This window comes from Schistocerca americana, chromosome X (genome assembly GCF_021461395.2).
Source record: "Schistocerca americana isolate TAMUIC-IGC-003095 chromosome X, iqSchAmer2.1, whole genome shotgun sequence".
In the NCBI taxonomy this organism is placed as follows: Eukaryota; Metazoa; Arthropoda; class Insecta; order Orthoptera; family Acrididae; genus Schistocerca; species Schistocerca americana.
The window spans coordinates 387,596,429-387,740,607 of record NC_060130.1 but is presented as its reverse complement, the minus strand read 5'-3'; the positions used below and the strand labels follow the sequence as shown (position 1 = coordinate 387,740,607).

The following is a 144,179-nucleotide window of genomic DNA, read 5'->3' as shown; positions in this document are numbered from 1 at the left end:
AGTGCTCAGTGTACCTGGTGCTGAAATTTTTGTCTGTTTGTCTTAAGCAGAACGAAGAGAATTCCTGACATGTTACTCTGCGTATTCCACAGTCTGAGTATGGGTCATGATTACACTTCATATTATGTGTTGGTCTTTGTTGTAGGTTATTTGACGTAGAAAACCCAACTTTTACTCTGTGATTTTTGAAAATATTTGCCATCTTCTGCGGTTTATTGTCAATATGTGCTAGATATACATTTGTTTTTCTCTTTTTCTTCTGTGTTGCACTTTGTGTAATGGTCTTTGTTCAATTTGCTTATGACTTGGCAAAACCATGGAAGCAGTATAATCGTAAGCAACTGCAATCTGTTTCACTATATTTATTTCTTGTTGCATGCTTTCTTGGTTTGTAGGTATTTTATTTGCCCTATGCAGCGTTGATCTGTATGCTGCCTGCTTATTGGTGTCCAGATTACATGGGATTGTTGTGTCGGTCATTGTATTTTTCCTGTAAATTTTTAGTGTGCATGTGTTTTTGTTTCATGTAATATTTGGGTCCAGCTACTTGAAGCTTTTGTTTTTTCCATGTTCCACTATAAATGTAATTTTTTCACTTAAATTACTGAAGCAATTCAAAATGTCTGTTATATGTTTGGCATCCCCTTCCACTAACAGTAGTGTGTCATCTACATATCTCCTACAAAATTCAATTTTCTTTAGACAGGGTTCTTGGCTGCCAAATAACTTCTGTTCCTATTCCCATGTATATGTCAGCTATGGTACCGGATATACGTGATATCATTGTTAGGCCATCTGGTTGTTTATAAACATTGCCATTAAAGGTAATGTAGTTGTAACTTAGAGTTAGCAGAAGGAGTTCAACAAATTCAATGATCCCTGTGTAAGTAATTTTCTTATGTTTCATAAGGTTCTCTTGTATTACTGTTACAGCTTCTTGTATGAGTATGTTTGAGTAAAGGTTGGCAATGTCAAGTGATAAAAACTAGCATCTTGGGGGAGCTATTCACCTTTTCTTCAGCTAGCATCACGCTATTTTTTATGGAATATGTTGTTTCATACGTTTAATTTTTCTCAGTAAGTTATTCAGTTTCTGTGACAATATGCTGTGATATTTATAGGGTTTACCACAGGATGTGTACTTTCTGTGCAAAAGCGTATCTGCGGAGGACTTGTAACATTATCTCTGTCAGGTACACCTAAAACATCCTGCGGGGAATGAGGAACAGGTTTTAGACTTTTTTGGCCGCTTTGATTTTGGACAGTGGTTTGATCACACATTAACTTAAGCATGTCAGTATCTTTTAGTGGCAGTCATGGGTTAGGTTAAACAGGTAATAGTTAATTGAAGAAGTATTTTAATTGAGCAAATGGACTTACCTGTAGCTAGTGATAAAATAAGCGGCATAATAAGTAGTAGGGAGATGGAGGCACAAGCACAAGTTTGATGTCAGATTGATATTTAGATTAATTAAACTGACCAATAATTACCCCCAAGCACGCCCACTCCCACCCCCAAATGAAAACATATGTTTTCCACACCCTCCCCCATCCCCACATCTCCCCCTCCCTCTCCAACATCTACCCATTGTTGGGAATTTCGAATTTTATGAGAATTTCGAATTTTTCGGGAATTTCGAATTTTTGCGGGAATTTCTTTATCCCACGGCTGAGCTGACGTCCCTCGCCACTGCCCACCCCACCCAGGAACTGGCGGAAAATGAAAAATTACGTGCCCTTTTCGAGACTCAAACGCTTGTCCTCCTGGAAGAAAAGCCCAACTCCATCGCTCTAACACAATTATACCACCACAGGCACCTGAAATTGGCAACAGCCAGTGGGAACTCTGCATCCGATCACATCGGGGATATAACGCGGGCCCAGCAGCTCTGTAGACTCAGTTGCAGTCAGTCAGTCAGCATGAAACACCAGCTGAGATCATCCAGCGCCGTTAAGCTGCAACAGCAACAGAACAGGAAGAATCCGCGGAAGAGTAAGTATCCCCTGCTTAATGTCTGCGTTTACTGTCGTGTGAGGAAGATGAAGTCTTTGTGCTTCTATCATCGCTTGTAACGGTTTTTCTTCTTTGCTCATCAGTTGATGTGACATCACCCAGCTTGTCGCGGTCTGCAACAGCTACGTGTCCCAGCCCGTCGGCACCTGCATCAGCGATAGCACCCTGGGATCCTGTTCCGCACCTGGTCAGCATGGAGCAGGACAATCAGCTGTTATTGACCGTTGTAGACACCCAGTCAGCCCCTATCTCGCTGAAGCACACCGTCGTCATAATCAGCATCATGCAGGTCGGTGCTGGACCCCATCATACGCTCCATCACAGAATATTCCAGTGATACCAATTAAGCCTTGGTCGCCACTACACTTACTTCAGTGTATAATTTAACTGCTAGTGGTTCAAAGGTTTTACGTATTGGTATAGAGGCAACTGCAGATAGAGACTGGTGTTTTATGATAGAGATCTAAAATGCAGCTAAAAGTATTAAAGCGTAGTTTATGGTGGTAGAATAGCTGAACTGTGTCGTGCAAAAGGCTACATCAAGGAGCAGTTTACTGCCAAGTGTCTACTGAGTCGTCCTCCTCCGGACATTTACTCTGCTGTTCTAACTCTATCCATTACAAGAGTGTACAATGACTCTGCACTCCATGTGAAATCAGGTGACACATCCATTTACCTACAGCACTATACCGTTAAAAGCTTGTTCGGTCTAGAGATGGTGTTATCCACTTCGTTGGAAAGACTGAACAGATGGTTGCTTTATGTTAAAGCTGTGTACAGAGACATTACAGAGTATCTAAGTATGAACAGTGTGCATGCAAACTACTTCAAGCAGTGGGTCAATATGATGCCAACGAAAACGAATGTACTGCCAGTAAGTTGAGAGAAATACATGCTGAAATCAGTCCTTAGAAGAACGCATCACTTTCTATATTCTCCACTGCTGTTAAAATAAAGAAGGGATGTATTGATGTAGTGCATCCTGTGCATGATTACTGAACAAAGATGTATATGACCATGTATGTGTTTCTTATATCTTTCCTCCCATTATATTGAGAGTACTAAAGCTGTTGCCACCAGTATTTTCAATGCAAACATGCATCAGCAGAAAATTATGTCATTTAACTAAATTCTCCGTAAAAGGCAATTGCACGCCCGTACCTGACATAGTCGGTATCATGGAAGCTGGGAATAGTAGTGATTATTTTCTATAAAATCCTACTGCACGCCAGTATCTGAAGTGGTAGCTATCATGACAGGATGAGTGAAGAATCAGGACTTAATTTGAAGCGACTGGAGTTGTGACGGTGTGCAAGAAGACAGGAAGAAGAATTACGTACTCCTTCCCGACAACATAGTGCAATAATTGTAGCTCCATCCAACCGGAGATAGACAAATGTCCTCATGTCGAATGCTGTCACTCTAACATTCTGCGTGGTGTCTGTTTGTTCTATATCATGTCTCCCTACCACTTTCGCGCAACGACGCTCTGAGCGTGTTTTTTAGGGAATTGACTAGTTTGAACCTGGGACCTGTTGCTGCTAAGGAGACGCCAGACCACACATGACATGTAGAGTGCAGAAGAGTTCAGTGAGACTAGCGATGATATAACCAAATACTTCATGATTTCAACGTCAGCTCCACTGCACTCCCTGTAAAAGAATCTTAAAACTAACTAAATTTAGTGGAAGGTGTTCAAGGCTTTCCTATTTTTAGTTAGCTGGTAAAATAACGTCGAAAAAGCAGTTAAGTTTACCAGTGGAAATTTTGTTCTACTCACAAAACATTGTTTATAAATTGCACTATTGATAAAAGGAAATGTTTTAATACAGGATGGTAAAAACCAACTGCGTTCAACAAGAAAGTTGACGAATATTCCCTGAATGGGTTTCCAAGTTCTACAATGGATCAAAGGATGACCTATGCCATATCACATCTATAATCTAGGTTTAAATTAAGTTTCAAAAAATGGTCAAAATGGTCTACAGTGACCCTCAATTATCTTTAATTACTTATATAACTTGTCGTAAATTACAGTGACTGATGTGGCTTCTCAATAATTATATAACAGAAAAATCATCACGTTTCAGATTTTTACTTCAAGCGGCAAATGTGAACACCATGAGCTTTAATTAACGATCAACACTAGTATTAAGCAAAAAGGGGGTGTAACAGATGAGGCTTCTGCAGTTCTGAGTGAAGCTTTATGCGCTGTTATGCAGCATCGCGTGCGTTCATTACCTTGTCGGTGCTCGTCAGGGGGCGGCGGACAGCACAGCTCCGCTCACCTCGCCGTCTCAGAAGCAACTCTCTCCTAACGTCTCCTTACTACAATTTACCGAAGTTGGTTTAAAAAAACTATCTGGCTGTGTTTTCATCTGACCAATCAGGGTCTCAATGTTAACCTTAAGCTCTGTCTACAAACATTCTGTCTATCCAATGAGAAACGTTATACTTTTCGTGGTGGGGCAATGTTTTTAAAGTTTGCAACATAACAGAGATGCGGAAAAGTCTCACGCTAAAAGTTTGCAGCTGGTGTGGTCCTTTTAGTGTTATCGTAAGATCTATACTGTTCTTCTGGTGGGCTCTATCTTTTAACATGGGCTGGGGGGTGGTCCTACCGGTTAGCTGGTGACGTGGGTGTCCATCCCTTATCGTAGGACCTTCCAGCTTAACATGGTTCTGCTCTCGGCTTCTGTTCTCGTTTCTCCGCTCGGAACTGCGTCTGTCTCACGGTAGGAAGGTATGACATGCATTTAGGCGTTCTTGTGTTAGTCTGTGGTATTCCATTTGGTCACTCGTTACTCATATTACTTTGGTTAATTTAATGTCACGATTTATTCGGAGCTATATGACATACTACTGGATTTGCTTATCATGTCAGGGTTTTCAGGGAAGGTGTTGGATTTGCCTGACACCTCACATATCACCACCCTTCGAATTTAATTTTTGTACTGAAGTTAGGCAATGATTGAATCGTTGTCGAGGCCAGGCAAAAATTATTCCATTATCTAAATTTTGTTGCCTACTGTTCAGCCACGTTATTCTGTTCTGTGCTAGTTTGTATTACTAATTTATATTTTTATATTCTTCCACATTATTTTCAAAAATATGTTTATATTGACAAGGGAACAATATTTTTATTCTATTAAAATTATTATTTTTTAATTATTTGCTTTCTTTATTTAATTGTGAAGTTTGTTATTTAAGGAGTTCGTTATCGAAAGTGAGGAGTCTCTCACATCGATTTTCTTAGAAATATTGTTTTCATAAATGTAGTAATTAAGTAAAATCTATTCCTAACACATTTTCTAAATATCATGTACAAGTAAAATGTTTTTGTTTCTAGATACTCATTTCAACATTGTTACACTAACAAATAAGAATTATTTCCAAGAATTGCTTTGACAAAGAAATATACATACACAAGTATTGAGATATTATCATAACAAATGGTACAAATGTTAAAAAAAAAGGAAAACATGCAACAAGATAATTTTTTATTCTTTGTTTTTATAAGGAGAAAATAAGTAAAATATAGTTATTCTTTTATTTTTATGAGGAGAAAATAAGTGGTATATAGTTTAGTGTTTATTATGCCTTAATTTTGTTCTTTATATACTGTCGATTTAAGAACTAATGACTTATTTTTCTCGATAGTCTATTTTTTACTTAAGTCCATAGTCAATGACTGTTATTTTGTAGTTTATTAGCTGTCTGGTGTGCTTAACTTATTTAGTTTTTCACACATTTCTTTTGCACAATTCCTACATCACATAATTTGATTTCACACATTCACACAGTCCTATGAATGTTTAAGCATGAGGTTGGCGAATGTTTTTTGCACGAAGGTGATGGACTTGAGCGAGATGGATGTGGGCAAGTATTTGATGTACAGCTTCGTTCATTGTTCCTTGTTGGCTTTGCAAGTGTGTTGCTGTTGTGGAGGTCCCATAATGGAATGGAGCTGTGAGTGCAGAATCTCGTGGTTTACTGGCTTTGTATGTGTGAAAGTCATTGTTATGTGTTGCTGAAAGCGGTCGTTTTTCGTTGTAATACTTCGCAGACGACTAGTTTACAATAGGATAGGGATTTGGGAAGGTATGTTGTCTATTCTTCACCCATCTTCTTTTTTGGTCTCAATCTTGCGAATCTTCAACTCCTGTTCTTCCTGCTTTTTCTCTGCTTACTTGCTTCTTGGTTCTTCTCTGGGCAGGATATGGAAATATTTATTGATAACTAGTCGCTTTGAAGTTCTCCTCTTAGTAACAGTTTGATAAATTGTTTGGGCATGTCATTTTTACTTTGTGGAAGTTTTCTTCAGTTTTGTGCAACAGTGTGCTGTTTAATAGCAGTAGTGTGACTTTTACACATATTTTTTGCCAGTGGTGCCTTGCCCAAGCCGTCTTCTCGTCGGGGCGTTTTTTGCTCGGTCCGCTGAGCCGGGGGTGGTTCCATGTTCTGTCCCAGCAGGGTTCCGCCACCCTGTGGTTCAGCAGATTTACTGCCCACTTCAGTTACAAGGGCCTTCTGTTGGTCTCGCTGTCCTTTCCCTTCTCTCGACGCTTCTGCCTTATAGGAATCGTGTCTTGCTAATTATATCATTTTCTTTCTTGATACATCTCTCGTTGCAACTTGTGGGTCGTTGCATCTCGTCCTTGCTGGAGTTTTTACAATGGTTCTTACAAAAAGTTTTACTTATAATCATCTAACATATGTCTAGTACCTACATTGTTTTACGGCTTTTTAAAAAGATTTACAAATTTCGGCGTCCTTTCCATGTTACACTTCTAAGATGTTTTGAGTCTTACCTTCAAGAATCTTCAAATGCGTTTCTATTTTTGTGTAATGTCGTGGTGTATAGCATTTTAGTATTTCATGCTGTTAGACTATCTACGCTTTATCCCTTCACCTTAATCTGTGGTACTATTGGTGTTATTTTTGTTTTTGTTTTTATTGAAACTACTTTCTTTTTCCCACCTTCCTCTCTCTTCATTCTTCTTTCTCCTGCCGATCTTATCTGCAACATAATCTCGAAATATTGTGCTGATTATTTACCAGTAATAAAATTAATCTTCAAACTTGTACTGAAAGTGTTTAACACTGTCAGTCTTAGGTAAAAATACCTCTGCTTTATCTCGTAAAATACCCTCTAATTATCTTTTACTGTTCCGAAATACCTTGAACTTCTTGCAATTTTTCGTTGATTTCTTTATGGACTTCTAACATGAGTTGAAGCGATTCCCCCTTTTGTGCACACCATTCTAATTCTTCATCCTCTTTATCTCGCATCATTCTTAATTGTTTGTTTATAACTGGTATTTCTTCTAATTTTAGCTTTTGCTCAAAGAGAAGTGTGACATTCCTGAATGTTACGCTACCTTTCCCCATATCTATTATCGCTCATCTCTCATTTAAAAAATTTGCACCTATAATCAAATCTACAGTTAGTTTAGGTATAATCATGAAGTTGGCTTCGATCTTTTGACCTTGACACGAAAGAGTTCACCTTGTTTGTCTCGTAACTTCCACAGCATTGTTTCTAATAGGACCTCTTACTTTAATCTTACGTGTTTTCAGAACTGGCAATTCCTCATTGGCATTACACTGGATGAATAAATTTTCTGAGATCGCAGTCAGTTCACTTCCGCTATCAATTACAATATTGACTGGGATATGCTTTACCATGGCCTTCACAATTGGTTGAATTTGAAAGGGTTGGTTCTGTTCTTCTTCTTCTTCTTGCATCAACGAATCATCCACTGAATCGTACATGAGTCTTTTTAGGAATTTCCCTCGTGAACTCGAACTTTCTGTAGGATAAGCTTCGACTGCTACTTCTCTCTCTTTTATTTCCTCTTCTCTATTTCTTCCTCCATTTACGCTTTCTTCAACATCCTCTACTTTTTCCTCATCCTCGTCTATCTTCTCCTTCTTCGTTGCTACTTCCACATAATCGCATCTAAATGCTCTAATTATCGCTTCATAACTTCCTTCATTATATACATTGGGTTGTGTGCCCACTCGTAACTTATTTTCAACTTATGTCGACTGCGCATTATCCTCATTGAATTAGCTTTCCCTGGTTTCCATCTCAAATAGCTCTGCAATACTCATTACTTCGTCCTTTCCTCCTACATTCCTTGTGCATGCCTCTGGTAATTCATCTTCCTTGTCAGTATTCTCCCAATTAATTTCGTCCCAACATGATATTGTTATTTTCTTGTCTTCGTTTTCATCTGGTCCCTGTGGATTTGTTTCTTCCTTCTTCTCTTCTCGTGATAAAATTTTTACTTCTCTGTTCAAGGTGCTGCAATTGTCCTGGGTCGGTGTGTCATTCTCTTTGGCATGGGCGCTTAGCTGTCAATTCGAACGTTTATTGTGGTTTGGTGGTCTTACCTCCACCTCTTCTACCTGTATTCTCTTTTCTTGTTCAGCTTGTCGATAGTGGTTCCTTTGTTGATAATTTGTCGGTCTATTGGTTCTCCAGTACCTGTTCCGGTTGTCGTTATTCCCTCTGTAATAGCTGTTGCCGTTCCTGGGTGAATTATAGTTATTGCCATATTCTCTTCTAAATCCATAACCGGTTCTTTGTTGAAATCTATTGTCGTTTCTTGGTGCGAAGTTATCACATGGTTCGTAATTATTGTTTCTTCGTACTGTGTCTTGTGGATTCCATTGCTTTTTGCTTTCGTTTTCACGTGCGCTTCGTCTTTTTCTTGCGTCATCTTCCGAAAATATGAACTCTAGTTCCCTTAGAATACCTTTAAATGCTTCGACGTCATTGCCTCCGCGACCTACTAATGATTGCTGGTATTTCAATGGTAGCTTCATCGCGCATAATTTAATCAACTCTCTGTCACTGTATGGTACATCTAAGCATTGATTTTTCTTTGCCATTAATTCGAAAAATTTCACGGGACTCTTCTCTCCTGAATTTTCAAAATATGGGTTCTGTAATAATTCGTACTTCACTTTGTTCTGTGCTTCGCTGGACCAATATCTTGAGAGAAACTTCTCTCTGAAATCTTCGTACGATCGGCATGTCGCTGCAACATTCTGCATGGTTTCTGCGACTGTTCCTGACATGTGTGCACATATAAAGTCTAATTTGTGTGCTAGCGTCCAGTGTTCTGGTAATCCTACTCGGAATTGATCAGTAAAAGTTCGTGGATGTAATGAGTTTCCTTCTCGAAAGTGTTGAAATTTTCTGACTGTTAGGAAATGATCGTTGTCGTACTTCGTCATAGTTCCATATGAAATTCGCGATTCTTCGCCACTTTTGTTTCTGATCATTTCTCCCGTCGTTCTTTCCGATTGTGGTAGATCTGTTGGATATTGTCCACTGTAACTCTCGCCTACCCTTGCGTAGTATCGTTGGAGTGGTACGCAATAATTTTCTTCCATCGGTTGTGAACGTGTAGCTGAATGCATTGCACTGTACTCTTCGCGACCTGGCTTTCCATTGTCTGGTATTGGTTCGGTATCTTGTCTGGCTAACCTTGCTGCTTGATTGCACGATCCAAATAGTCTTGAAACATACATTTGTGGTTCCGCATGTGTTTGTGATGACGTTTGTTCATCAAGAATTTCGAAACGTGTTTGTTGCTATGCAGGCTGTCTGATTTCACGTATATTACTTTCCGCCTGTGATTGGAATCACAAATGCGTAATGTCTTCGTTAATTGCTTGTTTTTCCGGTGCTGTTACAGATACGGATGTAGTTGCAGACTCTGTGCTTCTTCGATCCTGTTCACTACGCTCTTCAATGGTTTGCAACAACTCTGTTCGCAATTTCTGAAATTGTCGCTTCGTTTGCGCTTCTATTTTGACTATGCGGTTATCATATCTTTTCAGCGCTGCTTTTGTGATACGTTTGTGTAACACACTGTTTTCAACAACTTCATGCGCTGTACCTGCTGCTTGTCTAGTAATTTCGTTTATCTGTTTCTCTAGTTTCTTGACTTCTCCCTGGGTGTTGTTACGTAATCTCTTGATCTCGTCCTGAATGTCACTACGCAATGTTTGTACGACCGCTTGTACCTTGTCAATGTCTGTTCTCAATTGATTGTGACCTGTTATTAAGTTTCCTGTCGCTTCTCGAGATTCTTTTGCCTCGTCTTCAATATGACTTAGGTGTAACTGAATTGTTTTGTTTTGTTCTTTAATCTCACGCATTTGTCTCGTGATTTCTGCATTCTGAATTTGAATTTGGTTCGCTATGTCTTAATTTTGCCTTGTCATGGTTTCCGTAATTTGTTGTAACAATTCTGCCAGATTGGTGGGTCCTATTGCGTTTTCTTCCGACGTCCTACGCTCTGTGTTTTCCCCCAAGTGTTGGTTCGCAACCGATTGCATTGAACTGTGCTGTGACACGTTTCTGCTGGCATTCCTTCTACTCTGTGGTGAGGGAGCTCTGATTACTTGTACTATGGGTTCTACGTATTCAAGACGCAAGTTAGAATCCTCATCGACTGTCTCTCTACTTTCCTGCTCTCTGTCGTATGCTGACTTATGTTTTCTATGCCTTGACGTACATTATCCTCGTTATGGTGCGTTATATGTCCTATTTCTCGCGATACTGCATCGTCTGTTGTACTGTCCTCTATTCTCTGTCCATTTTCATGCTGGGTCTCTACCTCAATTCGGTCAAGGTCTCGATTTACCATTGCTAATCTTTCCGATTCCCTCATTTTCTGTTTTAAAAGCAATTCACGCGCCCTACTTCGAGTCAACATGCGCTCATACGATCTCATGCGTTTCATAAACTTTTTGCACACACGACTTGACAATCAATTCACTTACTTGTTGGGTCAGAACCAACTTGTCAACGATGTATCCGCCACCTGTGCGCTTGCATTGAGGAGAAAACTTAATTCTAACAATTTTTAAAATTCATAACTTAATTATGCTATTGTCCCTGCTAGAATGTTTCACTTTTTATTGAATACTTTCTTACTAACTATCGCTGCAGCTACTGTTTTCAACTATTTATGCCTTTCAAAAAACATTTTTTTTTTATTCCGAAAATTTTTAACAGGATATTTTGCTGTCCTAGTTAAGCATGTGGTCGACCTTCAATCATGGTATTTTACCATCCTGGCAGGGTCGCCATTTTCTAACATTCTGCGTGGTGTCTGTTTGTTCTATATCATGTCTCCCTACCACTTTCGCGCAACGACACTCTGAGCGTGTTTTTTAGGGAATTGACTAGTTTGAACCTGGGACCTGTTGCTGGTAAGGCGACGCCAGACCACACATGACATGTAGAGTTCAGAAGAGTTCAATGAGACTAGTGATGATATAATCAAATACTTAATGATTTCAGTGTCAGCTACACTGCACTCCCTGTAAAAGAATCTTAATACTAACTAAATTTAGTGGAAGGTGTTCAAGGCTTTCCTATTTTTAGTTAGCTGGTAAAATAACGTCGAAAAAGCAGTTAAGTTTACCAGTGGAAATTTTGTTCTACTCACAAAACATTGTTTATAAATTGCACTATTGATAAAAGGAAATGTTTTAATACAGGATGGTAAAAACCAACAGCGTTCAACAAGAATGTTGACGAATATTCCCTGAATGGGCTTCCAAGTTCTACAATGGATCAAAGGATGACCTATGCCATATCACATCTATAATCTAGGTTTAAATTAAGTTTCAAAAAAGAGAAAACTATCAAAATGGTCTACAGTGACCCTCAATTATCTTTAATTACTTATATAACTTGTCGTAAATTACAGTGGCTGATGTGGCTTCTCAATAATTATATAACAGAAAAATCATCACGTTTCAGATTTTTACTTCAAGTGGCAAATGTGAACACCATGAGCTTTAATTGACGATCGACACTAATATTACGCATAAAGGGGGTGTAACAGATGAGACTTCTGCAGTTCTGAGTGAAGCTTTATGCGGTGTTATGCAGCATCGCGTGCGTTCACTACCTTGTCGGTGTTCGTCAGGGGGCGGCGGACAGCACAGCTCCGCTCACCTCACCGTCTCGGAAGCAACTCTCTCCTAACTTCTCCTTACTACAATTTACCAAAGGTGGTTTAAAAAAACTATCTGGCTGTGTTTTCATCTGACCAATCAGGGTCTCAATGTTAACCTTAAGCTCCGCCTACAAACATTCTGTCTATCCAATGAGAAACGTTATACTTTTCATGGTGGGGCAATGTTTTTAAAGTTTGCAACGTAACAGAGACGCGAAAAAGTCTCACGCTAAAAGTTTGCAGCTGGTGTGGTCCTTTTAGTGTTATCGTAAGATCTATACTGTTCTTCTGGAGGGCTCTATCTTTTAACATGGGCTGGGGGGTGGTCCTACCGGTTAGCTGGCGACGTGGGTGTCCGTCCCTTATCGTAGGGCCTTCCAGCTTAACACGGTTCTGCTCTCGGCTTCTGTTCTCGTTTCTCCCCTCGGAACTGCGTCTGTCTCACGGTGGGAAGGTATGACATGCATTTAGGCATTCTTGTGTTAGTCTGTGGTATTCCATTTGCTCACTCGTTACTCATATTACTTTGGTTAATTTAATGTCACTATTTATTCGGAGCTATGTCACATACTACTGGATTCGCTTATCATGTCAGGGTTTTCATGGAAGGTGTTGGATTTGCCTGACACCTTATAACACATCCGGATGGAGTCGACTTTGGGCATGTGTGTGTATTTTGAAAAACACTCTTTCAGTGCAAATACCCAAATATTACAGGAGATATTGCAGGGTATAGATGGTGTGACATAAATGGTTCAAGTGGCTCTAAGCACTATGGGACTTAACATTTGAGGTCATCAGTCCCCTAGACTTAGAACTACTTAAACCTAACTAAGCTAAGGACATCACACACATCCATGCCCGAGGCAGGGTTCGAACCTGCGACCATAGCAGCAGAGCAGTTCCGGACTGAAGCGCCTAGAACCGCTCGGCTTCAGAGGCCGGCGCCGATGTTGTGACAAACACGACATTCAGAGTGAGCAGTGCTATCTCTTCAATGGAAAAAGTAAAGCCCAACAAGGTGTTCATATTTGACGAGGTTGGTATGGAAAACCATGATCAAATTCGGCGATATTTCTGTTTCGGTCGCCATATGGTTTTTTATGTGTTTTATCTGAGTCAGGCATATTCCAGAATCTCAAAACAGCTGATGAGGAATAATGCAAACCTAATTATAGCTTTCAAATAGAAAAATCTGTAATTAAAACACATTTACCAGGCTCATGTAGGAAGCAATATGTCGTTCAATGATTTTGAAAAGGTATGTACAGATTGCTGGAATCACTCACAGTATGGGTTTCTCGTTACTGATAAAACAAAAAATCTTAATGATGGCATGTGTAGACGGAACTTGCAGGAGTTCCTATATACTTAGTTATGAAAAGAGGTGAGCACATCAGTATATGCATCACCATGCATAAATTCGCATGCTTGCTGGGAGCTCAGTTTGATAGGATGGGTGTGTACAGTCAGAACATTCGCGTGTACATGGACGCGAAAATTCAAATTCTCGAACGTAAAGTTGGAGACATACGCAAGGAACTAGAGACATAGTGTCATACCCTTCAGAGACTGAACAATACACTGAATGATAGGATTGATGAAATCGAGAAGAGTGTAAACGACTTTACTGAAGGGGAAATGCCTGTTTTTGAGAAGGAGACATTGTATGAACGTGTTAACGCAATTGAAAAGAAACTAGGTGACTTAACTGAAGATAAAATAGCTGTTGCTGAGAAGGGGGAGCAGCGTAAGAAGAAGAAGAGCAGATATATAAAAGGTCACGCTGCGCGGAAACCCGATTAGTATACAACGATATGTCGACTAACTATAAAGTCATCGAGGCAAGGAAAGCAGTTCGCGAAAGGTTATGGTTGCTGAGATTACGGCATTTGAAGAGGGAGCAGACACTGTGAGAATCCTTTAAAACAGTTTCTGAATCTCTCGATGAACTCTCAGCGAAATTCCACAACGACGAGGATGACGCTGTTGCAGATTTCATTAACCGTCACAGCGACGCTAGAATAGACAAAACATTTGGTGTTAGTGGTGATAAACCATACATGTTATGGACGCAGCCTACATCTTCAAAACGGAACACGATACAGATCGGCGATAAACAGTTTCAAAGAACACCCAGTCTACTGAACATTGTCTTTCTAAGACCCACAAAAAATGAAAACTATTCGCCCAAAGATCTGGAAAGGTATCGCGTAACATTGCTTTTGACTTATCTGAATAAGAACGCAAAAATTCGAAGCAATGTGAAATAGAAAGCCGTTACAAAACCTATATTAGATGGGAAAAATAATAGCAGTGGTGATGATATTGACACTCAGCATAAAAGAGAGAGCAATCCACTTCCGCAATATATATACACACATTAAAAAAAATTTTTTCATCACTTCGGTTGCGAGAGCTAAGGAACCTGTACAGAAAATTGGGTTAGAGATCAACATAAACAACATTTCCGCCCTTTTTATTGCTCTTGAAAACCACACATTGCATGTTGTACCACCATACAGCGAGACCTTCAGAGGTGATTGGCCAGGATGCTGTACACGCCGGTACCTCTAATACCCAGTAGCACGTCCTCTTCCATTGATGCAAGCATGTATTCGTCGTGGCATACTAACCACAAGTTCATTAATGCACTGTTGGCCCACATTGTCCCACTCCTCAACGGCGATTCGGCATAGATACCTCAGAGTGATTGGTGGATCACGTAGTCCATGAATAGCCCTTTTCAATCCATTCCAGTGATGTACGACAGGGTTCATGTCTGGAGAACATGCTGGCCACTCAAGTCGAGCGATGTCGTTATCATGAAGGAAGTCATTCACAAGATGTGCGCGATGGGAGCGCGAATTGTCATCCTTGAAGGCGAATGCTTCGCCAACATGCTGCCGATGTGGTTGTGTAACAAAATGTTCAAATGTGTGTGAAATCTTAAGGGACTTAACTGCTAAGGTCATCAGTCCCTAAGCTTGCACACTACTTAACCTAAATTATCCTAAGGACAAACACACACACATGCCCGAGGGAGGACTCGAACCTCCACAGGGACCAGCCGGACAGTCCATGACTGCAGCTCCCTAGACCGCTCGGCTAATCCCGCGCGGCTGGTTGTGTAACACTCATATCGATTAGGAGTAGGCTTATTTTATGTAATTGTGTGTCTGCAATTTATAAAGTGTGTATTCTGTGATGTTGAAACTCCTTCATCTATGGCAGGAAATTTAGAGTTTTGTAATGTATATATCAAAAAAGCAAAAGAATATGTTGAAATGGTAAATTATAATACAATGAAATGGGTACCCTTAGATGCATACAGGTGTTGATATAAGTCAACGGTGATAGTTGAAAATGTTTGTTCCCTGACCGGGACTCGAACCCGGGATCTCCTGCTTACATGGCAGACGCTCTATCCATCTTTTTTTCCCTTCATTTTTGTTCGGTATTGTTCGTTGCGCTTGGTCTGGGCGGACGTCACAAGACATTCGTTCAAGGTTCGGACATGTCCGAAAGAACAGATACCATCGGTCGCCATGCAGCTCGTTAGAATGAAATTACAATCAAATGAATACAAGTCTGAAGGAACAGATACCATCTTCATACACGTAAATTATATAATATGAATATTTTTATAAAATGAAAAGGTTTGTTAAAACCTGGTTCATGTTTAGGGCACTTGTATTTGTAACATGTAAACGCTGTAGGGACGTTCCTCAGCAACGGCAGTGGCATGGCGCAAGGTAAAAGTGGGTTTGGCGGTCGAACTGAGCCGTTCCTTCGTGTGAACTGCACACAGTGTGTGACTAGCCTTAGCACGGTACACTTCGACGGTGCTAAGAGAGACAATTGGAAGCTGAATTATAAGGGATTTGTCTCGGATGTGGATCTGGCTATTATCTGGTATTCACAGCATAACGGAATGGCTCTAATATGTTGAAAATCCGGCGCCGACAAGAGATTTTATAGAGCATTCGTACATCAAGAGCCGTGAGTACAGTTAGCGCCATGTAGCCTGCCGCAAATCTTCGCCACTGCTTCACAAACTTTCTACATTCATTTAAGTAACGTATATGGGCCTGGCCCAATTAATTTGTGTGTTGCATCAATAATAACAATAATATAAGACCTAAATTCGTGTCCGGAACCATATTTTCAATCCTGATCACGAGCCTATGCACGGTCCTCACCTATGTGCCACTAAAACCGAGTATCCTGATTTAAAAGAACAATTCTTGCATTCATGTGTTCAAAAGTGGTTTTTTGCCTAAAGTAAAAGGAGTAGTAAAAGTGAAAGCTAAAAGCACAGAAGTGAGGTTTGATAGACTTTTGCTAAACTATCCTTAGTTTATTATAAACTATAGTTTTGTAGGATTACGGTGCAAGATTGTGTAAATATTATTGCAAAGAATACCTGCTTCCCCGGTAATTAAAGCTCAAGTACATATAAATCTTTAATGAACAGATTTACGCTGTTGTTGTTAGAAGGAAAATTATGCTCTACTTTAAAGGAGTTGTATTGTTGGTACCCATCACGAAATGTTCATTTTTTGAAGTTAAATAAACCTGGTGTTCTATTTTCTTGTCTTGCAAAGTAATTTATGAACTACTCCAAGTAAAGTGAATGATTAGCTTTTACAGTTAGCCTTTACTATTGTAATAATCAAAGACCGTTGACTAGTGAAACTATACTAGCTTATGGGTCCCCATCTTATTTTCCACTTATTAGGAAAAAATTGAACTATTGCTATTGCTAAGGAAAAGTGATATATGTAGAGGAGCTTAAACAGTGTATTTACGATATTATTCATCTTTATTTGTGATTTTCATGTCAGACAAGATAGAAGCCCCTCAGGTCCAAATTTAGTCCTGCACTTCAAGCAGTGACATTTCAGTATTTGATTAAGTAATGCTCTTGAGTGTGGCTGTCATTGGTATGAGCTTGGTGCAAATTTGTTCCCCATAACTTATTGGTGTGTGTGTGTTATTGGTAACTGCTGCTACACACAGTACAGAGTGCACTGTATCAGTTTGAATCCTGTTTGCCATTCAAAATGAAATCCCAAAAAAAGTATCTTCAATAATCAATTCTTAATTTTCTCAAATATATATTTCCAAATTCATGTGCCTAATTGGGCTGACGACCGTTCAGTTTTTTTCATTCATTCATGGTTTTACCACTTCCGTTAACCCCCTAGGTTAAAACCCATTTGGTTTTTCAGTTAATTTCATCAACTTCGAAATTATAGTCCGATGCCCTTGTCTATTAGACACACGCGGGGTCAAACTTCGAAATTGGCTCTGAGCACTATGGGACTCAACTGCTGAGGTCATTAGTCCCCTAGAACTTAGAACTAGTTAAACCTAACTAACCTAAGGACATCACAAACATCCATGCCCGAGGCAGGATTCGAACCTGCGACCGTAGCGGTCTCGCGGTTCCAGACTGCAGCGCCTTTAACCGCACGGCCACTTCGGCCGGCAAACTTCGAAATTCTCTCGGAGGGTAACAACTGCGTCTTTCACGGCACGTTAGTGTTATAGTTGCACTATAGGTCGGAGGATGGCATTAACGTATCGTACAGCCGTCTTCCATGACCATCAGCGGCGTACATCTGTCCCACATAATGCCACCCCAAAACATCAGGGAACCTCTACCTTGCTGCACTAGCTGGACAGTGTGTCTAAGGCGTTCAGCCCGACCGGGTTGCCTCTAAACACGTCTCTGACGATTGTCTGGCAGAAAGCATAGGCGACACTCATCGGTGAAGAGAACGTGTTGCCAATCCTGAGCGGTCCATTCGGCATGTTGTTGGGCTCATCGGTACAGCGCTCATGGTGTCATAGTTGCAAGTATGGTCCTCACCGTGGACGTCGGGAGCTAAGTTGCGCATCATGCAGCCTATTGCACACAGTTTGCGTCGTAACACGACGTCATGTGACTGCATGAAAAGCATTATCCAATATGATGGCGTTACTCTCAGCGTTCTTCCGAGCCATAGTCCGTAGGTACGGTCATTCACTGCAGTAGTAGCCCTTGGGCAGCCTGAGCGAGGCATGTCATCGACAGTTCCTGTCTCTCTGTATCTCCATGTCCGAACAACATCGCATTAGTACACTCAGAGATGCCTGGACTCTTCCCTTTTTGAGATCCCTTCCTGGCACAAAGTAACAATGCGGACGCGATCGAACGCAGTATTGACTGTCTAGGCATGGCTGAACTACAGACAACACGAGCCGCGTACATCCTTCCTAGTGGAATGACTGATCGGCTGTCGGAACCCCTCTGTCTAATAGGTGCTGCCTATGCATGGTTGTTTACATCTTTGGGCGGGTCTAGTGACATCTCTTAACAGTCAAAGGGACTTTGTCTGTGGTACTGTATCCACAGTCAACGTCTATCTACAGGAGTTCTGGGAACCGGGGTGATGGAAAACTTTTTTTGATGTGTGTGTATTACGACAGCCCCAATGAGCTAATAGACCGGATACGACTGCTCATGGCATCACCTGCCGCCGGTAATATAGCTCATTAGAGTTTGAATAATTTCTGGGCTTAGACAGAGATGTATCGTCGAGTAACTATAGAGACTGTAGTTCGGGAACTGCACAAGCCAGCACACAAAATATACCCTAGAAGATATGTTATGATTAAAGGTTTGGACGACCTGTGACAGGCGGATCTAGTTAACATGAGGGAATATTGATGTGTGAATAACGGATTCAAGTACATTTTAATAGTTATTGATACTTATTCCAAATATGGCTGAGCATTACCCGTGAAAGGGAAAACGGGGAAGGATCCCACGCATGTGTCTGACGGACTGCTACGGACAGGAATGAATCGAAACCCAGACAACCTTACAACAGATCACGGAGGCGAGTTTTACAATAGATATGTCAAGACTGTGATGGAGTGGTATGGAATACATGAATACATCACTACTCGACGTTTACCTGTCTGAAAGCGAGTATCGTGGAATGTCCGAACAGAACAGTGAAAACCCAAATATGGATGAGATTCAATCTTCGTGGCTCACTCAAATGGACCCATATCCTCCCACAAATAATTGCACAGTATAATCGAACCGAACATTGCACGATAAAAATGACACCAATCGATGTTCGTGAAAATTGACTACTAGATACAGTATACAATCGTATTAAAATGTTAGATCCATGCAAACAGTAATTTGATGTAGGTGATTTAGTACGTATTTCAAAACACAAAACAGCATTTGAGAAGTCATACATGCCAAACTGCTCAACCGAGATATTCAGTTTCTGAACTACAAAGAACGAATCCTAAAACCTAACTCTTAACGGATAGTAGTGGTACTGAAATTACAGGATTCTTTTACACAGAAGAGTTACACAAGAGCTCGGAACCAGATGTGTATCTTGTAGAGACGGTCATACGGCGTCGAGGGAATAGAACGTTAGCTGAATGGCTTGATTTCCGCGCATCACGAAACGAATGGATTGACACTGACGATTTGCTATATAATAGAGTGTACAGACCACAACCACCTCAGTAGCATAACATGCGTGGTAGAAGACGCATTAGAGGAGGAGGCGGTATTCTCGACCAACTACCAGTCGAATTACACATTCCTGGATATAACTGCTGTGGACCTGGACCAAAACTTCAAAAACGATTGGTACGCAGTGACAAGGGGATAAATCTGCTCAACAAAGCGTGTGTGGAACACAACATCGCATACACAGCAAATAAAGATCGTCACACCGCAGATCGAATTTTAGCTGTTAAAGCTAAGGCAATACGACGTGCGAGAAGGGATACTGGTATAGGTCAACGCATTGTAGCATTTGCAGTTAAAAAAACCACAAATGGTTAAGTTAATTTGGGCTTTGGTGTGAAGAAGTTCAGCCAAGTTATGGGCGCTGCTCGCAGGGCGCTAAGGAAGCAGATGACAACCAAAGGATGCAAGAAAAACTGTATTCTGGCAGCGCTGTATGCTGCTAAAAGAGCCCTGAAGCAGAAAGGAGCGAGGAAAAAAGATCTATTAAACTACCTAGTGTTCTACCAGTACCCAGGACTTCCGGTGGAACTATTCCTTTCCTTATTCCTCCTACCCTAGCCGGTCTCTAAGCGTTGGGTTCACCGGCTAGGGGTGCTGCACCTATTGTCAGGACAGTCAAGAATTCACAAAACTCTCAGAAACAACTGCAGAAGATATGAAGACATAACAGCATGATGGAGGCAGCAGCTATCGGAAGAGGGCTATACCTGAAACCATACAAGAAAGGACTCGGTCTCTTAATAAACAAAAAGAGAGCCCCGTAGCAGTCCTACCAGAAGGGCCCTTACAAATACAGATCTGCAGAAGTTTCTTAAGAAGATATTCAACTTCCGAGATTTCGAGGTGTGTTTATGCCGAATGCATTACCGAAGATTATGTGGAAATCAAAATGCGGAACTGTGAATCTGGATGTAGCAGGAGGACCTGCAACTCACTAGGTAGCATATGTTAAAAAAAAGAAACACAAATAACGCCTACTATTTAGACTCATTCGGCGACCTGCAACCCCAGAAGAAATACAACGATACTTCACAGGCAGAAGACATGAGTTATACGATTTTCGACGCTACCAAGACTTAAATACATTCTTGCGTGGTCATTTATGCCTCATGTTCCTCCTGACATTCACGAATGGTATCTAAGAACGGGTATTAAGCACCCATTCACCAGTTGATGTTTAGGTGCAATATCATACACTCTGACTTTAAAAGAACGATCGTCTGTATTACGTGCGAATTACTTCCCACCAATTGATTTAAGCATTGGAGATTGGAATATCGCACTGATTGGTCTGGAGACACTCAACACCATCCCAAATAACACAAAGGCTAACAATAAACTGTATCTGAAAATTAAAGGCAAAAACGAAATTGTGGAAACCTAACGTGGTGCATACGATATAGACGATTTAAACGAAGTTTTAAAACAGCATGGAAACATGAACTCCGTGAAAACATCAGTACACTTAAATCTGAAATACGTACGGTGAATGAATCGACTGACTTTAAGCAGGAATGTCCTATAGGCCCACGACTGTGTTTCATAAAAAGACAGGTTTTGAAGACGGATCCCAGTAAATTTTACAAATCTGATCAGACAGTGGATATTCTTCTTGTCAGTACAATCCTTGCTAAGTGTAACATTGTAACGAACTCATATCTCGACGATAGATTGGTTCTATCAATTTACAGTTTCTTCCCTGTCAGTTGGAACAGTGTATATGATTATTGAGACTCTTGCCAACGCTATATACCTTCCAGTGACAGTTCAGTCATTGGACTATCTGGAGCTGCGTATTGTGGATCAGAATAACCAACTTGTTGACTTTTGTGGTGAGGAAATCATTGTACGATTACATCTAATACAAGATGGGCGTAAGGCGTAGAACCAGCGCACACATCGCGCAGCACAGCACTTCGCAGCAGAACCGCAAGGTAATAGAAAACACGTGCGAACTACGAGTTTCTTAAGTGAGTAGGCTTGAAACCTCGTAATGACGTCGTCGCTCTATATGCAACGTACGGGGATATAATGAATATGAAACTTCTTGTTTCATTACTGCTACCTGACCTCGGCTGTTTCAGTGCACGAATATACCCGCAGTATCGTTTGCATCGAATTAATATGATAATATATTTTATTAATAAAACTCTTATTCTATCAGTAGTTTGCAACCTACAGAAATGATAATGCTTTGATTATGGTCTGTTATTAAATCTTACATTTATTCATTAAAAACAGGATGAGCAATATTCCTAACCTAAAACATTACAATCAAATGAATTGCCTAAACTAATTATCCTACCATTGGCACAATGGAGACTCTATCCCTAACCGTCCCTTCTTCTCTAACTTACGTAGGTTAATACTGGTCACGCAAGTGGTTTTACTGAAGTTCCACCTAGATGGACACAAAATCGGAGAGCTCAAGCAAAGAGCTAATGGAACGCGTACGCAGTTTCAGTTACAGTGCCCTACTTTGCCAGCTTTTTGCTCTAATGTCACCAAAATTCAGCACGTAGATTGCGACAGTCGTCCCAGGTACCAGCGTGATTTCGCCTTTCCCCTGTGAGAGCTCTTGCGGAGCAGCCCCTCAGCGTCCGCCTAGCACCACCGCCAAACTGTGCCGTTCCTCGCACATGTATCCATACGCGTTTTTTGACCAATCAGGACTCTAAAATTTCGAGCGGATCTCCCACTTTCCATGGGCGCGCCGTATTTGCGTCCCGTTAGCCACAACGGCGGGAAATAGTCTCTCTCTGTCTCGCACTACGCCATCTCTCTCTTCTTCCACCTGTGAGGTCTCCTCCAGTACCCCCTGCGGTCACAAGTGCCACAAAGCAGCCTCCGTGTGAAGCACCGGCCAGCTGCCGGCCACCTCGCTTGTTCGACGCTTGATATGTTGATACTACTATCGTTCTGTCAAATCTCTATCCACGTGATATTTGTCATATATTATTTTCTGAATAAGTATCATGTAAGGTGCTAAAATCTGCCACCTTACCTAGTGGAATATGATGAGCGAATCATACGCCACGAACACTTCTCGCATAAGCCTTGTGCTTCAACGACAGGTAATAAGAACAATGAAATTAGGATTGTCATCCAGCGCCAAGACGCTTTAACTCTTCCAGGCAAGAATTTCATAAATCTGGATGGATCATTTAAGAAAACGGATGGTAGTCATACAGTGGGATCAAAGCTTACATGTAATGCTTTGGCTTTCCTGTTCCAGGAAATACGATATGAACTTAATGGGGCAGAGATTGATCGTAAATGTAATGCTCACACAGCATCAACACTCAAAACATATGTCTCATCACCACCCTCGGATTTGAATGATTTGGAAAATGCGGGATGGTTCATAAACGGGCCTGTGGGCAGAACAGCAGAAGAGTACCGCCGATTTACTGCATGCATACCTCTAAAAATGATTATGGGGTACTTTGAGGACATGCAGCGAATTATTATGAATGCTAAACAGGAGCATATTCTGGTATGGAGAGCAGCTCATACATTCAAGGAGCTCAAGAGCAGAATCAGATCATCACCAATAAAATTAGATGGAAAATACCACACATTACTGTGGCAGACTAGAAGCCTTTGAAGCTTTTAAATGTTCTGAATATCGTTACATATCCGCCATTAGCTTTCCGCACATGGGAGATTTTTGCGTACCCGGTGCTACTGACCGAGAGCAGACAAATGTGGGCTATTAAAACCTCACTGTAGCTGGAAACACCGAGATTCATCATACTTGCATTTCATACCAATAGAAGGGAGAACGTAGCAAACGATTCTACCGTATTTGACAACTATTATTTAACTAATGCCAGAGTCTGCTTGAATTCCGAATTCTATCCGTATGACAATTTACTGCTACAGTGGGATCAGAATGTATACAGTCCAGCATTTGACACGTATGCAAGGTTCCGTGCCTCTTACTATGAAGATGTTGAAGAGGAAGGATTCCTACTCAGTCCATGGAAATTCGAGGAGCTGGCACCAATTACAAGAATGAGATAATTAAATCAGGACCAACAGATGTACGAATCGAATTTGAATCTTCATCATACTTCCCTGAACACACTGCAGCCTATGCTCTTGTTATACATGACATGTGATTAACTATTGCCCACTTACTAGTGTTGTGCAGTATTCTGTATAAATGTCCAAGTGCTGTGGCATACCCAGAGCATTTCACAATGACAACTTGCAGTGTGAATGTCGTTGACGACGTTCAAGGTTTCTATGATAATGAGTACAGACTATTCATATTTAAGGATGTTGCACTCATAGCATACACAGAAGACTCTATTATAATAGAGACATTCTCAGAAAGAATTTCACTATCAAGGCCTTTAAAGGATGTGAGCTGTGCTAAAACATGGAGAAGTGCAAAGTGGCTAACACATTTCTTTCATAGACTTCACAGTGATGATCCTGATATACCTTGTAAAGAAAAGATGAAGTCACTTCGAATATTCGATCACCCTGAGACCACCAGTAGTAGGACAAAGTTTGTTTCAGTGCATTTTGTTAGTGCAGGTTGCCTGCATCAAGGGCAGGTATGCACTCAGAGGCAAATCAAGTGTTCTCCTTTGAGTGACAGGTCATTGACCTGTTGTTCTGCTAAGTGGATTAAGACCCCCTTCAATTGACAGGTCCTCAACCTATTGTACCCCACCCCTCCCACTCGTTCCCCCCATCCCTAAGGAAACCACCAACCCTCCCATCCTCCCTCGCAGCGGTACAACCATACCTTTGACATAAATTAGATTGGCTACTTAATTAAATTAATTAATTCATTAACCCCTTTCCCTCTGCTAACCAACTTCCCCTCCCCCCCACTCGGAAATTGGGGGGGAAAAGACTCAGTTGATTGGTCATTTGGAGGGAATTTGATTGCATTGTATGTAATGTTGTTTAAACACTTTAGAGACTGAATGGAACATTATTTAATTATTTATGGCAATGTATAGAATATACTTTATTTATTTATTTAAAGAACTTATCGGGAAAGCGACTGCTGTGTGCGGAATATTGTATAAACAATTTAGATAATGTGTGGATTTAAGCAATTTATGGGATTCAAGGCAGTGTATGGAATATAGTTTATTTATTTAAAGAAATTTTGAGGAAATCGATCCCGAGCACCCAACCGCTCCTTCTACTCTATGGTACAGGTGCAGGTACACGACCAGGTCTGAGTTATTAGAGCAGCCTCTCTCACTCTTATCAGTTTGATTGAATTCTTAATTAAATTGCTTGAACAGTCCATGGGTGTACTGCAGGTCCATAGTGTCCTACAGTCACAATATTTTGGCGGTCAAACATGTCGCCATCGTTAGGTGCGCTGACAAACTAAGCTCTTGAGGGCAGGCGGCCATATTAAATCCCCTTCCCTCACGGGGCATTCTCCCGCGGTCCGCAGCCATGTGTCAGTGGTCGGACCTCTGTGGTGGCGTCGGTGTAATTGCCTCGTCCGCCCTAGTCGCCCGTTCATTTCCTATGCTGAGCATCCTTTTAATTAGACTCAATGCCAGTTTCCATGCCCTGCTGATATTGTAGCCGAAATCTCGGTTGATGAGTCTGTCCCTGGTATGAATTTCGATAGCCTCTCTAATGACGCTGTCCCAGTATTTAGATGTCTGTGCCAAGACCCTGGTATGTTGCTAGTACATTTCATGATTTTCGGACAAACAGTGCTCTGCGACCACTAACTTGTTGGGGTACCCAAATCGAGTGTGCCTCTGATGTTCTCGGGAAAGATCTTCGATAGTGCGCACTGTCTGTCCAATATAAGTCTTCTCACATTGACATGGAATCTGGTATATGCCGGCCTTCAGAAAACCGAGATAGTCTTTCACACTTCCCAATAATGCTCGTGTTTTATTTTGTGGGCAAAAGACAGTTCCTACTCGGTGTTTCATCAATATTCGTCCTATTTTCCCCAATAGTGCGCCAGTATACGGTACATAGCAGTGACTATCTCGTTCTCTGCTACTTATGCCGTCTCCACACACTCTGCTGTAGAGGTGGGATGGAGAGCGCGTCTGATCTGCCATTCCGAGTACCCGTTTTTCTGGAATACAGTTTTGAGGTGTTTCAGCTCTTGGGGCAGACTCTCTGCGTCATAGATGGTGCGCGCCCTGTGCACCAGTGTTTTTAGCACCCCATTCCTCTGCGCAGGGTGGTGGCAGCTATCCACATGCACATACAGGTCGGTGTGCGTTTTCTTCCTGTATATCCCGAGGCCCAGGGTGCCATCCGCTCTTCTTTTGACTATGACGTCCAGGAATAGTAATCTTCATTCTGCTTCGGTCTCCATAGTGAATTTGATGTTTGTATATATTGAGTTCAGGTGCGTAAAGAAGTCTAGGATCTTGTCCCTTCCATGGGGCCAGATCACGAACGTGTCATCCACATAATGTAGAAAAGAAGTAGGTTTCCATTTGAATGACACTAAAGCTGCCTCCTCGAAGTACTCCATATAGAAATTCGCGATCACAGGTGAGAGTGGGCTCCCCATTGCGACTACTGTTTGTTCATAGTATTCTCCATTAAACAGAAAATACATGGAGGTCAGAACGTGCTTGAAAAGGTCGGTCGTCTTCTCGTAAAATTTTTGTGCAATAAGCTCAACTGACTCTCGAATAAGCACCCTGGAGAAAAATGAAACAACGTCAAAACTCACCAGGATATCTGAGTCTTCCAGCTTGAAGTTGTCGAGATGTTTTACGCAATCCACGGAATTAATAACGTGATGAGAGCACTTACCCACTTAAGGGCTTAGTTATTCTATCAGGTATTTGGCCATCAAATATATAGGTGCCCTAATGTTGCTGACAATTGGGCGTAGTGGCACCCCTTCTTTGTGGACTTTAGGGAGTCCATAAAGTCTTAGCGATACAGGTCGTCGATGTGTCAATTTGTTGGCGACACCCTCTGCTAAATCTGCGTCCATGAGAAGAGCTCTAATCTTGTTCTAAACCTTCTTTGTGGGGTCAACGATGATCTTCCTGCAAGATTCGTCATTAGAAGGCTCTGCGTCTTCTCAATGTAGTCCTTATGGGAAAGAACAACCGTGGCATTGCCTTTATCAGCCGGTAAGACAACAGTCTCATGGTTCTGTCTCAGGTCTCGAATGGCTGCCCTCTCCCTGCTGGTAATATTCGACTTGATCGGTTTAGTTCTCATCAGAGTATGGCAGGTTTCCTAGCATACTTCTTCAGCTGTTTCAGGTGGTTGTCGCGCAGCAATCTGTTAATTGCAGTGAAAATGTCCGCTACCGGCGTGAACCTAGGTGTGGCAGCAAAATTAAGTCCCTTCTCCAGAACAGAAACTGCATCCCCAGTCTGCTCAATGTTCGTTAAATTGATGAACGTCTTGCGTGTGGCCTCCAGCGATGGTTTGTCAGAGTGACGAGAGAATATAGATATCTGACGTCCCAAGGTCTTCTTAGTTACAGAATCGGCGGTCACCCAGGTAGCACCATCAATCCAGTCCGAGGACCCGGAATTAAAATAATTGGCTAGTTGTAGATGTAGCTTAAGTAGTTCCTGGGAGTTGTACTCAAGGTTGCGTCTGGTCTACCCTCTCACGAACCAAGGAGAGGCTAGCACGCTTCATTATTCTCTTATCTGCTGCAGAATCAATGTGATGCGTGACCTTAGTAAAGTTTGGCACAACCTGATTCGCACATCTCTTCAGAATAGCAAGAGCACTCAGCAAACGGCTCCTTCGTTGGCGCAGCTTGTCGAATTTCTTCATGCTGTGATACATCTCCTCCCCACAGAGGTATATGATGTGATTCTCCGATTTCTCCCGGCGTATTTCTTGCTCAAACAGTCCACGGGTGTACTGCCGGTCCATAGTGTCCAACAGTCACAATATTTCGGCGATCAGACATGTCGCCATCGTCAGGTGCGCTGACTAACTGAGCTCTTGAGGGCGGGCGGCCGTATTAAATCCCCTTCCCTCTACAGTACAGATGTCGTGCCGATCAGGTTGTGCCAAACTTTGCTAAGGTTATGCATCACATCAATTCTGCAGCAGCTAAGAGAATAATGAAGCGTGATAGCCTCGCCTTGGTTCGTGAGAAGGTACACTTTACCAGATGCAGCCTTGAGTACAACTTCCAGGAACTACTTAAACTACATCTACAACCAGCCAATCATATCAACTCCGTGACTTGGGACTGGATTGATTCTGCACATAAGAAGACCTCGGGACGTCATATATCTAAATTCTCTAGTCTCTCTGACAAACCATTGCTGGAGGCCACACGCAAGATGGTCATCAATCTCATGGACAATGAGCAGACTGGGGATGCAGTTTCTGTTCTGGAGAAGGTGTAACCTCCCCCTCACTTATCGACCTTAATGACAGTGAAAAATTAAACCGCGTGTACCTAATGGAAATTTGGGAAAAGCAATTGTCACCGAAGTTAATCTGTCGGTAAAGAGGGAGGAAAGGGTTACATCTAAATGAAAGGAAAAATGCAAATGAAATTGGTGGAAATTAATTTTGAGAAGAGGGTAAAATTAATAAAGAAAGTAAATGTGCGGTCGTCACGTTAACAACTAATTGGCGTTAATTAGATATTTGAGGTTTGGGGAAAATTATGGTCGCCAGTCCTATGGACAACTACTATAATAACCGAAAAAGAAAGGTTATTGCACATATAATTAGCACTAAAAGCGTGGCAACTGAAGGTTGACACGTGTTGTGTGAAAACTGGAAGTTTGTCAGAAGTAATAAATTTCGCTACACTCTGACTTAATTTAGCAAAAGAATTAATAAAACCGGAAAATTGAAAGTTAATTTAGTAACTGAAATTAATAGTGAGATTTGTTTCTGAAGCACTACGAAATTCAGTAAAATAAGGTTAGCCTTGGGCTACCTCAACAATCATTTCAAAAGCTACTTGAATCTATGCAATTTAGAAATAAGAGATTTAACTTTGAACTTGAATTAAATGATTCTGAACAATTAACAATAGTAACATTTAGTATGTACCAAGCTGAGCTGCAGTCACAGGTAAGCTAAAATATGCTAACAAAACTCGCACTCTTAATTTGTGCTTGTGTAATCTAAATATTGTAACCAGCTATGAATACCTTAACTGAACTTTGAAATTAAAGCAGTGAAATGGAATGATATTACTTTAATGCTGGCGTCTGAATTTCAACGACACACGGATTCATTTCGGAAAAGGAAGGGACGCTGCTTGGTAATGCAATTGGGACAATGAGCAACAAAGGTTAATGCTAAGTTGCTGTAATTTTGTGATGCAACAATTTTAAAAGCTGAGGTCTGCCATACAGTTCTAAAACTTAACGTGCTTCCAGTCTTCCTTGTTGGTTGATTGAAGGTTTGAAGTCGTCGGTCGAGGGAGTGGCGACAGTCACTCATTGTCGGCCGTCGCTGTTGCAGAAGCTGGATGTTGGCGCGCCTTCTTCTCGACACTGTCACCAGGCGAAACGGGCTCTTGACGTGCGCCAGCTAATGCTTCCCGTCCGCGACACCGTATCAGAAGCTATCATAGCAAGTCGAGCGCAATTACATGCTGCCAAACCCCGAAAGAGCGGCAACTCGCGGGAGCGTCACACAACACACCTGCTCCACCGCACTACTCCAGCCAGACTCTGCTCTGCCCGCGCTCCACGCGGCCGAGTTCACACTACCAAAGATCCTAAACTCTTTGGTTCTCCACATGACCTATCGATGTAATCGTTCGATAGCATACTTTTCCCTAGGCCAGACTCGGCGTAAAATTATAATTAATATTTACAAAACAAACCAATTATACATCGACATAAATGCGTAAATAAATATATATATACAAATAGTAAAACAATTACAATATATAAAGACACACAAATGTCATATCTTCAGGTAAAAAAATAAGAAAAAAATTTATAGTACAATAGATGGAAATAGGAGGATATGCATTTCCGGCGTTACAAAGGGACTTAATTTTGCTCCCTCACCTAGATTCACCCCGGTAGTGGACATTTTCACTGCAGTTGAACAGATTACTGTGCGACAACCACCTGAAGCAGCTGAAGAAGTATGCTAGGAAACCTGCCGTACTCTGATGAGAACTAAACCGATCAAGTCGAATATTACCAGCAGGGAGAGGGCAGCCATTCGAGACCTGAGACAGAGCCCTGAGATTGTTGTCTTACTGGCTGACAAAGGCAATGCCACGGTTGTTCTTTTCCATAAGGACTACATTGAGAAGACACAAAGCCTTCTAATGACGAATCTTGCAGGAAGATCATCGTTGACCCCACAAAGAAGATTTAGAACAAGACTAGAGATCTTCTCAAGGACGCGGATTTAGCAGAGGGTGTCGCCAACAAATTGACACCTCGAGGACCTGTACCGCTAAGACTTTATGGACTTCCTAAAGTCCACAAAGAAGGGGTGCCGTTATGCCCAGTTCTCAGAAACATCAGGGCACCTACATATTTGCTGGCCAAATACCATGAAGAATTACTAAGCCCTTATGTATGTAAATGCCCTCATCACGTTCGTAATTCTGTGGATTTCGTAAGACGTCTCGACAACATCAATCTGAAAAACTCAGATATCCTGGCGAGTTTTGACGTTGTTTCATTATTCTCCAGGGTGCTTCTTCGAGAGTCAGTTGAGCTTATTGCACAGAAATTTGGCGAGAAGACGACCGACCTTTTCAAGCACGTTCGGACCTCCATGTATTTTCTCTTTAATGGACAATACTATGAACAAATAGGGTTCATCCAAATGGAAACGTACTTGTTTTCTACATTATGTAGATGACACGTTCGTGATCTGGCCCCATGGAAGGGACAAGCTCGTAGACTTCCTTACACACCTAAACTCCATACATACGAACATCAAATTCACTATGGAGACTGAAGCAGAAAGAAGATTACTATTCCTGGACGTCATAGTCAAAAGAAGAGCGGATGGCACCCTGGGCCACGGGATATACAGGAAGAAAACGCACACCGACCTGTATGTGCATGTGGATAGCTGCCACCACCCTGCGCATGGAATGGGGTGCTAAAAACACTGGTGCACAGGGTGCGCACCATCTATGACGCAGAGAGTCTGCCCCAAAAGCTGAAACACCTCAAAACTGTATTCCAGAAAAACGAGTGCTCGGAATGGCAGACCAGACGCCCTCTCCGTCCCACCTCTACAATAGAGCGTGTGGAGACGGCATAAGTCACGGAGAAAGAGATAGCCACTGCCTATATACCGTATACTGGTGAACTATCGGGGAAAATAGGACGAATAGTAAGGAAACACCGAGTAGGAACTGTCTTTTGCCCACAAAATAAAGCACGAGCATTACTGGGAAGTGTCAAAGACGATCTCAGTTTGCGGAAGGCTAGCATATAACAGATTCCGTGTCAATGTAAGAAGACTTATATTGGACAGACAGTGCGCACCACTGAAGATGGTTGTCGAGGACATCAGAGGCATAATCGATTTGGGTACCCCAACAAGTCGGCGGTCGCAGAGCACTTTTTGTCCGAAAATCACGAAATGGACTACCAACATACCAGGGTCTTGGCACAGACATCTAAATACTGGGACAGCGTCATTAGAGGGGCTATCGAAATTCGTACCAGGGACGGACTCATCAACCGAGTTTGTGGTTACAGCCACATCAGCACATCGGAAGCAGCATTGAGCTTCATTAAAAAGACGCTTAGCAAAGGCAGGGAATGGGCGACTAGGGTGGACGAGGCAATTACACCGACGCCACCACAGACGCCGACGCCAGCGTCTCAGCGACCGCTAATGCGCGGGCGCGGACCATGGAGAAAACGCCTTGCAAGGGGAGGGGATTTAATACGGCTGCCTGCCCTCAGGAGCTCAGTTCTTCAGCGCACCTGACGATGCGGACATGTCTGATCTCCAAAATACTGTGCCCATTGGACGCTATGGACCAGCAGTACACCCGTGGACTGTTCGAGCAAGAAATATGCCAGGAGAAACTGAAGATTTTTATTAATTAAATTGATTAATTAAATAAATTGATTAATTAAACTGATCAATTAATTAACCCCTGCCCTCTAGTAATCCCCTCTCACCTGCCCCCTCCCCCTCTCCTACTCTACTTTGAAAGTGGCGACTCTGTGGTGCAGGGGAAGGATCTTATGACAGGGACGCAACGCCATAATGTTTATTTATAAAAAAATTCAGTTTTCGGGTTTTAATTTCTCTTGCTCATCATTCTCTACTTTTTGGGAAGATGCAGGTTTTGTAAGAAGCAATTAAATCGATCGCTTTTATTTTCAGTCCAGTCGTGAAAGGAATACCATCATGAAACACCTATCACACATAATTACACAGTAAAAAATCTTTCAGTCACGAAGCCTGCACCATCCACTGCACTACACAGAATACTACCGCACATGCTGCCAGGAGTGAGGGTGTACCGCTGGCACCCGCAAAGTGACGACATGGCTGTCAGCTGCCCAGCCATGCACAGGTGTCTGTTCTGGTCCCGCAAGCATGAGGTGGCAGCATCCCTTTCATGCTTGACACTTGTGAAATTCCTGTCGAAACATGTGTTTATCTAGGCATCATTGCTGATGTATATGTTTGTACCTGTGGTCCATCGAGATGTCTGCATGGTGACTCACCCCCGCAGGCACTTCTAAAGGCTTGTCAGTGTTATACTGGCGTCACATGTCTATTTAATAACAACCAAATCTCCCTCTGGATGCGCTATAGAAATCTATTGCAATACTTTTAGAAACTGTTTACGACAATATCTCAGAATAACACAGGATGCGTTCTTCCTAGTGATCCTAATGGGAAAGACTGTCCATTAGATATCAACCCTTCCTGGAAATCGTAAAGTGCCACAGAAATAGTTAACAGTCGTTTTTGATGTTGTAGGACCTTTTGTGATGTCTCAGCTTGTCAGTATGCAAATTCTTGTCCTAACAGGAACTGTTTACGGAAAATCGCCCAGAATAACACCGAATGCATTCTTTCTGATGGTCCTAAGGAGGCACCCCGTCCATTGTGTGCTACCCTTCCCAGAAATTGTAACGTCCTGCTTTCAACATACGTCTCAGAAGTGGTAAATGTTATCACCGCTAAAAGCCTTCATCATGTCTGTGCATACTTGTAAAAACACCATTAATCACAAAAGCGTTCTTGTTGTTTGGAGAAAGAGCATTGTCTAAGCGCAGACGGGAAAATCAGAACAATTACACAAACTGAATTGGAAGCATTGTCCCGCAGAAGAGTAAAATGGCTGGAATTTTCAGTATCCTACAGCTGCTGGACTGTAGATGTCCTAATGCAACAATGGCAGATGAGGCCATGAGGGACAGCATCCTGCCAGAGATGGATGGTCTGCTTCAACTTTGAACACTTGAACAAACAAGGCATCATGTCACTACCAAAACTTTCCATAGATACATTGTCCCATCTTGTTCGAACCAGTCTGTAGAGTCTCCTATGTCCCAGCACAAAGGATATCTTGTGAATAAAAGGAGTTTTCTGATTGCCTCTTATATAAATTAACCGCCAAATTACTGACGCTGCTGGTGTGGGAGCACAGTCCGTCATTTTTTCTACAGGCGAGACATTCAGCAATAAAACTATCTTGCACAGATCGCCATAGTGCACTGACAGTTAAACCCTGCAAAAGTGGTCTACAGATCGTCAAACACAGAAAGACACTTCCTCAATTACACTGCTCTGCCACTGACGACGGAAGATAGAATATTTCACGTAAAACCGATCTCCAACCTGCCTATATATCACCACATACTCTATCGATGTAGTAAACACAATTCGCATCCTGCATATAGCTATCGACCATCAGACGCTCGTACATATAGCGTGAAGACAGACAGCAGATGGACTGTACAGGGTTATTACAAATGATTGAAGCGATTTCACAGCACTACAATAACTTTATTATTTGAGATATTTTCACAATGCTTTGCACACACATACAAAAACTCAAAAAGTTTTTTTAGGCATTCACAAATGTTCGATGTGTGCCCCTTTAGTGATTCGGTAGACATCAAACCGATAATCAAGTTCCTCCCACAGTCGGCGCAGCATGTCCCCATCAATGAGTTCGAAAGCATCGTTGATGCGAGCTCGCAGTTCTGGCGCGTTTCTTGGTAGAGGAGGTTTAAACACTGAATCTTTCACATAACCCCATAGAAAGAAATCGCATGTGGTTAAGTCGGGAGAGCATGGAGGCCATGACATGAATTGCTGATCATGATCTCCACCACGACCGATCCATCGGTTTTCCAATCTCCTGTTTAAGAAATGCCGAACATCATGATGGAAGTGCGGTGGAGCACCATCCTGTTGAAAGATGAAGTCGGCGCTGTCGGTCTCCAGTTGTGGCATGAGCCAATTTTCCAGCATGTCCAGATACACGTGTCCTGTAACGCTTTTTTCGCAGAAGAAAAAGGGACCGTAAACTTTAATCCGTGAGATTGCACCAAACACGTTAACTTTTGGTGAATTGCGAATTTGCTGCACGAATGCGTGAGGATTCTCTACCGCCCAGATTCGCACATTGTGTCTGTTCACTTCACCATTAAGAAAAAATGTTGCTTCATCACTGAAAAAAAAGTTTCCCACTGAACGCATCCTCTTCCATGAGCTGTTGCAACCGGGCCGAAAATTCAAAGCATTTGACTTTGTCATCGGGCGTCAGGGCTTGTAGCAATTGTAAACGGTAAGGCTTCTGCTTTAGCCTTTTCCGTAAGATTTTCCAAACCGTCGGCTGTGGTACGTTTAGCTCCCTGCTTATTTTATTCGTCGACTTCCGCGGGCTACGCGTGAAACTTGCCCGCACGCATTCAACCGTTTCTTCGCTCACTGCAGGCCGACCCGTTGATTTCCCCTTACAGAGGCATCCAGAAGCTCTAAACTGCGCATACCATCGCCGAATGGAGTTAGCAGTTCGTGGATGTTTGTTGAACTTCGTCCTGAAGTGTCGTTGCACTGTTATGACTGACTGATGTGAGTGCATTTCCAGCACGACATACGCTTTCTCGGCTCCTGTCGCCATTTTCTCATTGCGCTCTCGAGCGCTCTGGCTTCAGCCGAACAAAACTTTATGAGTTTTTCTACGCATCTGTAGTGTGTCGTGACCATATGTCAATGAATGGAGCTACAGTGAATTTATGAAATCGCTTCAATCATTTGTAATAGCCCTGTATATAGTTCTTGCTGCACTAGATATTCCTCGTGAGCTTGGTAGATCATCGACCGCACCTGACAGACACAAGTCATCTGCTGCTGCACACACACTGGCCTGATGCATGACCAGAGCGCCCTCAGCGGACCGACGTCACCCTCTGTACTGTTGTACAAAGGCTGGGTCTGCTGCTACGGTCGCAGGTTCGAATCTTGCCTCGGGCATGGATGTGTGTGATGTTCTTGGGTTAGTTAGGTTTAAGTAGTTCTAAGTCTAGGGGACTGATGACATCAGATGTTAAGTCCCATAGTGCTTAGAGCCATTTGAACCATTTTTTTGAAAGGCTGGGTTGGTTCCCTTCGGCACCAAGACGTCACTGTTTCTGGCGCCGACCTGCTTGCTTGTTTGTTTTCAGTACCCATCTCCAAACTCTGGGATTACAAGAACATATGTATTTTCACATGGTTTGCCAGAATATCTTACTGTTTATGCGATATTTCTCGATCTCAAACACATACCAGTATGCTACCTATAGCTCGAGCAACATAGTACCAAAGATATAGGATGGAAATTATTTCTCTAGAAATATGAAACCTATGAAAGGTGGAGCGTGCTATAAACCATGAAGTAACTAGAAACTTATCCCGTCTGCGAAGACCTTTACGTGATAACTCGAAAAAAATAGAGGAAACTGATATTTCCACTCGCGAATACCGATGTCGGTAATGTAACAGATTCCAAATCATGCCCATAATTTACAAAGTCAACTAAGATGTTTCTCATGTCCAGAGAACCAGCAATCGTGTCTTCTGCCCGTCTTTCACCTGCTAGATGCACACACTACAATCGATGTTCTCTCAATCAAATAAGGATGGGAAATGTGTAGAAGCAGTCAACTGGAAAATTTACACGGGAGGGTTGGGTTGGGTTGTTTGTGTGAAGAGACCAAACTGCGAGGTCATCGGTCTCATCGGATCAGGGAAGGACGGGGAAGAAAGTCGGCCGTGCCCTTTCAGAGGAACCATCCCGGCATTTGCCTGGAGCGATTTAGGGAAACCACGGAAAACCTAAATCAGGATGGCCGGACGCGGGATTGAACCGTCGTCCTCCCGAATGCGAGTACAGTGTGCTAATACACGGGAGGGAATAATGGTCCAGCGCAAACACACGTCCATATTGTATCTTCTCAAATTTTCACAGAGAACACATGCGATCATGAACGCTGTCCAACACTTTCTGAGTATTAGTTCGCTATTCAGCCGTCTAGAGGGCGAAACAGTTAGGTCAGCTACATTCCTGTACCCCAACCGGCCTTCCCATTTGGCTGGTCCTGCCGCAAGCTGGAAGCGTAAATCGTTCCCGCCACAGGCCACAGTCACTATGTACTCTTCACACACAGGACGGAATCGTCCTAGGAAACTGGCCACATATATATTTGATTGCTGTACTTACAATTAAATATTACGATTGCGGTCTCAGTTGGACGACATTCAACAATGAGCGAAGTATCGGAAATACCCCCTGCTGATGGCTGTGGCCCAGGAAATAGAAATCTCTGTACCATTCTCATTACTTGACATAATTTTCCAAGTAAAAAAAAGTCTTTCATTCTCTTTGTGGCCTTTGCAGTATTCCAACTCAAATCCACACCTTCCTTACGACTGGACAAAGTCATTTTCTTTGGACATCTTGAAACACACACACATACTTTATAAGCCTGATGCTCAGGGCGAACCTATCATGCATCCCCTACTAGTAAGTATAATGCTTCGCCAATATCTGAATGTTGGCGACACGAAACAATACTGAGCAAAAATTGGCGATGGGTGGACATGTCTCATAAGTTTTTCTTGCGCGTGCTCCCACAGTATGTTAGAAATAGAGGCGTAATCGTCTTACAAGCCGCCAGATATTAAAAACACTATCGCAATTATCATGCTACTGCTACCAGCGGTCTTGGTTCTACAGGTGCTCGTAAATATCGTTAACTATATCCATGTTAAAAACCATACAAACCTTATAAATCGAGGTATGGCATTACCTCCGAATGAAGTGGTTTTTCCACACAAATACTGTAATACTAAATATAGCTTCTTAAGTCCTGAGAAAATTTTTATTTAAATTGTTTATATTTTCTTCAATGATTTGATTAATTCGCAATACTAGACACACAAGAGAAATATTTAAAAGATCATTTATGATCCTAGTCCTACAAAGGGATGTCCTCATCAGAGGACGTTAGATCTCGAAGTGTAATGGAGTTCTACAAATCATATTTCATTAAGAACATTATTTGTAGTTTTATCGATGCATTATTTATTTAAATTACTACAAAAATACATTTTATTGTTACAAAACTGTACGTGGGTATATATACTGAACAAAAGAAAGGTAGATTAGAAAAATTTCAGAATACAGATGGTCTATCATAACCATTTACTTCTGATGACAAATTTAATTCATTTAGTCTTCACAGCTAATGATAAAGCTGGAAGCAATTGTGTGTATCTTGCAGGTAGAGGGGAACTTTGCAGGTGGAACATTTTATTCATTCCTTATTAGCTGAACACCCTGGAAATCGACAGCGATTTTGGTAGCCAGTTGAGGAAATTCTGGTTGATTTAAAACATTTTTGGTTGGAAGGGCTTCAGGAGGGTGCTCAACTCTATATTTTGAATGCTTCGGTGCTGGATTTTCGAAGTCAGAATCATCATCAGATATCACTTCAGGTTCTTGTGTGTGCCACAGATATTCTTCATACTTTTCTCTGAACTGGAGACAGTCTAGAATGTCATTCTTCAATGTACCCAAGACAGCTCGCTCACGTCTGTATTCTAGCCATGAAAGAGAAATAGCGAAATCATAATTACTCTTACAGTTCACTTCTTAGTTCTGGCACTTATTCTATAATGGCTGATCAACCAATTGGGAAAGTCAACACCTCCCATATTTGAATTGTAGGTGCTTACAATTGTGGAACGGTCCACTTGAATGTACTTTTTTTCTTTCCTGCACCAGCAGGGACATTTATCAACTAGATTTACTCCTTCTCTACTGGATATGAAGAGAACAGGGCAATTGTCGAACCACTTCACTACACAAACTTGGCCGTCGCTACTCACTGGCTGATCAGTGGATCCCAGATCCCATATCCTTGTCCAATGATAATTTGGGAGCTTTTGGAATTCTGGACTACTGTAATGTTCCAGTAGCTTGACACTCAACTTCACTGTGCAATTTGTCTAAAAGCGACTCCGATGTGAAGTAACAGTCCATGTATATGGTCACTCCAGCAGAAAGAGTGGCTGTCAGTTTTATAACAGCTTTTCGACCTACATCCAAATATTCATACTGAGTGTCAGTCACTATAGTATCACCTTTCCCTTGGTAAAAGAAGAAATCTAAATGAAGGCCATCAGTTGCAGCCATCACAAAATTCTGTAGTCCACAAGGGTTAAGTTTCGATTTTATGACTTGTCTTGCTGGACTGTTATCCCAAAATGGAACCTTTTTTCATCAACAGAAACGTTAGTGGGCCTGGTGTTCAGTCTGCAACCATTCGATACACTTTCAAGAATAGCTTGAATTTTTCTAAATTTATTATTTTGTTTTACTTCGAGGGACACTTCATCATCATCAACAAGTTGCAGATGTTTCCTAATTGTAAAATATCTGTCATGCCAAATTTTTTAGCAATATGTTACACTCTAGTCTTTTTGGCCCAATACATCCTAATCCTAGGATAGCACAAGTATGACATCATCACTGTTCCAGAGATAAACCTTTTCATTTCATCTACAATACATTTTAGCTCTCTCCCAGTTTTTTAAAGATACCTTCTGTTTGTATATTCGGTAAGGCTGTTAAAAATATTTCCTGGCAGATATTTACTCACATAGTCATGAGGTGGTAAGTTCTAACTGACTGCCACTTGTTCTTCGTGTTCAGGTGGTGGTGGTAAGGGGGAAAATTCCAAAGATTCTTCCAAAATGTCCGGTCTGTGGTAGATTGACTAGAGCAGATTCTTTCAGATCTGCTATTGTTCCTGTCTTCAGCTTCACCTTCATCTTCATTAGCTATATCTATTTCCTGTTCATTACTATCATGGTAATCTGGATCTGTACAGATATCATCATGATCACTATCATCACCATCGCCATCATCAGAGAGTTTCAATTCACTAACACCCCCAGCAAATAATTCAGTTACAAAATCTTCAAATGCCTTTCAGTCTGAAAATAAATTCGAAATTAGGCCTAAAAATTGAAAAATTGTTCACTTGTAGATTATAGTTTCCTGAAACATAATTAATATAAATCTAACATTCACCACAGACTATAAAATGAACAATTAAAATATTATTTTTCTAAAAAAAAATTAATTAATTTTGTTGACAAATCGTTTTATACATAACACTAAGTCCTGACGTCCTCTAGAGGGTACACTCGAACTTCAGTACATTTTTCAAAGACAATTGTTAAGTTATTAAAATTAAAATTTGAAACAATTATTCTCTGACTATGCACTTGCATTATCCCATATAATTTAAATTGATTAAAAGAAAATAAAATAATATTAAAACACACACATCCAAAACATTTTGCAACACTACAGTTCCCAGAACTCCTGAAAATAGACGTTGACTGTGGATATTGTATCACAGACGCAGTCCCTTTGAATGTTCAGAAATGTCACTAAACCCGCCCAAAGACGTAAACAACCATGTATGAGCAGCGTCCATTAGTCGGAAGGGGTCCGACAGCTGGTAAGTTCCAGTCATTCCACTAGGAAGGAGGCACATGGCTCCTGTTGTCTGTAGTTCAGTCATGCCAAGACAGTCAATACCGCGGTTCGACCGCGTCCGCATTGTTACTCTGTGCCAGGAAGGGCTCTCATCAATGGAAGTGTCAGGAGCCTCTGAGTGAACCAAAGCGATGTTGTTCAGACATGGATATACAGAGAGAGACAGTAACTGTCGATAACATGCCTCGCTCACGCCGCCCAAGGGCTACTACTACAGTGGAAGACCGCTACCTATGGCTCGGAGGAACCCTGACTGCAACACGACCATGTTGTATAATGCTTTTCGTGCAACCACAGGAGGTCGTGTTATGAGTCAAATTGTGCACAATAGGCTGCTTGATGCGCAACTTCACTCCCGACGTCGATCTTTGCAACCACGACACCATGCAGCGCGGTACAAATGGGCCTAAAAACATACCAAACAGACCGCTCAGGATAGGCATCACGTTCTCTTCACCGATGAGTGTCGCATATGCCTTCAACCAGAGAATCGTCCGAGATATGTTTAGAGGCAACCCTGTCAGGCTGAACGCCTTAGACACACTGTCCAGCGAGTGCAGCAAGGTGGAGGTTCCATGATGATTTGTGGCGGCATTATGTGGGGCCGACGTATGCTGTTGGTGGTCATGGATGGCGCCGTAACGGCTGTACGATACGTGAATGCCATCCGCCGACCGATAGTGCAACCATGTCGGCAGCATATTAGCGAGGGATTCGTCTTTATGGATGTCAATTCGCACCCCCATCGTGCACATCTTGTGAATGAGTTCCTTCAGGATAAGGACATCGCTCGACGAGAGTGGCCAGTATGTTCTCCAGACAAGAACCCTATCGACATACCTGGGATAGATTGAAAAGGGCTGTTTATGGACGACGAGACTCACTAACCTCTCTGAGGGATCTACGCCGAATCGCCATTGAGGAGTGGGACAATCTGGACCAACAGTGCCTTGATGAACTTCTGGATAGTATGCCACGACAAGTACGTGTTTAAATCAATGCAAGAGGACGTGCTACTGGGTATTAGAGATACTGGTGTGTACAGTAATCGGTACCACCACCTGTGGCGGTCTTGCTGTATGGTGGTACAACATGCAATGTGTGGTTTTCATGATCAATAAAAAGGGACGGAAATGATGTTTATGTTGATCTGTATTCCAATTTTCTGTACAGGTTCCGGAACTCTTGGAACCGAGGTAATGCAAAACTTTTGTTGATGTGTGTACATATAAAGAGCCTCTCGTCTGAAAACACGATTTCTTCTGTCAGCTATTTTCTGTTGTGTCTGGTAATAATGTGATTCAACACAACGATGATGAACTGTCGTTGCGTGAGGTGCTGCCATCTCTGAACTTCCTTCAAAAACACATTTCAGTGTTGCCAACATGATATGAGCTCGGGAAAAAATTTCAAATAATAATATGCATTATTCCAGAATGAGATTTTCACTCTGCAGCAGAGTGTGCGCTGATATGAAACTTCCTCGCAGATTAAAACTGTGTGCACGACCGAGACTCGAACTCGGGACCTTTGCCTTTCGCGAAAGGCAAAGGTCCCGAGTTCGAGTCTCGGTCGGGCACACAGTTTTAATCTGCCAGGAAGTTTAATATGCATTATGTCTCCCGTAGGGGACATCTGCACTGAGGAGGACAGACGGTGATCGCCAGAGTGTATATTAACAGACTGAAAGTATGGGTGCACGTCGCTGACAGTGTAAACTTTTAATAAAATCATAGAATTTTGGAAGTAATTCGTCTAAGGAATGTGGTAAGAACTCTCTCATACCGCTGCCGTATATTTCTCCAGTATTTGTAATGCATTCTGTCTCGATGCCACTTCAGAAGTTCTGCGATATATCCACTAGGTTATAGGCGATGGTTGATTCAGAATGAACACGTACAGTAGATGGTGCGCTGACTGACGTTTTAAGAAATGTTCACTAGCTTTTCAGATCTGTAGTGTTACATTTTCCGGTAGAAATCCTGTCAGTGATATGGACTCAAGTCTTTCCATTCAACCACATACATGCATACATGCATGGGATCCTGTGGACAAGACCTTTAATGATTACAGCCACAACTGTATAATATTCGTGGGACTCTCATATCTCGAAATGAATCACCTTTTTCGAATCTGCCTGTAACAGTAAAACTTCAACGTGGTTTTAGATAGTCCTCATGCATCTTGTAACTGCTCCTCAGACCCTGCCCTGAAATCCCTACAGCTTTGCGCATGTGATCGTTCCAATTTAAGTATGAACTGAGCAGAAGTTAGAGAGAGCTATATCTACCACATTCCGCAACCTGCGTAGAAACAGGCTAAGCTGAGTTAACATGACAGAACCATGATTTGACCATTCGGTAAAAATTGGATGATGTTTTTGTAGCTCTGCCATCCATGTACGACGTGTAAGGTCAGCGCCAAAGGTGGTAGTAAAGACAGTATGAACAGTTATGGTGGTGTTTTTTAACGGTAAATTTAGGAAGACTCAACATCATGCAGGTAGCACAGTCCAAAGAAAATACATGTCCCTCAGGGTCCATTTATGTGTATCATACCAACATTCTCTCATAATTATTCTGTACCATCCAACAGAGAAAGATGATGAACTATAAAAGCTCCGCTAACTTCACTGGATAGAGAACTCAATAAGATTTTTACCGCATCCCTTTCTTCTTATACATCGAAAACATATACCATTTGCATGAGCACATGAGGCCATCCTATTACCCGGGTATTGATCCACTGAAGCAGGCGGCCAGTGATCGAAGTCGCTTGCACAGACCAGTGTAAACTTTCATTGCCCGTACTGTAGGAGAATGACCATATCCCACAGACCATACTATCAGTCGCAAGAGAGGCTCTCTCTGACCCAGTGTCGTTGTTTGAAACATTGTTCTTTTTTTCTGCTGTAACTTGTCCAAGCAAAGTACGACATAGCTTTGTACACGGCCATATATTTCATACATTTTGTTGTTTATCGCCACGTCTTCGAGGTCTGTCAGGTTCTAAACTGATGTTAACACATTCTGACTCATTGCCTCTCACAGAAAACTAGACGTAAATCATGTTGCTGCTGCTGCTACCACTACACACACAAACGCACAGGATGATTTTAAATTAAAGACAGTCACAACATATTTAAACTGGCCTCTACGTTTAAACACATCCGTCACATTGACGGAAAAGCTGATGGCTCTGTGTTCTGTTTCGATTACTTCTTCATATTGCAGTCATGTTCGGGATCACTGTTTCAGTGATAGCCATCCCCAGAAGGTGTTGTCCCTGCATCTCAAACAAGCGATCTCAGTCAATCATTATATGCTAATCAACAGTGTACCAGTGGACGGATTGGATGGAAAATACTCAGTCAACATACTGTAATAACAAGTATCAGTTCATAGTCCGAACATTGTAGCAATTTTACAGTAATTTCAGCACCGACCAATGATGCAACAGCATGCTTCCCAATTTCAGTATCCTCTACTTTGCGAGTACCATTGTCAATGTACATAGATGACTGTGCAGTATGTCCATTCATTGTCAATTCTCGAACATATACATTATCAAAATATACCAAATAGCGATCTACGTATTCCTAGCACTTGCAGCATATTGCGTAATTAACGTTCTTTCTCTATGCGGATGGGTGTCACAGGGCATTCTCGCATTCTTAGGATAAAATTAGAGACTGAAAGATCCCCTCGCACCGTCTTTGACCAACAGACCCTGGAGCACTGTCAACAATTTAATCTGCAGCTGACCAGAAGTAGACAGCTATATTCCGCGTCTCTTGATTGAATGGAGCGTGCCGAGCCCTTAACTGCTGTTCTGCATCCATCCAAGTGCCCAAGATTTCTCCAGATGCACGCATCTCAAGGAGGTTAGCACCCCTTATCGGTGTATAGTAGAAGATGTGAAAGTGTGTGATGTAATAGCAGACGGTTAAGAAGAACATGATACAGGTGGTTTTTATGCATGATGGAGCTCCAGACCGACGGAGTTCGAAGCATTTTCCATAAATCAACTACGCTGTAAATTCTAAAGTATTGTTCTAGTGTCTGGGGTCAGTATCAGGAAGGTATAGGTAAGAGAGAACGTAAACGCACCCACTCCTAAGGCTACACAGATCTGTACTTAAAACAGGCTATAATGTTAGTAGTTTCCGACCTATTAGCCATGTGGAACGCAACGCTTTTAGTATTCCAATGTAAGAAATATTTTTCCAGTACATGACATATATCCTTCTTGCTGATTTCTCTACAATACGCTATGGTGGCAAGCTGTAAAATGGAAAAAACCATTTCCTTAAAATATCGATTATGTGTGATGCAAGCACAATATAGCTTTCCAGAGATGTATAACGTCCACTGTTCACATCCGATCACGGTTCAGAAACTATATTATGCATCATTCCTACAGAAAATGATCGTTAGTAACGGAGAATACCTTTACAAAAAACTGACTAACACACAGCAGCAGTGTTTGACATGTGAAATTACACGTCATGCCACCTCTAACTCTGTAAACAGGACATCTATCAAGCAGATGTATCCATGGGGATTGCAGTGCCACACAAAAACCTGTCGCTAATTTAGAAGAATCTTAGCTATGAAACTTAAGGCTCGATTTTATACCCCAGATGCGCCAGAGGAATGGAGTATGTCGCATAAATCTTCGTTTCTTTACAGGAATGTGTCGAAACAGGATGGTCACGTTTCACCACATATGAGACTGAAGTCCTCTGATGACTGAGAGGTTTGCTGTTAACAAAATGGTTCAAATGGCTCTGAGGACTTAGAACTACTTAAACCTAACTAACCTAAGGACATCACACACATCCATGCCCGAGGCAGGATTCGAACCTGCGACCGTAGCGGTCGCGCGGTTCCAGACTGAACCGCCTAGAACCACTCGGCCACACCGGCCGGCTTGCTGTTAACGATCGCAAGTAGACAGTGCTCTAAGTCACAGACAGAGCACGCGGTTGTATACGAGTCGAACGCAGGCTGTGTCACACAACGATGCATCCTGACAGAACAATGGAAAAGAATGGTCAAACGACCCCATAGCAACATCCCACTCTATCTCTAAAATGCATCGTCAGTCTATCATTAAATCGTGCTTCGTTACAACTCCATCTCAACCGTCACTGCATCCACTCTGTCTCATCCTTTGATGCATCTGCAAGTACATTTAGAGGTAGATGGTTTTCTGTTTTTCCAGGAAAGCATCAAAGTCAGAAGACAACTTGTGTGTATCTCTGTTACCTCAACAGACATACACACAGTAGAATGCTGACTCAACGAAAAAAATGACTGTTCCCCTGGTTCAAGTGCTTCCATGTCAATGATTTTTCGTTTTCCTCTTGCTGTCGCAGACTATTTCCCATGTACAAGAATTGTTGTGCGCCAACCAGAAGACACGCAAGTACTTCCTCTATTTCCCCGCATTTTTGTGTATTTACCCTCAGTTTATACGTATTTTCGGTCATTTACAGGTCAGACCGCATAGTACAGCACTGTACTCGAATCCATCCAGTCACCTCACCCACATATTCTACAGTTGCAGTGCGTTTGCTCTGTTTTCTGTGTGTCTGTGTCTATGCATGTGTTGCGGATGGCCAGAGCCAATATTTCTCCATTTAATTCCTCTACTTCGTTTTCGGTCACCCATTGATGCCCTCCAACAGCCAGTGGCTGCATCATAGCGTGCCTGTATAAGACATTCACATTCAAATATAGAATATAATCCTTCGCTCAAAGAAGGAGGCATATCAGCATCAGTCAAAAGTTCGATGCTGCGCCTCGTTTTCTTGAACATTGTGTCCCAGGACATTCCAGGTGCCATATAATAAAAGGCGGGGCTCAAAGAATTCGTGGCCATGCATACACTCTGCAACTTTTAGAAAACGCTCGCAAGCAAGCGCATGTCGGTATAGTCTTGCGTATTCATCCAAATTTGGGACGTGAATTCCCGCCAGTCATTCATGGCATGCTTATAATCTGCATTAGTTATGGCATCGCATGTGAGAGTAATGGTAAGTGCAAATATGACGGATAACCTGGTGTCGTCGAGTTTGCCTTACTTTCCAGATGCTCAAAAGGGAAAACTCATTTTCTAGTCACAAACTGAAACTTTTTCTCATCGGGGTATGCAGATCGGGTGATACGCACATCCTCCCAAGGTAGAGTTTCAACGAGTTTCTGGAGTGGCGCCTGCATTATCCATAGTGCGTCAAGGAAGGGAAGTTTAATTTTAGGCGTCATTCGTTTGGACAATGAAATATACTTCTCAACAATCTCAGTGAGGATACTGACCTGATTTTTCTCAAAGTCGAAATTAACAAATTGCTGAACTAGAATGTGAGCGTCATACCCACTTAAATTATGGAAGAAAACGGGTATGTGTCGTGGTAGCTGATACTTGAAATTGCAAGCATTGTGAGCAGCACCGTGGTACTTCCCTGTAAGATGACAGTGGTCCCTACGGGGAGTTCCAGTTTTTCTGTCTAATGGCGGCCCACAAATATGACAGTTAACAGCATCACTGCATAATTTTTTATCCTCCTCTGACTCAGTCATGGCCTATCAACATCCTACGAAAGTTTTTCAAGCTCAGTGGGCAACCAAACCGCAGGATTATCCCCGACATAAGATTCATAGCAGTTAAGACTTGAATCACATGAATATGCAATTTGATACGCTGCCACATATTGTACGTGCTTTTGCCAGAAAGTGGTATGTGAGGCTAAGGGTTTCCCTTCACAGTGGGTGACAGGGGCAGGGAAAAATTCGAAGTCTGCGTATACAGCAAATGGACATTTCTCCTGGTGGTGAGCATTCTTGAATTTAATGAACTTGTTTTGTTCTGTGGGCATAACAACGGTTCCTTGGATTCACAGTCTTCCAGATGCCTTTTTAAATACTTTTCTTCTGGTTACTTATTTAGACACCTGAAGCAAATGTGTGTTTTATGTTCATGGACTGTAAAGGAGGTGGGACATGTCTTTGATCCATACATAATGCTGACTGCCGCCGTCAGAGAAGAGCAGCATATTTACACGAAGATCACGATCACCTGCGTATTTTGAAAAATGGAGTGGTCAGTATGGCTTGCTTTTCTGCTTCTTCTTCATGCTAAAAACGTGAACCGATATTCTGGGATTATGCCCCTCAAATTTTGGTATGTCCTGAATCTTTATGGAGAACTCGATACCGTCTAATTTATAATGTCCACGAATGTTAAGACCTATTCCGTATCAAGATGTGCACTTCAGATTTTTTGTGTAATTTCTTTTGCAAGCCACAATTGACCATGTAAAACAAGCGTTATCCTTTTCATTTTGAATGTTAACAAAATCCTGCTTGTTCTTAGTATCCTGAGGGAGTTTGATATAACTGGACCCTCCATTTAGCGGATCATAGACGTGAATATTTATGTCGAAGTGTGGTATTAGGCTGAGTGCCTTAGCTGACCCTTTTGCTCCCGTCTCGGAAAACTGAGCCAATATAACACCCAAAGTGGATTCACAATACCACTCGGTGATTTATGTACCCCGAGATACAATGCCATTATCACCCCAGATGTAGTGCAGGCTTTTCTCCTCAGCAGCACCCTGCTGTTTGGGGGGGGTGGGGGGGGGGGTGGGGGGGGGGAGGGGTCTCAGCAGAGTACTTCGCTACACTTAATGGCATTATATCTCGCATCATCTAGGGCTTTCAGGAGCTCTGCCTCCAACACTGGGATATATGCTTCTGGAAACCTGACTGGCTTGCGAATTGTTGTCATTGTGGAGCCACCGATCCATCTCCCGGACGTCGCCTACAACAGGATGTTTATTGTAAGAAACAAAAACAACAACAACAACTAATTTGTACTGAATTTGCCTACATATTTATTATACATAACTACAAAAAAATATGAAGTTCATACCAGATGGACGTGATGACTACTGGTCATCATTCTTCATCCTCCTCTTGATCTATAGCAACATCTACAACAATGAATAATAGATGCCTCGTACAATTGTATACGATGAAAAAAAGGTCTAATGGCAATATATTACAAATGTAATTACGTTTTTGCTGCATCTTGGCCTCCAGCAACAGTTCAATGCCCATCAGCTGTTGCTCTAATGCTGTAAATTTTGTAAGCACATGTTACGATCTGAATACGTCAAGATCTGTTTTCTGAACATGTAAACTATCACACAGGATTTGGAGATGTACTTACATGATGATAGCACAAGATCTTAGGCTTGCTGACGACTTTCAGCTTCCAGCTGCTGCTGCTGCTCTAACAACAGCAGAAATGTTACAAACACTTGTTACGTTTTGAATACTTTAAGAGACTTTCTCTGAACATGTAAACTTTCACAAACAGAATTTTAAGATGTACTTACGTGATGGTAGCACAACCTCTTCGGCTTGCTGGCGACTTTCAGTTTCCAGCTAGCGTTCTAACTCAGCCAACACTTCCAGAATCAATGCTGCAGTACCAAGAAAATGGAACTTTTACCACCACTTGTTACGAAAATGTATCACAATCTCGAAAAATTTGAATACTTTGCTACGAAATTTTATAAATGTCGCAGTATGAACTCATATATTTTTTTAGAAAGACTTACATGGAAATTACCCCAAGTTTTGCCATTTCCCATCACCAATACCGCTGGCATTACTGCTGGGTGACCATTTCATATTGCAGGAATCATACAGACAGAACTAGGCACTGTCATAAATTGATGATGATTGTGGTGGGTGTTAGGGGTTATATGCCTTCAGACTTCCCCCTCTATTTTGCAGAGGACCAACAGCAAATCAGAATGACTTACAAGCAAGTTATAACTTGCCGTCTTTTTCTCTTCAAGCAGGCTTGGTGCAGGTGTCTCAGAAACAGCATATGGCTATGAAGGAGAAAAAATTCTAAGAAAAACATCCTTTGTTTGCTGGCAAGTGGCTGGAAAACCAAATGCGGGTGCTACCTTCAGAAAAACACCGTCTGTTCATTCTGAGGCAAATAGATAGCTTGATACTTCTGACATCAGCTGCGTCCCTCGAAATACATGTTGTTGTTAGTAAGGGCACAGCTGTGGAATGAGGACGCTAACTTCGCGACCAAAAAAATTCTGTGAAACATATAGAGGCCCCTTCTGAAACCATTCTTTACTTGCCGGCAAGTGGATAGAAAATTGGACACATGTGCTATCTTTAGAAAAACACCATTTGTTCATTCTGAGACAGATAGATAGTTTGGCACACCCAGTGGCAGCTGCATCCCTCGAAATATATGTTGTTCTTTTCGTTAGGACACAGATGTGGGAAGAAAATGATAACCTTTGAAAATAAATCTATTGTTAGTGGTAGATGCCCAACAAAGCGCTCCTTGAGAATGGCTTTGTACATTACAACATTACAATGATCTGCTGATTTCCAACTGCTAGTTGCCGCACCCCTGTGGCATGCAAGCCAAGGGGCCCCGCACATGTGGGTGGTCACTGTGGAGATCGCTGGACACTGAGCCAGGCAGCGCATGTGGCGCAGGTTGTGTCATCTCAGGCCACCTGTGAGTTGCGAACGCACATTGCGTGCCATCCTTTCGTCTCAAGCAGGAGGCAGAACAGGAAGCAGCAGGTGGGTCCTGTCAGGACCTGTGAGGTGAGGCAGCTGTGGCAACCATCATGAATGTGGTCCGGTGGGGAATGGGCGGAACCTCCCGCCCCCCCAACCACCAAGGTCACGTGAGGTGGCATGATGCAGAAGGTGGGGAAGGGATGAAACCTGGTACACCACTATTGCACTCACACCCAGCATCACACTGTGGAGCGTCTTAACAACTGCAATATACGAAGTGATTGGAAGTTAAACAAGAGTATCCCTGTCCTACGAAATGCAAATTATGTCCTTCTCAGAGCATAATTCAATGACTTCCCATCCTCTGAATTTTTTTCCTATTTCTACCACCTATTCCCATTTCATAAACAATTTCCATCAATAGTTGCCGTTAATATTACATCCTCTGAATTCACAATTGAATTGTACATCGAAAATTCGGAATTGCGGCCAAAATTCGAAATTCCCACCAATAGGGTAGTTGGGGGGGGGGGGAGGAAGGGCGAGGGATGGGGAGGGGAAAGGGTACGGGGACCCATGTGCAGGCTGAGGACAACACATCACGTCATTTAGTGATGGGGCTGGGTGTGGGGGTTATTAATTCATTAATTTTCATATCAATTTGATATCAAAATTGCGCTTGTGCCGCCATCTACCTACTGCTGTAGTAACTGTGAAAAAATATATTCTGTCTTTACGTTTCTTTTAACGATTGTGATGTAGTTAAGATTACTTAACATAACGAAACAGAGCTCATCTCACTCGCCTACAGTAGAGGGACGAGGGCAGCTGACGTTCTCACGGACGTCGCGAAAACTGGCAAAGAAATATTATAACTTCATTATGTTTTGGATTCGCTCGCCTCTGATGTCCTAGGTATATTATCAAAAACTATTGACATCGTAATTAAGAACATTGTATTATCATCTAATGATGTTTTGTTATTTGTAACACCCTTCTGCTTTATGTGAATAATCTGTTAGCTCTTTCCTCCACACAGCAGTGATACTGTGTGCAATCAGTCGCCTTCCTTGATCCTATAATACACGAGCGATTTAGTACTTAATTTCAACCATTAGTTCAAATGTCACTGTTTCTGTAAGTACTGCCATGGAAAATAAACTACCATGTTTAGGAGCGGTGACATTGATCCATGCATGTTTACAAACACTTGTAAATCATAATGATAAACGGAATGAAAATTATTGAATTTGTTATGTAACGCTTTTACAGGGAACTGTAGGCTATCTTACAGAATACATTACATTTTTCATTTTGTACATCTTTCCAATCTGTATTTCACAAACCCATTTTGATGTCTGAAAGCCCCCAACGCCTTTTTGAACTCAACTGTGTTCATAACTGATATGACCTCAGTGAAAATATTCAGACAATATTTCTTTCGTTACCCTAGCTTTTGACCCAAGAATGATTATTACGTCATTTGACTTCGATTTGACGGATATACACTGATAAGCCAAAACATTATGACCACCTGCTTAATAGTTTGTCTGTCCGTTCAAATGGCTCTGAGCACTATGGGACTCAACTGCTGAGGTCATTAGTCCCCTAGAACTTAGAACTAGTTAAACCTAACTAACCTAAGGACATCACAAACATCCATGCCCGAGGCAGGATTCGAACCTGCGACCGTAGCGGTCTTGCGGTTCCAGACTGCAGCGCCTTTAACCGCACGGCCACTTCGGCCGGCTGTCTGTCCGTCTTTGGAATGAAATACATTACTGATTCTGTGTATCGGGCATCTGACAGTTTGTTGTGAGGTATGTGGCACTAGATGTCTACTTTGATGTCTATTTTGATTTCTCTGTGAGCATTATAGTATGTTAAAAATATGTACACACTACTATAATGGTCTAATTTCCTTTCTACAGCAGTTTAATGTTAGCACTGAATTTCTTATTTGGAGGACGCTAGAGCTTTGGGGTTGCAATATTGAAGTATTTCACATGGCAGTGGAGCAGTAAGTAACATTACATATAACGTTAAATTAAAGTCTGTGCATAAAAACACACTTCATTTTATCCATTTCTGTGATTTTATCGGTTTCTGTTAGTGTTTATTCCATGACTGTATTACTTTTGTTAAAATAAAAAACAACCGCTTTCAGTGACAATCGTGATTTTATTTCGATGCACGATGTATTTTGAGCCCTGGGGGCTCATCTTCATGTGTTTTGACAATCTATATCGATTATTTTTATAGATTTAGGTTAATTTGGGTCCTGGTGAAATTGTAATGGTATATATAAAGTGGGTACACAGCAAATGCAAGTTTATAAAACCAATAGAAATCAAAAGATAACTGAAATGTTTTCAGTGGTGAATACATGGTTTTTGTAAGCACAGAATGGGTAAACCTGTTTTGTATACATATTTTTCATGTTACAGTACATTTTGTAAACATGCTGCATTTCCACAAATACACAGATAGTGTATTTCAAAGGAGATACAAAGCTATTATATTATTAGTTATACAGTATATCATTTACAAAACAATTACTTGTGTATACATCAAATACGGATTTTATTATCACATGGTTGCACTATTAAATATTTGTTTCTTTAGAAAAAATCAACTTTCAAAATTACTGAAATAACTGTAGCTACTAAACACTGTTCAACATGTTTTCAGAAGATTTTACTTAGTATAACATTATTTGTAATTGTTAGAGCAGATCAATTTTTTTGCCATTGTTTCCTGTGTGGAATACAGTTAGGCTGTTGGTCTATAGCCTGTTGCTGCTAAGGTACATGTGGTAGGCTATTAAGGATTTGTCGAAGTGGTTAAGTCTGGGAGGACTGCACCCTACATCCCTCCCTCCCCCTTACATCGAAAATCTATTTATGTTCTTGTAAAACTATATCAACTGAAGCCTGCAATGCCACACAAATCTTTAAATATGCATGTATTCATGAACTATCAAATGAAAAACATGCAATGTCAGAATTCAGTGTTTTGTTGTGACACACTTTATTTTACTTCAAAACAATGTACAACAACCAGTTTTACCAAATTCTCCACTGACTTGGGGTATTTCTGTGTGATGAGGTAGCAAAATCTGGATTTGGGAGACGAGGTGCTTTGAATCCACCTTCTGGCAACCTCAAAAATAATTTTCTATGGTTTCCCATTCTCAATTTAAGCAAACATCACAGTTGGTCTCTTACCACAGGCCGCAGTCAATTCCTTCCTGACAGATTCCAGTTCCCTTACAGATTCAACCCATCTGCTTAAATGAAAAAGAGCTGCATCGAGGGCATATGATAAATAACTAACAATTTAAATTCTCCTATTTTAGGCTCATGCATTCATCTGCCAGGACATTCCTTAATGCATAACATGATCTTTCTTATGTTGCACAAAGTAACAGATGCATGCTTAAATGATGAAATCAGGGAAAGTGTTAAGGCCGAATAATTCTAGATCCTTTGCAATTTCGCCACCAAAAATTGTTCTAGCTTCTGTCAATCACAGATCTCTCTATTCCAAGAATCCTGTCGATAATGTTCATGGTAACTCCGAAATCACTGTTGAATAAAATGGTTTATCGTTCTTTACAGAAGTTTTCATAATAAATGAAAAACATGAGTTTTTTAAGTTATAATCAGAATCCCGTTTGACAAAATCCTGGCTATATCCTTGCCTTCAGGACTACAGAACAATTCAAGATACACACCAATAGAAGACAGGAGAAACATAACTTAAGCTGTACACTATATTAACAATGAACTATCACAATACTACTTAGGCCAGTATAATACCATCACATTTCTTTGTCAAAGCAGATTTGTCAAATATTTATGTCTAAGAAATTTGATGGTGTAATAGGGAACTTTGTCAAATCTCGCCTGTTGTCAAATAAATATGATCAAATCTAGCGCCTCGCCATAGATTTGACCATAAAAGTCGTTCGTCTTCTGTTCACTGCAATGTGAAATGTAAACGCTTGAAGCACTGGCGTCACTACAGCTATCTGACGTCTCTGTAGTGTGTTGGTAACATGGCTTCGAAGCTGATGTGTTCCACTGAGCTTTTTAATAAACTTGCTTGAACTAGGGTGGGGAGGTGAGCGAGAGGTACAGTGCATGCTTTTAATTGTGTGTTGATGGGCAGATGGAACATGCTGCAGGCAACTTCAAGTCCATATTCAAAGCCACAGCCATCTATCTCTACATCTGGAAACACCAAAGCAGCTTTTCAGCAAGTAGAGGATATGGTCACATACTAAAATAAATTCTTTCTTAGCTTTCCATTCTTCTTTGTCTATTTTTGAACTATAGATGCCACAAATTGAAAAGCGCTTCATCTGTTTCGTATTTTTTTATGAATTTTTTAATTGTTGGAACACTAATTCCATTAATTAAATTATTCAAAAATAAAAACAGTTCTTATTGCCTATACAGTATGCTAAACATTTATTTGCCTTCGCATATTCCCCCTTCAGTACTTTATAAACCGCATCACAAGTTTCTGGAATTATTTTGGTTAATGTGCACCCCCATGAACCATGGACCTTGCCGTTGGTGGGGAGGCTTGCGTGCCTCAGCGATACAGATGGCGTACCGTAGGTGCAACCACAACGGAGGGGTATCTGTTGAGAGGCCAGACAAACATGTGGTTCCTGAAGAGGGGCAGCAGCCTTTTCAGTAGCTGCAGGGGCAACAGTCTGGATGATTGACTGATCTGGCCTTGTAACATTAACCAAAACGGCCTTGCTGTGCTAGTACTGCGAACGGCTGAAAGCAAGGGGAAACTACAGCCGTAATTTTTACCGAGGACATTCAGCTTTACTGTATGATTAAATGATGATGGCGTCCTCTTGGGTAAAATATTCCGGAGGTAAAATAGTCCCCCATTCGGATCTCCGGGCGGGGACTACTCAAGAGGACGTCGTTATCAGGAGAAAGAAAACTGGCATTCTACGGATCGGAGCGTGGAATGTCAGAACTCTTAATCGGGCAGGTAGATTAGAAAATTTTAAAAGGGAAATGGATAGGTTGAAGTTAGATATAGTGGGAATTAGTGAAGTTCGGTGGCAGGAGGAGCAAGACTTTTGGTCAGGTGATTACAGGGTTATAAATACAAAATCAAATAGGGGTAATGCAGAAGTAGGCTTAATAATGAATAAAAAAAATAGGAGTGCGGGTTAGCTACTACAAACAGCATAGTGAATGCATTATTGTGGCCAAGATAGACACAAAGCCCATACCTACTACAGTAGTACAAGTTTATATGCCAACTAGCTCTGCAGATGATGAAGAAATTGATGAAATGTATGACGAGATAAAAGAAATTATTCAGGTAGTGAAGGGAGACGAAAATTTAATAGTCATGGGTGACTGGAATTCGTCAGTAGGAAAAGGGAGAGAAGGAAACATAGTAGGTGAATATGGATTGGGGGGAAGAAATGAAAGAGGAAGCCACCTTGTAGAATTTTGCACAGAGCATAACTTAATCATAGCTAACACTTGGTTCAAGAATCATAAAAGAAGGTTGTACACCTGGAAGAATCCTGGAGATACTAAAAGGTATCAGATAGATTATATAATGGTAAGACAGAGATTTAGGAACCAGGTTTTAAATTGTAAGACATTTCCAGGGGCAGATGTGGATTCTGACCACAATCTATTGGTTATGAACTGCAGACTGAAACTGAAGAAACTGCAAAAAGGTGGGAATTTAAAACAATGGGACCTGGATAAACTGAAAGAACCAGAGGTTGTACAGAGTTTCAGGGAGAGCATAAGGGAACAATTGACAGGAATGGGGGAAAGAAGTACAGTAGAAGAAGAATGGGTAGCTCTGAGGGATGAAGTAGTGAAGGTAGCAGAGGATCAAGTAGGTAAAAAGACGAGGGCTAATAGAAATCCTTGGGTAACAGAAGAAATATTGAATTTAATTGATGAAAGGAGAAAATATAAAAATGCAGTAAATGAAGCAGGCAAAAAGGAATACAAACGTCTCAAAAATGAGATCGACGGGAAGTGCGTAATGGCTAAGCAGGGATGGCTAGAGGACAAATGTAAGGATGTAGAGGGTTGTCTCACTAGGGGCAAGATAGATACTGCCTACAGGAAAAATAAGAGACCTTTGGAGAGAAGAGAACCAGTTGTATGAATATCAAGAGATCATATGGCAACCCAGTTCTAAGCAAAGAAGGGAAGGTAGAAAGGTGGAAGGAGTATATAGAGGGTTTATACAAGGGCGATATACTTGAGGACAATATTATGGAAATGGAAGAGGATGTAGATGAAGATGAAATGAGAGATACAATACTGCGTGAAGAGTTTGACAGAGCACTGAAAGACCTGAGTCGAAACAAGGCCCCGGGAGTAGACAACATTCCATTAGAACTACTGATGGCCTTGGGAGAGCCAGTCATGACAAAACTCTACCATTTGGTGAGCAAGATGTATGAGACAGGCGAAATACCCACAGACTTCAAGAAGAATATAATAATTCCAATCCTAAAGAAAGCAGGTGTTGACAGATGTGAAAATTACCGAACTATCAGTTTAATAAGTGACGGCTGCAAAATACTAACGCAAATTCTTTACAGACGAATGGAAAAACTGGTAGAAGCGGACCTCGGGGAAGATCAGTTTGGATTCCGTAGAAATGTTGGAACACGTGAGGCAACACTAACCTTACGACTTATCTTAGAAGAAAGATTAAGAAAAGGCCAACCTACGTTTCTAGCATTTGTAGACTTAGAGAAAACTTTTGACAACGTTAACTGGAATACTCTCTTTCAAATTCTGAAGGTGGCAAGGGTAAAACACAAGGAGCGAAAGGCTATTTACAATTTGTACAGAAACCAGATGGCAGTTATAAGAGTCGAGGGGCATGAAAGGGAAGCAGTGGTTGGGAAAGGAGTGAGACAGGGTTGTAGCCTCTCCCCGATGTTATTCAATCTGTCTATTGAGCAAGCAGTAAAGGAAACAAAAGAAAAACGCGGAGTAGGTATTAAAATTCATGGAGAAGAAGTAAAAACTTTGAGGTTCGCCGATGACATTGTAATTCTGTCAGAGACAGCAAAGGACTTGGAAGAGCAGTTGAACGGAATGGACAGTGTCTTGAAAGGGTAAAAATCGTAGAGGGAGACCAAGAGATCAATACACTAAGCAGATTCAGAAGGATGTAGGTTGCAGTAAGTACTGGGAGATGAAGAAGCTTGCACAGGATAGAGTGGCATGGAGAGCTGCATCAAACCAGTCTCAGGACTGAAGACCACAACAACAACAATGTGCAATGCGGTATTCGATTGCTATGTTGCAATCTAGAGTACCTATCTCCTGTATCAAGAAATACACTCTCATCCATTCATAAGTAATTTAAGACTTGACGTCCTCCACTTGCAGCTCTCTTAACAAATTTTACTGAATGCTTCTATGGTCTCGACATAATACCTATGACTTCATCCAAGTATGTTTCCTTTTCTTCCAAATACACACACAATACAATTGTGGTAGTAGTAACTGCAGTGCATGATAACAAGTTGTTGTCTGCCATCTTGAAAATTGACGAAAAATATGATGACAGCGCAATACCCCTTTCTACCGCCATCTCAAAAATCTTTCTCTAAGAAATCTGACGAACATTTGAACATATTTCCTTGTCAAAGACATATTATCACGTAATACTAGCCTTAACACTGGTTCTGTTTATGCCAGTGACATGTTATTAGTGAATTAGAAGGAGAGATGAAAATTGTCTTTTATTGGTAACTTAATATTTAGTTGATTTATTTGGTATTTTAAAAAGCTGTAATGTAAGTATGTAATTACAGAGGACAGTTTACAACACACTGCTTGTTATGCAGCTAAATGGAAATATAAATCATTGCACAAAGATAATTAGTGGAAGCAGTTTCTAATGAGGGATTTTTTAAAATTTTCTTCTGAATTGGCAGAGATCAATTACTTGATTTATGATAGATGGGAGCTCATCGAATACCTCTACACCACAGTACATAACTCGGCTGTAAATCAGAAACAAAGATGTGAAGTTTCACAAAAATAATATTTGTGTCTTGTATTAGGGTAGTGCAAATCACAGTTCTGCTTCAATTGATTTTTCGTAAGCAAACTAGGCACTGAGTAAAACAAATCTGTAGTTGACTTTCTGGTGCATCAAGTGGCAGCAGCTTTGAACTCAGCCAACTGCAGTTCTTTCTTAGCACCCATGTGCCCACTATATTGGCTAATTTTTAGGCACCACAGAGCTTTCCCAGGCAAAGCCTATTGTGCTCTCTCCATGTAGCTAAATGCTTGGGAGAAGGGGTGGGCGGTGGAGGAAGGGACGAAGGTCAACTATTGCCTTAATGGTCACACTCTCTAATGTACTTCCCGCTGCTGCTAAAGACAACTACAATCTGGAAGTACATTTTGCTCCATTTGCAGTGTGTGTGCACAGCTATTGCTCGCTGAAGTATGTGGAATGCTGTGGACAACCAACAATCCTGCCCCCACTATAGATGTAAGTCACAAAGTTATTTTAGTTGAGATTTAGAAGAAAACATAATAACCATTTATCACTAAGCCAACAGTTCAGAAAATGTTCAACAATAGCCACAAAAATTTTCTGCTGTTTGCCCATTAATAATGTGACAGGTAGCAACACAAATTTTAAATCTGAAATCAAATTGCTTCTTTGGGACAACAGCTCTCTATAGAAATATTTGACTAAAATCTTGTAGCATGAAAGACTAAAATGATTGCTTCTCTTATTAGGATGTAGATAAAATATTTCTTAACTGTATCATGAAGAATGAGAGAGACTAATATATTCATTATTACTTTTAAGCCACCAAGCTGATTGGTACCCTGTAAATGGCTTATATGTTCCCATAAAGACAAAAAAGACACATATACTGGAGTGTAAAACAAATGCAGGCTACATCATTTTGATAAAAATAGCCTAAAGATCCTTGAAACATGAATCTATTTGTAATCAATTAAATGACACACAAAATATATCACACGAATAAAATCAGAGTAAAAGGGACTCAATGCTCAAACTATTACAGAACGTATATTGACAAAAGTTGTGATGGCTGGTGCTTGCTTTGACCAGTGATGTCATCAAGGTGGGGGGAGGAGTCACCTATTTCAAGTGCATAGAATATGGTGACCATGATATCACTAGTTACACCTGCTGACAAACATAAATAACATGTGAAATATTGAACTCCACCAACAGAATGAAACTAGAGGGCAACCACAGGAAGAAGGTTGTTTCAGGCTGAGAAAACCTATAACACCACCACGTCCAAACAAAAGTAAAGCTTATAAAATTCTCAACATTTAACAAAACATTGGTATCACAATGTTTGCTCGACCTATATAGTTCAAATGAAGACCACAATACCAATAACCCACACACTACTGTAAAACATGGTATTGCAAATTTAGCTTGACCTGCATAGCAGCAAAAATGAAACCCACAATACCGAAAACCAACACACCCAAATTGTCAAATCCACTATCCAAACCTTCACTTTATCTTAAATGAAGCCCACAGTGTAACAAAGCAAAACACAGTAACATAGTTAATATGAAACTGTAACCTAACCAAAGATGGTAAACCAGTACACAGGATACCTAATAGTAACAACCCAACACAATTTCCAAACACCAACAAGAAAAACTCCGGAATTCGTGAAATATTGCTCACAATGCGTGCTTTTGGTTCTTAATCCAGGTGTTAAAATCCTAGTCCTCCAGGATAACAAAATGAGGTGGCACCACCAAGCGAAAAAGGTACCCCAAAAGGTCAGTACTGAATGGTTTGTGCTTGATAATCTTCCTCTCTGTATTGACCCATAAACATATCTGCTAGCACACTTTTATTCAATCTGTTCTTCAGTGTGATCTTTTTAAGCAATGGAGCTCAGGTCTAAAAACTATTTATTCTACAAAAGCATACTGTAAGAATATTTTATAAATCTGATAAATGAACACCTTGCAGAAGCCTCTTCAGGGGCACATTCTTACATTTAATGTACCAATCTGTTTATTCCTTAATGTTAATTATGGTTATTAATAATGTGTGTCTTCAGTAGGTGCAGATTTGATGTATTAATTTTCTTAATGCCAACTGTTACATTAAAATAAACCCTCACCTTTTATTTCAGCTTCTTGTATTGCAATTGCAAATTTACAATAGTATCTCCATTTCTGTTGCTCGCCTCTTTTTGCATTTCTTGGGTTCCACCATTAATCATTTCAGTGGCTGAAAATAAAGTTGAAAAGCTCCATCAAAATTTTAAAATGATATATTTGAAAAAAAAAACATTCCAGTAATCATTATAGTAATACTAAGTTGCATGCAGTACAGCAGTGCAGCCTTTCACGTCACAGTTACATTCAAAGTAATCACTGATTTGCTCACAGCTTTTAAATTAATATGTGGTTTATAATATTCCTCAGTACAACACTGCATTTGCAGTTTAAATACATGTCACAGTATTGGTCACAGTTGTTGGAATGATTGTACCTTTGAGCTTTTACATATTATATCGTATTGTCACGAATTACAAATTCCTTATACTACACATGTAACCATAACAAACGATCACACAACACAACACTACGTCAAGGGTCAAAAACAAGGAATTGGACGCTTCCCATGACCCCAATATCCATCGTTTCCATTCATTAAAAATGACGAGTCCACAAAATGAAGCTTAAATAAATCATGTGCAATTATGTTCTAAAGAAGAACACTATATTCTAGGCACAATCATTTTAACTACTTTAAATGTAGATTTCCAGCAATTTTGCAATCATTTCCCCTGCCGGTTTTTATCTCTTAGAATTTAGAATAGCTTGATGTCTTCTGCTGTGTTGCTACTACAGTTCGTTTCAACTAGCTGGAAAGGAAAGTTAATCCAACTGCTCAACAGCACAAGGTCGACAATATAAAAGTCAGTTTGTAGTAAAAATATTTCTGTTACTGAAAAGTCAGGTATATATACAGTATTAAACAATCATTTTCTGAGCATTGCTGGTGAATTAAATAAAAATTTAGTTTCTACAGGGAATCATATAACTTTCTTGGCTTTTCCGAGATTGATGTCTGAAATACTCCTCTGGGATACAGACAAGAGGTAGATTGATTCAATAATTAAATCACTGAAGACTAAGGACTCTCATGGTTATGATGGAGTTCATAGCAGAATATTAAAATACTGTGCTGCACATGTTAGCCCTGTAGTTAGCCATATTTGTAATTTTCCCTTTTGGAATGGTCAGTTTCCTGATCGATTAAGGAACTCAGTAGTAAAGCCACTTTATAAAAAGGGAGAAAGGGCTAATGTAGACAATTTTCGACCTATTTCTATGCAATCAGTGTCTGCTAAAGTTATTGAAAAGGCTGTGTATGTAAGGATAATTGATGATTTTATATCACACGATTTGCTGTTAAATGTGCAGTTCGGCCTTAGAAGTCGTTTAACAACTGAAAATGCTAGATTTATTTTCTCTGTGAGGTACTAGATGGATTAAACAACAGGTTTCAAACTCTAGCCATATTTGTTTTATTTAACTAAGGCGTTTGATTGTGTTGATCACAAAATATTGCTCCAGAAGTTGGATTATTACTGAATACGGAGAGCAGCTTGCAACTGGTTCACCTCTTACTTTAGCATTAGACAGCTAAAGGTCATTATTCACAATGTTGAGAATGGCTGTGATGTGGGGTCTGAGTGGGGTGCAGTCAAGGGAGGGTGCCCCAGGGATGAGTGTTGGGGCACAGACAAGTATGTATATTTTTGTGTTTATATATATTCCTATTGTGATTTCTTGTTAACAGTATTAGCTTATTCCGAAGAATAACCAGATTTCACTCAGTTAATACTCGGCAGAAATCAAAACTGCATTTTGATCGGACTTCCTTAACTCTTGTGAAAGGTGTGCAATATACTGTCGCATGCATTTTCAATAAGCTAACACTCGAGTTCACAAATCTTAGCAGTAATCCAAGCGCCTTCAAATCGAAACTTAATAGTTTTCTCATGAGTCACTCCTCCTATTCTGTCGAGAAGTTCCATGAAACGTTAAGCTGATTCTTATTGTATTGTTGATTGCGTTTACGTAAATTTATGGATTGACTTTTTCGGGCTCATAAACATTTATTTTTATCTGTTATTCCTTTTATGTTATTATTTCATGTACTGACACGTTCCATGACCTCGGAGATTTGCTCCTCAATTTGATCCTACGGAACTTGACATGTAAATAAATAAATAAACGCATTACATCTTGCGTCCCACCACATATTTCGTCTTCAACGATAAAACGCAAAACATATTCCGTTGAATGTGCGAACTGCTGTGGATAACGTGTGTGTCGGGATAGTCTTGTTCTCAGAACCAGAGCTCAGCATTAACTGTATCCATTGATATTACTATTAAACGCCTTCTGCCAGAATCCTGAAATGGATATTTAAATTAGCTTTAAGATATAAGCCTAATATATTTTGGCAATTTTATGTAATAAATGTGTGTGTGTTTTCAAAAACAGTAGAGAAATCAGCGACCTATATAAACTATTTATATACCTCATTGAGAGAAATCTGAAATAAAACCAAAGATGTTCAAACGCTCAGCAAATCGTTAGAATATTATATCTTTACTAATGATTATGTTTGTGTTTGTTTGGAGAGTACGCGTGGTGCTGATTTGAATGGTGAATGTGCGTGTGTGAGCGAGTTGATGACAATATTATCGTCCCATAATTTTTTAAGTGGTGTTAATTTCGTGGAATGATTTGGTAAATTTTTGTAGACGTGAACCAATACGTGTCAGCGTAAGTGTGAAAAACGTAACAAGTGCAAGGTATACGAAGTGCCCTCCTCATCACGAGGTAGTTGGAAAAACGTTGATGTACGTGTGAGAAGATATGTTCCTTGTTTCATTTGCAGATTAACTATCGACGCGGATGTGAGTGTAGTGAAATAACAATGTCTTTCCGTGGAAGAGGCGGCGGTGGCGGTTATGGACGTGGTGGCGGCGGAGGTGGCTTCCGAGGAAGCAGAGGTATCGTATGCGCAGCATATTTATATAAATACGCGTGTGTTTCACGGAAATCTCCGAATTATTAGGAACGTTATGAGAGCAGCTTAGTTTCTTGCCCTCTCTGCCCTGATTAGTGAATAATGAAGTTGGAAATGAAATACAAAATAATGCAACATATTGGCACCAAAATAATTTACTTAAATTTGGAAATAAATAGTGTGAATGCTCTCCGTGGATAAGTATTACCAAGGATTCATTCCATGTCAATTCAACCAGGGGCTTCAGCTCATAGTCTCAGATTTGGCTGAAGTAAGCACAGCAATGCTACTATTTGCAGAACGTTCATGTACAAAGTATTAGTCTGCCCCGGGAATTTGTTCCAGAATTAAAGCTCGCGAAAGAAGGTGGTACGCCCGGAAAAATGCAATGCGCGTTTGCCTATCAATCTTTAGAGCCGGCTTCGGGGCATAATAATTTTAGAAACTATTCCTCACGGTCCAGTGAAATTTTTACCACCTAATAACATCTACTTGGCAACCACATGACAATGTAACGTGTTAAAAAAGATACATATTGTAGGTGCCCACCATGCCAAATATAATTCACTCAGGAAGGAGATAATATTTTTTCTAGTAAGCTGTGGGATAAACAAACACACAACACATCATGTCCACATCTTTCACTCATACTTAGTCACATGCACAAGAAATTACAAAAAAATGAAAAATCGCTGGAAAAATGTGGACTCTCAAAGTGTGGTGGCACAAAAGGGACAAGTGATATCTATATCCATACTCCGCAAGCCACCCGACGGTATGTGGCGGAGGGTACTTTGTGTACCTCTATCGGTTCTCCTTTCTATCCCAGTCTCGGGGTCTAGTGTAGCAGGGGATACAACCCGTCGGCTTTGGACAATGACGTCACAAGTCGCCAGAGAGCAGTTTACCATTTTCGCTTTTGCTGTTATGTTTCAGTTTCGTTTTTTTACTGATTGCTTAACAAAGTTGATCTGTTTATTCTATCTCGTGAGATTTTTTTTTTAAAAAATCCAAAAAACACTTATCAGCCACTGAAGGGAGCTACAACACTAAGAAGAATCGCTTCTCGATTGGCGACTTGTGACGTCATTGTCCAAAGCCGACGGATTGTATCCCCTGCTACACTAGTCCCCAGTCTCGTATTGTTCGTGGAAAGAAAGATTGTCGGTATGCCTCTGTGTGGGCTCTATTCTCTCTGATTTTATCCTCATGGTCTCTTGGCGAGATATCCGTAGGAAGGGGCAATATACTGCTTGACTCCTCGGTGAACTTCGACAAAAGCCCGTACTGAGCTACTGAGTGTCTCTCCTGCAAAGTCTTCCACTGGAGTTTATCTATCATATCCAAGTCAAAATTTAATACATTGCATAAGTATACCACAATGTAACTCTCAAAATTTCAAAGTTTTATTCCAAAGTATTTGTGTACAACAAAAGTTGACATGGATGTGTTTGATGATGTAACAATTGTTGCAGAACACAATTTTGAAAAAAGTATCATAAAAACTTGTGCTTCTTACCTCCCCCCCCTCAATGGTTTAATTATTAAGTATCAACATATAGGTAGATTAACACAACATAACCTGTCATTAATGTACCTTAACTGCCAAAAATCAATCACTTGTCCTTAGATCAGAAGTTTTCCCAAGTTGTAGCTACTGTACTCTGCAACATATGTCTGTCAAATATGATCAGGGAAACGATCTTGCTTGTAGCATGAAGTTCACTAATACGTGACCTCTTACTCCGCAGCAGACTGCGACATATCCCAAGTTCCATTTTGTCATCATAAATAGCAGCAACCTGGATGTATGTTGCCACTTTTGCTTTTTGAATCCAGACACAGATACACTGTGAAGGCACATGGTGGGCATGAACCTATAATTATAACCACACAATCTGTTCACCTGCACATTGTCAGAGTCCACCATAGAAGAGTGATGATGGCTCACCGTGCCTGGAATAATTCTAATGCCATGTGGGGTAGCAGAGCAGTGAGCGGTCTGTGAGGCACCTTGTCACTGTTAACTGTTTATGAGCCCCCCCTCCCCCCCTCCATTGCAGGTTTGAGTCCTCCATCTGGCATGGGTGTGTGTTGTCCTTAGTGTAAGTTAGCTTATGTAGTGTGTACTCCTAGGCAGTTTTCACCTCATTTATAGAAACATAATTGATTGTATGCCAGAGTAAATTGTACCCAGGTAAATAATGGAAGAGGTGTTAGATTGTAGCCTTCTGTAGGCTGCTGCAGACTAGCTTGTGATGCCATGCACTTATGGTAGCTCCAATACCATCACATACATTTTTGCCTTGACTTGTTGCAAAAAATTCCACTCTCTGTGAATCTGAAAATCATGGTAATGCATGCATAAATTTTTGGGGTTAACGGAAACGTCCGATTCCATCCGTCTTCTTTGACCAATGACATCACCAATATGGCGGAAACAACCATTCACAACTACTCCCATATCGCGACTATGACATCATTACGTAGGCATGGCATCAAACACAAAAATAGATTGACAAACCATCACACACATATTCCTCCAAAAATATAATTAAACTAACGGGACAAGTGGGGGAAATTGGGGATTTTTGGGTGGGGACAAAATAAAAATAAATACACGCCACTAAATCAAACGACAAAAACGATAAAATAGAACGACCACAACCTTCCCAAAATCAGCTAAAGACAATATCCAGCGGAATCGAACACTTACCTTGACCTATATAGGTCAACAGAAACTACAGATACCAAATCATAAAACCCAAAACTACCACCACGTCCAGAATCATCACTACCTCAAAAACCACAAAAAATCAACAAAATTGGAATCGAACACTTCCCATGACCTATATAGGTCAACAGCAACTACCGATACCACACTATAAAACTCAAACTTTTCACTACACTTAAAAAAAAAAAAAACCACCTAGAGTATCAAAATTGGAATCGAACTCTTCCCTTGACTTTTTATCCGTACATCTCCACATATAGCCCTCCCTGGTCAGAGACGCCGGAACTTTAGTAAGCCTCATTTCTCCATGACACACTGAACACTTTGTGACTTCATCAAAAAATCCAAATAGTTAAAGAAATTCTATTAGAGACAATGAAAGACAAAAAAAGCAATTTACCAAAATTCACACATGATGAAAAGAAAAAAAACCACAATAACGTCTATATAACAAAACCAAAATCGTTAACTCACTGAAAAATATTCTGCTGAAAGCACAATCACTACCGATACCACACACGTGCAATGCTACTACGCAAATGAACCCTGTATGCCACATAACACGCTACCCATAAGCACACCACCAGAGAGAACCACCGACTGCAACAATACGCCACCTGTAAACACACCACACACACAAACTAAACCAAAAACATCACCTAACACGCAACACATAAACACACCGCCAGAGAGCACCACCAATCACATCAAAACTACACCTACAAACACGCCACTCTCACAAACTAAATCCCGCACTGTCGTGACGTCACACACCACAACAGCCTTACGTCACGGGTCAAAGCCGACGGGTGGAATCGGACGCTTCCGTTGACCCAATTTTTGAGATTTTTTTTCAATTCTTCTACTGGCTAACTGCTCCATGCAGAATGTATGTGATGCAGCTTGTTTTCAACCTATGCTGTGGCAATGCGTGTGTGAACATGAACTGCAGCTGCCCTGTGAATTAAGCAGTCTCTAAAAACACAAAAGTTCATGACAAACACACCACCTGATTCGTCTCTATAGTAAGTCACAAATGGTTGAAGAGTTGCTTGCAATTGCTCTAGTGATATCCTTGAGTAGCATCTTGCGTTATAAATCTGTAATTTTCAGAAAGATCCAGTTGTACTAAAATTTCATCTCGTTTCAAATTATTCTTTTGAAACTGGAGATAGGAAGATAGCAGTGTTGCCATGAAGCTGTGTGTGGGCAGTTTGTCTGTTGTTGTCCCACTCCCTTCCCTCCCCCTCCACGCAACACAGTTCATCAAAACCTTCCAGTGAATTGTGCTTTTTTTCCCCAAGAGCTGTGCAAATCTATGTCTGTCCATTGTTTATAAGTAATAAGTTCGTCGTCGTCCATAAGGAGCTCATCATTCAGTTCATTATTCATGTGTTCTGCAAGTTTTGCCTAGCAGCTCCATTGCATCTTTGTAATCCACTCCAGAATCCTTTATAGCAGAAAATATCAGCATTTTGATGGATCTCACATACACATACATTGTGTGTGCTCCTTGCACATATGGCCACAACCCATTTTGGCCAAAGACTGAAAAGAGACAATAAACTCACTTTCGCATTAGAATACTTTTCATGGAATTCTACATATTATTCAGAAATGTTACATAGCAAGAGTCTTTCTTGCATCTGCACACACGTTTCCCATTTTTACTATGACACATTCTTTCTTGCTAGGCATTATTCTGCTGCCGTCATCATTTTCATAAAACACTGACACCAGCATCTTTATTTCTGAACTCCGTTATTTACCTTGAACCTGTCGAAGTTCTGGAAGCACTCCTTGGGTTGCTTTAATTTCCCTGTCTTGCTTTAACATATATGTCCATTCACTGTCCCATCCATGACAAAGTTTTAAAGAAGATTAACAGCATACTTAAGAAACTTCTGATACTCTAATTTGAAGGGAAGGTAAAAAACTGTGATCATCAATAAATCTTTAATTTATTTCTGTTTATGGTTTTTGTTATATTAATTTCTGACTGTTGGAAAATGTAGTGCAACTCTCCCTCCTGTGACAATGGAATCCCTTTTAGTTTCCATTGTTTTTAAATGTTATTTTGATATAGAATTAAATTTTTTGTTAATGATTTTCCTTAGTTTGAAGTGACAGTTTCCAGTCACACTGATATCCATACAATGAGCAGTTCTATTTAATGTGTCAGCTCTTTAGTTTCATAATGTCACAGCTTGCATGTGACGTTTGCGGGTCTAAAAACTGTCACAACATGTTTATCATCCCAAACAACTTAATCTGCTATCTAACTCCAACATGATCCTCACAAATTTAGCATCCGCATCTGGATGATGATCTCAAAACCTGTCATTGCACTGCCCAAAATATATGATAGGAAGTGTTTATAATTGGTCTTTGACTATTAAAATGTGGTGAATTCGTCAGACATAGCTCTGTGTTAATTACTATTTTTTTCTTCTCATGTTTTGTTGACACACACTCACCTCTACCGTACGGCCATCTAATTTGTTGCATTGGACAAATGTTACTTTTAATTGGATCAAAAAGAGAATTCACTCATGAAAACTATAAGGTTACAGGGAAGTAGAATGACTGGCAAGTAGGCCTACTTGTCTCAGTGGGCATAATTGTGAGAACTGCCGTGTTACAATTGTGAACGTAACTGTAATTAAACTTAAACATGCCATAATTACAGATTTTGCAGATAAATTTACAAAATTTTTATTGTGATTTCATTTGCAGCGATTGCTGAATACCACAAAATAAGTACAGTTGAATCAAATGTTTTAGTCTGCTACACATTGTGTATCAGTGCCCCAAAACAAATGTACAAATTTGTGAGACTTTGACGAATGTTGCAGTACTGGGTAAACTCTTGAGAAATTCTGGATACGCTATCAAAATTGAGATTTTGAATTTCTGTGCAGTACGCAATAGTGTACTGTAATCTGTGTTCCATGTGCATCTCATTTCATTATTCTTACTAAGACTACATGCATTAGCTGCACTAATCAGTAAGATCTGAGGTAGCCTGTGGAAAAATCCTCATTGACCAATCCTGCTGAAAACAAAGTGGAATTTGGATTTTGTAGCTAGGTATCTTCTCAGAACTGAGAGTGTAGTAAAATTATAAACAGTGTCGTTGAAAAGAATTTTTAATATTGAGCAGACTACATCCTGAACTGTGATTCTGGAAAACACCTTGGAAAGGGTAAGGTTGATCACACTGCATTAATTCTCTTGGTAATTAATTTCCATCTGATTTAAAATGAATGTTTGCTTTCCTCATGTTGGTAAAACATTAATGTAGCCTACTTAACTGTTCTGCTACCAAGATTATTTTAAACTTTCAGGTTACCAAGACGGCTGACCTAATTGCTCCTGGTAAATATTGTAAAAAATTGTCAGTCATGGTCATACAAAAAATTCATTATGACAATTATAACATACATAATTTAAAATCCATGGCATGTAGTAATTTTGCTGTCAGATTTGAAAATTAAAATTTTAAATAACAAATAAATTTAGCCTCGTTAGATAGCTTCTCCTAACGTTGTAAACATTTTGCCACAACTATGACTCTTCTGTAGTTTTTGGCACACTGATTGTTTGCACTTTATGCACAAGTCTTGCAACTTCTGTATGTAGTTCCATTTTATTTCTTGCTCATTATTCCTTTGCTAATTCTGTGAAAAGTTCCTGAAGGAAATGCTTCTGTTTTGTTGAATCTTTCTGCCTGGCTGGATATATATATGTACGGTCAACAATTTGTTGTATGTATACAGTTTTATTGTTTTGCCATCATATCACTCGTGCCAACTGTCCATGTAATCTTATTATAATGGGCAATTATGTTTTTCTGCTTCAACAGTGTCATTGTGGTGTTGTGTTGAAAGCAGAATAACACACTTCTTTTTCTTTGGAACATATGAGATGTCATCTTTTGTGAATTTAAGTAATGAAGATATTTCCTTTTTTGTTGCATTTGGCAAAACCCTTGAGATATTTCTCTTTTACTGGCTCTTAGAGTACCAACTAATGTAAAGTTCCACTCCCATAATTTTTCACACAGCAGTGTGGAAACAAACAAATTATCTGTTTTGACCCACTACTAGGCTGAAAATATGGTTCAACCATATCCTGCACTACATGTTGCCCAGACATACTTCTCTCTGGTTGTCCTTCATGTCAGTATGTATTTGAAGATTGCAAGAGTATCCATTTGTAGCAAATGTACATACCCATATTTTTATTCTGCACTTCCCTGGTTTTGATTTCATGCATACATGTGTACTCAAACTGAACAGTTTCCACAGAAAGTTATCAGTCTTTCGTTAACAGTTTGGCATTAGGGCTGTGATTTTTTTATGCGTATATTGACAAAGATGTAACTTCTTGAAGTTTTTCATTTGCTTCAGCATTTCTGATGTGAGTTCTTGTGTTGTGGAAGAGACCAATATCTCTATAGAGCCTATAAAGGGCATTTTAATTATCTTACCAGTACATTCTATTGACAAATGTGATTGTTTCAAGTATGTGTTTCCAAAGTGTATTGCAATTGAGGAACATGAAACATTTGTAGATGTAAATATTTCAATTTTTCTCATTATTAATTTTGATGCTGATTATTCAACATAATTGAAATAAAAATTCTAGGGTGATTTCTTGTTCCAATTAATTGCACTTCACGTAATGTTCCACTCATTATCTCAAGAATTACTGAAACAAAATTCATGAGGTTTTGTGGAATTGTTTCTTGTTGCCTGCACTATGCATATATAACTAAATATAGGTTTGATCAATTTCACCCCAAAACAAGTATGAGGCTCATTGTTTATGTATCCATGGATCAACTTACAATGATATGGGATTTGTCACCAGAATACAATGAAAATAAATAACTCAAAAATACACATACACACAGAATATGTAAGTGTGCTGTTATGACGTTTGGGCAGGTGGTTAGTCGTGGCCTTTACAAATCAGTTGATCTCTCACGTTTCACCCCAAAACAAATATGAGATCACTCATGTTTTATTTCTTTTCTGGTCCTCTGATAAGAAGTAAGAGCATAGCAACCCATTTTCTTATGCCTTTACTTTTCATCTATGCTCTCCATACGCTAATTTTTGATTGCCTATGACTGAGCATCATTATTGAACAGAAGAAAAAATCTTCAAGGAAAAGGAAAAAAATCACTTTCCCTATTCCATGCTACCAGTCTACAGCTATTATAGCCTCTTCATTTGACTTGTAATGTTTTCGAGACGGAAGTTTTCTTTGATGTGTGAATAACTTCGAGTCGGGATGTCAAAAATAGTGGATGTATGAATAGTTTAGGTTATTAAATGGATGTATGAATAGTTTAGGTTATTAAAATGTATGTTTCTGAAAGCCTATTACTTTTTTACGAGTGGTTAAGGATGTGCTCACAGTACAGGGTGTTTCAAAAAGGACTTTACAACTTTGAAAATTCATATAAATTAATTTATAGTACCTACAGAGGTGATTGTAGTGTCAATTTGTAGAGAAATACATCAAGTTTTGACTCATGTAGTTTGCTAGTGCCGCATTGCACGGTAAGGAGCACTAGCAGCAGTTGCATTAAAGATGGTTGCCTTCACTGGACCCGAGCATGCTAGCTGTGTGTTTTGGTATGAAGAATCGAAGTCGGCGACAACAGTTCAGCATAATTTCGATACCAAGTACGCTAAAGATCCTCCTGGTAGGCCTACAATTTATGAGTGGCATAAATGTTTCGTAGAAACAGGGTGCTTGATAAGACATGGGAAATTGTCAGCTCGTCCAAGCACATTTGATGATGTCATTGAGCAAGTGAGACAGTTTTGCCAACAGTTCTACGAAATCAACCTGGCGTGCATCTCGCGAACTGCAAATCCCACATATGACTGTTTGGTGTGTGTTGAGAAACCGTTTGCATTGGAAAGCGTACAGATTGACGATGGTACAAGCAATAAAGAACACTGGTAAAATTGCTCACAAGAACATTTTTGTGGATATGTTAAATCAATTACAGGAGGATGAACATTTCTTGAACAAAATCATCTTTTCTGACGAGTTGACTTTTCAGTTAAGTGGCAAGGTTAACACTCAACTGTAGGATTTGAAGCAGTGAAAATCCACATTGAACATTGCAACATGTTCGTTATAGCTCTAAACTGAATGATTTTTGTGCATCGAGCTAAAACAAAGCTCCCCGTTTTTCCATGAGAGAACCATCAATGGAATAGTGTACCTGAATATGTTACAACAATTATTGATATCGCAGATCGAAGAGGATGACAAAGAATGAAATGTTTGCTTCGTGCAAGATGGTGCACCACCCCGCTACCTGACTGACATCTGAAATTTTCTCAGTGACTTTTTTCCAGATCAATGGATTGGCCATGATGCACCAATTGCACTCCCCCCACATTCCCCAGGCCTGACACCATTTGATTTTTTTAATCGGGATTCATCAAGGATATTGTGTTTGTACCTTCTGTGGCTCCCCGTGTGGGTTAGAATAGGGAGGTGACTAAAAGGAGTCTCCCACTTTTCGGTCCTGTAAGTTCAGGTCCCATTTTATGGTTTGACCTTCCACTTTCAAAATTCACAGAAGTGCGGTCCATTTGGGGAAGGATGCCTTACATGGTGCACCAGTTATCCACAGTGCCATTAGAATCGATTGCCTGCATCTTTTCTTGTCATAGCTTTGCATCTCCACCTGCGGTTCAACTATTTTTGTGAGGACAGCTTCTGGGGTATGTCATCTTCTTCTGCTGTCTACTGTCCTCTTTCGCCCCCTTGAAAATACCGGATTTCTCTGCGCCTGATATCCAGCATGGTAGCTAGTCAGTTGTGGTGGGGCCGCCATGTACCCATTTGGTGGTAACCCCCTGGCAACACAGGGATTGCACTGCTGATGCCTGCGCTGTTAACTCGTCGTGTATGCCAAGGAGTAGATGCCCATCTATTTGGGACATCAGGACTCCCGGCAATGGTCCACCTGCCAGGTGGCCTTTGTTGTGGCTGGGTGGTGCCCGTGGAGAGAGCCCCTGTTCACAGTGGGTGGCCTGCGCTGTTAACTCCCCACATATGCCATGGAGTAGACGCCTATCTCCTTGGGGCATCGGGACTCCCAGCAATGGCCATCCTGCCAGGTGGCCTTTGCTGTGGCTGGGTGGCACCTGTGGGGAGGGCCCTAGGTGGCATCAGGGTGGATGACACGCAATGAAGCGTGACACATCTTCTCTTGCCGGTGCCTAACCACCAGCTATCTCTAAGCGTTCAAGGGCTCACTTTAATGCAAACATGTATGACCCCAAATCGTTCCCCTCCCTGGCCACACCATGGGAGGAACGAAAGGCTATGAATGATTGGGTTTGTGAATTTTAGCAAGTAGGTAGAAGGTAGGGGTGCGGCGTATCGGTGGGGTCAGGAGGTTGATGGAGTCAGGTGAAAGGTTTCGTAGGGGCCCTAAGGTTCTGAGGATTCCTGGAAGCTCCGCCTAGACATCAGGAATGGGATTATCTTGGCAAACTTTGTATGTAGTGTATTCACCGTGATATATAGTCTGTACGAGAGCTGATGGGGAATCCATTCTGTCCATGAAGCCTCAGTTCTTTGTAGAGCACCTAGAGGACAAGTTCAGAGAGGTGGAGGGCTTGTCAAAAATGCAGTCCAGATCAGTCTTCATAAAAACAGCATGCCCAGTCACAGGCATTACTCGCTTGTAAGAAGCTGGGGGATGTTTCTGTTACTATCACACACCATAAAACCTTAAATATGGTCCAGGGATCTTCCACAGGGACCTTCTTTCACAGTCCGATGATGAGCTGCGCGCCAACTTAGGGCGATGAAGTGTCCCTTTAGTCCGGCGTGTCCACCAGGGTCCGAGGGATAATCAGGTTGCCACCAGTGCCTTCATCTTGGCCTTCGAGGGTGACACATTACCCAAGAAGGTGAAGGTGATGGTCTACCGCTGTGATGTCAAGCCATATATTCCTCCCCCGATGCGGTGCTTCAAGTGCTGGAAGTTCGGCCATGTGTCTTCCTGCTGTGCTTCCAGCCTCATATGTCGCGATTGTGATCATCCATCCCATCCCGATACTCCATGTGCCCTGCCTCCCATCTGTGTCAACTGCGGAGACCACCATCCCCCTTGCTCGCCGGACTGTAAGATTGTACAGAAGGAACAGAAAATAATGGAATACAAGACCCTGGACCGAGTGACCTACACTAAGGCTAAACGGAAATTTGAACAGCTTCATCCCATGCGCATAACGTCATCTTATGCCACCACTGTCACTCCTGTTACAATACCATCCGTTGCACCACATACAGTCAGCTCTCAGAGCCAAAGGACCACATCTGCCCCCTTTATGGTGGGGGGCACTTCCCTCCCTGTTGCTCCCGCACCACCTACCTCGGGAGCAACACCCCTCCCCACTTCTAAGCCAGAGCAGCGTAAGTCTTCTTTGGCTTCTCTCGCTAGGAAGGGTAGCTTTGGGTCACTCCCTTCCCAGGTTCCTACCAGTGGCAAACCAGACACCCCCCAGGGGCTGAAGAAGCCCCAGGTAGCTGGCCGTAGACTAAGGAAATTGCGGTGGCACCCACTCCACCGCTACCTACAAGCTCTGCATCTTAGAATGCGGTGGAGATTCTGGCATCCACTGAGGACTTAGATCTCGTCGGTCCCTCAGACATGATGGATGTCGCTCCCGTTGGTACTCAGTCGGTGGCAGCAGGTGACCCAGTGGTGTAAACTGCCTCCTCGGTCCCTTCACACCTTTCTCGGCCATGGACAATGTCATCCTCCAGTGGAACTGCAGTGGTTTTTTCCACCATCTTGCTGATCTCTGACAACTTCTCAGCCTTCACCCTTTCCAATGCATTGCTCTTCAGGAAACTTGGTTTCCGGCAATGCGAATCCCTGCCCTCCATGGCTATATGGGTTCTTATAAGAACCGGACAGCTAATGAGAGGGTATCTGTTGGCGTCTGCATCTACGTGCTTCACTCTGTTTACAGTGAATCTAGCCCTCTACAAACACCTTTAGAGGCTGTTGCTGTTCGGGTGTGGATGCCTCAGGCTGTTACTGTCTGCAGTCTCTATCTTCCACAGGACGGTGATGTCCCGCAGCATGTCCTGGCTGCGCTGATAGCCCAATTGCCGTCACCTTTCCTGTTACTGGGCGACTTCAACGCTCATAACCCTCTGTGGAGTGGATCAGTGGCAACAGGCCGAGACAGCATTGTTGAGCAAGTATTGGCACAGCTCGACCTTTCTCTTTTAAATACTGGTGCCTTCACACATTTCAGTGTGGTGCATGGCACGTACTCAGCCATCGACCCTTCAATCTGCAGCCCTAGCCTATTACCACCTGTCCAATGGAGTGTACATGACGACTTGTGCGGTAGTGACCACTTTCCGATCTTTCTGTCACTGCCAGAGCGTCACTCTTCTGGGCGCTTCTGCAGGTGGGCTATGAATAAAGCTGACTGGGACTTGTTCACCTCCATTGCCACTATTGAGCCTATTTCCAGTGATGCCATTGATGCGGTGGTTCTCTCGGTCACCACCGGCATTGTTACTGCCGCAGAATCTGCCATTCCCTGTTCTTCTGGGTCCCCTCGATGGAGGACTGTGCCTTGGCAGTTGCCCAAGCTCGCAGAGGCGATTAAAGATCACAGGCGGGCACTCCAGTGTCACAAGTGGCATCTTTCATTGCCCCACCTCATTGCCTTTAAACGGCTCCGTGCGCGAGCCCGCCACCTCATTCCCCAATGCAAGTAGGAGTGCTGGGAAAGGTATGTCTCCACCATTGGCCTCCGTACCTCTCCATCACAGGTTTGGGCCAAGATTAGGCGACTCTATGGCTATCGGACCCCCGTCAGCGTACCTGCGCTTTCACTGAATGGAGCAGTCTGTTCTGACTCTGACACAATTGCAAACCGCTTAGCAGAGCATTTTGCTCAGAGTTCTGCTTCAGCGAATTACCCACTGGCCTTCCGCTCCCTGAAAGAGCAGTTGGAATGTTGGAGCCTTTCATTTCGCACGCGCAACCCTGAATCGTAGAATGCTCCATTCAGTGAGTGGGAATTCCATAGTGCCCTAGCCACTTGCTCTGATATGGCTTCCGGCCCAAATTGCATCCACTGTCAGGTGCTCAAATACCTCTCGGTGGACTGCCAGCAACAGCTCCTAGACCTTTTCAACCGCATCTGGGTTGAGAGTGAGTTCCCGTCGCAATGGCGGGAAAGTATCGTAATCCCCTGGCAAGAACCCACTGGAGGTGGACAGCTACCGCCCCATTAGCCTCACCAACATTCTTTGGATGTTGCTCGAACGCATGGTGAGCCGGAGGTTGAGTTGGCTACTTGAGTCTCGGGGCCTTCTGACTCCATCTCGGGTTGGGTTCCGTAAGGCCGCTCTGCCGCCGATAATCTGGTGTGCCTGGAGTCTGCCATCCGTATGGCCTTTGCCTGCCATCAGCATCTGGTCGCTGTCTTTTTTGACATGCGGAAGGCATACGGTATGACATGACGTCATCACATCCTCTCTACACTGCTGAATGGCAGCTGCAGGGCGCTATCTGCGAGGTGCAGTCTTGGGCTGTTGCATATGGCTTCCAGTTTTCGGCTGCCAAGACCTGTGTACGATCGCAGTTCACGTCAGAGTTATTCTCTCTGGGCTTGAGGTTTTCCCAATTCCACCTCTTTTCCGGGACCCTCTGCGTATACCCCAATGGTGTGTGCCCCGCCCATGCCTTCGGCTATATTTGGCACATGGCCCAAAGGACACAGTCCCTCCTGAGGACCTTCGCCGCTGCTTTCTTTCAATCCTTGCTGCGTTTCAAGGCTCTGACATTGTCTATACTGACAGTTCGATGCTTGCTGGTCGTGTCAGTTATGCTCTTACTGTAGTGGATCATTATGAACAACACTAATTGCCAGCTGGCTGCAGTGCTTTCACTGCCGAGCTGGTTGCCATCTCTCGCGCCCTAGAGTATATCCGCTCCTGCTCAGGTGAGTCCTTCATTATCTGTAGTGACTCCCTGAGCGCTTCACGAGCTATCGACCAGTGTTTCCCTCGCTCTCGTCTGGTGATGCTTCTCCAGGAGTCCCTCCATACTCTTGCCTGTTGCGGCCGTTCTGTGGTCTTTGTGTGGACCCCGGGTCATGTCGGCATCCCAGGAAATGAACGTGTTGACACACTGACCAAACAAGCTGTCGGTGCACCAACCTTGGAGGTTGGCCTTCCAGAGAGTGACCTCAGGTCAGTTTTGCGGCAGAAGGTACTTCTCACCTCGGGTGAAGAATGGCGCACTCTTCCTTCACCCAACAAACTTCGGTCCATCAAGGAGGCTACTGGTGTGTGGCACTCCTCCTTGCGGGTCTCTCATAAGGACTCTGTTTTCCTCTGCTGGCTGTGCATTGGCCACACCTGGATGACACACAACTATTTATTGCGCCATGAGGACCCACATTTATGTCACTGCAGGTCAGCTTTGACAGTGCTCCACATCTTGTTGGACTGCCCGCTTTTAACTCCGCTTTGGCAGACATTTGTGCTGCCTGATACGCTTCCTGCACTTTTATCAGATGACATTGCGATGGGAGATTTAATTTTGAGTTTTACTCGTGCAAGGGGTTTTTATCACTTGATCTAAGTGTTTGTCCTTTTTTTTGTGTTGAGTGTGGCCTTTGGCCTACGATTTTAGGCTGGGGTTTTTAGTGCGCTTCTTGGTGGTTGGCTTTTCCTTTTTTGTTTCTATGGTTGGCCAACCACTCGGTGTGATTTTAATTCCTTTTTTCTGGTCTCTGTCTGTGTCTTTCTTGTCCTGTGCTGTCTCTTGTCATCCCCATTGTTTGTTTTTTTCAAGTTCATGGAAAAACGGACTGATGGCACTAGTAGTCTGGTCCCTTCAATCCCACAAACCAACCTATTAACTCAACTCGACCTTTGCCTCCAAAATACAGGTGCCCCCACCCGTCGTTTCAGTGTGATACATGGCACATACTCGGCCATTGATCTCTTGGTTTGCAGTCCTGGCCTTCTTCCGTCTATCCACTGGAGAGCTCGACGATTACTTGTGTGGTAGTGACCACCTTCCACTCTTCCTCTCCCTACCCCACAGTTCTTCACCTTGACGCTTGGCCAGGTGGACTCTTCCCAAGGCTGACTGGGACACTTTCACCTCCACTACCACCATTGAATCTCTGTTGCATGCCACTATCGATTAGGTGATCCACACCATCATTATCACCACCCTTCCCTGGAGAACCTCTGTGCCCAGGTCCACCTACTGATCAAACAACGAAAGCAGGAGTGTTGGGAACGCTTTGTCTCCATGACTGGAACACGAACCTCTCCTTCCCAGGTTTGGTCCAAGCTCCGGTGACTTTACTACTATCAGACCCATGCAGGTGTAGCTGGAATTTCCACAAATGGAGTTGTATCTGCTGATCCCAATGTAATTGCAAAGTGTCTTCCTGAGCATTATGCTTGCACCTCTGCGTCTGAGAATTACCATCCCACCTTTCGTCTCCTTGAACGGTGGGTGGAATGACAACACCTCTCCTTTGCTCCACGCCACCCTGAGCCATATAATGCTCCCTTCAGTGGGTGGGAATTTCTCAGTGCCCTTGCCGATTGTCCTGACACATCTCCTGACCCAGACCGCATCCATTTTCAAATGCTGAAACATCTGTCAGTGGATTCCCAGCACTACCACCTTGCCATCTTCAACCACATCTGGAGCAATGGCGAATTCCCATTGCAGTGGCGGGAAAGTATCATTGTTCCAGTGCTAAAACCTGGTAGGATCCCACTAGATGTTGATAGCTATCGTCCTATCAGCCTCACCAATGTTCTGTGCAAGCTCCTCGAACGTATTGGGAGCCGGCGGTTATGTTGGCTCCTTGAGACTGGGGGCCTTCTGGTTCCGTCTCAGGGCTGTTTTCACCAAGGACGCTCCTCCATCGACAACTTGGAGCATCTGGAGTCTGCCATTCGATTGGACTTTTCCCAGCGACAGCACCTTATTGCCGTCTTTTTCAACCTGACGGAGGCCTACATTACCACTTGGCGACACCACGTCCTAGCTACTCAGCATGAGTGTGGTCTCCGGGGCCCGCTCCTGATTTTTATACAGAACTTTTTGTTGCTCCACACTTTTGAGAGTTAGCATTGGTGCTTCCTACAGTGCATCCATAAACAAGAGAATTGCAGTCCTGCAGGGCTCTGTCCTGGAGTGTCCCATTCATTTTAATTGCTGTCATTGGTCTCGAATTTGCAGTGGGTCGTCGGTATCTCCCCTCCTATTTGCTGACGATTTTTGTATTTTCTTCTGCTGCTCGTCTGTTGTTGTGGCTGAACGTTGGCTGCAGGGAGCTATAAGGAAGCTGCAGTCATGGGCCCTCACTCACAGCTTTCAGTTTTTGGCCACCAAGACTTGTCATGCACTTCTGTCATCATCATACTGTCCATCCCTATCCCGAACTTTACCTCAATGACCAACTACTAGATGTAGTTTGGACTTACCGCTTTTTGGGACTGGTATTCGACGCCCGCTTTTCTTGGCTTCCCCATCTTTTTCAGCTTAAGGACAGGTACTGGTGGCACCTTAATATTATTTGATGCCTGAGCCACACCGACAGGGGTGCTGATCGTCCTACACTGCTGCAGCTATACAAAGCCCTGATACCTTCCCATACTGACTATGGGAGCCTGGTGTATGGTTCAGCATCGCTCTCTGCACTGTGTGTGCTGGACCCTATGCACCACTGTGGAGTTCGGCTCGTGGCAGGAGCCTTCTGAATGAGCCCCATGAACAGCCTCCTTGTGGAAGCTGCTGTTCCTCCATTGCTACTCTGGCGCCAACTACTGCTTGAAAATTACACTGTCCACATTCATGGTTCGCCTCACACAGCAGTCCATCTCCTGCAGTGGTGGCCCAGAAGCAGGAATACCCTCACTGACTGGTCTGGTCACTTCTTAATGAACTCGACACTTCCCCCCTACCACATTTCCTGCGGGTCCACGTACGTACGCCTCTGTGGCACATACCTCAGCCATGGCTTCGGCTGGACCTATTGCGAGGCCCCAAAGGCTCCGCTGGCAATTTATCTCTCTCCTCGGCAAGTTCAAGGACTTAGAAATAGTCTACACAGATGGTTCAATGGTTGACAGTATTGTTGGCTTTGCTTGCTCTCAAGTCGACCATACTGATCAGCGCCCTTTGTCGGATGGTTGCAGTGTTTTCAGTGCAGAGTTGGTAGCCATCTATCTCACCCTTGAGCATATCCGCTTCTGCTCCATTGAGTCCTTCATCATCTGTAGTGACTCCTTAAGCAGCCTACAAGCTCTTGATCAGTGCTTCCCTCGACATCCTTCGGTAATAACTATCCAGGAGTCTCTTTATGCCCTCAGGAACAGTGGATGTTCAGTGACTTTAATTTGGACCCCAGGACCAGGATACCGGGCGATGAACTTGCTGACAGCCTGGCCAAACAGGCTTCCGGTAAACAAACTCTGTGGATCGGACTGCTGGTGACCAATCTTCGATTGATCTTCTGCCACAAAGTTTTCGTGTTCTGGGATACTGAATCGCGCACTCGAAGTACCCCAAACTAACTCCGCATTATCAAGGAGACAACGAATGTGTGGCTGTCATCCATGCAACCCACCCAGAGGGACTCTGTTGTCCTCTGCGGGTCTGCATTGGCCATACTTAGCTAACACATCGTCATGTCCTCTGTTGCGAGGACCCACATTGGTGTCACTGTATCTTCTGTGTAACTGTTGTCCAATTCTTCTTGGACTGTCCAATTTTAGGTCCTCTATGGCGGACTTTTAACCTTCCCAGCACCCTACGTATGGTGTTGGTTGACAACGGCTCAATGGCCGATTTAGTTTTACGTTTAATTTGTGAGGGATGTTTTTATCGTACCATCTGAGAGTGATGTTTTTATAGTACCATCTGAGATTGGGTGTCTTGCTTTCTCTCCCAGGCATCCACCCTCCCTCCCTGTTACCTCATTGTCACTCTTGCTTTGAATTTTGTTTGCCTTGTTGTTCATGTTTTCCTCTATGTGTGTTCTTCTCACCTTGTCTTTTAGCCTGGTGGTTTTAGTAAGTTACAGAGTGGCTGGATCATCCTTTTTTATCCTTGTGATCAACCAGTGCAAGCCTTCTGCTACCCTGTTGGTTTTACTCTCTTTACTTCCCTCAGCTCCTTTGTTTTTAATTGTTTTACCTTGAGACTTGTTTTCTTGAGAAAAAACGGACTGATGACCCTGTAGTTTGGCCCCTCTATACCCCAAACCAACCAACCAACCTTCTGTGCCAGCTTCTGTACCTGAACGTAGAGCAAGAATTTACGCCACCACTGAGCAAGTTACACCTGGAATGCTACAGCAAGTTTGGGAAGAAATTGACTTCTGTTGGGATGTGTGCAGGATAACCAACAGAAGCCACATACAACACCTTTAGTCTAAGGTAAAAAAACTTGATGTGTTTCCCTACGAAATAACACTAAAAACAGCTCTGTATCTTATTTCAATAAATTTGTATGAATTTTTAAAGTTGTAAAGCTCTTTTTGAAACACCCTGTATATAGATTGTTCCTCTATTTTGTATGATCTGGCAGGATACCAGTTCTTTTACTAAGCATTAATCTCATCTAGGATGTGATCCACTGTACTCAGGATTTGGCAGTTTAATATTATGTAACTGTATGGCTAGATGCCTATCATGTCACTGCAGCCATCAGTTACCCAACGGAGGGAAGTCGAATGTGTTGCCTGACTGTGGTACATGTAAACTTTGTTCTGTGTGTGATTGTATTTTAACTGTTTGGGAATCGTACATTCTGGGAGATAAATCCAGCATTTGCCATAACTTGTGTGGGAAACCATCTAAAAACCACGTTCTGACTGACCAGTGCACCAGCTGTGGACAGTAATCTCGATTCTGATCTTGCTCATGTTCCTCTTGTGCAAGCTGCTGTGCAGCACATTATGCTCTATGAGGAGGTTCTCTGGCTGCATACTGCTGTTTCTCCAACAAAAGTTCATCTGTTTATGGTCCTGGAATCAGTTATCCAGGCACGACAGGGGCATAGCAGCGTGTCTGTGATTCTGGAGTCATCAATGAAGGTGTGTAATGTGTCCAGTGATAATGTAGAGAGATACAAAGAAACAGTGCAAAACAATTTTTTATATTGTAGGTTATCTTATACAAATTGTGTATGAACAAAATGCATTTTACAGTAGGTGCCGACTGAATGAGGAAGTACAGTTTTTAAGATATTCAGGAAGATGGACTTAGTTCTGTCCAGTCATTCTGATTAAGGTATTCTCTGGTGTTCCTAAATGATTCCTTCAACAAGGCCATGGTCAACCACTTGCCCGATGCTTGTTAACAACATATATTTTGTGCGTCTGTATGTTTGAGCTTTTTAGTTTCATTATATTGTGACAACAAATCCTATATCATTATCAGATTATCCCTGGACAAATAAACAAATAAATAAAGCCACAAGTCTCATGCACAAGTAGATGTTGTGCACTGTCAGTGTAAGAGTCCCCAGCTCTAAAGACCTTTATGGATGTCACTCACTTGTTCCTAGTTCTAGACTTTTATTGACATAAGGCACTTGCTACTTTGTCAAAAACTGACATTCTGAGGCCGTGGCTGTGTACAAAATCCTGGCGCCACCACTCCAAGAAAATTTCATCTCATTTGGGAAAACAAAAAGTGAAAGCTAATGTAAAATGTATCTTAACGTGAACGACCTGTCAGAAGATGAACCTGTCGGTTCGAAACTGGTTATAGTGCTATTTCAATAAATAAATAGCATGATGAAAATTGGCTGAGTGCTGTTACCTCCTCTGTAAGAGTCAACTGATATAAGTCACTTGAGCTAAAAATACTGTTTCTACTTGAACTGAGTTGCCCTAAAATTTAAATTTGTTATGTGAGACATTAACACGCAGACTAAATATACAGTAGCAGTCTCTTCTGTTGTTTTTGATTTTATCAGCTTCCCAGAAGGTTCTTGTTCATGGTGGGATCAACAGGACATGGTATTGGGATTAGTTTGTGGATGAATCTATTGCGTAGATCAGCTGTTCTCAAATGTTTTTGGTGATGGAACCCTATTGAAATACTCAGTATTTTACAGAACCCTAAAATAAGGAAAACCTGAGTTTACATTCATACTCTAATTATAATCATTAAATGAAAATCATACAAAAATAGGTACATTGTGCACTACTGACTTCAACAATATCCAAAACAACGCAAAGTTTAATAAGTCACACCTGCAAAATACTAACACGAATTCCTTACAGGCGAATGGAAAAACTGGCAGAAGCCGACCTCGGGGAAGATCAGTTTGGATTCCGTAGAAATGTTGGAACACGTGAGGCAACACTAACCTTACGACTTATCTTAGAAGAAAGATTAAGAAAAGGCCAACCTACGTTTCTAGCATTTGTAGACTTAGAGAAAGCTTTTGACAATGTTGACTGGAATACTCTCTTTCAAATTCTAAAAGTGGCAGGGGTAAAATACAGGGAGCGAAAGGCTATTTACAATTTGTACAGAAACCAGATGGCAGTTGTAAGAGACGAGGGGCATGAAAGGGAAGCAGTGGGTGGGAAAGGAGTGAGACAGGGTTGTAGCCTCTCCCCGATGTTATTCAATCTGTATATTGAGCAAGCAGTAAAGGAAACAAAAGAAAAATTCGGAGTAGGTATTAAAATCCATGGAGAAGAAATAAAAAATTTGAGGTTCACCGATGACATTGTGATTGTGTCAGACACAACAAAGGACTTGGAGGAGCAGTTGAACGGAATGGACAGTGTCTTGAAAGGAGGATATAAGATGAACATCAACAAAAGCAACACGAGGGTAATGGAATGAAGTCAAATTAAGTCAGGTGATGCTGAGGGAATTAGATTAGGGAATGAGGTACTTAAAGTAGTAAAGGAGTTTTGCTATTTGGGGAGCAAAATAACTGATGATGGTCGAAGTAGAGAAGATATAAAATGTAGACTAGCAATGGCAAGGAAAGCGTTTTTGAAGAAGAGAAATTTGTTAACATTGAGTATAGATTTAAGTGTCAGGAAGTCGTTTCTGAAAGTATTTGTATGGAGTGTAGCCATGTATGGAAGTGAAACATGGACGATAAATAGTTTGGATAAGAAGAGAATAGAAGCTTTCGAAATGTGGTGCTACAGAAGAATGCTGAAGATTAGATGGGTAGATCACATAATTAATGAGGAGGTATTGAATAGAATTGGGGAGAAGAGAGTTTGTGGCACAACTTGACAAGAAGAAGGGACCGGTTGGTAGGACATGTTCTGAGGCCTCAAGGGATCACAAATTTAGCATTGGGGGGCAGCATGGAGGGTAAAAATCTTAGAGGGAGACCAAGAGATGAATACACTAAGCAGATTTAGAAGGATGTAGGATGCAGTAAGTACTGGGAGATGAAGAAGCTTGCACAGGATAGAGTAGCATAAGAGAGCTGCACCAAACCAGTCTCAGGACTGAAGACAACAACAACAACAACATGTTGTTTTATACATTACATTATTACACTATTATGAACTAGGCCATGTTGTTCCTATGCATTCAAAACATATTACTAGATTTTAAATGATTTTCTTCTTTTATGCATTTGTAATCCCTCAGAAGCACACATAGATATAATAATTACTGAACATGCTTATATCCAAACATTTGACAACAACAGGAGGCAATCATCTTAATCCACTTATTTGAACTTCTCAAGCATTCTGTTTTACCTGAGTAATTTGGAGTCTCAAAATGAAATGATGTCAAAGCTCCAGCTCCAGAAAATCTACTTTGTAACCAGCACTACCACGCACCCAAGTGGTGGCTGCATATGCCTATATCCATCCTTCTCAAACGGCAGACCTGCTTTGGGAGTACCATGTACACAGTCACTAGCTTAACCACAAAAACTTGTGTGTACGATGGTCGTGCGTGGGCCTTTATGAGATGGTATTTTACAGAACAAAGGAATTGTGGACCTGCATAGAAATAAAAGTATACTAATAGCAGGTCATCACCTATGAGTCTCCTTTAATTTCCTTGTTTGATTATTGCAATGCCACTCAGTCTCCTGCAACATTTATGTGTATTTTAATCTTAGTTGACTAGCTGTAACATTTATGTGTATTTTAATCTTAGTTGACTAGCTGTGTAATGTAGTATTTTTGTGCGTAAGGGATATTGCAAGACATATGTTGATTGCAGAAAAGCAATTAGTGGAAGTTTGTAATGGAAAAAAAAACGTTTAATACAATACATCTACAAATTACAGGTGGAGGTTTTCGAGGTGGTGCCAGTGGTGGAAATTTTGGTGGTAGACAGAGCTTCCATGATCAAGGCCCCCCTGAGCAGGTAAGGCAGCTCAGTTCAAGAAAATGATTCAGAAATTTTAATTGGTACTTCAGCTAAAATGTAATACTGTAAAACCAAAAAAGATAACATAGAAGCAAAATACCTTTAGTCACCCTCAAAGTAATCTCCATTTGCCACAGTACCATTTTATACTATTTCTAAAGCTGCCAGGGAGCTATGAGGGAAGGCTTTCTTTGTCATTTTGAATAAAGTCATTCCACTTATAGGCTGTTAACATATTATTTATTGTGACTGAAATCTCAACATGTGGTCATTGTCATGCATTCTGAAAACAGTCGGTCACCAAATAAAATACACATAGTTATGAAATTGACAAACATTGAAAAATGAAATTTCAAAGTTACTCAAGAACATAAAACTGCCACATGTTGGAACATAGTTCCTAGTTGTGTAAAAGCAAATGCATGTGGTGTGAGCAAAGATGCTAGTACACAGAGTTCATGTGCTTATCAAACGTATGCACAGAAAGGAGGAAAGTGACAAATATTTGTTAAATAAAAGGAGTATCAAGATCTTATACTGAGAATGAGAATTAAATTAGGTAACCAGATGAAGTGACTATCAAGTCACAATAATACAATACTCATAAAATTCGAGTATATAAGAGGGTCTTAAATCTCAGATATGGACGAAAGCAGTGGTCCACACATGCAAAATGAGCAAAGTGATAAAATGCAAATAATATACAAATGTGGGAAAGAAGCAGGTGCTACTTACAGGGTGTTTCAAAAATGACCGGTATATTTGAAACGGCAATAAAAACTAAACGAGCAGCGATAGAAATACACCGTTTGTTGCAATATGCTTGGGACAACAGTACATTTTCAGGCAGACAAACTTTCGAAATTACAGTAGTTACAATTTTCAACAACAGATGGCGCTGCGGCCTGGGAAACTCTATAGTACGATATTTTCCACATATCCACCATGCGTAGCAATAATATGGCGTAGTCTCTGAATGAAATTACCCGAAACCTTTGACAACGTGTCTGGCGGAATGGCTTCACATGCAGATGAGATGTACTGCTTCAGCTGTTCAATTGTTTCTGGATTCTGGCGGTAGACCTGGTCTTTCAAGTGTCCCCACAGAAAGAAGTCACAGGGGTTCATGTCTGGCGAATAGGGAGGCCAATCCACGCCGCCTCCTGTATGTTTCGGATAGCCCAAAGCAATCACACGATCATCGAAATATTCATTCAGGAAATTAAAGACGTCGGCCGTGCGATGTGGCCGGGCACCATCTTGCATAAACCACGAGGTGTTCGCAGTGTCGTGTAAGGCAGTTTGTACCGCCACAAATTCCCAAAGAATGTGCAGATAGCGTGATGCAGTAATCGTTTCGGATCTGAAAAATGGGCCAATGATTCCTTTGGACGAAATGGCGGCACAGACCAGTACTTTTTGAGGATGCAGGGACGATGGGACTGCAACATGGGGCTTTTTGGTTCCCCATATGCGCCAGTTCTGTTTATTGACGAAGCCGTCCAGGTAAAAATAAGCTTCGTCAGTAAACCAAATGCTGCCCACATGCATATCGCCGTCATCATTCCTGTGCACTATATCGTTAGCGAATGTCTCTCATGCAGCAATGGTAGCGGTGCTGAGGGGTTGCCGCGTTTGAATTTTGTATGGATAGAGGTGTAAACTCTGGCGCATGAGACGATACGTGGATGTTGGCGTCATTTGGACCGCAGCTGCAACACGGCGAACGGAAACCCGAGGCCGCTGTTGGATCACCTGCTGCACTAACTGCGCGTTGCCCTCTGTGGTTGCCGTACGCGGTCGCCCTACCTTTCCAGCACGTTCATCCGTCACATTCCCAGTCCGTTGAAATTTTTCAAACAGATCCTTTATTGTATCGCTTTTCGGTCCTTTGGTTACATTAAACCTCCGTTGAAAACTTCGTCTTGTTGCAACAACACTGTGTTTTAGGCGGTGGAATTCCAATACCAGAAAAATCCTCTGTTCTAAGGAATAAACCATGTTGTCTACAGCACACTTGCACGTTGTGAACAGCACACGCTTACAGCAGAAAGACGACGTACAGAATGGCGCACCCACAGACTGCGTTGTCTTCTATATCTTTCACATCACTTGCAGCACCATCTGTTGTTGAAAATTGTAACTACTGTAATTTCGAAAGTTTGTCCGCCTGAAAATGTACTGTTGTCCCAAGCATATTGCAACAAACGGTGTATTTCTATCGCTGCTCGTTTAGTTTTTATTGCCGTTTCAAATATACCGGTCATTTTTGAAACACCCTGTAGTAGTAAGTGTAGCATGGTCTAGAATATTTGCCAGAATTAACACCGTTAAAGTAAGCCATATTGAAAAATTCTAGATTGTAAGATGTTCCTGAAGTAGTATAGGAATCTCCCATTTTTAAGCTCAGTCTTATCATTCAAATTCAAAATGTATTCTGGCTGGTCTCAAAATGCCATATAAATTTCAATCTGTTCTAAGTAATCAAGCTCTTCTTTTTCCAATTCTATGGAGAATTTCTAAAGAGTAGTTTTCAGTGTTATATAACTTGTGTTTAGTCATCTGAATATGATTCACAGATGTAAATCTAAAATTACTAGTTTTACTGTGCTCTCTAGAACAAATGTTACAAATTCTACAATTTTTTTCCTGCATAAAAGTTATTGCATTCTGCAGAGTTAATTTTATAAACCTCCAGACAGCATGTAAGGTTTATTGTGTTCACTACTATGACATATAGTCAGACTTAATGTGTAGTCAATTATGCCACCATTTCCATTTGCTTTTACACTGTGAGGAACTATGTTTCTACGTATGACAACTTTATTTTGTTGAGTGGGCTGCAACATCCCGCATTAGTGGTTTTGAAATTTTCATTTTTCAGCATTTGTTAATTTTTTAACCATGTGTATTTTATTTGGTGACTGCTTTCAGAATGCTTGACGATTACCGTGTGTCGAAATTGCAATCACAATAAATAATATTTTAATGGCTTAAAGCAGAATGACTTCATTAAAAACTTTCATGTAGACTGTAGACCAAGTCATCATCAAAATTCTGGCTTTTTTGTAATCAGTTGAAACATTGACATGCCATGTCCTCAGTTGTCTGTTGAAATGTAGTGCAGTTGTCTGTACACAAGGACTGATAAATGTCTGCTTTTCTCCGGAGCAAACTGATACCATCAGGGTATGAGTCCTGATGTTTTGCAGAAAGGACCAACCTTGATCACTTGTCAGTGACTTCTCCACTTGGTTCTATATATGTATTGTCTTGTACTCATTAGTCAGTTGGTGCAGCATGAATTGAAAGTAAATGAAAGTGGACAAATTCATGAACACTGTCCTGGCCAATCCTGAACTTCTCTAATGGCAGTCTCATGCATAGTTTCTCATTATGCGCTGTTATCTTTCATACTAACTTGTTGTTGTTGCACACCAATCTATCAGAAGTTCCATTTCCATTTTGAATGTGTTTGAAGCAGTTATTAAATACAGCTTTCAATCCATGCATCTGTACTGTTACCAAATTTGCTGGCATGACAGTGTTTCAAAGTCTGAGAGTTTGCCATTTACAAGTCCACATCCATAGCTGAATTGTCAGTGTGTCTGACTGCTGTGTGGAGGATCTGGGATCAAATTTCAGTATTGCCAGCAGAGTTTCCTTGGTTTGAGAATTTGAACAGAGTCCACGCAGCCTCATGATGTCAAATGATGAGCTAATTGATGGCTTCAAGGTTTCTATAGCCAACAACAACTGGGTCAATCCACATGAAGTGGTCCAGTGATGGCTGCGTGACCATTTTTAAATATTTTAATTTTTTGTATGTGATTGCCCTATATTTGAGAAGTTCAAAACAGTTTTTTTTTTAATAATTTATCTTGCATCTTTACTGGATGGTGGTCATTTTTATTTGTAGGCACGTGACGATTTTTCATTCTGGAGACATTAGCGAAAATTTGAATATCTCTGCACTGGGTTAAGTTACAACATTGCAATTGACATTGTTTTTAAAAAAAATTGTCCTCTACAAATTGTCTATTACACAAAATACCCTAAATTCAAAAATAACCAGTCAAAATGACCTCCAAAGTTTGGTATCCAAATTTTCAAAAATCCCCTTTTTAGGCTCAACAATAACAAACAAGGAGTGATTTATGAGAGTCTATTTTTTTCCTATAGTTAGATATCATACACACAAATTTTTGAAATTTGAAAATTTTTATTATTTGTTAAGTTTGGGGTTTGTTATCTCAGGTGGGACTAAATATAAAAATATGATTTTTGCACAGTTTGTACACCTATATGATAGCAATGTACTTTAAAAATTTCAACGTAGATATCTGACTGTGAACAAAGGTATGAATTTTTTAAGATGAGGAAATTACAACTGATCTTATGGCTGTTGCCTATTTAAATGGTATATTGTTTCATTGTAATAAAATTTAATTGTGACATATGTTTAGTTAACACATTCACCCAATATTCATTTAGTTTATTTATTTTTAATGATGCAATATTAAAGAATAGGAGCTTTCGCTTTTGTTATGTGCTAATAAAAATGCCCATTTACGTTTAGGTTTATTGTCAATAAAGAAGTACATTATGGCTGGGTGTGGCATTGTAGAAGTACATTATTGTTGGGTGTGGCATTGTTGTAGTCAGTCTGTTCTGAAACCTCTGTTAGAGTGGATGTACATACTTCATCAAGAGTGTAGAATGTGTTACGTGCTTTGTTCTGTGTGTAATTTGTAATTAATTTTGAGAGATTAACTAGAATGCTTTAACATGGATGAACAGTGCTCTGTTGGACATATAGCAAGTGAAGTGTGTCACAAAACAGTTTACAGTTCAGTTTCAAAAAACTTGAAAAATGTCAATGACTTTGAAGATGTTAGACAAACTTTGTTTATATTTTGAGTAAGTTCTTCTGTCACATCAGTGTGTGAGCATCATGAGAAGACATATGTTCTGAAACACAACCACATTTTTGGAAGAAAGTGCTGTGATCCACTTCAAGTTCATAAAAAGCCTATTACTAAAGGTTTGAGGAAAGTAAAAATTAAACATTTGTCCTTGTTATGTGACAGTGAAACAGCTTCCCAAGTGAAACGTAATGTGATTCCTGGAAATTCCCTGTGCCCAAATTGTTACTAAAAAATATTTGTTGTGAATCCAGAACCAGAATCGTGTAACCTCCTTAATGACATTTATGTTCCTAATGAGGAAGCTGTTAGCATATTGGATTTTGCTTGTTCTAAGTTAAATACATCTCCTGCTTCGAAAATAACAAAATTAAGTAGCCGAAAAAGAAAAGCAGCTATTGAAAATAAGGTACAACAAATTTCAGACAAAATAGTAAATACTTGGAATCGTGTTTTAATAATACAGATACCAACATTATTTATAAAGAAGAAGAAAACCTACCACCAGCATCATCCGACACTGAATATTTGAGCTTAATAGAGGGAATAAAAATTAAATGTTCAGTGACATCTAAAGAGGATTGAGTTAAAACTTTAAGTTTGCTCCCTGACTCATGGTCAAGAGAAAAAAATAGTTCTTGAATTAAACGTTTCTCATCGTTTGGTTAAACTAATCCGAAAATTAGTGAAAGAGCAAGGCTTTCTTCCACTTTTAGGAAAGAAGAAAGGAGTAGGTGTAGTTGAAGAAACAATTAAAAAGATCCAGCAGTTTTTTGAAGATGATGAAAACAGTAGAATGTGCCCAGGTTGCAAAGATAGCAAAAGAGTTGTTATAAATGGAGTTAAAGTAACAAAGCAGAAACGACTAGTGCTGTCAAATTTAAATGAACTTTATGTAGCTTTCAAAAATTCTCATCATGATTGCAAAATTGGAAGGTCAAAATATTCTGACCTCCGCCTTAAGTGGTGTATTTTGGTTGGATTCTCAGGGACACACTCCGTGTGTGTTTGTTTATATCATCAAAATGTCAGACTGATGATTGCAGGTGCAAAACTCAGTGATCTTAACTACAAAGAGTTACTAGATTTAATGGTCTGTGACACTAACAGTTATGACTACATGATGAGTTTGTGTAATAAATGCCCTGGTAAGGAAACCATTATTGAATTGTTTCACAAATATGATGAGGAAATGCCAGACAGTATTACCTTCAAACAGTGTGTCACAGCTGCCAGGGCAGAAATGATAATAGTGGTTAAATATCATGAAGAGTACCCGTGAATTGATAACTTACAAAAACTCAAAAGTCCCCACTATGTTTCTAAAATCCAAAGTAAGTTTTTGAAGGACAAAAAAAAATCAGAACTTCACGAAACTGACTGCATAGTGCTAGCTGATTTTGCAGAAAATTTTACATTTTTGATTCAGGATGCAATACAAGGGTATCACTGGGTCAATGACCAGGCAACAGTGCATCAATTTATTTTCTACTTTAAAAATGAGAAAGATGAAGTTTGCGGTTCTTCAATATGCATTCTGAGTGACTACTTGGAGCACAACACTTCGGCTGTACATGTGTTTCAAAAGTATGTAATAAATTACATAAAAGAAAATTTTCCCAAGGTTGAGAAGCTGATGTACTTTTCAGATGGAAGTGGTTGTCAGTATGAGAACAGAAAGAATGTTTCAAATCTGTGCAACCATAAAGTAGACTTTGGGTTGGAGACTGAATGGCACTTTTTTGCATCTTGCCATGATAAAAATGGATGTGATGCGGTAGGAGGTACAACAAAATGTGAAGTAAGTATAGGCAGCCCACACAGACCAACCACAGGCCAAATTCTCACAGCACAGGACATGTATGTCTTTTGCAAGGATAATATTAAAGGCATTACCTATTTTCTGATCAAGAAAGAAGTGGTTCTGCATATGAAAACAACACTTCAAACCAGATTTGAAAACTGTATAGCAATAAAAGGAACAAGGCATTTCCACAAATTCCTTGGCATTGCTGAAAACTTAGTTCAATGCTATGTAACATCAGAAACTGAAATTTATGGGTATCATTGTGTCAGTAAAATTATGTCTCTGTCTTGAAAGTTGAATGACATAGTGGCATGTGTGTATGTTGGACAGTGGTGGCTTGCAGAGGTTGAAAGAATAATTTTGGAAACCAATGATGTTTTTTAGAATTTTTACCACCCTGCTGGCCCAAGAACATCATTCAAGAAATCTACTAGTGACAAAGTTTGGATACCAATGAAAAATGTTTTAAGGAAACTTTCAGTGCTTGAACTTACCACAGCAACTGGGAGGTCTTATTCTGTATCACAGGAGCTGCCTGAAAAAATAAGTGTTCTTAATATTCACCACCAGGTTTAGAAACAGTCACATCGCGAAGGATGTTAATTGAAAATATTTATTTTAAGTATGTTAAAATAATATAAATGTTAATTTCTGTTATGTTTCCACTTTTTGTATATAATTCAGTACCTTACTTCAATAATAATTGATTATATCCTGCCAATATCACACATGAATAGGCAACAACCATAAGATTAGTTGTAGAGTAATGTGAATTATTTCCTCATTTTCAAAAATTTATAGCTTTGTTCACAGTCAGATATCAGTGTTGAAATTTTTACAGTATGTTGCTATCATATAGGTGTACAAACTGTGTAAAAATCCTATTTTTATATTCAGTCCTACCTGAGAACTAACAAAAAACGAAAATTTTCAAATTTCAAAAATTCATAAAAAATTAAGGAAACATTTGTAAGTGTTCTTGCTCAATATGTGGCTAGCAGTGTATGATATCTACCTATAGGAAAAAAATAGACTCTCATAAATCACTCCTTGTTTGTTATTGTTGAGCCAAAAAGTGGATTTTTGAAAATTTGGATACCAAGCTTTGGAGGTCATTTTGACTGGTTATTTTTTAATTTAGGGTATTTTGTATAATAGACAATGTTGTAGAGGACACTTTTTAAAAACAATCATGTCAAATGCAATGTTGTAACGTAACCCAGTGCAGAGATATTCATATCTTTGCTAACATCTCTAAACTGAAACATCGTCGCGCACTTACAAACAAAAATGGCCGCCATTCAGTAAAGGTGAAAGGTAATTTTTTTTAAAAACTGTTTTGAGCTTCTCAGTTATAGGGTAATCACATATAAAAAAAATTAAAATATTCAAAAATGGTCAAGCAACCAACTTAATTTTTATTGGACCACTTCATTTGGATTGACCCAACTGGGAGAGTGGAGTGCTGACCCCATGCGCCTCTGTACTGCATCCACGCTCCATATGGAAGAGGTAGACATCACACAATCCTCTGTTCATGATTGCAAAGTTACTTTTTACCTTGCTTGCCATTTATAAAGCACTTATTTCTAATATTATACATGTCTACACATGACTGGCCACACCAGGTAAATCCGCTTCAATTTAATGGCTGTAGCACTCCTTGAGGTTTCTGTACATGTTTCTCCGCGTGCTCTTACACATTTTTACCATTTATAAGTTAGCTAATGTTCAGCTCACTGAAGCTTTTAGTTACATGTTGTACATTAATGTTGGTAATAGCTCATTGTATTTAAAAAAATCAGTAACCCAGTACAGGGAAATAGGTTAAAGTAGTCAGCTGGGGTTCAAAAGAAGTGAGATTCAAATTCACAAACCAGTTGCGACCAGTTTTGGGGTGGTGCAGTTGAAAAGGACATGACAAATTTCCTTCTTCACCATTGTCTTATTAGAGCTTGCACTCTAATGACTTCAACTTCCATTTTGTTAAATGTGTATAATAAATAAAAACTCTAGTTAGCTATCTGTCAAAGCTCTGCGTTCAGTAGATTTACTTAACATTTTGGTATTCATCTTGGGTATGCCTTTCTTTCCCTCCCCCCGTTCTGCTAAATACAATGACTAGTGTCACTTTAATGGACATTAATGTCAGACAGTTATCATCTCCTAATCCATTCCATTTTTTAACAGAGAATATAAAAACCATTATTCAATCATGTCAGAAATATTCATGAAGAGCAATAGTCAGTTAAACAAAATTTGAGAGTCATAGGACAGAAATAACTACAAAACTTACATCTGTGCAAATAGTAATGATACCTAATATATTTGGTATGAGAGGCTAGGCGTAAAACATCTGCAACTTGTTGCTGTTGGTTGGTTTTTCCCCCTCTTCATTCATCAAGTACCTGCACATTGGTAGCCCCCTTACCGGACAGGGATCACACTGTTTGTATCTTAGCCGGAAATTCCCTATGCTAGCTGAGGGGTGTGTGTCCATCATGCCTGGGGCACAGGGACTCCAGCCAATGGCTTACTGGCCTGGTAACTGTTGCTGTGGCAACTTTAGGGGGAGCCCTTGTTTGGATTGGATGGTACTGTGGCAGAAAATTCGCACATAAAGCAATTTAAACTTTCGTGTGCAGGTGGCCGCATGGCCCCAGCAGTATTTCCTGAAGCTAAGACATACACAGTGTGACCAAAAGTATCTGAACACCCCAAAAAACATAAGATTTTCATATTAGGTACATTGTGCTGCCAGGTACTCCATATCAACGACCTCAGTAGTGATTGGACATCGTGAGAGAGCAGAATGGGGCGCTCCGCGGAACTCATGGAGTTCGAACATGGTCAGGTGATTGGGTGTCACTTGTGTCTTATGTCTTTACACAAGATTTCCACACTGCTAAACATCCCTAGGTCCACTGTTTCCGATGTGACAGTAAAGTGGAAACTTGAAGGGACAAGTACAGCACAAAAGCATACAGGCTGACCTCGTCTGTTGACTGACAGTTGAAGAGGGTCATACTGTGTAATAGGCAGACATCTATCCAGACCGTCACACAGGAATTCCAAACTGCATCAGGATCCTCTGCAAGTACTACGACAGTTAGGCGGGAGGTGATAAAACTCGGATTCCATGGTCGAGCAGCTGCTCGTAAGCCATACATCACGCCGTTAAATGCCAAACGAAGCTTCACTTGGTGTAAGGAGCGTAAACACCTTCTTGCTTCCCACTGTTGAAGAGCAATTTGGAGATGGTGATTGCATCTTTCAACACGATCGAGCCCCTGTTCATAATGCACGGCCGGAGGTGGAGTGGTTACATGACAATAACATTCCTGTAATGGACTGGCCTGCACGGAGTCCTGACCTGAATCCTGTAGAACACCTTTGGGATGTTTTGGAATGCTGACTTCATGCCAGGGATCTCCTCAGTGCAGCACTTCATGAAGAATGCGCTGCCATTCCCCAAAAAACCTTCCAGCAACTGATTGAACATATGCCTGCTAGAGTGGAAGCTGTCATAAAGGCTGTGGGTAGGCCAACACCATGTTGAATTACAGCATTACCGATGGAGGGCACCATGAACTTGTAAGTCATTTTCAGCCAGGTGTCTGTATACTTTTGATCACATAGTGTATTACATTGTGGAGAGGTATGACCCCAAAATGTTCCCTTCCTTGGTTACGCCATTGGAGGAAAATAGGGCTCAGAGACAAAGTGAAAGAGAACACCCACCAAATACTTAATTGGTTCTAGGTATGGAAGGGGATTCCTATTTCACTACAAAGTCCTTGTTCTTCGTAGAACATCTTGAGGACAGGTTTGAGGAACTGGCAGCGATTTCAGAAATGGAAAAGAGGCTCGGCACTGCCTAAGACTGCCTCCCTCACTCAGTCATGGGTGCTTCTCACATGCGACAAGCTGGGTCATATTCCCATTGATATAACCCCCCATAAGTCCAAATATGGTACAGGGTAGCATTTTCCACTTAGATCTACTTTTACAGACTGATGACAAGTTGCATGCAAATTTGGAACGATGTGATGTGCATTTTGTCCATTGTGTCCCATGGGGACCAAAAGACATCAGAATGGATACTGACATCTTCATGTTGGCCTTTGAAGGTGACTCATTGCATGAGAAGGTAAGGTTGGTGATGTCTAGTTGTGTTGTCAAGCTGTATATTCCTCCTTCCATGTGGTGCTACAAATGCATGTGATGTGGAGACATGTCTTCGCATTGCAACATCAGTCCAATCTGTGCCTGATAGTTGCCATGATTACACACACATGCCCCCCTGCGGGTCCGGGCGTTAGAATAGGCCTGAGGTATCTCTGCCTGTCGTAAGAAGCGACTAAAAGGAGTCTCACACATTTCGGCCTTTGTGATGGTCACCTGTAGGTTTTGACCTCCATTTTTCAAAATTTTCCTGAAGAGTGAGCCAATTGTGGAAGGGCATCTTACATGGTGCATCGTGTCCATCGTGCATTGAGATCTTTAGCCCACTTTCTGGTCATTGCATTTCAGTCCCTCCCATTCTCCATCTTTTGGGCGTGTACACCTTCCTGGGTGCGTTTTCCACCATGCACTATGCAGTGTTGCTTTCTGCGTCGGCGGTGACCATGGACTTCTTTGCACCTGATATCCAGCACGGTAGCCAGTCCGTTGTGGTGGGGCCGCCATGTACATCTACATCTACATGATTACTCTGCAATTCACATTTAAGAGCTTGGCAGAGGGTTCATCGAACCACAATCATACTATCTCTCTACCATTCCACTCCCAAACAGCGCGCAAGAAAAACGAACGCCTAAACCTTTCTGTTCAAGCTCTGATTTCTCTTATTTTATTTTGATGATCATTCGTACGTATGTAGGTTGGGCTCCACAAAATATTTTCGCATTCGGAAGAGAAAGTTGGCGACTGAAGTTTCGTAAATAGATCTTGCCGCGACGAAAAAGTCTTTGCTTTAATGACTTCCATCCCAACTTGCGTATCATATCTGCCACACTCTCTCCCCTATTATGTGATAATACAAAACGAGCTGCCCTTTTCTTGCACCCTTTCAATGTCCTCCGTCAATCCCACCTGGTAAGGGTCCCACACCGCGCAGCAATATTTGAACAGAGGACGAACGAGTGTAGTGTAAGCTGTCTCTTTAGTGGACTTGTTGCATCTTCAAAGTGTCCTGCCAATGAAACGCAACCTTTGGCTCGCCTTCCCCACAATATTATCTATGTTGTCTTTCCAACTGAAGTTGTTCGTAATTTTAACACCCAGGTACTTAGTTGAATTGACAGCCTTGAGAATTTCTTTTGGAACTCATGTGGATCACCTCACACTTTTCGTTATTTAGCGTCAACTGCCACCTGCCACACCATACAGCAATCTATTCTAAATCGCTTTGCAACTAATACTGGTCTTCGGATGACCTTACTAGACGGTAAACTACAGCATCATCTGCGAACAACCTAAGAGAACTGCTCAGATTGTCACTCAGGTCATTTATATAGATCAGGAACAGCAGAGGTCCCAGGACGCTTCCCTGGGGAACACCTGATATCACTTCAGTTTTACTCGACGATTTGCCGTCTATTACTACGAACTGCGACCTTCTTGACAGGAAATCACGAATCCAGTCGCACAACTGAGACGATACCCCATAGGCCCGCAGCTTGATTAGAAGTCGCTTGTGAGGAACGGTATCAAAAGCTTTCCGGAAATCTAGAAATACGGAATCAACTTGAGATCCTCTGTCGATAGCGGCCATTACTTTGTGCGAATAAAGAGCTAGCTGCGTTGCACAAGAACGATGTTTTCTGAAACCATGCTGATTACGTATCAATAGATCGTTCCCTTCAACGTGATTCATAATGTTTGAATACAGTATATGCTCCAAAACCCTGCTGCAAACCGACGTCAATGATATAGGTCTGTAGTTCGATGGATGACTCCTACTACGCTTCTTAAACACTGGTGCGACCTGCGCAGTTTTCCAATCTGTAGGCACAGATCTATCGGTGAGTGAGCGGTTGTATATGATTGCTAAGTAGGGAGCTATTGTATCAGAGTAATCTGAAAGGAACCTAATCACTATACAATCTGGACCTGAAGACTTGCCCATATCAAGCGATTTGAGTTGCTTCCCAACCCCTAAGGTATCTACTTCTAAGAAACTCATGCTAGCAGCTGTTTGTGTTACAAATTCTGGAATATTCCATTCATCTTCCCTGGTGAAGAAATTTCAGAAAACTGCGTTCAGTAACTCCGCTTTAGCGGCACAGTCATCGGTAACAGTACCATCGGCAGCGAAGGTATTGACTGCGTCTTGCCGCCTGTGTACTTTACATACGACCAGAATTTCTTCGGATTTTCTACCAAATTTCGAGACAATGTTTTGTTGTGGAACCTATTAAAGCCATCTCGCATTGAAGTCCATGCCAAATTTCACGCGTCTGTAAATTTTAGCCAATCTTCGGGATTTCGTGTTCTTCTGAACTTCGCATGCTTTTTCCGTTGCCTCTGCAACAGTGTTCGGACCTGTTTTGTGTACCATGGGGGATCAGTTCCTCCTCTGACCAATTTATGAGGTATGAATCTCTCAATTGCTGTTGCTACTATATCTTTGAATTTGAGCCACATCTCGTCTACATTTGCATAGTCAGTTCGGAAGGAATGGAGATTGTCTCTTAGGAGGGCTTCTAGTGACACTTTATCCACTTTTTTAAATAAAATTATTTTGCGTTTGTTTCTGGTGGATTTGGAAGAAATGGTATTGAGCCTAGCTACAACGACCTTGTGATCACTAATCCTTATATCAGTCATGATGCTCTCTATTAGCTCTGGATTGTTTGTGGCTAAGAGGTCAAGTGTGTTTTCGCAACCATTTACAATTCGCGTGGGTTCGTGGACTAACTGCTCGAAATAATTTTCGGAGAAAGCATTTAGGACAATCTCGGAAGATGTTTTCTGCCTACCACCGGCTATGAACAAGTATTTTTGCCAACATATCGAGGGAAGGTTGAAGTCCCCTTCTGATATTCACATGAGAAAGACATGGCAAAATCATAATTTGATTCTGGTATTCACATAAGAAAGACATGGCAAAATCAATCTGCAAAATGTGAATACCACTGGTTTTTAGTTTATCAATCTCAAATGCTGCAAACTGTATTTGTTTGATACTTATATGGCCTTTAAAGCTTGGCAGGTCTTGTAGTGTGGCTTCAAATTGGTCTACAACCTGCCCTTCCTGGGTAGAAAGTTTTAATCCTTCATCTTTGTTTTCCCAGCCTTTCCAAAAAACTTCATCATCGCTGTTTTCTGGCACAAGCAAAAGTTTGCCATTACAGCAGGCTTCACACCTGTTTTGCCAGCAAGCAGAATTGATTTTCATATCACACAGTATTTTTTTTCCCAGAAAGAGTTTGAATAGCTGTATTGAAAGGCTTTAAGTTGGAAATGAAAGTTCTCGTGTACTCTGCACTTGCACTTATCGGATGGAGTACTTTTCAGAAGTGGAACAGTCTGCTTGCAAGATGCAAAATTTGCGGAAACCAATAACAAGATCTGGATTTTCATCTTTTAAAAACTGAGAACACTTCTTTCAAGAAAATTGTTATGTAGTGTTTGTGTAACTTTTTCTTGATTCCATTCTCCGAGATAGTGATAGAGTCCTTAACTACCGGGCATGTATATACAATATTGGCCTGAAGTAGAAATCTCTCACTTTTTAATAATCAACTTTGGATTTTGCATGAGAATGATGCACTTCTGTGGTTGGTGGTGACAAATCAGCAAGTTCTGTTAAGCATTCAAAACTGTCTTTTTCTTCCTTGATGATTTGGGCAATGCTCATGTTGTTCTCTGTATGGCCTTTCCCAGTGACTGCCGACATCAGTATGGACCCACAGAGCCTTGTAAGAACGTGCCTTGCTTCTCTATCTTCCTTAATTGCGAGATCCGCTTGTTTTCCTGTTTTTGAAAATCTGGGTTTTCATGTTTTAGTCTTTCACGCATCTTTTGCATCTGCCCTGCACTTGTACTAGCTGTCTTTGTTATTGTATATCCCTGTAAAGAGAGTAAATATTGTAGCCTTAAATAATAATATAGATGATGATCCAGATGTCATTTTCAAGAAAGTGTCACCTTCTTTAAAGACAAAGCCTTCAAAACAAAAATAGACTAAAATAATAACAACAGTAAAAAAATTAAATAACAAATGCGTAAACACACATAAAGATCTGTACAAAAAAGTGTAACATAAAAAAATCCAGTTATCACATATGGAACACACTTTAATACCTAATGTAACCTATGATAGAAATGTGGTAAAACCATTAAAATTATGGGAGTTTCAGAACATACAACTAGCTTGTAATATAAATAAAAGAAATTAAATTATTGAAGGATATGCACAAGAGGCAAAAAATGTTATTTTCCATCACGAGTGAGACAAAGAAATTCTTAACTAAAGTGCGCGTCATATATCTTGGCGGCAGAGTTTAGGTTCGCTCTGCGCATCTGACGTCGCAAAACACAGTCAGCCAATGAACAGAGAACGAAGTTGCCAGATCTCGACAGCAGTGCAGAGCACGGACGAGTGTCTTCAGTTTTAGAAACGTTCAGTCATAAATAAAGTAATAGAACAAAAGCAATGTCTTGATAGCAGACTTTCTTTTACAGAAAGTTTGGAAAAAGCATTCTTTATAGCAATTACTTCATATTCTATTAATTAATTAAACCAAACAAGCAATAAGACTCCTAATTCAGGCGATAGCAAGGAAAGGTGTTTGTTTCAATCCCACGAACTGCTTTTTCGCAATAAAGAACAGCGGTAATTGTTTATTTCCTATTGTACTTCGACGAAGCGTGAGTAATTCATAGTCATACCAACAGTGTTTATAAGTAGTTGCGTGAGGTGTTAGAGTCCTTATGGAGTTACACTGTTCGCTGAGCTGAGGTAGCGGAGCGGTTAAGGTGTTGGGCTGCCAAGTGAAAGGTTATGAGTTGAAACCTTGTGCGGTACTTAATATTTTCTTTATTTAAAAACAATATTGTAGTGCCTTACTTCACGAATTTTATTCGTTTGAATGAAGTTTGTAGTGCTTTGCCTCTTCATTAACTTTTTCGCTGCTGCAGACACGTGCTCCCCGCATTCCGCGCTGTGCGCGATTTTGTCATCACTGTCTGTGCAGACACGTGGTGTTCCCACTGCTTTGACACACTTATCATTCGATTTCACAAAAACTATTTGGCCAAAAAATTTGATTTTTACACGTCTTCTTGCCTGATACCTTCTCCCCATAAATGACTTAATTTTGTTTTGATGTGCAGCATTAAATGTAGTAAACCATTGCACGAAATTTTGAAGAGTTTGCAGAGGTAAAAGTCCATAGCGTATACTTTCCGTATGGTCGATTTTAGTTGCCACAATGTTGAGAATGAAATGTGGACAAGATACCTAAATTTCATATAATATTGACTGTATAACAATATCTCATTTAATTTAAGTACCACATAGGTGTAGTATGTAATATTGAGAAATATTCCGTCTTTCGCGACTGCAATATAAGTTTTATTTACACACGGCGCGTTTGGCTTTATTTTAAAGCACTTCCATCGGTGAAAGGTATGGCACATACACAATAGTATTCATGTTCTATTTCTTGTTTTTGTTCCTTAGTCGCAGTTTTACCAATGGTATTGAAATATATCCCTCTTCTGCAACTGTAATAAGCGACTTATTTAGACCAGACGCGTTTCTCTCTTTTGAAGCATCATAAGAGGACTGTATTTTGTGTCCTCCAGTCACCTTTCGTAGTTTTGTGCTGCGGTAGCACAATATTCAACGTTTGTGTTGGCTCATCAGTGTTTTAGCAAATAAATGCTGTTTGTGTGTGCCACACACACAATTATATTTGACATAGCTCTGAGCACTTCACTGACAGACGGTATATTCAAGTCCTAATGTTTTTGTAAGTGCACAGTTTTGTTTAATGTATTTTGTCTACTTTCTTTTGATTGATTGAAGTGCTTTAAAATAAAGCCAAACGTGCCCAGTGTAAGTAAAACTTTTGTTACAGTCGCGAAAGGTGGAATATTTCTCAATATTACATACGACACTTATGTGGTACTTAAATTAAATGAAATATATAGGTATCTTGTCCACATTTCATTCTCAACATTGTGGCAACTAAAATCGACCATCCGGAAAGTATACTCTATGGACTTTTACCTCTGCAAACACTTCAAAATTTCGTGGAAAGGTTTACTATATTTAATGCTGCATAATAACTGCGTTGAACATCGAAACAAAATTAAGTCATTTATGGGGGGAAGGTATCAGTCAAGAAGAGAGGTAAAAATCTAATTTTTGAGCCAAATAGGCAGTGGGATAGAGAAAAAAGTCACTTGACGCCAGGTCTGGGCTGTATCTTTTTCTGGTTAATATCTCTATCACACTTTGGCCGTTATGAAGCCTGCTATTATCCTGATGAAGCATCCACTGCCCAACAAGTTTCTTCCCGCCTTCTTTGTTATCTGATTTCTTTCAATTTGTTCAGAATCTTTCTGGAACATGCTTCAGTTACTGCAACATCTCTTGGAATAGTATGTGTGTACACAGTCCATCTGTAATAGATGAATGAGATGATGATGGCCTTTTTGTGGAATCGAATGATAAAGAGTGTCAAAGCAGTCGGAACACAATGTGTCTGCACAGGCGAGCAGTGCAGTGACAAAATCGCCCACAGCGCGGAATGCAGGGAGCACGTCTTTGTAGCAGCGAAAGGGTTAATGCGGCCGTGATGGCTTTACTTCATGAACTGCGCGCTCCCCCCTAAACGTAAGCTTGCGAACTATGCTATACTATGGCGCTGCTTCTCTTGGCGCGTGCGTCGTGTGCAACTGGCAACGCAGCAATCTCCCGCGTCTAGGCGGGCATGCGCGAGCCGCCAAGATAAAAGAATTGAACTATAGTTATGGCATAATTACTGTTCATAATTATAAAAATCACTGAATTTAATACTTGTAAATGTGTTGTCAAGTGCTTGATTTCCACAAAGTATGTGGTATGAATTCCTAAAGATCCTTACTGTCTGCTGACGAAGCCTGCAAAATTGGTCACGTTTTGCTTGTTTCAGAAAATTCTACAGTTAGTCATCTTGATTCAGTATTACCAACTCAAAACTGCAAATTTCACCAAAATTACGTTCAATATGTTGAATTTAAAGTTTAAAGACACAGTATTGGCACTTTTTTTAAAAGGAAAATGGCCTGTTTTCTATGGAATGCTTCATTATCAGCCTGCATTTCACGTCCTCAAACAGCAGATACAGCGACTTCCTTTATCACTTACTACACGTCACCTGGAACCTTATAACCCTCCATTCAGTGAGTGGGAACTCCTCTGTGCCATAGCCCTTTGCCGTGACACGGCTCCAGGCCCAAACTGCATCAACAGCCAAATGCTCAAACACTTATCAGTGGATTGCCAACATCACATTCTTGCTGTTTTCAACTGTTTCTGGAGTAAGGGTGAGTTCGCATCACAGTGGCAATAAAGCTTAATCATCGTAGTACTGAAACAGTGTAAGCATCCCATTGAGATGGGCAGCTATTGCTCAATTAGCCTCACTAATGTTCTCTGCAAGTTGTTTGTAGATGTGTTGAACCAACGACTTTGTTGGTAAGTTGAGTTTGGGGGTATTTTGGCTCCATCCCAGGATGGTTTTCACCAAGGCCAATCTGCTGACAGTTTAGTCTGCCTGGAGTCTGCTATTTGCTAAGGTTTTCTTTGACTTGCATAAGGCTTAGCACCGCATGGCATCATGACATTCGTGCTACCCTCCATGAGTGGGGTCTCTGGGGTCAACTCCTGCCTTTTATCCAGAACTTCTTGTCTTACCATACTTTCCAGGTTCAAGTTGGTTCTTCCCACAATACACCCCAAGTATGAGAGATCAGGGTTCCACAGGGCTCTGTATTGAGTGTGCCCCTTTTTCTAGTGGCTATCAATTGTCTAGCTGCAACTGTGGGATCTACAGTGTGGGCGTTGCGGAACACCGACTGCAGAGTGCTATACGAAAGGCGCAGTCCTGTGTTCTTGCCCATGGCTTCCAGTTTTCTGCTGCCAAGACGTGTCATGCATTTCCGTCACCAGCGTACTGTCCAGCATCAACCAAAACTCTACCTTGAGGACAAAATGCTCAATGTGGTGGAGTCTTATCACTTTTTGGGATTGGCCTATGATGTCCGATTGATGTGACTCCCCTGTCTTCACCAACTTAAGCAGACATGCTGGTCACACCTAAACTCTTTGCTGTCTCAGTAACACCAGATGAGGTGCAGACTGCTCTAAACTTTTGTGGGTCTACAAAGCTCTGATTCTGTCGCATATTGATATGGGAGCCTGGTGTATGGCTCAGCACCACCTTTAGCATTGCGGATGCTGGGCCTGATACATCATTGTGGGAGCTGACTTGAGATAACTGTCTTTCGGACCAGCCCGGTGAACAGCGTATTCGCAGAGCACATTCACTGCTCCCCTAAGCATCTGAACTGCCATGTCCTTTTTCCTGGTAGGGATATCTACTTCCTACAACAGAGGATAAGGTTTGGCATCATGCTCACAATTTGCATACATATTCTCTGCTCTGAATGCCACCTTTCCTCGCTGTCACCTGTTGTCAGGAAGAAATTGCGTGTATACCATCCTCGGAACTGCATCGACCACTTCCTTGGACCAAAAGACTCAATACTCTGTATGGTTTTTTGCCACATGTTTCTGAATGTCCTTGATGCATTTCCAGGCTTAGACATGGTATGCACTGATGGCTCTTCAGTCGACGGACAAACCAGTTTTGCCTACACACGCGCAGGATGCAGTGAACTATGCTTCCTGCTGAATGGATGCATTGTATTCACTGCAGAATTGGTGGCCACTGTTTGAGCCCTATGTCACCATTGTTCTAACACTGGCAAGTTGATCTTAATCGGCAGTCTTCATGGTGTTGACCAGTGCTGCTCTCGACACCTGTTGATTGTGACTATCCAGGATCTCCTTTGTGGCCATCCTTCACACTGGATGGTGGACAGTCGATCGTCTTTGTATAAACGCGTGATCACTTTTGGATCCCAAGGAATGAACATACTGACTAGTTGGCCATATTGGCTACCAGGAGATGGGGGTACTGGAACCGGACCTCCAGTTGACTACACTGGCAATTGTTGCAGGCTTGGAATGCGAATTGTTGTGGTGTGCTTTCTCCAAAGAAACTGTTAACCGTAAAGGAGACCATAACCATGTGTCAGTCAGTCTTTGATTCATGCATCTTGCAGAGAATCTTCTGCCCTCTGTCCTCATCACATTGTCCACACTTGGCTGACACATGGCCACATCCTCTGTTATGAAAGTGCATCCCACTGCCAGTGTCGTGCTCATCTCACAGTGGCTTAAATTCTACTTGACTGGTGTAATTTGGCCATCTTATGGCAAAGCCTTAAACTTGCTGACACGCTACCTCTGGTGTTAGCAGACATTGCCGAAGTGGCTGATTTGGTTTTCTGTGAAAGTGGTTTTTACTTCTTGCTTTGACATAGGGCACATTTGCCTCATCAGCTGCTCTGACCTGAGGGGCCCGTGGCTGCCCTTACTCAGTGATCCAGCTTGGCTCCTGCCCTTCCCATCATCTTAATTTTTATTATTTGTTTTCATCTGTCACTGATTGACAGACTCCTTGTCATTGTCGCATATTGTGTCCCAGGGCTCTCCAGCTGCTTTCTGGATGGGACAACTCTAGCACCTTCTCCTTTTCCCCTCTCTCACTTCTACTTGCTTCTGTCTCTTGGCTGTCTTGATTCTCAGATACAGTAGAGTCAGTTGGGATTTTCTTGTGAGCATGTCCTCTCTGGTGACTGTTTCCGGCTTGACATACAAAGGATTAAGGGACTGATGACCTCATAGTTCGATCCCCCTAACCCCATCAATCCATTCATCTATTTCCAGTCTCTTGGCTTCACTGCATTGGTCACTACATGACAATCTTTGTGTGACAATGACCTATTTCTGGTGATCCTATCGCTTCCTTGTCATCACCAGGCTTCGAAGAGCCAACTGGCAATTGTATGCCTCTGCTGTTACCTTTGCCCGTGCCACCAGAATCGCTACTCCCCTTTCTACAGGTCTCCTCCACCACATGCTGGTGCTATGATGGACCAAAGACATTACAGTAGTTGTTCAGGATTGCCGAATACTCAAGTATAGGTCGAACGAGTGTTTTGTAAGCCACCTCCTTTGTTGATGGACTACATTTTCTACGGACTCTCCCAATGAATCTCAACCTGGCACCCGCCTTACCAACAATTAATTTTATATGATCATTCCACTTCAAATCGTTCCGTACGCATACTCCCAGATATTTTACAGAAGTAGCTGCTACCAGTGTTTGTTCTGCTATCATATAATCATACAATAAAGGATCCTTCTTTCTATGTATTTGCAACACATTACATTCGTCTATGTTAAGGGTCAGTTGCCACTCCCTGCACCAAGTGCCTATCTGCTGCAGATCTTCCTGCATTTCGCTGCAGTTTCCTAATGCTGCAGCTTCTCTGTATACTACAGCATCATCCGCGAAAAGCCGCATGGAACTTCCAACACTATCTACTAGGTCATTTATATATATTGTGAAAAGCAATGGTCCGATAACACTCCCCTGTGGCATGCCAGAGGTTACCTTAATGTCTGTAGACGTCTCTCCATTGAGAACATGCTGTGTTCTGTTTGCTAAAAACTCTTCAATCCAGTCACACAGCTGGTCTGATATTCCATAGGCTCTTACTTTGTTTATCAGGCGGCAGTGCGGAACTGTATCGAACACCTTCCAGAAGTCAAGGAAATGGCATCTACCTGGGAGCCTGTATCTAATATTTTCTGGGTCTCATGAACAAATAAAGCGAGTTGGGTCTCACATGATCGCTGTTTCCGGAATCCATGTTGATTCCTACAGAGGAGATTCTGGGTTTCCAAAAACGGCATGATATGCAAGCAAAAAACATGTTCTAAAATTCTACAACAGATCGATGTCAGAGATATAGGCCTATAGTTTTGCGCATCTGCTCGATGACCCTTCTTGAATACTGGAACTACCTGTGCTCTTTTCCAATCATTTGGAACCTTCCGTTCCTCTAGCGACTTGCGGTACACGGCTGTTAGAAGTGGGGCAAGTTCTTTCGCGTACTCTGTAGAATTGAATTGGTATCCCGTCAGGTCCAGTGGACTTTCCTCTGTTGAGTGATTCCAGTTGCTTTTCTATTCCTTGGACACTTATTTCGATGTCGGCCATTTTTTCATTCGTGCAAGGATTTAGAGAAGGAACTGCAGTGCGATCTTCCTCTGTGAAACAGCTTTGGAAAAAGGTGTTTAGTATTTCAGCTTTATGCGTGTCATCCTCTGTTTCAATGCCATTATCATCCCAGAGTGTCTGGATATGCTGTTTCGAGCCACTTACTGATTTAACGTAAGATCAGAACTTCCTACGATTTTCTGTCAAGTCGGTGCATAGAATTTTACTTTTGAATTCACTGAACGCTTCACGCATAGCCCTCCTTACGCTAACTTTGACGTCGTTTAGCTTCTGTTTGTCTGAGAGGTTTTGGCTGCTTTTAAATTTGCAGTGAAGCTCTCTTTGCTATTGTAGTAGTTTCCTAACTTGGTTGTTGAACCACGGTGGGTTTTTTCCGTCCCTCACAGTTTTACTCGGCTCGTACCTGTTTAAAACACATTTTACGATTGCCTTGAACTTTCTCCATAAACACTCAACATTGTCAGTGTCAGAACAGAAGTTTTCGTTTTGATCTGTTAGATAGTCTGAAATCTGCCTTCTATTATTCTTGCTAAACAGATAAACCTTCCTCCCTTTTTTTATATTCCAATTTACTTCCATATTCAGGGATGCTGCAACGGCCTTATGATCACTGATTCCCTGTTCTGCACTTACAGAGTCGAAAAGTTCGGATATGTTTATCAGTAGGTCCAAGATGTTATCTCCACAGTCCTTAAGCCAAGCAAAAACCCAACATCTCTTTGACAGTTACTCACCAATTAGCCTCACCAGCATTCTCTGCAAACTGCTTGAAAGTATGTTTGCCTACAGATTATGCTGAGTTCTTGAGTCTGAGGGCATTTCGTTCCCATATCGGTATGGTTTCTGGGAGGGACATCTACAAACAACCATTTGGTCTAGTTGGAATAAGCAATGTGACAGGCATTTTCCTAAATGCCAACACCTTATTGTAGTCTTTTTTGACCTACGTAAGGCATACAGTACCACTTGGGGCAATCTCATTTTACTTATCCTCCATTACTGGGGCTTTCAAGGCTCCCTACTAATTTTTGTTCATCAGTTTTTATCCCATCAATTGTTCTGTGTGCGAGTTTGTACTACACTGAGCTCTTGATGAGTTCAAGAGAACAACGCCCAGTAGGGCTCTGTCCTGAGTGTCCCATTCTTCATCGCCATCAATGGTTTAGTGATCTTCATTAGACCTCTAGTTGTCCCTGTGCTGTATGTCAATGACTTTTGCATTTGCTACAGCTCCCATTCAGTAGGCTTGGTTGAACCCCATCTCCGAGGCACCATTTAATGGGCTTCTGTGTGGACGGTTACCTGTGGTTTCCAGTTCTCTCGTGGAAAATATGTGGTCCGTTCATTTCTGTCGTTGCACCACACTCCATCCTGACCTAGAACTTGGCCTGAGTAACCATCACTTGGAAGCTGTTACACACTCATTTTTTGGGCCTTTTTATAAAAAGCTGATTTGGCTGCCCCATATTCATCAACTAAAGGCTAGTAGAATGTGGAAGCTTAACATTGTCTGCTTCCTTGTCCACACCTCTTGGGGTGGAGTGTTGCCAACTCGTATCCATGGAAAGATGCTAAATGAAAGATAAAAAGAAGCCAAAAAGTAACTAATTAGCAGCTCAAAATAGTTAAATTAAAAGCTCGACATTATATACACACTCACTCACCTATAAGTTTTCAAAATATGTTTTTTCTTCATCCTCCTCCATATTAATTTCCACTGAGGAAGTAGAAGTAGCTGCTATTCAGTAATTAGTGTGCATGCGGGTCATTTGAAGTGCATTTCTGGGAGCTTATACAATTAGCAGCAATCTAGATATAATTTTTCCATGGCTATGACTGAAGTACTGTATAACTACTGTTAAAGGTTTAACCATTGTGATGTCAGTTGATTAACCTGTTGTTATACTAAATGTTTGATCACTAATATCTTTAACTAGGTCATGGAGGAAGTAAGTGCTAGCACTTCTTTTCCTTAATTGTTTTAGCACACATGGAACAATGTAAGTGAATACCAGAATGTTTACTTTCTGTGAAAGCACTTTTGTAGAGTTCAGATGAATGGTACACGATAGTAGGGCACAGTGTTTAGCTTTCGTTTCATGTATTCCTAATGAAGTGAATGCAGAAATGAAAACTATTACTGTCTGACATTTACTAAAAAAGGAATACACAAATTTTTTATGTTTATTTCTTTTAGTGTGAGCTTTACAGTCACTAACTTTGGAATTAATTTCACATTTGCAATATTTGCAAGATGCTCATGTTTTGTTATCAGCAACTGGCTGAAGCCAACCCATAAAACTGCATGAACTTTCAGCAACTGAAAGCATCAAGGCAACTATATATCCAGTGATCTGATCATGACAAACAAGAACAGTCTTACTGAATTACCAAGAAAAGAATTCTAGTTTAGATACACTACACTGTTAGAGCAAGACACGGTGATCAGTTGCATGTGTAGAGCAAGGGACTTTCCCTAGAGTTTTGATCTTGACACGTGACATTATAGCAGCTTGGACACTGAGGCTCGAAGGTGACTAATCTGTAGGTATGATGAAATAACAAGTGATTATGTGGTATCCTATAAATGTTTTCTTTCTTTCTAACAACTCTATAAACTGTAATTAAATATTTGAGTCTATCATCGCAGTGTACCTATTATTCATTATACTGTAAAGAAACTATAAAAGCTAAACTCTAAATTATCATAGTAAAAAATGTAGGTAAAAGCTAAAACCAAAATTTTGTAGCATTCAATCTTTTAAAAATGTTTGATTTAGCTACAGAGCCTGTCCATCATTGTCGACATTGTTTGGCCTTAGGCACCTTCCAGACTAGGCTTGTAGACGGTTTTGTTGCCGAAGTGGGTATCTTCCCTCTTCAAATTCCAATGGTACCAATTCTTGGTCTCCTATATAATCACCCTGATCATCCAGTGTATCCCATTCTTTTTGGATACTAGGGCTATCAACTTCCTAATTTCCATCCTTGGGTGTGATTACCAGCTGGAATGTCCCCCACAGCCCGCTGCCATGATCTCTGGCTCTCCTCTCTGGAAGGTGCTCCCCATGTTTTCTCACGCACCTCCCCTTCGGTGGAGCCCAAGCCACAAATTTGGACCAATCTGTTCCAAGGTCCTAAAGTCTCAGTTGCCCCTCAGCATCTTTCGGCATCTGTTACGTTCAGTTCTTCAGTAGTTCTGGATGCTACCCTCTTCTACCCTGACAGCTCTAAAACTTTGGATAAGACTGGATATGCTTTTATATCTCCTGGTGATCCGGCACACCATTTGTTGGCAGGAATATGTAGGATTTTTGCAGCAGAGCTGATAACCATTAACAGGACCTTCCATGTTATTAAATGGGCTTCCCTTGACCGCAGTTTAATATGTAGTGACTAAATGAGAAGTCTTCAGACCATTGACCCATGATACTCTTTTGTCACCGTGTGGTGTGTGCTATTCATGACCTTTCCACTGAACTTAGTCATACTGACTGCACAGTTGTCTCTCTGAGTCCCAAGTAATGTAGGTAACCCAGGGAATGAACTGGCTCACTCTTTGGCTAGAGGAGCAGTTACTTGACCCCCATTCACCTTGCCGGCCCCAGGTGCAGGTTTGTGAGTGCAAATAAGGCCTCTCCCCACCTGGAGATGGAATGAAATCTGGTTGGCTACTGCCCCCTCTAATGAACTTTGCATTATCAGGGAGACTACCGCCGCATGCCACTCTTCATTCCATTCCTCCCAGAAGGAATCCACCATTTTCTGTAGCCTCTGAATTGGTCATACCAGGCTAACCCATAGCTTTGTTTTCATAATGAGCCACCCTTACATTGTTCATGTGGAACCTTACGGACAGTAGTTCATATCATGGAGGAATGGCCCCTTCTCCTAGCCCTCCGCGTTAAGCATGGCCTTTTGAATTCTCTGCCTCCGATACTGGTAGACGATTCACAGACAGTTGAAATGGGTCTCAGTTTTCTCGGTGATTGGGGTGTCTCCTGTGGAATGCTGTGTCTAGGGGACCTTTGACCCTACCTCTTTGACCAACTCACTCTTTCACCCCTCTCTTACTGTGTTTTAATTTCTTTTAGATGTGGTTTGTCTCCTTTTCTGCCACGCCCTATTTTGTATTTTAGAGGCAGCACTCTGGTGAATAGTGGGTGCTCTTTAATGCCTTGACTACACCAGGACAGGAGGGGGACGGCTATGGGTTGAACGACTCTCCCGCATGTGGAACCCCAGGGTGCCCATCTGCTGCCGCACCTACTGGTATTTGTCTCCTCTTGTTTTTGTTATTGGTGGTCCAGCTGATGTTGATTATATTTTTAGCCATCTCGCTTTTACTGTTCTGGTTCTACCAACTAGAAGATATTGTTTCTCTGTAACTATCTTTGCCCTTTATTGGGCTGTCAGATGTTGGATGCGCTCTGAGGCTTTTCTCATCATATGATGAGCCCTGGGAGACCCCTCATCTGCTCAGACCTACTTATCAGCCCAATACATACACTTCTTCATAAATTCTTTCTCAACTCTGGCATCAGCATTGGCTTCAATGCCTCGATCTTACTACTCCTCTGTACCTTCATCAGTACATGTACTTTGCAGGCATCTCTAATTTTGGATGAACTACTCCTGGATCAAAGGACATTTGAACTTGCTTTTTAGCCCCTTAACCCTCAACCAACCAACCAACCAACAAATCATCAACTACATTCCATCACCTTTGTTTTAATTTTGTTGATATTCTTCTTACCTTTTTAAGATGCTATCAAATCCGTTCAACTGATTTTCCAATTTCTTTGTCATCTCTGACACAGTTGCAAATTCGTTGGCAAACCTTAGCATTTTTATTTCTTCTCCTTCTTTCTGAACTTCTTGTTGGTTTGCCTCACTGCTCACTCAGCATACAGGTTGAATAACAGCAGGGAGAGGCTATAACCCTGTCTCAATCCTTCCTCAACTACTGCTTCCCTTTCATGTCTGTTGACACTTCTGACTGCAGTCTATTTCTGTACAAGTTGTAGATAACATTTAGCTCTCCCATTTTCTCACTGCTACATTCAGAACTTGGAAGAGTGTTTTCCAGTAAACACTGCCAAGACCTTTATTTACATCTACAAATAGTATAAACATATGTTTGCTTTCTTCACCCTGTCTTTTAATTTATGTCGTAGGTTCAGTATTGCCTACATTTCTTCAGAAACCAAAGGATCTTTCCCAATATTCATGTTGTTATATCATCTTGGATTTCTTTGGTTAAATTCAGTATCTCGTGTTATCCAAGGATATCTACTGGGCCTTGTCTTATTGCCTATTTGATCCTCTGCTGCCTTCTCTGTTTCATCTCTTGAATTTGTCCATTTGTTTCCTGTTGTATCTGTTGCCCATGTTTCAGTCAAATGTTGCCTGTTTGCCTAATGCTCCCTTTGAAACTCAACAACCTATGCTTCTGACAATTTATCTAGGTTCTTAATTTGTTACCTTTCTGCAATTTCTTCAGTTTTAATGTACAATTGATAACTAATGAATTATGATCTGAATCTACATCTGCCCCATGATTGTTTAGCAGTATAGCAACCTGCTAAAATATGATAGAGATGAGTGGCGAACGTGATTTACTTAAGTTGTTGAGGTGTAGGGCATCTTCGGAACTGATTTTTGTTCCCTGTGTGAAACTGGGTCACATATGAATGTTGATCATAGTGTGTTGTACCCTAAAAATTGAAATGATACTTTTTTAAACTAATAATCAGTTAATTATACAGTATGTATGTACATAAATACATACATACATAGTGCATGACTTGTGAAATTTTAAAAACTTACAAAGAAATATTCAACAAATGAGGATCACTCAAGAAGATCCACCACAAAAGTTTTTGCCAGTTATTTAGTAATTAACTTTTGAGAACATTTTCTGTATGATTCCTCAAATAGCAAATGGTTTTTTTTCTTTTTTTATGTGTATATGTTGAGTTTTAAACCTTTTATTGCAGAAATAGTTTATGATGAGAAAGCAATGAATTGTCAAATAAAAGCTAGTAAGAGCCATCTGACAATGGATTTTTTAAAAATGTGTAATTGGTGATGGCTAAATGTAAATAAACTGTTTATGCCCTGGTTGGTTCCTATGTTTAAGCTATAATACCTATAATTCTACTACACCCACATTTCTCAAGATGTCTGTTTTCGGCCAGATATTGACTGTCTCCCCATATTCTCACCCGTATATTGATGTTAAAGTTGACCTGATATTCATGGTCATGGGAGATATGATGTGGTGGGTGTTGGGCATATTGAAGATACCCTCACATGTGGATACGGCTTCATCGGAGCATCTAAAAATGTTTATGAAGTTGTCATTGGCATCCTGCTGTTCTTCGAGATATTTACAAAACTGCAACTGCAGTGGTCTTCAGGACATTGGTTTAGAATTAACAAACAATAATGGGGCTACAGCTAGCCCGGGGATAACGTCTGTTCAGTTTTAGTTGCAGAGAACCTCTGTCAGAAGTGAATTTGAGACAATGAACACTTTTTTTTCTGCAGTATATTGGCCAGATTACGTAGGTGCATATTCAGAAGCAGTAACTCCAGTCCTTTTATCAGATCTATCACAGTCCAAACGCCTGTTGACCTATTCAATATTTGTGTATACCATACAACTGATTAGACTGTTTCATGAGAAACACAAGGTGAAAGTACAGCACAAGAAGTACTTTGCTCAGAACTAATCCCCATGTGCAAATACTACTTTTGCCCAAGTGGGCTGTTCTCCCTAACATGCATCAATGCCCTTCTATACTGAATTTAGTGATATTCCTACATACAGAGTTACATATATAAATTTTGACTTTTTAAATTGAAATTTGTGTAACAACCCACTCCTTGATAAATATGATGAGATAAAATTTTTCAGAACACTTTCAGAAAAAGATTCCAGTTACACTGTTTCCATAGCAGAAAAAGACTTTTTTTTCAGATTTCCAGATGTTTAACTTCAACAACAACTGTAATGAGGGTATGACAGAAATTGGGTTTGAATGTAGTAAATGAAGCATCATGAAACAGTAACTTAAATAGTGTGATTCACGGGATTAGAGGAAAGTACCTAGGATAATTCAATAGCTGAGGATAAGAAAATCTGGGATGACAGTGAGCAGTGCGTGTTGTAGCTACCCTCATATAACTGTATACTTTACCTACATCAACAATTGTAAGCCTGTAATGAATTCCCATAATCTGGTGAAATGTATTTTTTAAAAGTGCCAGACAAACTCCATCTAACAATATCTTCATGTGGCTGAAGGACAGAGTTAAAGATATTATTGTGTTGATATAAATATTAGTTATTTTACATTATGCCTTTCATACATTGGATTCCACAGACTAACATTGCACATTAGGTAGTAAACATTCATACGTACAAGGAAGTGCTGGAAAGTAATGCGTCAGAATTTTTTGTCTGCAAAGTCTTAAAGCTATTTAAATAAAACAAGTGTTGTTAACATTCTTCATCTTTGTTTTTCATGTCTACACATTTATTTCTCAAAATAGTCACCCTGACTAAAAACACATTTCTCCCGACAAGAGATCAGTTTGCCAGTATCATCACAGTAGAATGTTTGCTTTTGATGTTGGAGCCACAGCTTCACCTCTGCTTGCACGCTTCACCATTACCAAAGTAAAATTCTCGAAGGAAATCCGGTGGGGCCAAGTTGAGACTGTATAGAGGATGATTGATGTTAGTGAACTCAAGGCACTGGGTTGTTGCCGATGTCGCAGCACTCGTGTGGGGTCTGCCATTGTCATGCTAAAGGAGAGGCTGCTCCATGTATGGACAAACTCTTAAAATAAGAACCCCAATTACAGCACGCTGTTTCTCACGTACAGGCATAATTGTGTTATGCACTACAATGTTACACGCTTCAATTCGGAGCCCTCTAGCACAAGCAGCCTGCAAAATATGTAGACATGAAGAGTAAAGATGTAGAATGGTAGTAACATTAGTTTTATTTAAAAAGCCGTAAGGGTTTTCACATAAAAAATTCAGAGGTGTTACTTTTCGGCACGCCCTAATACTTAGTTGTTAGAACATTGGTTAAGCCAAGGGGCATGCCTGGAACAGTTTTTCGAGTTTAGACCCACTATTGTTGGGTTTCTAAGCAAAAAAGGAAAGCAAGAACAAAAATTAGAACATCCAGAGTGGATTGCAGATCTCTCACTTTCAGTGGGCTGGCTGCACTATTTTGTGTGCAGTAGGAAGTGATCAATTTGTAATGTAGTTCGCATTTTAAAGATTAATTGTTTTACATTAGAACTATCCAAGAGTTCTACATTGTTTTCCTTGAGAAGAGTTTCCACATCTCCCTAATGAGGTTGACAAACATGATACAATGTTTCAATCAGCATGTGTGTGCGAGAGGCTTTTTTGGATTGTGGAACTAATTCGGCCATGAATACATGACAATGCAAGTGACAAAAACCTGCGAAATTGTCTATGTCTTCGTGTATGCCAACAGTTTGTACCAGATATAAATAATATTATGTCTTCAGTGCTCCAAAAATAATTAAATAATACAGAAAACTGTTTTGTTTATGATTTTTGTTGTTATGAAGTACAAAACTGAGCTGCCTACAAGACATTTAGTGTTCCTTACATTATTGCATTGCCATCTAAAAGTGTTGCATTCAGTTTACTCCTCTGCCCCCCTCAGAGAACATGGCTGTGATAGTGGGAGAAGTGTGCAGTCAGGTGACAGAACTCCACAAGTTAGTGAGAGCATTGCACATGTGACTGTCCCTGATGTAACCTAGCATCCAGCACCATTTTCAGTCATTTCAATGCTTTGCTGTTGATGCTCTCATTGTGTGGCACCTGTTCTTGTAGCAATTCCAGAAACAATAATATTTTCACTTGTACTGTCAAACATTTTTGGCAGAATCAATATTTTTTACGAGATTGTTGCTGTGTTCTTACAATATTTGCAAAAAATTCATGTTACTCATTTGCAAGATAGCAAGCAAATGAGCTCCATAGCAGTAGCTAGCATTGTCTCCACTAGCCATTGGGCCGACACTACCTGCTCCGAAAACTTATTGCTCAGATGCAGCTGCCAAGGGCTGCTCGAAGGTCAAAATGAAACTAATTGAATATGAAGTTCTGTATGCTTTAACTGCAATCCCTTCTCGGAAATTTATTTGCAATCCCAAATCTTCCTTCGCCCTTTCTGGTCACACCTCTAACGAAAATGTTAATAAATAAAATACATAGTGCAGTATTTTGATTTATTTGCAGTGCAGGCAATGTAAAAACTTAAAATGGGGGAAAAGTTTGTGTGTAAGGACTCAACCCCATGACCCATGGATTACTGTTCTGTACTGTCTCCGCTGCACCAACCACTGCCTGAAAACTACACCAACATAAACAGCTTGTGCTTCGCACGACATGTGCCAAAAATGACACATTTTCTAAATGCTTGGCCATCTGGAGCTGACACTTCTGTCACTTTTGTTTCTGACAAAGCCTTGCATATGCCATAAATATGGATGAAATGAGTGGTGATTAGTAACAGTGATCTCCTTGAAAGTAATATTTAGTTATGTAGTATGCATATGATTTAAAGGGTAGATTTTGACTGCCTTTTTAAATAAATGCATTTTAGTTGTCTTTCTCATCTCATTGGGAAAACATGCAATTTTAATCTCTGGTAGAAAAGCTTTTTTTCCACAAATGATAGCTGTATGGACTCATTTGGTGCAGTGATACTATCCATATTCTTAAATATTGCCTTACAGTCGGCCATGACTTTTACTTATTGATTTTATGACCCTCTTTTGTAGGTTGAAAACAGTGTCCACATTTTGTGCATTCAGTCTCCAGAAAAGGATCTCATAGCTAAGAATTGTGTGTTCAGAGGAATAATACAAGGTGATTATAATTAAACTTTGAAACTGCTGTAGAAATAACACCACTGATGGGGTCAAATTGCAACGGAATATTATCGGAGAAGGGGGAAAAGTATGGCAGCAGAAAAATAAATAGTTACAAAATGTAGCAATAGATTGTGCTGTAAGCATCATAATTTAATAGTGGTGGACTACAAATGACAAATGAATCATACAACAATGCCTACGGTGTACGTTTGACATTAAACATGCTGTACTACTCAGTGTGCATGGGTGTACAGATGTGATACTGTTAGTTATGTAAGCCCAGCCACCACGGTAAGGTCATATCACATCAGATGGGGAAGATTGGTTTTTAATTATCCTGAGGCCAAACACCGCATAAAAAGCTTCATTCAGAATCGAATCGGATTAATAATTTCATTGTGACTGGTGCAAAACATGTTCAGTATGCTGTCCAGCATTTTCTGCAACAAGCTGAAATCGAGAAACAGCATGTTCCACAACTCTGATTGAAGTGTTTCTGGGGTCACGTTCAGAACATGTTGCTCAATGCGTGCCTTCATTGCAGCTAAGTTTGGTGTTGGAACACTGTACACATCATCTTTCAGATAGCCCCACAGCCAGTCACATGGATTAAGATCAGATGATCGGGACAGCCAGGCTGTAGGGAAATGGCAGCTGATAATTCTAGCATTTCCGAAATGGCACTTCAGCACCTGCTTAACTGGATTTACAGTGTGCAGAGGTGCACCATCTTGCATAAAAATGATCACATCCATGCTGTTGGAGAGGTGGAATGAGCTGGTTGCACAAAAGATACTCATAGCGTTTACCAGTAACAGTACAGGTAATAGGACCGGAAGCACCTGTCTCTTCGAAAACATATGGCCCTATGATAAATGATGCTGTAAACCTGCACCACACAGTGATGTTTTCAGGGTGAAGTGGTACTGGTTGATTTGCGTGTGGGTTTTCCGTTGCCCATATTCGACAATTCTGTGTATTGACATATCCTGTGAGATGGAAGTGGACTTTGTCTGTCCACAAAATCTTCCAGAGCCACGCTTCCATGCGAGCAAGAAATTCTAAAGCAAAGGTCTGTCTTCCTGACAGATCAACAAGAAGCAAGTTGTGCACATGGGTGATTTTGAATAGATGCCAAAGGAGGTTGTTTCGTAGAATTTTATGCACTGTGCTCATGGGTATGCCCAATGTTCGGGCAATTCTCCATGCACTACACTTTTGCACACCACCATTTGTCCCCTCCTTCATTGCTGTGGCCACTGACGTCGAGTCAATTTGTTTCCTCCCTCTACCAGGTTGCACTCCAAAATAACTGTTTTTTTGAATTTCCGAGTCATTTTCTCCAGACCCATGGCAGTCATTGGACCAACGCCTTTTTTCAAACCCTTCAGTGTTCGGAACATCTGCAGAGTGATGTATGCACAGTCATCATTCTTGTAATACAGCTTTACAAGCAGAGCGTGATCGTGCATTGAGAGAGTCATGACAAATATCGCAGACGCGCAAAGGAGGAAAAGCCATGTACCCAGCATGTTTATACCAACTTCAGTGGGTTGTGCACATGACAGGCGTTTTCATTTATATATTCTGACACATACAGCATCATCTATTGATCAAGTTTCACACTGTGTTTTTTTTTTTTTTTTTTTTTTTCTGCAATATATTTCCTCCCTTCTCCGATAATATTCCATTGCAATTTGACGGAATTCTGTCCAGTGGTATTCTTTCTGCAGCGGTTTGAAAGTTTAACTTTAATTATAATCACCCTATCTGTCACCACAAGACGCTGGCTGTTGCACAGTGATAGTAGAATGCTGAGGACTAACATGCTGATAATACTGTTTTTGTCGCTAACTTCATGTGTACATTCCGTATCAGTTGACAACCTTTTTGTGTGTGTTGCACAGTCCATATAGATTTGTCATTTATGTTTAATATGACAGCTGTTATCCCTCATCAACCTGAAATTCATGCCATTTGTTTTCTTTAAATTCAGTGTTAATTACAAGCCGCTCAGTTATAAACATTCTTCAGGGTTTCAATTGATACCTCAACTAGGAGAGCAGTCACCAGTAGTGTTTTCCTCCATATCTTAGATTGTCTGGAAAGCCTTAGATATATATTAAGAACATAATTGGCTCCAATATACTCCCCTGAGGAGTACCTGTATTAATGTTTCTGGTGTGGTAATTGTTTCACTGCCGATCGACGACAAAGGCTGGAATTGTTTCACTGCCCATTGACGACAAAGGCTGGAATTTGCATGGCAGTACTGTAACTGGATGTCCACTGAGTTGTGACAGGTGGCATGTTCAAATGATCTCATTTTATCTTCTAGCTAGCTGATGGTTGCTGGTGTATATGGCATGAAACATCTGAAAGAAAGCACCCCGCAACAATTATTGGAAGGATCCAGGCCAGAGGAGGAAGTGCTGAGGTCTGGGAAAGGTTTTTTTGTGACATTCCCTGGGTGATATCGTCAGTCTCAAATGAACAATATATCAACACAAGTATGCATCTATCCTTTGGGACCATGTCTGCCCCTTTTTGCTGTTGGTTTTTGCTTGGCACGATGGCATCTACCAGCAAGACAACACAATGTTTTGCACAGCTCACTGTGTGTGTGTGTGTGTGTGTGTGTGTGTGTGTTTTCAAAGAGACCAGGATGCGTGTGTTCTGTACTCCCTAGCCACCAAAATCTCTGGATTTAAACCCAATCAAGAATCTGTGGGTCATCTTGATTGGGATGTTTGCGTCATGGATCCTCAGTTGAGAAACTTCGTGCACCTGACCACGTCAGCATGGCTCCACATCCTTGTCAGTACCTTTCAGAATCTCTCTTCCTGCAAGTCTTGCAGCTGCCCATGCTGGAAAAGGTAGTTATTCAGGCTTTTGACAGGTGGTCACATTAATGTGAGTGGGCAGGGTAGCTAATAGCAGAACCAGACGTGGACCTTGGAAATGTAAACCAAGTTGTACCTGCCTTCTCACTGTCACTTATATCTTCTACAATATCCTTGTAATAGAAACTATGATGTTATAATGATGGAAAGTACAAGAATCCAGCTGTATCCTATAGTCCTCTTGCTTTGTCAGTATGATGTAAATCAAACATTGATAAGTTGTGTGTTAATCTAATATTCATACTATCCTTAAATGAGAATGTCTTCACCCTTGCTATTTTTAAATGTTTTTGACAATATCACAAATCTTTTTCAGGTTATTCCACTTGGGGACTTCGCCCACACTTGCCAAGATGACATAGTTTGCAAATCAGAGATTGAAGATGTACCATATTTTAATGCACCAATATATTTGGAGAACAAGGAGCAAATTGGTAAAATTGATGAAATATTTGGCAGTATTCGTGATTATTATGTATCCATAAAAGTTACAGAAGGGATTAATGCTCACTCTTTCAAGAAAGGTCATAAGGTAAGGAGAGCAGATTTCTTGGTTTTGTTTGCACTATTCTCTCTCTCTCTCTCTCTCTCTCTTATTCCTTATAATGATGTTGCTTTGGCATATTACCATAATCAAAGATGTTACTTACTAATCAAAAAATAATTAAGTTCGTTTTCTTAATAGTTCAAATTCTATCGTGATTTTATAAAGTTTTATATTTAATGTAAAACTGCATGACAATTTTTTCATGACACTTTGAAAAATATGTGGCATTAAAAGGATAAAGAGTGGCTTTGAGTTATGGTGGGAGAAATAAGCTTGGTGTCACTAATGTCGTGAACTGATAAGGAAGTGCAAAGTAGTTATTATGCAACCCTTCACCAAAGCTTTTTGAGTGTTGAGGCACACATAGCAGAATTGTTAACTGAGCAGAAACCACTCCCTAAATGGCAAAAATACGTTAACGTTATGTCTTACTGCCTCTAATAGGCAGTATGTTCCTCAGTCAAAAACATTAAAAAAATGTAGCAATTACCATTTAACATCCGATGTTTTTTTGGAGTGAATATTGTAAACAACTTGCAAATTTTTACCAATAGTTGTGGGTGCTCCTGTGCAAAATAATTCTGTCACCTACACAGTTGTTTGCTGAACAAGGAGCCACTGGTGTCAGCTCTCATGTTTCCCAAAAATCCCTGATGATGTTTGACCATTAACTGAAACAAAACTTGATAGTGGCATGTTCAGTTTTCGTACGGGGATGGAGCCCACGAACAGTAAACATTTATGCCTCCCTAGAAGTGAACTCAAACTGAAGAAAATTTCACCCTGACAACTTCTTGTTCACAGTATCCATTTTGATTAAGAAAGAATGCTGCTACTAAAACCTGTAAAAGTAATGACATGAAATTATGTGGCATACTAGTGTACATTTACAGTGTGTGTGTGTGTGTGTGTGAGGTTGAGTACCTTTGTATGCTACCTTGTTTGTTGATTATCATTTGATAATGAGGCAGTAAGTTGTAATTGCATGCATTTTTTACTGTCTTATGGTTTTTTTTGTAAATGATTAGAATGATTCTAATTTGGCTTTTTATCTTCCATTTGTTTTTACCATAAAACTAGGGTTGTTTCCTATCCTACTGCCGTTCTTGAAAATAGAACAAACTTTTTCTACATACAAGATACGCAGGAAATGAGATGAAATATCAGTTTTTGCGTACACCTGTTTTCTGGGGAGGGTTTTACAAAATTGAAAAAAAGTAGAAACCTGTTTTAAGTGCATTCCATGATCTGGCTTCCATGAGAAAAGGGTTCATCACCAGCAAACTCATTTGCCAATTTTCTAGGCACTGAATGAAATAGCCATGATTCCTGTTTTTCCCAAACTGCCTATGTGGCATTTAGATTATGAGTACATGGCGATAGATGTTTAGTGTGCTGTCAAGACATGACTGAAGGAGCTTAAAGTAAAGTTCTTTTATAAAGGTAATCAATCCTGAATGTTCTGATGGGGTGATGTTGTAATAATAATAATAATAATAATAGTTATAAACATTCAGCATACAAATTTACTTCATTTAGGACACCCAATTAATGACAAAGGAAATGAGAAGACATTTTCCATGACTGTTTCAATGAGTTGATTCGTGAGAGCAGATTTTTCTTTCAACAAACATAATTTTGTGTTTATTTTGTTATGCTGTGCTCAGAATATAGTGATTCATCTAAAGCACAATTGTTTAGTGAGTCATCTAAACCACATTTTTTTAAAATGTGCAATCAGTGTTCTATACATTTGGAAACAGTATAGGTTAATCAATTCTGTGGCTTTTGCACTGACATGGAGTGTCAAAAATTCCAATGACCCTGAAGGTAAGATTGTTCTTAAATGAGTGCAGCATCTATTTTTGTCTTTGTGCGTGGTTGGAAAATACTTCTTACGCCTTGTCTGCTACCTGTTTAGCTAGCTGTGGCCCTGTGAGAAACAGGGAGTGTAATAGAAGAAACATCTCAAAATCCAAATGGCCCTTATCAGAAATTGTTGTAGCTTTATGTATCAGCATATTTAAAACCTCCATTTTGTGACCTGGTTGGGGAAAGCTTTACACACTGAGAAATAAGTTAGTGTATGTTGCCTTGAGGTATACAGAATGGGCAGCTGCGCATCTGATGTATGGTTTACTAAAACATCCAAAAATGGCAACTTTCCTTCTGTTTCCAACTCGACAGTGAATTGAGTGCTAATGTGCATGCTGCTAATATGAATGAAATACTGCTGAAGAACTATAATGTGTTACCAGATCATAAATATGTCATCAATATAATGATAAAATGAAGATGAATAAAAGTGTGTCAGAATCAGCCTTTTAAAAGGCAAAACTTTTTTTTTTAAAAAAAAAGGGAGTGCATTGAAACGTAATTTGTTAGATTATTTATCATATGAGCACAAAAAATATTTAAGATTTGAAAAATATTGTAGTACTATTACTATTAGTTTTTATGTTCAGCAAAATATCAACCACAGTCCATTCTGTGGAAGTGCTGCATTTGTGGTTCATGATTTAAGCACTTTGTGATAAGGATTTTTATTAAAATAGCAGTAAATAGAAGAAACCAAATCTTTGTTTTCATCTTTTGCTATTGCATACACATACATAAAATGCATACAAAATATACATACATAAAATCATATATCGTATTTGTTCTGTTGTGTAGTTCTGCTGGTGGAAGGGCTCAAAGCATTGTCTGCACAAAACTACATTGCAAATAATGCATGCTAACTTTCTACATGTAGGTTCGCTTCATGTGCTGCAAATGCACACCACTTTGATGTACCGGCTGTAGACGTACACTCAGTCACATTACTGAACTGCATCCCATGGAATCCTGTAGTTCATTTATGAAATTTTGGTCTACTAATTGCTATTTTTGGGCTGGATGTTGGCCCCTTTTTGATTTTGAGCAGAAATTTCTAGTTAGTTCATTGGCTAGAATATTTCTAAATTGTATACATGACAAAGGTGTAGTATTCCCAGCGAGAAAGTTAATGTCTTTATAAAGTGTACATACATTTGCTGTTGCTGCCACAGTGAAGTAATTGGAAATTTTCATCCATCCGCTCCTAGACATGCAAGAGAAAATGGTGAATGCTGCTGGTCAAATTTATCCACCCCTCCCATGTAGCTGCTGTATTCTGCAATTGATGTAGGACAAGAAACACATTCTTTTTTCCCCTTTCTTGTTTTGTCTGCTTACAAACATTGTTTCCTCTGGATTATGCATATTACTACAAAGTATAACACGTTTCTTTCCTGTCTCTCCACTTGGAAAGAGAAATGTCACTTGCCATAGCAAATCTAACTCCCCAAGTTTAAAATTTTTATCTGCTGTTGCTATTTCTTTTGGAAAAAATTTTTTGTGAGTAAAATGGTTCCACATCCCATTCATAGCAGTTTGACAAAAGTGGTAAATTAGCAAAAAACTATCAAAAAACAAACAGTATCCTCCATTGTGAAAAGACGTAGAGAAGGTGAAAGAATAACATTTTTTCCAAGTGGTACACTATCAGCTTTAGTTTTTCTTTAATAAATTTGAGTGTTAACATATAACATATAGAAACACTCCATATTATAAACATTATGAAACCCCATTTTATAGGTTTAAGCGGCATGTATGGCTTCAAAGAACTTCATCCCTTGGAAGCCACCATGCTTTTGTCAGTTGATAAATATCTGCTGGGATTGAAGAATTACCATGAAAACTTTATTCAAATGCAGTAGCAGAAGTCTTACATTGTATAATCTGACATAGATTCATTTCTTTTTGGCGTGTTACTGTTGCCATTTAAATGAACGTGCCTCGGGATTTTCAATAACCTTCTCAGAGTCATCACATAAGCAATTCTAGAAACGTGGAAGTTGGTGTCTGATGACCAGTAAAGACTACTACTAGCTAGGCTATGAAAATCCATTACTGCTAGCATCTCTAATAAAGCTTTCAGCACTGTTTTTAGGTTTAGTGAAGTTCCACCCTATGATGCACACTCATGTGATTCTAAAACCATCATATCAAGAAATTCCTCTGCGAAAAATTGCAAGAAAGTGTCTAGAGGGTAATGCAAATTCACAGGAACTCCTGGACTGAATGCTAGGAAAAATGTTTTGAGTGTTATATTGACATGGATTCATTCCCTGCTTAGAAAACTTCAGACGATACAGCAAAACTACAGCCATATATTAGAAACTTCAGAATCTGATTCTGAACTAGAAATATGTACCAATACTTCATTGTTTGACTGAACTTTGTCAAAACTCAGTTGTGTTTGGTGGTCACTGGTGTGCCTCTGGAAGATCCCAGTAGAGCATCCTCCACATATGAATTTCCTCGTTGCTCAGACTTGGAACTGATGTCATGGAACACATCTTCCAAGAGAAGCTGTTCTATCTCAGAAGGGCTAAGACCTGTTTTTCCCCACGACATTATTACCTAAATAGTAAACAAATATTATTTATACACTGAGGTGACAAAAGTCATGGGATACCTCCTGATATCATGTCGGACCTTCTTTTGCTGGCGTAGTGCAGCAGTTCAGCATAGTGTGCAGAAATACTGAGCCAGACTGTCTCTTTAGCCATCCACAGTTGTGAAAGTGTTGCCAGTGCAGAATTTTGTGCACAAACTTACCTCTAGATTATGTCCCATAACTGTTTTATGGGATTCGTGTCGGGTGACAGAGGTGGTCAAGTCATTCGCTTGAATTGTCCAGAAAGTTCTAACAAATCGTGAACAGTTGTGGCCTGGTAACAATTCCATCATAGTTTGGGAACATGAAGTCATGAATGGTTGCAAATGGTTTCCAAGTAGCCGAACATAACCATTTACAGTCAGTGATAGTTTCAGTTGGACCAGATAACCCAATCCGTTCTGTGTAAACATACTCACACCATTATGGAACCACCACCAGCTTACACAGTGTCTTGTTGACAGCCTGGGTCCTTGGCTTCATGGGGTCTGTACCACACTCAAATCTTACCGTCAGGTTTTACCAACTGAAATTGGAACTCATCTGACCAGACGATCCCATATGGTCAGGGGCCCAGAAGAGGCACTGCAGCTTATGCCTTGCTGTTCTGCAAGGGACTTTGCAGAACTGTCTTAAAACATATATTCATCATATCTCCCACATTGATTTCTGCAGTTATTTCACACAGTGTTACTTGTCTGTTTGCAGTGACAACCCTATGCAAACACTACTGCTCTCGGTCATTGAGTGAAGGCCATTGGCCACTGTGTTGTCCATGGTGAGAAATAATAGCTGAAATTTGGTATTCTCTGCATGCCTTTGACACTGTGGATCTCGGAATATTGAAATCCCTAACAATTTCCGAAATGGAATGCCCCATGCTTCTAGCTTCAACAATCATTCCATGTTCAAAGTCTGCTAATTGTTGTCATGTGGCCATAATCACATCATAAACCTTTTCCGATGACTCACCTGAGTACAAATGACAGCTCCGGCAATGCACTGCCCTTCTATATCCTGTGTACGCGATACTAGCGCCATCTGTGTATGTGCATATTGCTGTCCTATGACTTTGGTCACCTCAGTGCATCACAACGTTGCAATGGTTATACAAGCATGTAAAAATATGATACAGAAGCAAGAATGGCGATTAAAACTATTTACTGAGTTCAATAATAAAATTTTGAAACTATTTGCTAGAAGTGTCAAGTAAATACTGAAGTACCATACCTCATTTCACAGTGATTAACAGTAAAGTCAGTTAAACTGGAGGCAGATTATTGTTAATTATCTATACTTCACTAAAATATAATAAAGTGATTTAATTTTATAAATATAAAGACCTACAAGCAAAATTGGGACACAATCAGTGAACTGAAAACTGAGACTGCTTCGAAGCTACTTTATCAGCCACAAAGTACAAGTGATAGTATCTGTTGGCAAAACATTGTAAGCTCATTAAGGTTGCTTTGTTGGCCACAGGCTGTTCCCGTGCAGGAATTTATAAAAAGTTTTCCAGATGATGCCAGAATGACATGTTAACTGATAATAGACTGATTGTTGCGCATTGTGTGAGGTCATCACAGCAGCAGTTATGTTAATCAGTTGCTGATGATGAAGTCAGTTGAGATTATCATCAAAAGCTGGAGTTCTTACTTTGACACTGCAAGATGAACAAAACCTATTTTATACAAATATGTTGTCATGAATCACTTTTGTTTCCATTTTCTTCTTGGTCCAGATCAGGATGCCTGAATCATTGAAATAAGTCTGTAGACTCTTTGCATGCACAGTTTTTCATACTTTGCAATTAATTTTAGTTTGTAATAATTATATCAGCACAAGTGTACGTGAAATACTGTTGCGTTGCAGTGTTGTCTAATATTCTATTAATTTAAAGGAATTTCATTCCTGTAATGAGATGGCATATTTTTAAAGCATTCCCACAGTGAATAGGAGTTTACCAGGATGAATTCCTTCAGCCAGGTTTTAAAATGTAGTTTTCTCATTAACTAAATTCAATTCTTGTAAGTACTTACTGAAAATGCACATAACAGGCTGCTGCACACTTTCAACAGCTGATTTTAAGGGACCAATGACTGAACTGGAGCCAGCCATGCATTTTGTAGCCTTGAATTTAAACTTGTGTGCTAACCTAACCACAACCTCATGATGTGCAATGTATCCGAAAAACGGTGATCAACATTTTGCGGCAGAACTAAAGTCACGATCACTTTGTTTATGACGTTAAGGGTTAACCTGTATGAGCTAACTCAAGATAGAAATATTTCAGTTGCAGCACTAAAAGCAAACTGTAATTTCTCACTGTTACTGGCTACACAGGCTGCTGTGTTACCAACTGATGAGCAGTCCTGGTTGTCTCTTGGTTGCAGATTATAGGTGACACAACCAGATTCCACACAAAAAATGAATGATAGGAAGAAAGTCAGAACAAATAGAATGGTCAATACGGTGATGAAAATAATATGGCAGAGTATTGCTAATAAAAAAAATTACAATTAATTGAATAAAAATAATAGTGTGTACTGATTAGATTTACAGAAGTAAAAGAAATTCTTTGCATTTAATGAGATTCAAATGTATGACCTTCCACATGTCAGCTTTATCGCTAACCACTGCACTACGCCATTACACTGTGGGAGGTTGTTGCATTTGTGATTATGGTGCCAGTCACAATGATTAATTCCAGCCTTCAAAAATTTGGCTTCATACTATGTGCTGTGAAGCCTGTAAAATGTAGTTTCTCTCTGTGATTATAATTACTGTATATGTGACGGTGGATCATGTCTTATGCAGAAGAATTAAGTAGTGGTTTGTTACTGTTGTGTATGAAACATCAGCATCTGTGTGTGTGGAGGGGATAATCTTGTGTGATGAAATACGAAATAATAGGGCCAGACCCAGGATTTGGAATCCAGACGCGTCAAGAAAGAAAGATGTACAAGAAATTGGAAGTGAACTGACTAATTGTGGCAATTTGGCAACAGCGAATGGTTCGGGCGCGATGTTGAGTGCTCTGATAGGAGGAAACCAGCTACAATGTGTGGAATGTCAGCTATCAGACTATAATAAGCATTTCCTTTATTTTTGTATACCCTGGATAGATGCTATTGTCTCTCATAAACAGATTCATGTTATTCTGCTGTTTCTCAAACAGATTCATGTTGTCAACTGCAGTTATCATAAGCTAGTGTATGTACTGGGATGTCAATGTAAGAATCCAGAGCTTACTAAATAGAGATCCAGGTGAATTTTATGAGTTAATTCTGTGCATGATTCAGTTGTCTCCCAGCTACCCTCAGTGTCACAAATCTGTGTTTACCTTAACTAAGCGTACCCCCATTGCAGGAGAGTGGAATATCATTACAGATTTTATTGCAATTATGCCACTAAACAGTAGCCATAAGCCACGAGTCGTTTCTCTGGAGAACATTGGTTTGCTGTATAATTTGGTTCCTAACCTGAATATGTAACATTTTCACTTGGATTAGTCATTAACTAAACAGCGTCTGGTTATCTACTACAGTTTAAATCAAGACAGGAATGGTCATGTGACAATTTTGAAACCAAAATAAACTTTGCACATGATTAGGAGTACATAATTATACATGATCTCTGACTGTGATAGTTCAGTATTGTATGAATCCTCCACATTGTGAAATAGAGCTTCAACCTTTCTTGGCTTGGGACTGGGATATGTTTCTGAAAAATTTCCTTCCAATCAGTTTGATGAGACTGGGGGTCAATGAGGAACAAGTTCCTGACAAACAATATTCAAAATGTAATTAATGACTGAAGTAAAAGTTACAACTCATTGTGTAGTTGACACACTGGCTGGTTGATAGGCATGCAATCAGGGACCAAAACATTGCTAAGCTTTTGCACAATGTTCTCAAACAGAGTTGACTACACATGTAAGGGCAATAAAAAGTTTTCATTTGAGAGTATTGCTGCAGCATATAAGAACATAGTGCAACTCCAATGCGGGTATATAAGCTCCAACATGTAGGCAAGGGAGTAGTGTGGTGTTCATGTCTTTCCAACTTGCAAGCAGTAAATATGGAATCGTGAACTGTGGGAACGTTACTACCAAAGTGTTAAAGCAGGATGAACGTGCTGTTAGTCTTTTCTTGGCTGCCAAAGGACAAAAACTGATAGACATCCATCGGAGGATGACGAATGTGTATGAGGCACCATGTATGTTTTAAACCACTGTTGTGGGTGGGGTTCGGCTGCTTCATGATTACACACGTCCCCATATTGTAGATGTTGTAATACAGAAGTTACACTACCTGGGTGACAACATGAGCACGCGCCTTATAGTTCTCATTTCTCCCCATGCAATTATCATGTATTCAGTTCTTTAAAAAAGGTGTTGAAAGGTCGACAGTTCCTGTCAGTTGAGGATGTGCAGCAAGCAGTTATGGACTTCTTCACACAGTCGGACACATTGTTTTACCATACGTGTATCTTCAACCTTGTTTTTCGATGCGATGATCGCCTTAATGCTCTCGGTGATTTTGGCTTATTGGCATACTGATTCTGGACTCAGATTTGAATGGAAACTATTTATTGTCCCTTATATAACCTGTCACCACCTCCCCAACCCACTTCTAACATGTGACACATGTGTACAGTTTTAATAATAATAACAATAAAATATATACAATGCTTTAATGTAATAGCAATAAATTGTTTAAATTTCATAAAAATCCAAAATATTTCAATGTATTGTTATTAATTTGCTTGCTGCAATAAACAGTAAATTGCTGTAAGATAGTGTCCAAGAAATTGCAATTCAGAAAAATACAGTCTATGAAAAGGATACATATGAAAATTTGAGATTTACTTGTGTCACACAGTTAATTTAAAAATTACAGTAGCAACTCACTCAGAACTTTGATATCATAATTTATGCAATATACAATCAAAGTGTGTATTCACGGCTATAATTATTTCAGTAAGCACTTCACTTTCACATTTTCTTATGTGGGTACCTCACCACTTGATATTTAAGTCTGTGAGAACAGCTAAATGGTTGATAAGGTTTAAGAGAAACCATAAGAGGCAAATTTTTAGAAATTGTTTTACAATTTATGGTAAAGTGATAAGTATCACATTCATAATAATGACCCACTACTTATAATTCAGTATGTGAACACACAGTGCTGTTGCCGCATTCACTTGTACAGACCACGAGAGTCTATACTCACATGTGCATTTCAGCTATATAGGTGCTTAGTGGAGATGAACCGTGTTTGGGTACTAGTCAATTATTACTGAGAACACTGGGATTCCATCACAAATTGCGCTTCTTGATTTTCACTGAGAAGCTGTTTGAGAGTTAACAAATGCAGAAAGGTAATTGTAGCAGAAATAAGTGTTGTATCATATATGAATACTGTAAACAGTGCTTTGCCTGGAAATCAAAATCTGGCAGCAGCATATGAAGTGTCAGAAAGTTCAGACAATCCAGGCAAAGGACTGAAGAGCAAATGGTTGCAAGGAGTACCTATTTCTTGGAACAATGCGGCCTATGGTAAAACGACTATGTAATAGTTTCTGATTTCCATCTGTTTTTGTTGCAATCTCCAGTCTGAAGACTGGTTTTATTCAACTATCCATGCTATCCTATCCTGCATAAGCATCTGTCTTTATCTCTGCATAACTTTCACAACCTACATCCATTTAACCTGCTTTCTGCAGTGTAATGTTGGGTCTCCATCTACAATTTTTACCTCATAGAGTTCCCTCCATTAACAAATCGACAATTTGTTGGTCACTCAGAATTTCCGAAGTACCTTGCATTTGATGGTAGCACATTTCACTTTCATAAATGCTTTTCTTCATACTGCCAGTCAGCATTTTATATCCTCTCTACTTTGTGACCATTTTCAGTCTTTTGCTGCCAAAATAGCAAAACTCATTTACTGCTTTCAGTGAGTAAATTTTTTGAGGTTTTCAATGTGATTATGACTGCACAAGGGGAATTAACAGACGCCGAATGCAGAATGGTAGTTGGAGCTAGATGCATGGAACACTCCATTTTGGAAATCGCCACATAACCATTAGTACATTGTAGCGAAATTTGACACTAATGGGTTGTGACAGCAGACCCCTGATGCGAATGCCTTTGGTAACAGCGCGATATCGCCTGCAGTGCCTCTCCTAGGTTCATGACCATATCGGTTGGACCTTAGATGACCAGAAAACCATGATGTGATTGGATGCGTCCTGATTTCAATTGGTAAGAGCTGATGGTAGGGTTAGTGTGTGGCACAGATCCCATGAAGCCATAGACCCATTTTGTCAACAAGTCACTGTACAAGCTGGTGGTGATTCCAAAATGGTTCGGGCTGTGTTAATGTGGAATGCACTGAGTCTTCAGGTCCAACTGAATCGATCATTGAGTGGAAATGATTATGTTCAGCTACTTGTAGACCACTTACAGCAAACAACGATGGAATTTTTATGGATGACAGTGTGCCATGTCAGTGGGCCACAATTGTTCATGATTAGTTTCAAGAACATTCTGGATTATTCAAGTGAATGATTTGATCACCCAGGTTACTCCTCATGAATCTCATTGAACATTTATAGGAAATAGTCGAGAGGTCAGTTCATGCAAAAAATCCTGCACAGGCAATAATTTTGCTATTATGGAAGGCTATAGAGGCAGCATGGCTCAATATTTCTCCTGGTGGCTTCAAACAACTTGTTGAGTCCATGCCGAGTTGCTGCACTACACCAGGCAGGAGGTGGTCCGACACGATATTAATAGGTATTCTGGGACTTTCGTCATCTCAGTGTATAACATCTTTTCAAGAAACTTCATTACACTTAGTTGATCTTCCAAGTAATTTGCTGTCTGTGACAGAGCTACAATTTCATTTATAAACAAAAAAGTTTTAATTTTTTCTTCTTAAATGTTAATTTTCTTTCCGAGTTTCTCTTTGATTTTCTGTACTTCTTGCTCATTGTGTAGATTAAATAACATTGGAGATAGACTACAACCCTTTCCAACTCCTGCTTCCCTTGTGTCCCCTTAGATGCTAAAAAGTCCTTCATTTGCTGCATTTTTGTATTTTCTTCTTCTGTCACCTAAATTCGATTACATGTGTGTTATGCAAGGATTTCAACTGGACCTTGTAAGTTTTGCTTATTTGATCCTCTGTGGCATTCACCACATCTCTCAAAGCTACGAAGTTTTTGTACTGAAAACTCTGTATGCATCTGACCAGAAGTCTATTCTTCCTGTCATCACACTTACTGGATCTCACAATATCTAACGTGTATTTCTCTTTTGAAGTTCTCTAACCTACCTACACAACTAAGGAAATAACATTCCATGTTCCATTCAGTAGAATGCGAGCTTTGTTTCTCTTGATGACGTCCAATTGATTAGACCTGCTTGGAGGTGTGAATGGGGGACTATTTTACCTTCAAAATATATTAATCAAGAGGATGTTATCATTAAGCTATACAGTAGAGCTGTAGGTCCTCAATACATTCAGCGGCTCTAGTTTCCCTTTGCTTTCAGCCAATTGCAGCATCAAAAAGCACAGCCATGTCGGCCAATGTTAAAAGGCCAGTTCAGTCAATCATCCAGTCTGTTGCCTCTGAAGGTACTGAAAATGCTACTGCTCCTCTTCAGGAACCACGTATTAGTCTCGCCTCTTGACAGATATCTCTTTGATGCTCTTGTACCTACCATAAGATAGAAATTGCTGAAGCAGTCAGGTCATTCTGCAAGCTTCAAGAGTTTCACAGATTTCTATTTATTAAATAATAAAAATCCTGCATAATATGGAGAATATCTTTCCATTCAAAACTACTCTCCACATTAAGTTAATAATTCCAGTAAATTGCTTTGCAAAATTGTTTATCCTTAATGTAAATATTTTGTCATCTTGTCTCTTGAATCTTTCATTCGGTTTTGTCAAAGTATTGCAGTGGATGCAACTTCCGTTGAAAATAATGGGCATTATTTTTCACTTCTCCAGTGAAAAGTATTGGACTTTGCATAAAATTTTGTTTTCTGTGTTTGTCTACAGTTCTACATTGACCCAGCAAAGCTGCTTCCTTTGCGAAGGTTCCTGCCACAACCTCCAGGTGCTCCTAATCCTAGGGGAGGTAGAGGTGGCAGCAGAGGAGGCCGAGGTGGAAGAGGAAGTGGACGCGGTGGTTTTGGAGGTCGTGGTGGTTTTGGAGGACGTGGTGGAGGTCGTGGAGGTGGAGGTGGTGGTGGTCGTGGTTGGGGTGGAGGTGGTGGACGTGGAGGGGGTGGATGGGGTGGAGGTGGTGGACGTGGAGGGGGTGGTTGGGGTGGAAGTGGTGGTCGTGGCGGTGGTGGTCGTGGGGGAGGTGGTTGGGGTCGGTAAGATTCTGTGTCTTTGACAAAGGAAACCCTTTTACAAATGTGATTAACTGGAGACCATAAAGAATTCTCATATAAAATGGACTTATAAATCATCTTTCCATTGACCATCAAAATGTAGACTTTACTGACCTATATCTTCAAAAAAAGAAAAGGTAATCAGTTGTGGAACTGAAGATATTCTACAATGAAACGCTGCTTATTGTGAAAACTGATAATTAAATATTTTAATTACATGTTAAACAAGTGTGTACTTTTTTTCTGTGGCCATTTTGTGTTACCTTTCATGCAAGGTTCCTTTGTGATAAGAGCAAATACTTATTGCTAGGAAACTTTTATATTCTTTATTTATATCATCTGTGCCTGTATCCCAAAGGTTAATAAGAGAAATAGGTCTCTATAAGATAAAGGATTTCACTGTTGCAAAAATCTAACTTGCACACTGGATTCCACACGTCATCGGAGAAGTATTTCTGCCACAAAAATTCAGTAGATAAATACTGAGAACAAAAACATAGGTGTCCGTCAGACAAAAGGAAACAGATGTTGATAAATTAACATAAACAGTCATGTTGTTACTTAGCAGTGGTTAAGTGTAACTCAGTCCCTGAAGTGAAAATCTAGAAGTGGTGAAAACTAATAAGCAGCTGTTGTATTATTGTAAATTGTTTGGATGAAATTTCAGCGTACTGTGTAGGATACAGCGTAACAATAGACATGCCCTGGATTGTGATGCCTAGTGAAGTGTTGAGAACGTCGAACTAACACCCTTCTCACTCTGTTTTCTAGTATATGTATGAGAATGGCCAGTGATTTTATTTTGTTAACTGATCCAGTTGTGAAATGAATTTACTCATTCTAATCACTTTCACCTCATAACTTGCATTGAAACTTACTGTATGTTAGTATGTGTTCTGCTGTAAGTTTTATGACATATTATGGAGATGTTGAGGCACAGACAGGCACAACAAAAAGACTGCTAAACAAGTAGCTTTTGGCCAAAAGGCCTTCTTCTAAAGTAGGCAAAACAGACACAAATTCATACAAGCACAACTCTCATACATGTGACTACAATCTCTGGCCACCGAGGCTGGACTTGGCAGTGAGAGACAATGGTCGTGTGTGTGAGACTTATTCATATTGTAATTTTCCCCTTGTACTGTAACATTTTTGAGACACCAATATACCTGTTAACTATATGGTGTTGTCAGTGCATATGTTGTTGTTATAACAAATCTACTGTATCTAAAGTCACTATGTCTAGGGGTATGACAGCACACAATTTTGTGGGGAAACTGGTATCTACTAAGCAAAATACTGAAAGTATAGCTAAATTCAGTGATAGAAATGAGGGAGAGTGAGAAGTACAGCCTTGTGGAATCTGCTGCATAACTGTTTTATCATTTATGGTAAGAGATAATACTCAGAAGCCTTCACTAGACAAGTATGAATCTGTTGGCGATAAATCATACAAAAAAGAACTTTCATGAAAGTATGGCATTTCATTTTTTTCAATTTGAGGGAAACACAACATGACAGCTTTAAAAAACCGCATAAACAAATTGACACTTAATGTAACTTTGTTGTACAACATGAAAAAGCATAGTAGAAATGAAAATCTGTTGATATAGTTGTACTATGCTGAGAACATTTCACCTTGCCCTTGCGTACACTAATAATTTTATGGGTAAGCCTTTATGTGACGTGTCTCTCCTGTAGTCTCTCTCTCTCTGGGTATTGCTCACCTTTCATCATACACTCTTATTGACTTTCTGGATGATATTAAAGAACCCTTTACTTGTAAATCACACTTAAAACAATAACAGCCTAAAAAGAATCGTATCCGTTTTCCTAATAGTGCTCAGTGACATGTTTCAGATTCTTATCCGTAGTAATATAAGCTTCATTCTGAAACTGAAAATTTGTCTCTAACAAGATCCTGTATTGCTGCTTTGGCTCATATTTGAAGTGGCTAGCTTATGAGGAAAGGGCAACACTTCACATAAACCTCTGAGCACCGTAGGTTGATGAGTGAAGACAAAATCGCAAGAGTAAAAACCCCCAATACCTGGTACAGTTGGATGTACCCTCTGCCACGCACTTCACCATGGTTTGTAGAGTATAGATGTAGATGTACATTAAAGCAAAGAATGATTTATTTTGTTTTATGATGGAAAGTTTTGTTAATTTTTGGGGGTGGTTTGTCAGTGACATACTTTCAACAAAGTCACCAAAGAACAATCTTGGTTCATTTACAATCCATCCATCTGGCTATTGTCTTGCCCACCTCTATTTTAGCTTAGTTACTTTTTTAACTGTACCTTACACTCCAGTCCATTCCCTGATCCATTTGCTCATTCTCCTGTGTACTAATTCCCTGCAATGCTTGTCTGTTGCTCACCGATCAACCCAGTTATTGGATAGTTTCTACATAAAAACAAAAAAGTCTGGCAATGCCAGTTGTCCGTTCATACATTTAGGTGGGCATAAAAGAACTGTCTTCCTTGTGAACATTCAGTACCCAGTTGTTCAACATTTGATCTCCCCCCCCCCCCCCCCACTTCTCTCTGTCTGTGTGTGTGTGTGTGTGTGTGTGTGTGTGTGTGTGTGTGATGGGGGGGGGGGGGGGGGGGGGGGGGGTTCACGTGACTGATGCTGGCACAGTGCTTACCAATGCAATGTATAACTTCCTACTCTCTCTGATGCTGTACCTCCTTCCATTTTTGCCTCCTCTCATACTCACAGCAGGTGGGTCCCTCTCAATCTGGGGTTTGAGAGACCTGCTGCCCCCCCCCCCCCCTTCCCCCTTTTTTCCCCCACTAAGCTATCCCTCTTTACTACCTAAGGAAGGAACTATTACTTTTACATACGTCTTTCAGCAGCACTGGAATTTTGCCTTCTGAAGGTAAGCACAGATCAGGAATTCTGTTTCTTAACATTGTTTGGAAAGGTACAATTTCATAAGTAATAGGCCATCCCCTTGGATCTGAAACCATTCCCTGAATATTCTCGGTCAACTGTTCTGATAATTCTTTCACCTGGGACAGAGTAACAACATAATAAATACAGTCTAGACTGTCTAGAGGGTTGCAGATGTAGACTCACCACACTGTCTATAGTGCATGTGGGTGAGCAGCTGAGCTATACTTGTTCCCTATAAAGCAATCCATCATTGACAGTGTTACCTTTTTGGTGCTGACATCTGTGTCACTTGAATATCTGGATCAAACATTGAAATCCACATTCACTGGTCCCCTTACCCTGACTAACAAGTAATGAAGCCACCAGCCCCCTCCAATGTTCGTAGTAGAGATCTTCTGAATCCATGCAGAGTATTATGGAATGGTGAGGGGAATATGAAGTCATTTCATAGGGAGAGAACTGTAGAAGCTCAATATTCTGTTTCCAAGACAAATTCAGTTTACTGCAAACTGGGCTGCTCAACAGCCAACTGTAAAGCTACAGCCCAAGCAGTGCAGTGACATGTTTGTATCATGTGGCTGTGGCATAATAAACAATTGCATGCAACTTGAACACTGAGATGGAGTACTGCTCATTAGCTGCACTTTACATGTGATGGTTGAGAAATTCTCAGTACACTTAACCCTTTCCAATTCAGCTTTCCTACTCACTGCATTCTCACCAACTCTTATTTATTTTGCATGAAGGGAAATGTGTCAGCCATAGTCCAACAGTGGATCTGAGAGGGTTAAGGCTTCATGCCGTAGCTTTTGATCCCTACTGACAGAAGTGAATATTCATTGCAGCAGAAATTCATGGGAAGCACCGTTCAGCCATTGTTGTTTCTCCCCAGTTGTTGTATTACTGTTACTGAAATGCAGTGGTAGACTGGTGCACTTTCTTTTCTATACTGGCAACAATCAAACTTAAAATCTTCTCCTTTTTGATAAAGAAACCAATAATTTTTGATCCGTGTAGCTTGTTGGCTGAGTGGTTAAGTACCAGACTACAGGTCTGAAGGTTGGGGGTTGATGCCTGGTCAGTCCTAGGATAGCTTCTTTCACCTCTGGAAATGTTTGTTTACATAAAAAATACTGAGTTGCATTGCAGTTCAGAGTTCATGTTAAAACTATATGTTCCCCTACAAGTGGCTGTATAAGTCAGTTCAAAGGTTGGAAGGAGGTAGGTGTATACCACTTCCAAGTAAAGCACTATAGTGTTCAAACCAGATTTAGGATTGATGACAGAGTTACCTTAATTTTAGTCCAAAAGATTTAAAAAAAAAAGGGGGGGAGAGGCATTGATATTTTTAGGAGACACCCTGGAATCCGAACATAGTGACTCAGAAATAATGTTTAACAGTTCCAGTAGTGAAAGTTCGCTTTGTACAATAGTAGTGTGTTGGTACAACTTCAAAATGAAAACAGCTTCAGTTCACTGACACAAATTTTACTAGTCCTTGGTATGATACATAAACAGAATTTGGTATCTACACACAGATCTTGCCGTTTGTGTGGAACCAGTTCACCAATTGTTATTACTCATACTGCTCGAGCTGGTGTGCTCTAAAATACTCATACCTTCCCAAGCATTGTGCTCAGCTCTTAGGTGTGTCACAGATGACTTATCTACTGTACTTTACAGAGAAGGCAACTGTTAGGTTTACAATCTTGAACAAGATGTGGACGTAGAGTAACTTGTAATTATTAATTATTAGTCAACCACTAATACGGCATGCTATGAGCTGTTTGTATTATATCACCCACAGATGTCACGCAGCCATAATCTTTGTCACAAGTAACTCACATGAGCCAGCTTTGCTCATTGTTTGTACACCAAATTGAATGAATGCTTTCTGTATATGCTTAACACCAGTGCCAAATTAGCTACGTAGCAAAAGTTAGGAAATGCTGCAGCCCCCTGGGTGCAAAAAAAAATCTATAAAGTTAGGTATGAATGGTATTCTATGTGCCATCCAGTGGAAAGGTGGTGGTGTCCAAACCTACCATGAGTAGTAACAATTCTAGCTCATTTCTAAAAGTAAACCCTGGGCACACCATACATTATCTGTCGTAAGTTGACAACACCACAAAACTTGCAAGGAAATTCCCTAATGTTGTATGAACTTGTCAACCCAGTCAATTAGAATAGGATTCTGTTGATTACCAGTAAGACAGTAATTAATGGAAACCATTTATTTTTGGAAGTGTACTATTACACCTGTTAATTCCCTTTGTAGTGTATTTACTATTCACACAGTACTTTTGGTATGAGCTGTCTAGAGTGGAAGCTGCTTTCTTGTTGGTCGACTATTATATAACATGTTGAAGTTTCACAGTTCTTGCGTGTCTTTTGTGTTGTCCTTTGCCTATCACTGTGGGTTAATAGGGTGCAATACTGCTGTTCAACAACAGCAAAAGATATTAAGAGAGTGCTGCAAAATTTGCTGACAGGAAAATGAGCAGCACTGAAGAATATGGTAAGCTTATTTGTTTTGTTTTTATATACACAAAATTTTGTTTTATATACAATGTATATAGCAATGTAGGTATAATTATCAGTGTTTGATCTGATGAAAAAATGTTAGCATTATAACTCATTTACTGTCACACACAAAAGACTTTTTTGCTACTCAGACACCAGGGGTGGGATTGAGTTTTTGAAACCACTCGGAGAGAGGTGTAGGGCTGGGTGCAAGGTTTCACCCCTTTTGTGTAAATGTGGTGAAAATAATTTCTCATGAGACACTAAACCATTAGAAATAACAAGAGTTTAACCACTAGCTCTTTAGCATAATGGCTAAGACTGTAGGTGCGTAAGCTAAATGTAATATGCTCAATATATGCAGAACAGTTTTTTTTAATCCTTATCAAAATGATTGTGGTCTTTATTTTTCTTCATTTAATTTGGTTGTAAATGTCAAATTTCCGCTCTTTGAATGCCTCATTCCAGTAATTGTAGGAAGTTTATTGTTTTGTTCAAACTTGATGAAGTGAATTCGTATAAAAAAAAAAAAAGTGGTTGCAGTAAGGTAGCATTTTTCATGTGGTGCAAAAAGAATTGTGTTTTAAATGTTTGTTTGACAGTAACCACCCAAGAAAATGTACATATTGTTTCAGGACTATTGCATTGCAGATATACAGTCTATAAAACTTTCAGTGAGTCTAGCCACTGTAGTTCAGCTTGGTAGACGTTGGAAGAATTCGATAGATGGGGTGTCACTTTTCACTGCTGTTGGTCATTGCGGAGTTGAATTGTAAACATTTCTTCAATTTTGTTTAATATTTGTTACTGCACATGTATGAACTTGAGCATCTTTGTAATGAGCTTTCACCAAACTTTGCACTTCTATAACATTTCTAACATAGCAGATGACCATCGCAGAACATATGATATCAGCCCTGGTGCAACTACTTCCTCCCTGCTGCAGCCATCACTCCACGGAAGCTTATGTACTAAAAATTTGTACAGACTGTAAACAGAAATTTTCATCAGTAGATGTAATTTTTAAAAATTTTAAATATTATGGTAGAGTAATAAAAACACTGTTATTGTAATGACATAAGCCAAAGATTTCAAACAAAAAAGAATAAAAGGAAGAAAAATTATCCATATGATGATTAAAATGATGATGAGGGCAGTGATACAAAAGGAAATAAAAAATTATTATATTTAAAACCAAATTATACAGATAAAAATAAATACCACAATCATTTCCATTACAATTGTTAAAACAAATTAGCACACTAGTGGAATTCCAGTAGGAACCTAAGACCAACTGTTTATGATCCTAGTGCATTGGACACTTTTTGATGTGAAACATCTTGAGAATGTGTAAAATTTGAAGGTTTTGACATTTTGCGACACTTGTGTTAGATGTGAGGTGGCTCATGTAACTGCCAAACTGAAAAATTGTGGTTCTGTGGAACTGCACAAGATAAATATATGCTGTCATAGACTGTTGTACAGATCTTTTTGCTATCTGCAATTTAGTATATAATTTAGTCACAAAGGGAACAAAGTGAACAAGTCGTCAATGTAAACAAATGAATTCTGAGAAAATTTTACTGACTGTGTACAGTTTTACACTATGCTGGCTAAACCATAACAGCCACATCAAAATGATGTAATACTGCAATGTAGGTCTCAAAATACGCAGATAAAACACCGTGATGACCCATGTTTGTCTTATACAGTTCACCCACAATCACCAGCTTAGTATCTTGTATTTGATGCACACAGCAACTTAAAGATGACGAAAATGTTCCCCCCCCCCCCCCCCCCCCCCCCACACACACACACACACACACATAAATGAAAATAAACAAACAAATTAAGTTTTGAAATATTTGCTTTTTGATTTTTAAAAAATTATTGAGACTTGACTTAAAGTGCTTTGTTCTCCTGTCGAGAACTTTGTTGATATTTGTACCTGTTAGTGACTGGGTATATCTGCTTTCTTTGCAAGGAAATTTTTCAACAAATTTAATTTTCTGGTAGTTTTGACACAGTACATTGTCAGTTCACAATAAAATAGTGCAGATGTCTGTGCATCTGTCACTGTATCCATGTTTGACTGGGTCTGGCCATTGTCCTCTCCTGCTGGCAGTGCATTCAAATTGTTCAGTAACGTTACTGCTTGTGTTAAGTGAAAGTGTGGCAGTACCCATGCAATTAATAATATTTCTTTAGGTCTGCTGTACCACACTAAATTGTTTTTCGTACGTTTTTCACAAATGAGGTCCCACCAGGGTGAACTGCCGAAGGCTGTGAAACCTGGGACTCAGCCTTACTCCATAGTCAGGTAGTTTCAGAAAGTTGATTTCATTGCTTTATTCCTCCCTTGTGAGAATTTATTGGCTCTTACACCTGATGGAGCCAACCAGCACTGGCTTCAGTACAAAATGGTTGTAAATTATAATTCTCATTTTTAATGCTATACGATGAACTAGTAGAATTCCATTTTATTTTGTAATTTATTTTCCCTTCTATGGTTCTGTGCAGATCAAGGTAGCCACCATGAGCAGCAGGCCTACGGATAAAAACCAGCCCTATGCACCTAGAAGTGCAAAGAATAAAGCAAAATATTAAATGGAAAAAAACTATTACATCAAAAAACGTGAGCCCTTTGTGTTATGAATGATGTTACTGATTCTATAGCAATTGAAGCAGAAAATATAGAAGTTATGCCTCATTGTATAGATGATGGCAGTAGACCCATTATAACATACAGCATTTATAAGGATCTGCAACTCTTCCCAATGTTGCCAAATTTTCTAAAAATGATTCTGTAACTCATACAGATAGCAAGTCTTCCCATCCCAGCCATGTTACGTCCTATCAAAGAGAAGTTAAAAAGCATGGCAAGCTGTCTAGCCCCTGAGACATCTTCAGGCCAAAGAGAGATGGAAAGTATCATGTGTCTGAGGATATTACATATTCTATAAGTCAAAAGCAAAACAACAATAACTGATGAATGGCCACGCAGCTTTGATTGTGATTATTGGATTGCAAATGGAAATAGTGAAGTGTAACATATTAACAGTAATCCTTTGTGTTCAATGAAAATGTACAATAATTTCGCCAAAAGTAATTTTCCACACATAGGCATAATGTAACAAAGAAAATGCACATGAGAGATTGTGTTATTCAGAATCTGAAGGGGACATTTGTTTCATTTGCGAAGTTAAGATTCAGATGGTTTGTCAGGTTCTATGAAACATGGATTAGGTGACTGAAAGAAAATATTTTGTTGGAAAAGCACGAAGAAAGCACTTTACAAAAAAAGTGATAATTTTGTTGTTAGTTCGCAAAAACAAGGATGTACATGTCTATTCTCAACCTGTGAGTCAAACTGAGACTCAACTAAAGTATTGGCAGACTCTCTTAGAATGAATTATTGCAGTTATAACTTGTGTAGCAGAATGGGGTTTTGCATTTTGGTATAAAATTGTTGGATCACCTTATAGTGAAAATTATTTAGCTTTAATGGAATTAAAAGCCAAATATGATGTTTTTCTTGACAAAAATATACATGGAAATGAAAGCGAAGGAACATACTTCATATTTGTTAAAAACAATATGCAAGGAATTTATCCATGTAATTGCATCAAGCATGTGGGATCATATTACTTGTGGAATTATGAAATGCAGATACGATTCTGTATCAGTGTATTTCACTCCAGATATATCGCACACAGACTTGCTGACTCTGATGGTGTGCTCTGTCCTGTCATCGGAACCAGTCGAAAGATTTGTAAGGTTCTTGGGCATCGAAGGCCATACTGCTGAGCAACTCACCCAAAGCTTACTTGATTTTTAAAATGAAAATGACATTGATATCAAAGATTGTTATGGGCAAAGCTACGACAATACCACTAACATGAGTGGGAATATATAGTGGCATAGAAGCACGAATTAAGAAGGTAAATAAATACACAGAACACATTCCATGCTTTGCACATCCATTAAATTTTGTTGGCATGTGCACTGCAGAATGCTGTACAGAAACATTCTTTTTCTTCGATTTTGCTGAAAGCCTCTGCACATCTTATCCACCTCTATCAGTCAGTGGGGGTCTTCTTTTGAAAGCATTGAAATAAACTAACTCAAAAATTTCTAATTTGAAAAGGTTCGGTATTGAGGTGGTTGGTCTAGCAGATGCTATGAAGTTCCTTTTGGGTGACATCTAATAACATGTGTCAAAAGGTAGTGTGTCATAATCAGGCTTACAGACTAGTTTCAAGGCTAGAGAATTTAGAAGTGGGAATAATGACTTTTGCTTGGAATGAAATCCTAGAACGCTTGCAAGCACTTTGCTGCAGTTGTCTGATCCAGATGTTAACATGGGATACACTCTTCATAAATCGTTACATAGGTATGTCCAGGCAATGTGGTCCACATTTTCAGATATTTAAGCTGACCAGTTATAAAGAATGTAGGTAACAGACTGGAAGACAGCATAACTGAAATACGAAGTACGGCCATTTCAGTGGCTGTGCTGCATTTGAAGTTGGAGAAAATCAAACGCCTGGTCAACATTTTCAAATTCAGGTGTTTATGGTCAAAATTGATAGTGTGCCATGGGCATTAGGTAAACACATCGAAGTGTATAATCATGTGGCTAGTGTATTTGGAATACTTCAGGATTTTACATCTTTTAGTAGCAGAAGAGATCTTAAAAGGAATTCCAATTATCATCAGTGCTTACCCAGATTATTTGGAAGAAATTCTAGGTGACAGACTGGCGCAGTTTGCTGAGCTGCACAAAACAATTGTGGCTGCTGCTAATGACAGCAAAAAGCATGAGCCCTTGGGTCTGCAGTTCTATGAACTTTTAATGGAAAATTGATCATAATCATGTTTCCCAACTGTAGAAATAGTCTTACATATTTACTGAGCACCAGCTGAACTGGAGAACATTCTTTTTCAATATTAACGTACATTAAAAATGAGTGAAGGAATACCATGGGAAACGAATGTCTTAATGACCTTACCATAGTGAACATATAATTTGATTTTCTTATAGAGATTGGTTTGACTAGTGTTACCTCTAAATTTGCCAAAATTTAATTAAGGAACCTTTTTTTGTAAAGTATTGTTATATTTTGCGCTTTCCACAGGGCCCAACTACATCCATTCCCACAGATGAGGGTGTTTATATCTTGACTGATCAGTAAAGAGCATGATTGTTGCCAGGTACCAACCATTCTTTAATCATTAAAATTGCAATGCCATGAAGAAGACGGCATGCAACAAATGTCGAAATACCATGAAAAGTACTTACATACATTGGATATAGAAATGATTGACAATTTAGCACAATTGCAATAAGTATTTAAGACTACTGTCATCTTAATACTGTATATAATGAATCTAGGCCTTTATAGTTTGTGGTTTATTGTTCTATGATATTGCTGCTCATGTTGATTGAGATCCCCCAAACTGTCATGCAAATATGAAATTGATGGGTTTGCGAGGAACGTACTTGATGTCGTGCAGGATCTCATTAGCCCCAACACAACTAGTGCCCAAGAGGGCACACATATTGTTTGCTAGGCTGTGTTGCAGAATACAGAGACGTGCTAATAGTAGTGCACCCATCCACAACACTGGATACAGATGTGGCATTGCTTCATGTTTTCAGACGAGTCCTGGTTCTGCGTACTGAAATGGAGTGGATGTATCTATTTCTGGAGGCTCTGAAGAGAACAGTTGTTACCAAATTGCATTTGAATCACATTGTGTAATTTTGTGAGGTGCTGTTGGGTACACACCACAATCATATCTGGTTTGGTAAGCCGGTAATGTGGCATTACACTTCTAACATGTTACGGCCCGTGACTATGCCTTATCATTGAGGTCTCCATGACAGACCTTGACATGGAAGGTGTTAGACTGCTATCCACAACTGCACATTCTCC

The 144,179-nt window shown here is 40.5% G+C and overlaps 1 protein-coding gene across 2 annotated transcripts; it reads left to right on the top strand.

Annotated features, from left to right (window-relative positions):
* Positions 1–61,844: 61,844 nt before the first annotated feature.
* Positions 61,845–133,026, top strand: LOC124555540 (probable H/ACA ribonucleoprotein complex subunit 1). Of its 2 annotated transcripts, none has more exons than XM_047129496.1 (5): positions 61,845–62,001; positions 62,117–62,231; positions 84,340–84,419; positions 119,687–119,902; positions 132,473–133,026. In XM_047129496.1, the coding sequence occupies exons 2-5, from the start codon at positions 62,156–62,158 to the stop codon at positions 132,797–132,799; spliced, it is 699 nt and encodes a 232-aa protein (XP_046985452.1). In that variant the 5' UTR covers positions 61,845–62,001; positions 62,117–62,155; the 3' UTR covers positions 132,800–133,026. The 2 variants fall into 2 exon arrangements, with proteins under 2 accessions (XP_046985452.1, XP_046985451.1); XM_047129495.1 differs by having other exon boundaries at positions 61,845–62,030.
* The last annotated feature ends 11,153 nt before the right edge of the window (positions 133,027–144,179 follow it).

Coding starts and splice junctions, on each gene's coding strand:
- LOC124555540 (XM_047129496.1), top strand. CDS start 62,156: ATGTCTTTCCGTGGAAGAGGCGGCGGTGGCGGTTATGGACGTGGTGGC. Junction 84,420..119,686: donor ATCAAGGCCCCCCTGAGCAG/GTAAGGCAGCTC, acceptor AATCTTTTTCAG/GTTATTCCACTTGGGGACTT. Junction 119,903..132,472: donor CTTTCAAGAAAGGTCATAAG/GTAAGGAGAGCA, acceptor GTTTGTCTACAG/TTCTACATTGACCCAGCAAA.